The sequence below is a fragment of the Microcaecilia unicolor genome, chromosome 5 (assembly GCF_901765095.1).
Source record: "Microcaecilia unicolor chromosome 5, aMicUni1.1, whole genome shotgun sequence".
Lineage (NCBI taxonomy): Eukaryota > Metazoa > Chordata > Amphibia > Gymnophiona > Siphonopidae > Microcaecilia > Microcaecilia unicolor.
Window position 1 is genome coordinate 334,335,763 of NC_044035.1, and position 144,179 is coordinate 334,479,941.

Genomic DNA, 144,179 nt, shown 5'->3' on the forward strand with positions numbered 1-144,179 from the left:
GTGATTTATTGGCTTCACAAAATTCACATGAACCTTGAGCAACCTCCAAGGAGACTGATTTGAGTCAAGGAATGACTTAATTCTAGAACTAATCTCTAAAACTTTGGAACCTCTTGTCCTTTTTACTTGTGAAATGTCATTTTCCTTACTTTGGAGCTCATTTCTTTTGAGACATTTTTTTTTGTTTACTTTCAGAATATTTCTGATACTCTAAGAACATACTGACTTATGAAATATAAAGAAAGTTTTTTCTAGACTTTGGGGGGTAATTCTATAAAGAGGGCATTAACATTTAGGCATCAAGAACAGGCATAAATGACCAGAATACTGGAATATGCATGCGTATGTGTGCACCTATGTGTTACATGGAAATATCGGGCTAAGTGCTATTGTTTAAGTGGGCACTAAATGCAATGATTGGATACGAGAGGAATACAACCTTTGCAGAATCAGTAGAGAGCACAAAGACAGCAAAAAGTGGTTGGGCAAGGAGAAACAAACAATGATGCAAGTTAAACACTTTTATTGGCGAAAGACCCGAGTTGGCCAAGTTTCAACAAAGAAGTCTTCCTCAGGAGTCATCAGATTCTTCAATAATAAATACAGTGGTCACAAGCTAAGACACAAAACATCTGCGAGTATGATAATTCTGGTCACACTTTGTCAAAACTTGGTCCTTTTCCAATAAAAGTATTTAACTTGCATCATTGGTTGTGCATCCTTCCCAGACCACCTTTGCTGTCTTTGTGCTCCCTAAATGCATTGATACATAGTTAGAAAATGGCTGTACATATGAATGGAGTCTGGGCAGAGCATATGTATAACGTACAGAATACTATCTCAGCTTGAGCATTTACACCAGATCTAAGTCTGGCATTACTGGTTGTGTGCTACTATGCTAGTATTCTATAAAGGAAAGAAGATAACTACTTCTCTTTATAGAATACGCTTCAGATAAATATCTTCCCTATATAGAATTGTCCCTTTTGGAGGTAATTCTATAACAGTAAATCTATATTTAGGCACCTGGAGGGTGCCTACGTGACATCTATTCTATGAAGGAAAGTAGGCATCAGCTTTCTTGTATAGAATACTAGCATAACCACATATATAGACATCTATAATTTAGGTATGAGCACTTACACCAGCCGTATTTTATAAGCTATAAGGAATGAGTCCTGCCCACACTCTGCCTAGATTCTGGTTACGAGTACACCTATTTGTGCAATATGTACAATGTAAGATGTGTGTATTTTACTGAATAGTGCTTAGGCAGCTATCACAAACCAGGGAGAGTGAGCCCTTGGGCCGCTGCTGAGTTTACACTAGGCGTAGCTAGGGAGTAGAGACCTGCACGGGAATGGGGTTTACGGGAATCCCGCGGAACCCACGGGATTCCCGCAGGGACGGAAGCAGTTCCTGCGGGGTTCCCGCGGGGACGGAAGCAGTTCCTGCGGGGTTCCCGCGGGGACGGAAGCAGTGCCTGTGGCATTCTCGTGAAGCATATGCTGCACTTGCACCAGCCTCTCACCTACTGAGTATCAAGGTCTTTGAGTGCTGTCTTCTCCTCCTCCTCGCTTTAACAGCACAGATGTGGAAAGTCTCCATTAAGGAGGTGGTAGAGATACAAATGGAGATGAAATTCAAAAAGGCATGGGGTGAACACAGAGGATCTCTAATTAGAAAATGGAAGTTATAAAAAATGTAAAACTTAAATGGCTGCATGTGTGTGGATGTGTCACGTGACACTTAGATGGTGACGGGTGGGGATGGGTTAGATTCCCCACGGGGACGGGTGGGGATGGGTTAGATTTCCTATGGGGATGAATGGGGACGGGTTGGATTTCTGTCCCCATGCAACTCTCTACTAGGGAGGCACCAGGGGAGTGCCCCCCCCCCCCCAAAAATGGACTTCCGCCGGCACCTATTTTTTACATCTTAACTTACACCTCCCCAATTGCAGAGGTATTAAATATAAGACCTTCTATGCATCCAGTTTCCCCTTCTTGGGTAGCCAGCTTTGGAATGCTTTGCCAAGATCCATTAGAACAATCAATGACCATTTACCCTTCAGGAACATGCTGAAGACCCAGCTCTTCAAGACAGCTTACCCACCTGACCCTACTTAACTTCAAACTCTTCCTCCTAATTTCAGTCCTGATGATCATTACACCTCAGACTATATTTCCTAATCTTATCTTTTCCTATCCATCCTTTGCCCTTTATCTTTTCCTCTCCATCCCTCCTCTCCTCACCCCTCCCTATCCCTTTTGCTTATCCTACCTTTGTTTTGCCCCAACATGCTCAACTCACTTATTGCTCAAAACCCCACTCTCACTATGTTTACTACAGCTTATAATATTCTCCTTAAAGACTTTGTGATTGTAATTGTAATTATTTACTATGTAAGCCGCATTGAGCCTGCAATGTGTGGGAAAGTGTGGGGTACAAATGTAATAATAATAATAATGATCTGTCGCATTTATAACACATGCCAGCGCCGTCAGTGGTCTGCTCTCTTTTCCTCCCGCGCCTTTAACCTGCCTACACTTCTGGCTAGGTAGGCCACAACTGACAGCAGGCAGTCACACCCAGGCTAGGAACAGGGCTGGCCAATTCTAGAGATTCACCAGGAGAGTAGACAAGGTCTGAAGAACATAAGGATGACTAGGAGGAGGAAATACTGTAATGGAGGTCATCAGCAAGCGAGCAGGACTGGATGCCAACTATGATACTGAAGAGGCTCAAAAAAGTCCAAATAACACTTCCAGGTGAGAGGCCAGGAAAGTCCATGCGATTCGGGAGGTCAGGGTTAGCTGTAATTGAGGCACAGTCAGGCAAGCAAAAGTCAGCGCAGGCAGAAGTCTGGAGGAGTGAAGTAGGCAAGCCGGGATCAAGGACAAGAAGTCAATCAGAAGTAGGGAGCAAGAACAAGGGCAGGCTGGCTGGAGACCTGGACTGGAAACAGGACAGGCTGGCTAGAGACACAGACTGAACTAGAGTAGGCTGGCTGGAGATATGGACTGGAACAAGGCAGTCTGGCTGCAGACACTGACTAGAACAAGGGATGAAGGCAAGGACAGGAACAGCAAACAGGATCTGGAACAGAATGTAGCAACTCACATCAGGGAAAAGCTAGATCTGTTGCAAATGTAGTGCAGAAGAGTCCCAAGATTCCTTATATGAGCCCCAGCTCATTATGTCATCATTAGGCATTTAGATGACTTGGAGGGGCCATCTATAAGGGCGGCCATCTTCCAAATTAGGGGGTCCTTTTACTAAGGCACATTAAAAGATTTAGTGTGCGCTAACAATTAGAATACTTTATGAAATATGCCTAGCCGTATTTAGTTTTGGCACCATTTTTTTAGGTGCGATATAAAGATTCTAGTCTAAAATGTCTTCCACGCCCATTCTCCCCATGACACACATCCTAATACATAGTTTTAATGCATGGTAACTGTGAAAAAGAAAAGGACCTTAATATTGCTGTATTTAAAAATGGGCTCTAGAAATGATCAGTGATAAACACTATTTTATAAATGGTACACACCCTTTATAGAATAGCACTTAACGCTGATTCTCACACCAAGTTCTGGTGACTTTTGAAATCTGGTATAAATCTTGATGCCCAAGTTGGACACAGACACATCTATATAATAATTTGTACCTCAAGGTTCTCTAGCTGGCTGGGTTGATAACATCAATGTCAGCTCGCCTCCAGCATTCCCTTCCCTCACAGTGCCCCGCCCTCGCGTAGAGACGAAATTACATCAGAGGAGGGTGGGATACTGAGAGGGAAGGCTAGAGGTGATGCGAGCCCAACCTGCCTGCCACTGCTCCGAGCAGCAAAACTTAACACTGCGCCCAACTTTCCACCGCTTATCCCACAGCCCTCTAATTCCGCCACTCGGTCCCTTCCTCGGGGGGGGGGGGGGGGTCATTTCTTTCCTGCAGCGGTACCTCTGCCTGCCTTAAGCCTCATCAGGAGGAAATGACAGTGGCCAAAGGAGGAAAAGGGAAAGATAGAAGGAAAGACACAGTCGAAGGAAGAAAACCCAGTCACTCCCCCTACTCTAAGAAAGAAAAAAAAACCTCTATGCCTTTTCTCTGGCTTGCTGACAGTGCTATTATATCCTGAGAGAGATTGCAACCTCTTTTAAAAAGTGTGACATTTGTTCTGCAATTTTTTTTAACCGATTTGTTGGCAGAAAAGCTTCTCAGTGAACACCGGGTGAAAGAGAGGCCAGGGACATGGAAAGAAAAATAAGTGGAGGGTCAGGGGAGGTCAGAATCACGGGACATGGAGGGGATGGGAGCGGAGGGAAGAATCGTGGGACATTGAGGGGAGGGCAAGGGAGAGAGGAGAAATCACTTAGATGAGAGCCTTCCTAGGGCCCGTTTCATTTTTGATGAAACGGGCTTTGTTGCACTGGTTATTCTATAATACTGCATGCAACATTTTGGAATGCCCTGACTGACCTTTGCCCCTTCCATGGCCAAGACCCCTGTTGGGTTGTGTGCTGTGGGATTTAGGCACCCAGGCTTATAAAATAGCACACAGCCAGATGCAGCTTCAAATCCTAATTAGTGTCAATTAATGTCAAGAGTTGGTTAACATCCAATTATTGATGTTAGCCAATTAAGTTGAGTGCACATCTTGGAAGCATGCCCAAATATGGGCTATTTAACCTGGGCACCATATATAGAATCCTGGGGTACGTTTTAGCCTTTTGGGGACAGAAAAAAACACATTTTATTTATGCATTCTTGTATCCCACTGTTATCCAAAGAGGCTTACAATTTACGTTTTAGGTGAGAATTACAATAGTATTTTACCACTTTGACATGGATAGGACATTGGTAGTTTACTTAGTTATCTGTAGAATTTTCAGAGAAGTAGTTTGAAGAGGTAGGATGAGAGTTTATGTAGTTATGTAGTTATCTGAAGAATTTTGATGAGGTAGATTTGTAAAGGTTGGGTGTTGATAGAGGTAGGACAATAGTTTATATGGTTATCTGAAGAGTTTTGATAAGGTCAATTTTGTATTTTAATGTAGCGCACTTTAAGCTATTACTAAAAAAGGCATAAATTAATTCCAAAACCCATCACTTCTCATCTCAGGCTGCACGCTTGTTTTGTTTTTAATTGTACACGCATTTGCCCCTTTGCTTATATGATACAATTGATAAAATTTCATAATGTTCACAGAAAGTTACACTCTAGTGAGTGTTTCAAGTCAGTTTACTCAGTGGTTGGAAAATGGAGGGCCCTGTTTACTAAGGTGCGCTAGCGTTTTTAGCATGTGCATATAATTAGCATGCACTGTGTAGGCGCCTATACAGTTAGCGTACGCTAAAAGCACTAACACGCCTCTAGCGCGGCTTAGTAAATGGGGCCCTTAAATTTAAAAAAAATTTAAAAAATACATCTAGCAGCTAAGGGATATAGGGAATTATCTGGAAGTCCAGTGTTTTATTAAAACATTTTATTTCTCAAAAATGTTTAAATAATGAATAAGGAACTAGTTTTAAGTGTTTCTTTGCAATAGTTTCCATTTTATTGTTCTATTTTAAATAAATTGTTATATTCTTAAAATTTTGCCTTGGGGAATTCAAGGCAGGAAATGCTGAGTTGGGTATTCTGGGTGGAGCATCTTGGTAGAGGGGAGAATTAATTCCATTAAATTGTACTCCTGTAATTGGTTCGTATTGTATTGATGTTTAAATCTGGTTGGAACTGTACCAGTAACAATGCAATATAAAAGCTGAAATTAAATATATGAGCACCAACCCTCAGACCTGGGGACAGAATAATATCTTTTTAGTTGGAGGGGTCCAAACAAACCAATCTATGGCTTACTTTCATGCTCTCTAGTTGCTGATGCTATGTTGGCTAAACTATTGATAGGACCATGACCTTAGCGGCCCACCCAATTCCACTACTATGTTCATCCCCCCTACCCCTTTACTCTGCATATTTGCCTAATCTGCCTTGATACTTAATCCTCATGCTCTTGCCTACATGAAAATCCCATTGAATATCCCACCTTAATTCGTATACAATAATCCTCTTGCTCCATATTTATAGGCACACACACACCTTGCAGTGGATACTCTTGTTTCCATTTACTACTCACATCTCACCTGGGTAGCACTGATACTCAGTTGTAATACCTGAATAACTACCTGATTCATTTAGGATAGCCATTTTGCTGCTGAAATTCCAGGTATGACCCAGTCAGTGCTACTTAACAGGATAGTAGCCTCTCTACTTGCTTAAGTATGCCTAATTATTGGGACCAGAAGAAATTGCATGCATTAATACTGTAATGTGTTATTTTACAATGTTACATTTTAGGCAACAGGACCTAGTTATTAATAATGCTTGTAAATGACAGTGTGTGGTAATATGGTAGTCCATATTAGCAACTCTATCAGAATTAATCACTGATGAGCATGCAAGTTATTTAATATGTATCTGATCAGCTCTTGCAACAATAAGCTTTCATTTTCATTTTCTTATGACATATGAAAATTGATTATGGAAGGAAGAATAGTTTTGGGATTTTATTTATTGTAATATACTGTAAACCAGGGTTATCTAACCTCAGTCCTTGAGGGCCGCAATCCAGTCAGGTTTTCAGAATTTCCCCAATAAATATGCATGAGATCTATTTCCATACACTGCATCTATTGTATGCAAATAGATCTCATGCATATTTGTTGTTGTTATTATTACTATTGACTGGCATTTGATGTAATGATAAAATTGTTTGCTCAGTTTGGAAAGTTTACTCGTTTAGTATTATATGCATATTTGTTGGGGAAGTCCTGAAAACCTGACCTAGCAGGGGCAAGGTTGGACATCCATGCTGTAAATAATAAACTACAGAATTATCAATTGAGGATCAGTTTCTACTTAATTTTATGTCAATACAAAAGAAATTGGTGGCAATTCTGTAAACGTACGCCATACATTAGTCACCCTAAAAAAGCCATGCTTAGCGCCAATTCTGTAATGGTGTTTCAATGTGCCTAAGTTATTATAGAATATAGAAGAGGTAGGGGCTTTCTGCCACCAGTAAGGATCCACACGCTTGAAGTATCCATGCAGTAAACTCATAGTATATTGCATCACTCTGAACAGTAAAGGGTCTTTATTCCAACAGGAGGGGTCCACAACCCTGGATGGCCCCAAGAGAACACACGTCTGTTGTAGTCTTTTGACTTCTCACCGGATCCTGGTTCTTGGCCTCTTTCCCACTCAAAGTGAACAAAACATTTCAAAAATCCAAACATCAGAAAAACACTGTATATTATAAGTTCAGTTTCTATAAGTCTACAAGATAAACTCCATCCATGGATTCCTCCCTTCTCAGGTCCTATGCAAATGAGGTCTAAGAAAACTCCAGTTCCTTCTTTTTAGTCTCGTCCCTGGTTTGAGTTCTCCCAGCTTTAAGGGCTCTGGGACCCCTAAAAGCGCTTCCCCTTAGAATACTTTTATCACATAACAGGCACTATCCCCCACCCCATAGCTGTCAACCAGATAGTAGTAGTAGGCGAGTTTTTCCTAAACAAAGGAATTCCCTATGTCGTTTCACGTTTACATACCTTATGGTTCTGCAAAACTGACTGCATCAGAGCAGTCCATAAACTCATCATATGGTTCTATTTGTGTATCTAAGGTACTTAAATTTCCATAGAGGTGGGTTCCTCAAGCCTCTCATGTCTAACTAAGAGCTCTCCTCCCTAGGCTTGTTGGGACCCATTATATATTGTCTAAGAATCCAGGGAGACTCATCTTCCACAGGGTTCTTCTCTACGTTATCCCCTCCTCTGTGAAGCCTCCTATGCATTTGTGACCCCTCCTCCCTTCCCTTCCTACTCCAGTCAGATAATTCTCTTTTTCCTGGTATATCCTGTGTCCCTACACAATCATTTCCCTGGGGATAGGGACTTTGGGGTCAGGCTCAAAGTCTGAGGTTCGGGCATCCCCCTGATTATGACAAGGTGTAAGGAGGCCACAGGTCCACCAAAATATAGGTGCCACCACTTATGTCAACTCAACGGCAAGTGTAAGTGGGTGCTTCTAAGTGTGCCATGCCACAGGGAACTTATATTATTCTATAAATTGGGTGCACCACTAGGCAAAACACCCATGTCATGCATGTGCTCTGCCCAGGTTAACGCACCCAATGCAGTTGTGTGGTAAGGGACTTAAGGGCACATTTTGTAGAATAGCGCCTAGCACTTTTACATCTAACTGACAATTATTGGTATTAATCACCCATAAACATGATATTATTTTATAAATATATGATCCTGATGGTGCCTAAATTAAGAGGCACCTTATAGACTCACCCTTATCATACACAGAACAAAATAAAATGACTAAAAAACACATTTACAAAATCTTTGACAAAAATTAGGTTGTTTTTATGACAAAAGTAGTGTGGCTGCCACACTAGCCAACTTTGGAGTCATGAAAATAGAAGTTAACAAACAAGTGGTTGGCGAGGCCATTTTATCAAACTAAAAACATTTGTAACTGGCTTTCTAAAGCTGTGCTCTACATCAGATTAGCACAAAACCTCATTTCATTGATTTACTTACAGCATAAAATAAAATTACCCAGTTTTTGTGGACAGATGGCAATCACTTGATATTGTAAAAATAAAATTAGTGAACAAATAATTTTCTTTGTCTGGGACAAGTATCAGCATGTGCCTGGAATTCTTGTTTCGAATATTTGCAAACTGATTAGACACGTGCAAAAAAAATCCAGGTTTCTGGCATCTTTCATCTTATTCAAAGATGCTGGAGCTAACATTTACTTCCTCACACATCTCATTGTTCAAACATTTTGAAGGTTTCAATTTGATCGCTCTAATGCTTTTGGAGCAAGGTAATCAAGTGAATACAGCAACCTGGTGCAGTCTTCCAGAGGAAAAACATAAAACCGTCATCTACAGCAACAATAATAGATTTAGAGGGTGACATTCAAGGGATTGCCTTATAGGCCTTTACTGGACACAGATAAGCTTTTACAGTTTTAGTTTAATGTCTCCATGTAAAAAATAACAAAACAAAATTCTGTTTGGCTAAATTCTATATGGATTTGACAGATTGTTGGTGGCTAATTGCTGTGTCTGACACAAACCCTGTAGTAAATTGGAGTTAATGTGCCATCCTTAATTCTAATATTAAAGCACATTTGTGAGGGAGAAAAGGCATATTCAAGCACTGTATTTTACAGCCTCCTGTAGGAAATTTATTTTCCAAGCTTATACTTGACTTCAAAATATATAAAAGAATGAAAGAAATAGAGCTTGGAAAGAGCAGCCCTTGTTCACCGAGACAAAATTTGCACCTGATATTTTTTTATGTTTAACTCCTTTTACTGAATTCTCAATAATATTTCATCTCCAACTCATCCATTTGTACTCCTTCTAAGCTGTTTTTGAGTGCATGAGTTCTAAAAGGGCAATTCTATTTTAAAAAGTTGGCACCTCTGTTTAGGTGCCTCAATGCTGTGAGCATAGTGTTAATTTTATAACAGTTTTATAATGTTATCTTAGCACCAAGATTCCGTTATAGAATGCTAGAATAAGGTCAGCACAGTAGGGTCCACCTTCTTACACCATGTCAATATCAGGCCCAAGTTGGTGTGCCTAGAAGCACACTTAACAGGGAGACAAGCCCATGGCCTGCCCATACTCTGGCCACATTTACTCTCCCTAGCAGTTTGGCGTTATGGCACATAGGCGCTACCTTATAGAAAAATATCTAGTGTACTTAGGGCCTCTTTTACAAAGCCACGCTAGTGATTCCCACGTGGAAAATGAGAAGAAGCCCATAGGAGTTGAATGGGTTTCCTCTCATTTACTGTGCATGAATCGCTAGTGCGGCTTTGAAAAAAAAAAAGAGGCCCTTAGGCACCTAGCTATCAATTTGAAGATGTCTTTGAAGCACATAAGTGGTGCTTACCTCTAGATGACACTTTATAGAATTGCCCCCTAATCTCCTAATTCTATAAGTCACTAAAAATTGTGTGCACAAATTTGGACGCACACGTAATTTACATGTACAATTTAATTGAATTATGAGCTAATTAGTGCCAATAATTGGCTTAACAAGCAATTGTTGGCACTAATTAGATTTAATTGGCATTTCCATTCGTAAGTTTAGGCACAGGATCTGAAATAGGGGGCACGGAATGGGACATTCCTCAAATTAATGTGTATTGTTATAGAATAATGGGGAGATATACCTAAAGTTAGATGCAATTCCTGGATATAAGTGCTATTCTATAAACCATGCCTAAATTTAAGTGTGGCTTATAAAATAGCAAGGGTTTTTTTCAGTGCAGATTTTTTTTGTACTATATATAGATTCTACTCTAAGTGATTTTATTGGGGTAAATAATCAGTTACCTAGGTACAAGTGTTGGCTGAAAATTATCCTTACCCCTTGGTTAAAAAAGCCTCACTCTTTCTTTCTGAAATCCCCTGACATGCTTAAGCACATTCACTCTGCTCTTATTAAAAATCAGGCACATGGTTCATAGGTACATGATTATCCATTGTGCTGGTTTCCCCAAGACTTTCATAAGGGGACTTGAAAACAAGCTTGCAGATCCATGGTTACACTGTGCCTAGGAGACTGCAAGCAATGTGGGAATTTAAAAAGAAACACACACACACACACACACACACACACACACACATTTTTGAAGGATCTACCTAGGCCTGACAAGTATCCTGTTTAGTGGGTAAATATTGCTTTTCTCTAGGCAGCTATACTGACAAGGCAATCTGGCTGGGTCTGCAGTTGCCAGCACTAATATTGCATTGTTCCAGTCACTCAATGTTTCACCTATTCTGAACCCTTCATTTAGGGTGGGAGGTGAATTCAAAATGAATCACGTGGCTCAGGATCCTGTGTGGATTTTGAATCATGTTGGGAGATTACCAGCTACTGCTGTTTGGTGGGGGGCTCTCTCATGTCTTGAGAAGAGGAATGGCCACCTGTGGAGAACAAAGTGGGGAGCAGAAGAACCTTTTTCTCCTTTTCACTGCCACAGTACATAAGTAATGCCACACTGGGAAAGACCAAAGGTCCATCGAGCCCAGTATCCTGTCCACGACAGCGGCCAATCCAGGCCAAGGGCACCTGGCGAGCTTCCCAAATGTACAAACATTCTATACATGTTATTCCTGGAATTGTGGATTTTTCCCGAGTCCATTTAGTAGTGGTTTATGGACTTGTCCTTTAGGAAACCGTCTAACCCCCTTTTAAACTCTGCCAAGTTAACCGCCTTCACCACGTTCTCCGGCAACAAATTCCAGACTTTAATTATGAATTGGGTGAAGAAAAATTCTCTGATTTGTTTTAAATTTACTACACTGTAGTTTCATCACATGGCCCCTAGTCCTAGTATTTTTGGAAAATGTGAACATACGCTTCACATGCACCTGTTCCACTCCACTCAATATTTTATATACCTCTATCATGTCTCCCCTCAGCCGTCTCTTCTCCAAGCTGAAAAGCCCTAGACTCCTTAGTCTTTCTTCATAGGGAAGTCGTCCCATCCCCGCTATCATTTTAGTCGCCCTTCGCTGCACCTTTCTTGAGATGCAGCAACCAGAATTGAACACAGTACTCAAGGTGCAGTCGCACCATGGAGCGGTACAACGGCATTATAACATCCTCACACCTGTTTTCCATACCTTTCCTAATAATACCCAATGTTCTATTCGCTTCCCTAGCCGCAGCAGCACACTGAGCAGAAGGTTTCAGTGTATTATCAACAACGACACCCAGATCCCTTTCTTGGTCCGTAACTCCGAACGTGGAACCTTGCCTGACATAGCTATAATTCGGGTTCTTTTTTCCCACATGCATCACCTTGCACTTGCTCACATTAATTGTCATCTGCCATTTAACTGCCCAGTCTCCCAGTCTCTTAAGGTCCTTCTGTAATTTTTCACAATCTTGTTGCGAGTTAATGACTTTGAATAACTTTGTGTCATCAGCAAATGGAATTACCTCGCTAGTTACTATCCTTCAACCAGTTTTTATTTCACAATAGGACTTTTCCTCCTATCCCATGACCCTCCAATTTCCTCTGTAGCCTTTCGTGAGGTACTTTGTCAAACGCTTTTTGAAAATCCAGATACACAATATCAACCGGCTCCCCTTTGTCCACATGTTTGTTTACTCCTTCAAAGAATTGAAGTAAGTTGGTCAGGCAAGATTTCCCCACACAAAAGCCATGCTGACTTGGTCTCAGTAATCAATGTCCTCGGATGTGCTCTGTAATTTTGTTTTTGATAATAGTCTCTACCATTTTCCCCGGTACTGACGTCAGACTCACCGGTCTATAATTTCCCGGATCTCCCCTGGAACCTTTTTAAAAAATCGGCGTTACATTAGCCACCCTCCAATCTTCCGGTACCACGCTCGATTTTAAGGATAAATTACGTATCACTAACAGTAGCTCCGCAAGCTCGTTTTTCAGTTCTATCCGTACTCTAGGATGAGTCCTTTGTATTTCCTAGTACATTTTATGGATTGTATGTTTCTCGGATCAGTTCAAGGTTCAATTGTATTTGATATACCACCTATATCCAACTTAGAGTCTAAGAGGTTTACATCCTTTTTTAATAAAGGAAAATAAAAGGAGGATGGGGGGGGGGGATGAGGACAAAGCAAGCCACCACTAGGACTAGATGCAAGAAAAGCAGACAAGGGAGGGATATAATATCTACACAAGGGAAAAAGTAGGAAAGGGAAAGATATTGGGGCAGGAAAAATGCCTCATCACTGAGGACAGTGAACAAATGATACTAATCTGGAATGTATGGAAAGGCAAATGAAAAGTAGAAAGTCTTAAGAAGAGATTTGAAATTGAAGGTGTTCCTCTTATGTGGGTCTTGCGTTGTCTGTACAGGGGTTCTCAATGATGCAATTAGGGAATTAGGACCTCTTTTAAAAAACAGAGGTACCTGTACCTTTGTTTTACTGAGTGTCATTTTGGCACTCCTGCCGGTCTACTGCAGGAGCCTGATGGTAATACCTGCCCCCAGCACGCACCATTTGCAGTGCTTAAAAAGTATGTTTATTTTTTAGTGCTGGGGGCTTACCCAGTGATAACTGGACAACCCTGTGCACTGCCCACTTACTGTCGGGTTAGCACTGGAGCCCTTATCACCTCCTAAATAGGTGGCAGTGTACTGTTCTAGGCAAAGTGTATTATAACTTAAACAGCTAGCGTAAACCATTCCCAAGTAGAAGCTTTACCAATAGACTCTCAATTCTTAAGCAAAATTCTTTATTGCAGTACTCAATGGGCAGAAAGTCACAATTCTTTTACAAGCAACTAAACTGTAAGTTGGATTTTCTTTGTTTATTCTGAGTCTGTATCTAGTCACCTCAGAGGCAAGGAGATGGCCAGAACCTCAGCTTAGCTGAGAGGAAAAGCTGTGACACTCAAGGAAAATAAGGGGTAGGAAAAATATTTTCATGGAATTACAGTAGATTAAGGAGGGATCAGCTTCTAGAACATCTACTGATCACAAAGGCATGCTGGGAAGACTGGGCTCTCTCACATAGCCCGCAGGGGCAGAAAAGGAGAGCTGGCCCTAGCTCAGAGCTACAGCCAATAGAGAAAGCTCACAAGAAAAAATCACAGGGACTGCAAACTATAGGAAAAGCAATCCTGTTGCATGCACAGTGCTATCTATTACACAAACAATACAATTAAATACAAATAATACTCATATTAAATATACATCACAATATACCCTGCCTCCATAAATATGGAGTAAGGGCTTCCTCAGGAAATGGCTGCTTGGCAAGTGGCTCACTTACCACACGGCCATGTCCTTTTTTTTTTTTTTAATAAAAAGCCTTTTACCTGCTTTGGTAAAAAGGGGCTTTGCTGTACTGCAGAACCCCTTTTATCATAGTTTTGTAAACGGGGCCCTTAATTAGGTTGGTGATCTCCCTTCTCTGACATTGGTAGTGAGAGCAAGAAGGGAGGTGTTCTAGTTTCACTCTATGAGTATGATGAAATGAAAGTTTCGACACTTGCATAGTGCAGAGTAGGCATTTTTGAGTATGTGTTGAATGCAAGAGTCTGGTGAGGCAGCTGGCTTAGCTCAGCATCTGTTGCAGAGTCTAAACTCTTTAAGGAGTTTAGTCCAGCCATGTTGAACTGTTGTGAAGAGTAAGACACCATTGTTGGGGAAACATGAAGGTGGTTGGTCAGGCTTGAGGTCATGCTGCTGGGGCTTACCAGTGGAGGAGAGAGGCTTTAGAGTTTTTGAAGTATACTTGATGTGAGACCTGCTTCCAGATTTTGGATAAACCTGACCCTGAGCGGTAGTACCAGAAAACTACTGCTATGGGTCACTGGCCCCATTTTGGATGACGGCACCAGTGAGGACAGGACTGGGGATCACTCCTGTCCAAAGCAATTCTACAATGGTAAGCACTGGGAGGGGAAGTGGGTTGATACCTTGGACGGAGGGATTTCAGTGGGGGTGGAGAGACTTTCAAGGGTTCTTAGTAAGGGCACTGTTTAGTGGTTTCACTTTCAGGAAGGCTTCATTTGAAGGGGCCCTAAAGAAACTTATGGCTTGGGGGGGGGGGGGGGCACTCTAGCCACTTCTTTCAGTGAAATATGCTGGCTTCTTTAAGAGGTGGCACAACAGCATCAGGAAGCAACTAGTGCTGGTTGGTTGAATAACACTGTTTGTGAAGTGGCATGCAAGCAGCATTAATCATTTACCATGAGAGTTAGCAACCTGCGGTACTGAGATACCATAGATTGTTTACTCCAATGGTAAATCAAGGTGCAGTTAAAGCCTGCCTTTTACTGCATCTTCACAATTTCCTTCATTAACTAGGTGGGAGATTTCCTACCAGGTTAAATCCTTTTCAATGTCTACCCTACTCTTTTCCCTGAGAAACAGAGATTAAAAATGACACCCCAGTGGATAGTACTTGGGCTTTTATCATCAGGAAAAAATGTCCTTAGTTGTGCAATACAGGACATGTCCTGAAATGTACACATACCTGTATTTTTAGAAATAGAGGGGCTATGTTACTAAGGCGTGTAGATGCCTACATGTGTGTCCAATGCACATCGAATTGGAACTACTGTCTAGCTACCAGATGCCCCGGGTGGTAATTCCATTTTTGATGCATGTCCAAAACACGCGGTAGAAAATGTTTTCTATTTTCTACCGTGTGGCGCTTTCCCGGCGGTAATCGGCAGTTTACGTGCATGGGCCGCTTACCGCCTGGTTAGCGCATGAGACCCAACCGCTAAGCCAATGGGTGGCAGTAAGGTCTCAGCCTGAAAATGGATGCCTGCTGGTTTTAATTTTGCCGCATGTCCATTTTCTGGCGCGCTGAGCAAATGGACCTGCGCGCATTCCAAAATGTGCACCTACATCAGCGCAGGTCACTTAGTAAAATGGCCCCAGAGAATATAAAGTAAACTACCTGGGTCATTTCTCTTTGAAAATTTGCTACAAGGTAATACTGGTGCAAATGTATCCACATACTAGCAACCTAGGCAGGATAGTGAAAATTGCCCCATCATAAGCATATCATTGTCATTTTTCCTCCTCCATATTTATTCAGATTCAATTTTTACACAGATTTACTTAGATATGTTTTGCTGTGACTCAATCCATGATGAATTTAGATAGACTAAGCAAATGAATAATAGAGCTGACATTCAAAAATAGCTTTTTTATTACTGTGCCTGAAATTAAATTATTCTAATGTGGGTGACCATTGCACATTTATTTAAGTTACTTTTCTAGTGTCATAGATTGAATCTCTATAGAAAAAAAAACCTATAAAATAAATATTTTGTAGCATTTTAATGGTAATGTGGCATTAATATTTTACTGTTTTCTTCATATTATTCACCCCTTTATGGACTTAAAGATACTGTCTGCATTTTCTTGGGTATTTTAACATTGAAATAATATCTGTTCTAGCTAAACATAAATAAATCCAATGTTTTATTAAGGGGCCCTTTTACCAAGCTGAATTAAAGGACCCTGCAGTGGCACCAGCGCATGGTTTTGCTACGCCAAGGCCCCTTTTACCACAGAAATGGGCATGCAGTAAGTTAAGCACTTGCTGCCGGCCATTTCCTGGGGAAGCCCTTACCGCCTTCTATTTAGGAGGCGGTGAAGGCTCCTGCGCTAACCCAGTGGTAACCAGGCACCGTGCAATGCTGATTGCTTGCTTACCGCCGGGTAAGCCCCCGGTACTAAAAAATAAAATTTATTTTTTGAGCACCAGAAATGGTGCGCAATACACACCGGTACTGCTGCTGGGGTCCTGTGGTAGACCGATGGTAGGGCCAATTTGCTGCATTCCCTACAGTAGCTTTGTAAAAGGCCCCTAAATTATTTAGAATATAGATTTTTTATAGACAGTGAAAGTGGAAATATGCCTTGTAATTCTAAATGAAATTAACAAATTATTTGTTTCGAAAAGAACGCTTAAAATCTGGATTGTCTCAGCGTAGTTTCTTACAAATTACAGGCTTCTATTAAAAAGCTGCTGTAATGGTTTCCATGCGGCAAATGAGAGGGAAGCCCATAGGAGCTGAATGGGCTTCCTCTCATTTGATGCACCGGGAATCGGAAGTGTGGGTTTTTAAAAGAGGCCCTAAATTTTGTTGCGTATTTGCATACTTAGAATATCAGTCACTAATAGGTTCGAGTATGCTTGGGGAGTACATTTTGCTACTTTTGTCAAGGCATTCAATAGATATCTATGAAAAAAAAGTCAGCAATGTTTACGACACATAGGACACGTGAGATCCTGCAAAAGATTCTGCACATATAGGGGTAATATTATATAAGCATTTTCCTACATATGTGACAAAATATGCATGCAAATGGTCAGTTATAAAAATGTAATTGGTATATGTATGCACTAGGGCTGCATTTCAATTAAAATTTGTAATCACGTCTCAATTCAGACTTGACATCATATCAAAAATGCTCTTCCACATGTCTTTATAAAATAGCACCTATTGAGGTACCTACTTTCCCATTGAAAATTATGTTTCTTATTACAATTTTTCGTAAACTGCCCTTTTACAGATACATTAGAGCTATTCAGCACAGTAGCAGTAACAATTACTCCCACACCACCAATAAAAATGTTAAAAGTGCAGCGGTTGGGTTGTGTGTTTCATTTTGTTGTTATAATTAATTTTATTCAATTAATATACACTAAGAGGGTAATTATTAAAATGCTGTAAAAGTTGGGCAATTGCCACACCTTAATTTCCCACATGATAGTGCAAATTAGTCAGTCAATCTCAGTGTTGCCGTTAGTTACTCTGTGATAGATGACAATCAATTTCACTTGGGAATTCTGGAGTTGCCCCCCTCTATCTTCTCACCTAATACCCCACCCCCCAATCACAAACCTCCCTCCTGATTCCCCCTTGTGACCATATCCACTCTCGAAGACTCCCCTCAGAACATCACCCTCCTAAAGACTCCTTCCAATCCAATAACCTCCTGCTTCAAAGACTGCCTCAATCATCAAAAGACCCCCCATCCTCCCACAGGCCTACCTTGCAAACGTCGTGGGGCCTAGTGGGGTCATTTTAAGCAATCTCAATTTGCTTCTACCCCTGCTAGAACAGAGATCAAAATGGCACTGTGACCTCTACCTGTAGTCTGATGGCATCAACATTAGGGTTCAAGCTGTGGTAAGGGTAAAAAGACCCTTATATAGCATTTTCACCCATAGTGGTCATACAGTGAAACCCTTATATGGCACAAGGCCATTCTCTGGCAGCTTGAGTCCTAAAAGTAGTATCACATGACTACTGCTAGGGGTTGCTATGCAAGTTTGAACCCTGCACTAGCACAGGCAGGAGTGACTGAGGATCTATTCTTCCCAACCCCTTTAGACCATATGAACATCTGCCAAGAATGTGTTTCTTATTGAAAAAGAATACACACTCGTTCAAAAGAGTATCCACTCCTCCAACAGAGTGTACACACACAGGGCTAGATTCTATGGGGCCCTTTTACTAAGCCACATAAGCACCTACGCTCACCCAATGCATGCCAAAATGGGGTTACCACCTGGCTACTGCGTGGCTCTTGTGGTAATTTCATTTTTGGTGTGCGTCCGATATGCACGTCTGAAAATAATTTTGGATGCGCATATCAGACACGTGCAAAGTGGAATTTGACGCAAGTTGGTCATTACCACCCGGTTACTGTGTGAGACTATTTTAAAAAAGGCATTTTTTGTAGGTGCACTGAAAAATAATTCTGCACGCACCCAAAACATGCAACTACACTACCACAGGCCATATTTCAGCACACCTTAGTAAAAGAATCCCTATATATGGTGCTCAAAAAATTGACACTGAAAAAGCATTATAAGCCATACTTAAAATTTAGGTGTGTTTTTTTTAGAATAGCACATGCCTGGGAATCATGCCTAACATGATACAAATGGATGAGCCTGCATAAGGCGTATATCTGTTAGTCCATATGAACGTGTGTTAATTTTAGGAATGTCCCTTTCCATTCTGCCCATGAATATCCCATTTCTGCACCTCCTTTTCAAATCATGTGCAAATTTTAGGTGCAAATCCCACAACTAAATTTACATTTGTAAAGTTCAATTAAATGTAATTAGTGCTAATAATTGCTTGTTAAAAAGCCAGGGCCCCTTTGACTAAGCTGCGGCAAAAGGGGGCAAGCGCTGGCATTGTTGCGTGTTTTACACAGGTGCCAAGGCCCCCTTTTTCTACAGCTGGTAAAAGGGAAGTCTCTCTTTCCTACAGGAAATAGCCTTGTGGCAAGTAAAGCACCTGCTGCACAGCCATTTCAGGAGGAGCCCTTACCAGCACCCGTTGAGGTGGCAGTAAAGGCTCCTGCATTAACCCAGCAGTAACCAGGCAGTGCACTGCCTGGTTACGACTGGGTACACTCCGGTGCTACAAAAATAAATACATTTTTGTAGCACCGGAAATGACAGCACACTAGGGGTGGGAAGCACCGCCAGGCTGATGTAGTAGCCCGGCGGTACTTACTGTATAGTGAGCGGTAATCCCACGTTGGGCTTACCACCATTTAGTAAAAGGAGCCCCTGATTATTGGCATTAATAGCTTGTTATTTAATTAAATTGTGTGTGCAAATCGGGCACACACACAAATTTGTGCATGTAATTTATAGTGACTTTTACAGAATTAGGGGTTAATGACATCCTGAAATGAAAATGAAGGTAGACAAACAAACAAAAAAAAGAATAATGGTGCAAACTAAATGGGAAATGAAACAAAGCACAATTTTTTTCAGGCTGCTCTCCCCTAATTATTTTCTATCCCTATGCAAAATCTCATCTGGGTCAGCAAAACTTCAGCCGTCAAGAAACTCTTTTCATTCAGCTCTAGAACAAGAATGCATTGTATGTGATAAGGGTGTGCAAGCCTAAAAATTGTGTTTTGTTTAAATTTCCTGTGTCACTAAGGGATCTTTTTGTGTTAAGGATTTTTAAAGGTGTTTTTTTTCCACAGCGCCATCAATAGTGTACACTGTTACTCAATAGTGCACCAATGGTGATGAAATAATATGTCCTACTGCTCTATAGTACCCACTGTTGCCCAATAGTGTGCACTATTGTATAGTTGTGCTCCCTGATGTTCAATAGATGCCAATAGATTGGTGCTTCTCAACCCAGTCCTTCAAGTATACCTAGTCCCATAAGGTTTAAGGCATGACAGATTTGCATACCAATGAGGCAGGGCTTGTAAATCTATCTCATATTCATTGTGGATATCCTTAAAACCTGATGGGACTAGGTGCCTCATGGACTGGGTTGAGAAGTACTGCTGTAGATAAACAGCACACTGACCAACAGTATGTACTATTGCACAGTACTGCACATTATAGATGTCAAGGGAGCTGGAGTGGTTGGACAAAGGAGCGGATTTCAACTCCATTTACCCCATGCAAAGTCAACTTGGTCTGTCCGGATGGTTTACATCTCTTCCAGCCGATCAGTTCAACCTGTTCCGAGGATTCAACATATAACCTGAAGTCCTTCCTAGCAACATTTTCTGGGACCGTTTTAGACTCTCTTACCCTTCCCAATTTTCTTCTTACCCTGTTTCTACTATCCGATCTAATTTTGATTGTAATCGTTTAACCACTGGGTCTGGCGATAGCCTAATCAGTACATTGTAAGCCACTTTGAGCCTGCTAACATGTAGGGAAAAAAGTGGGATATAAATGTGCAAATAAATAAATAAATACAACTTGAAATTTTGTTCTTTTCCTGTCATTTCAGATTAAAAATGTTTGTTTTATTTTTCCCATTTTGTTTGATTTTGTTTAATTTTAGTGTATTAACTAATGTGTGATAAGACAACATGCACTATATGAAATAGAAGTGATCCACTCCTACTCTAGCTGAGATAACATTTAACTCTTGCTACTTTCTTACCCTTCTATATGTTACATCTTTGCTTTACGCTTCGCTATCACCTATAATGTTCCATTACGTATTGTGTTGACATTGTAAATAGTATACCATGCCATCATTTGTATTGTTTTTGAATATTTTTACTGCTGTAATTGTCTATTGCTCATGCTTGATCTATTCTTACTGTACACCGTCTTGAGTGAATTCCTTCAAAGGCATAAATAAATCCTAATAAATAAATAATTAAATGGAACAGCATTGAATAAAAGACAATGCAATACTCTTAATGTTGCAATATGTTTTATTTAGAATTGTCTTTATTCTTTTTATACATTGTTCCCATTGCTTCATATTCCAGATATAAAATCATCCTCTCTCCAGCTTTATAGACACATTTCAAAAAGAGACCTTTGAAGACTAAGGGATGCAAGAAGTGAATCTCACATGCATTTTTTCAAAATTAATTGATTTTGATAGGTGACAAGCCCACTTCCTGGGTTCTCAGCCAGCCAATCAGAAGTGAGGATAAGCCCAAGTCATGGCAGAGGGGTATAAAATGATTCCCTTAATAACAATGTGCAAATCATCATTAATAGCGGTTTATGAGCAAATCTGATGATCTTGTTAAATGAATCAGTTCCAGAACCTTTTTAATAGAGTGGACAGGTGAAGGTACTTCTGAGGTTGATTGGCTTGTTCAGCAGACTTGCTCAAAAAATTACTTCATTTCCACTGATTGGCTAATTTACATCCACTGGTTTAATTATTTTGAGAATATTTCTTTTTCTGAAAATTCTAGGCAGATTTGTCAAGTTTGTTCCACTTAAACTACTCTGCACAGCTCTGTTCTTTAAGATCACACGTACTTAGATATTAAGATCAGTTAATATAATGGTCCCAATCATCTGTGTTTTATTTGCACATGAGGTATGTCATTTGGACTATCAGCAAATTCATGATTAAACTACCAACACATGCTTATAATGATAAATTGTATGCTAATAAACATCACGATAGGTGACAGTGCTTGGCTGCAATAAAATCACCCAGTTTCCTAAAGCAATGCTAATGTAACTTCAAAGTCCAGACACATTATTCACTCTGTCAAGTTAGTTATAACTTTTTAAGCAGTTTGCTCCAGCTTTCACCGTGGAAGGTGTATTAATGAAAAATGCAAATTACTGGAGTCAGATTGCGGCATTTTAAACATGAGCAATTCTAAGTCAAAAATACTTGGGGCCTTTATGGAAGCAATTTCCTCTGTGCTTGGCACTTCTTCCCAAAACACTTTTCTTTGCTTCCAACATTAATTGTTTGAAAGACAAAGAAGTTTAAGCAGTAAAGCATGCAAATTAACTATATTGTTCTTTTTTTCTGTGGTTTCATTGCGAATAGGTAAAGTAATATAAAGGAAACAAGGGTAATAATTGCATTTGCCCTGTGTCATGCTAAGAGAAGAATCCATAATGAAAAATGTAAGCCAATACTGCTTTAAACCATAGGGCTTAAAAATTGCTAACTTGATACTAGCAACTTGGAACCTATCATTCAGAATGAACTGAGGACTGCAGGGTGACCAACGTAATCCAAAAATTTTTTTTTTAAAGGGCTCCTGATGTGATCAGGGAAATTATGATCTGATGATCCTGACGTAATGCCAAAAAACGTAGTTGAAGCAAGTTGATGTGGAGGGGCATTTTCGATAGACTATTCAAGTCAGACTTTGGACCCTTTGCGCTAAATGTACCAAATTCGAATAGGAAATAAACCCACTTTTGAGAAAGCAAAATGTCAAATCTTTGTTTTCAAAAATACCATTTTGAGTAAGGTTTTGTGCATTTATCTTTTTAGACCATTAAAAAAAAAAGTTAATACACAAAATCAAGCCATTGAGATATTGGAGGAGCTAGCATTTTTAGTAGACTGGTCTCCCAGACATCCTAGGAGAGCAATGAGGCAGCCTAGGAGCCAGTATTATGGACTTTATATAAATGCTCCCAGGTACATCTCACCATAGCTCCTTTATCTTGTCTGCTGAGCCCCACCCAACCCCCCCCCCCCCCGGCCCCACGTAGCTATGCCACTGGTTGATATTTAAGCATCAATATCTATGTGCATTTACATCAACAAAAACTAAATCTCAGCATGTAGATTTATGCGCACTGGGCCATATTCTACAACTAGGCACCTACATTTTGGAACACTTATTTTCCCACCCATAACCATGCCCCTTTTTGCCTCCATGCATTAGAAGTTTGGAGCACATCATTATAGAATATGCTTAGCGAATTCTGCGCCTAAATTCATTTAGTGCTCATTATTGCTTATTAAGCACACTATATAGAATCAGGGGGTATAAGGTGAAATAGTCCAATACAGCACTGGAGTCTCATTAAATGAAGCAAGAGTGAAATCCATCGTACAAGAACTAAACGCTGCTATTCAAACGTTGCTGTATGAAAAACCTGTATGCAAACATAACGTAATGCCAACACACTTTGCTTGAAAATGATGATCTCAAAGTTAAATCTATAACAGAATCTGTAACAAAAAATGGCTCCTTAGAAGTAGTACAATAATTGATGAAATCCAGTTATCTCGTCAAAAAGGTTCATGTGGGTCTGTGGTAAAAGCGCTTATGCAAATTACGATTATAAAACATAGCAGAATATATTTACTAAATTTTGAAAAGACTGCACTTTATAGCAACAATAATAACTATAAGATGAAAATGTGTAGATTGACTAAACCGTGCCATTGCGAATTAAGAGAAGCAGTGCTGGAAACAGTCAAAGTCTACAATGTTAAAAAAGTGAACCAACGACACGGAAAAAAAGAGGGGCCAGAACTGCTAAATAAAAATAGTGCTATTAATCTAATTGTATCAGAAATAAGACAAATGAATGAACTTTACCTCAATGAATAACATATAATTTTAAAAGTCAGCGAAAGCAGCGCAGCATGAGTGTCCAAGGAACTAATAACTGGCACCAAAATCAACTACCGGATATAAAGAGACCTACACCACGTCATCAATGAATAAATATAAGAGGAAAAGAAGATGCATAGGAATCTGCAACTATCACCACCCCAAATAATTTTAATGGTCTAAAATAGTGTTTCCTGTAAGTCTAGTCCTGGAGTACCCCTTGCCCGTCAGGTTCTCAGGATACCTACAATGAATATGTATGAACTTGATTTGCATACACTGCCTCTGTTATATGGAAATCTTTCATGCACATTCATTGTGGATTTCAAGAAAACCTGACTGGCAAGGGGTACTCCAGAAATGGACTTGGGAAACACTGATCTAAAACATAAAAATAGTAAGCATAGGTACTTATTCTATAAGGTTATGCTCCTAAATGTATGCTCTTAAATTTACACTTCTAAATTAGGAGTATCTATGCTTCTAAATTACCCCATTTACTAGCCACACTAGCAGCTGCTGCATGGCCCTGCCAACACAGCCCATTAAAAGTGAATAGGCTCTGTCGGCAATAGTGCACAGCAGCCACTAGTGCAGCTTAGAGGCCATTTTACTAAGCCATGTAGGCACATGCATGTGTCCTATGCTCATCAATTTGGAGTTACCACCTGGCTACTGCATCGCCTGGATGGTAATTTCATTTTTTATGCACGTCCACTACGGTGCTGGAAAATAACTTTTATTTTCCTGTATGCGGCGGAAACCGAGCGGTAATCATCATTCTACATGCATAGATGATTACTGCATGAGAACATACCGCTAAGTCAATGGGTGGCAGTAAGGTCTCAGACCCAACATGCGCCAAATTTTTATTTTGCCGTACATCCATTTTCGGCAAAAATAATTTTAAAAAAGGCCTTTTTTACAGGGGCACTGAAAAATGGATGTGTGTCTGCCCACACTAGCACAGCCCATTTTTCAGCGCACTCTGCAGCTCCTCAGTACCTCTCCACTCTCATCTCTCCCTACATTCCTCCCCGGGAACTCCTTTCACTAGGTAAATCTCTCTTATCTGCACCCTTCTTCTCCACCACTAACTCCAGACTCCGTTCCTTTTATCTTGCTGCACCATATGCCTGGAATAGACTCCATCTCTGGCCGTCTTCCAATCTAAGCTAAAAGCCCACCTTTTTGATGCTGCTTTTAACTCCTAACCCTTATTCTCTTGTTCGGTACCCTTATTGTATCATCCTCACCTTAATATTCCATTATCTCTTGTTTGTCCTGTTTGTCTGTCCTAATTAGATTGTAAACTCTGTCGACCAGGGACTGTCTCTTCATGTTCAAATGTACAGCACTGTGTACGTCTAGTAGCGCTTTAGAAAGGATAAGTAGTAGTAGTAGAAAAGGACCCCTTAGTAAACAGAGGGGTTAGGATCCATTATGCTCATAGATTTAGCATACATTTAGGAGCATAAATTACGTTCCTAAATGTATTAGCATAAATTTAGGAACATAACTTTTATACAGTAAGACCCATAGGGACAGATTCTATATATAGCGTCTAGATTTGCATGCCGAAATCCAGGTGCATTCTAAAACTATGTGTGTAACTTAATTGGCTCAACAAGCAAATCAGCATTTTTAAAAGTACTTCACAAACAATGAGCACTAATTGACAATAATTACAAGTTACGTGCACAACTTTGTAAGTACATTCTATAATGAACTGCTCCTGAATGGTGAAGTGCACAGTTCAAAATAAATGCATGCATTTCAAAAGGATCACGTTTGTGGGTGTCTCATGGGCTTTCCAATTTATGCATGTAGTTATACAATACGGCACAGTCCACCTAATTCTACGTACCAGGATTTACGCCAGATTTTTGTTGGTGTAAATGGGTGCATGCAGATTTAGGTGCAATAATATCAACTAAGCGTATTCTATATACCGCACATAAACCTTATAGAATATGCTTAGTTGAAACTGAGTTCTGCCCAGATTTTTTAGCTGCCATATATACAATCTGGCCTGTATTGTATAAAATATAATGTGACAAAAAATATGGGATTTATAAAAAAAACAAGGAAAAGTGAATAGGATGCGATAAAAATAAGTAAAAATACCATCATAAACAAAAAGTGCTAGAGAATGCAGTGCATATAAGTAAAAACAAAAAATAATTCATAAAAAGATAAAGAAACAAGCATAAAAAGTACCACTGAATATCATACTGTGGTTACATATGATAACGGAAGGTAGCGTATTCTTATTCTGTATGTAAATAATTATTTAAAAACAAGAAAATAAATGAGGGGGGGGGCCTTTTTATTAAGGTGCGCCGAAAAATGGGCTGTGCTGGTGTAGGCACATGTTTTGGGCGTGCATAGATCCATTTTTCAGCATGCCTGTAAAAAAAAGTCCTTTTTTGCTGAAAATGGACATGCGGCAAAATAAAAATTGGCATGCATTCGTTTTGGGTCTTAGACCTTACCGCCAGCCATTGACTTAGAGGTAAGGTCTCACGTCTTAACCATGTGGTAATCATCTACGTGCGTAAAATGACAATTACCGCAAGGGCCACATGGTAGCCGGGCGGTAACTCCAAATTGATGTCCATTGGGCGTGCATAGGTTTCTATGTGGCTTAGTAAAAGGGCCCCTAAATAAATATACAGGAAAAACAAATTCTTACTCCATTTAATAAATAATAAAAATTAGTAAGGAGGTTGATGACTAGAACTTGACCTTTGAAACAGAATAATGACTGGAGTCACAGCTACAGAAAATAGAATGCAAAATCTTATACTGGGCAGCTTACAGAATTCAAGACAGTATAATACTATAAAGAGGGTGTCCAAATATTTAGATGATTTATAAGCCCTTAATATAGTTTATTAAAATTTTAGTAAGGTGTTCAGCTCTGTTCTACATGGGATGTTCATAAATAACTCAGTGGCCTAGGGGTGAATCTCAGGCTAGTCAACTCAATTAGAAACTAATTGAGTGAAACAACAGGGAGTAGAGTAAATTGAGTTTACTTCAAGGAAAGGGGGGTTATTAGTGGAGTGCCTCAAGCACATTTAAACTTTTTGTTTATTGGCATTACAGGAGTTGGAAAAGTTTTTCATATTGCAGTGAACTTTAAAAAAAAATATTACCTACAAAAATTTTGAGAAACAATGAAAATGTTGACACTCTCATTCATGTAAAAGTTTATAATCATGACGTTGGATTGGAGGAATCCAGAAGAGTTGTACTGAATGGAGAGTGAACAACTTAATGCACGAAACAGAAGAAAGATCTCGGTCATCATATCTGATGACCAGAAGATGGACAAACAATCCAACGAGATGGTGTCAAGAGCTTGTGTACTGGGAGAGGCAAAAATCAGTGGGGAAAAAGGTGATGAACTTTTTGTACTTAACTTTGATGAGACTTTGCCTGGAATACTATCATTTCCAAAAGGATATAGACAGCTGAGGCAGTTCACAGAATGCCCCCCCCCCCCCCATTAAAAGTACAGATTCTACACTATAAACCCTGTGAAATTAGATTTAAGGACCTATATATGTATGTCTTAGAAGAGAATAGAGAGTTGGGTATTTTGTAGACTTTCAGAAACCTCAGAGATATAAATAATGTTAATAATGTTAATATTTTTAGTGGAAGGAACATTTTAGAAGAATGAACTATTATATTAGCATCAAAACAATTTAACAATAAGTGATGCTGTGCCTCGTGCTAAATGACTTGCCCTCAGCAACACATCAGACACTCATTATTACATAACATAGCACCACCCTGCCTGTCTGCCCAATTCTAAAAAAACTGTCCAAAAAATGCTGACAATCAGATCTAATGTCACTTATCTTAAGTGGCAATGTTATCAGGCTGATATTGAATGCAGGTGGTGTACTTCTTCAAAACAGTGTCTGTCCCAACGCCGGCACTGAGAACAGGAAAGGACTTATACATGAGATAATGGTTTGATCACTGCACTTTTGCTCTCGCCAGTGCCGGCATTGGGACAGACACTGTTTTGAAGAAGTACACCACCTGCATTCAATATCAATATCCTTGTTTCGCCACACCGCAGGCTGCATTGGGGGATATCCAAAAGTACCAAGTGAACAAAGTGTTAATTAATACCAGTCAAGTACTGAAACATCTCTATCATATCTCCATTGTCATTCATTTCTTCTAGAGTATACACATTCAGAGACTGAGCCACTGAACCTTTACTAGATGAACTCAATCAGTAAGTGTTTATTCAGGGCAACCTTCCCCTAGGAGGAGTGGCCTAGTGGTTAGGGTGGTGGACTTTGGTCCTGAAGAACTGAGTTCGATTCCCACTTCAGGCACAGGCAGCTCCTTGTGACTCTGGGCAAGTCACTTAACCCTCCATTGCCCCATGTAAGCCGCATTGAGCCTGCCATGAGTGGGAAAGCGCAGGGTACAAATGTAACAAAAATAAAATAGATACTATTGGAGATTCTACATGGAATGTTGCTACTATTGGAGATTCTACATGGAATGTTGCTACCATTGGATATTCTACATGGAATGTTGCTATTCCACTAGCAGGCTGCGCAGGCTTCTGTTTCTGTGAGTCTGACGTCCTGCACGTACGTGCAGGACGTCAGACTCGCAGAAGCCTGCGCGGTCACATTGGTGACCTGCAAGGGCCGAGTTCTACATGGAATGTTGCTAGTGGAATAGCAACATTCCATGTAGAATCTCAAATAGTAGCAACAGTGGAGGAGTGGCCTAGTGGTTAGGGTGGTGGACTTTGGTCCTGAGGAACTGAGTTTGATTCCCACTTCAAGCACAGGCAGCTCCTTGTGACTCTGGGCAAGTCACTTAACCCTCCTTTGCCTCATGTAAGCCGCATTGAGCCTGTCATGAGTGGGGAAAGCACGGAGTACAAATGTAACAAAAATAAATAGGAGACATCCCCTGTGAGGAGTCCAGCCTTTTTGGATATTACTTAATACAGCCCAATTTGGGCACACAATTTTATTAAGTAACAATCCCATTAGCACCAATAATTGAGCACTAACGATCAATTATTGTTGCTAATTGGAAACAAATTTGGAGTGTGCAAACAGCTTTCCTCCACTATTCTATTAAGATACTTGTGTAAATTCTTTATTGTGCAACTTGAAAGGGGGCATGGCCATGGGAGGGGCATGTGCATGTGAAGGTGAAGGGTGTTTACTAAAGATGAAGGCAGTATTATACAATTCAGGGGCTGTTTTTAGAATACACCTCAGCACGCATTTTTTTCAGGGCCCAAATTTGGGTGTCATTTACTGAATTTAGTCCTATCAGTATAATGAAGGAATGGAGGGTAGGTGCAGGGCCGTGCCGACACGGTAAGCGAGGTAAGCATGGCAGGAGGGTGCCATCCTCTGGGGGGCGCCCCGCTGCACCATGCTTACCTTGCCCTCTTCTCCCCAGATCCTTGTCCTTTTTTTTTTGTTTAAATTTACCTCTCCGGCGCGTGGCAGCGTAGCATTAGTGAGGAGGCGGTGCTCCCCCACCTCGACGTGTCAGTCTCTTCCCTTCGCTCAGTTCCGCCTTCTTCTGACGTCAGAAATGATGTCAGAAGAAGGTGGGACACTGAGCGAAGGGAAGAAGACACGTCGGGGTGGGGGAGGGCCACCTCCTTCTCACTAACGCTACGCTGCTGCGCGCCGGAGAGGTAAATTTAAACAAAAAGGAAAAGGATCTGGGGAGAAGAGGGCAGGTAGTGTAGCAATCGTTTTCGGGGGGGGGGGGCGCCCCGGCGGGGCCAACTTCAGGGGGGCGCCGGAGACCCTAGGCACGGCCCTGGGTAGGTGGAATGAGGAGACTCCTAAATTATCCAGACTGTGACAGTATGAAGTCACTGTATAGATAGCCTATGGTTATAGAATGCTATTGTAAGTGAACATTGGCATGCTTAAACTAAGGTGCCAATAATTATGCCAAGTCAAGAGCAGTTGTAGTTGGCACCTAATTGTGTGTAAAACTTATAGTATTCTATAAATAATGTGCATATCTCAGAGATGTGCTCAGGACCCACCCATACTCTGTCCAGGTTTGTGCCCCTCACACTTATACACTATAGGGTGAATTCTATATATGGTACTGAAAAAAATTGATGCAGAAAAAGAGTGCTATTTTCTAAGCCATGCTTAAAGTTAGGCGTGGTTTACAGAATAGCTTTTATGCCTGGGGATTATGCCTAACTTTAGGCATGGCCATTCGTTTATCCTCTTATCTGAGGCACTCTATTATAGAATTACCCTTTATTTGTCTAACAACTAGCTTTGAAATTTTCCAGTTACATGCCTTCTTGCCACAAACTAGGGGACCTGTTAACTAAGCTGTGCTGTATGCACGCAAAACGTTTAACACGTGATAATGCTAGAGACACCCATTGTATTCCTATGGGTGTCTCTAGCATTAGCGCGCACTCATTTTGAGCATGCACTAAAATGTTTGCGTGCCTACAGCACGGCTTAGTAAACATGGCTCTTGGTGGCTCCTTCGAGAATTACCCCCTACTGTATTACTACAAAATGATTTGACCAAATAAAAGTCTTCCTATTTGACATTTATACATCAACCTACACATTCTAAAAATGGCACTTTAAATTGTGCGTGCAAATTTTAGCATGTGCCCAATTTGCACGTGTAATTGAATAACAAGCACCAATAATTTGAATTTTAACAGCAATTATTGGTGCTAATTGAATTTAATTAAAATGTATCGATGTAAATTTAGGCGAGGGATCTGTGTGGGTCCAAAAAGGGGAGTGGCTATGGGAGGGTCATGGGCTGATCAGGGGCATTCCTTTTTTTATGCACATTGTAATAGAATTTGGAGGATCTATGCCTAGGGCCTTGTTTACTAAGCCGTGTTGTAGGCATGCTAACTTTTCAGTGTGTGCTAAATGAGGGAGACATCCATTATATTCCTATGGGTGTCTCTATCGTTATCGTGTGTCTTAGTAAACAGAGCCCCTAATTTAGGCATGAGGATTTATATCAAGGTTTCATAGGTGTAAAAGGCTGCACCTACAAGTAGTCACAGGTCTCAGTACTAAGCATTATTTTATAAACAGTGCCTAACTTTGAACACCGTTTCAATTGATGCTGAAAAAAACGTGCTAAGCACTGTTCTATAAATGGTGTTTATAGAACAGTGCTTAGCATGTTTTTTCAGCATCATTTTTTTTTTTTAGGTGCATTTATAGAATTTAGTCCCAAACCCTCGGATTCTATATTCCGCACGGAGATATGCGCATAAGATAATTGGCATAACAAGGTAAATCAGTACTTTTAACAGCACTACACAAGCAATAATGAGATTTAATTGGTAATTATCACAATTTATGCATGGAAAGAGTGTTCTATAAAGAACTGCGCCTAAATTGCAAAGTGCACAGTTCAAAATAAATGTACGTAGTTTAAAAGGGGCATGTTTATTGGCATTTCATGGGTGTTCCAAAATTTCCACGCATAATTACTGAATAGGGGTCATGCACCTAAATCTACATACAGGGATTTACACCAGGTTTTTATTGGCGTAAATGGGCACACGTAGATGTAGACACTACGTTATCAACTAAGCGTATTCTATACTCTGTGCCTACATCTTATAGAATACGCTTAATTCCACACAGATATTTTAGACGCCATATGTAGAATCTAGCGCAAAGTACAGAACACACTCCCATTTTGTTTAGCTGTAGACATGGCATGTTTATAAAAATATTTGCTGTTGATGAAGAATATATTTTTTCTGAAACTACAAGTAAGATAATTATAATTCCAAATGAAAACCTATTTGAAAACTAGAGCGTTGTTTGTAATGCAAACTTGTCTATATTAATCATAGAAATCAGAGGAGGAGTATTCCATTTGGCTGCTCAACGGCTTAGTCCAAATGTCAGTTTTTATAGAAGTGTTCATGGTTAATTCTTAGGGGAGATGACTATCCCCTTCCCAAGAAGCATTTTGTCCCTTCAAGCCCTCCCCAACAAGAGCCATTGTCACAGCACTAAATATATTTTATTGATTCAAGATGAAAGTTTATAGAGCAAGACAGTGTTCTGTTGGCTAAGAATTTTACTTTTTCTCTTGTGATTTTATCATGCATTATTCTAAACAAAAGTTGACACTTTAGTTATTTCATTTAGAAGTTTGGTTGGTAGGTTTTCCAATTGGATTCTAACAGACAAAAAGAGTTAAATTCATATATGAATAAGGGAAAACACAATCTTAAACATTTTAAATACTAATGCTTCAGCTGAAATGGGTTGAGGTACATAAAAATGAAGAGAGACAATAGTTAATGCCTTAGGTTGATGGAAAATTCCATGTTATTTACATGCTGCTGTGTTTCATTGATATAGAGAAAGAAGATTTATGATACCAGTTACAGAAGTTAGATATTTATTAACTGTGCTGCTTGGTATTGCATGGAAAACAGTCATTCAAGAAAATGTGTTGATGGATCGCTTAGTGGACTGATACAGACTTCAGAGCCTTCAGACCTAAGTTGTTAGTTTGAATTTAAAATCCAAATTATTTTGAAAAATCATTGACTTTTTTTCTTAAATAAAATACCTTTACTATTTCACTTCTAATTCTATCTAATCGGTGTCTACATTTCAGAAAACATCAACAGACAGTACAAGGGCTTCAATTTGTGTCATAATATAGGTGGCAATGTTGGTAGATGCTCAAGAATTGAAATAACATGGCCATGTTAACTAACCTATTTAAGTGTTGTTGAAAGTCTGTAAAGCAAAGGAAAAAAGATCTGAACTTGTGAATTAAATCATTTAAAAGACCACTAATCCATAAATTATAGAAATACACGATAGGAAGGAGAGAGAGGAATGGCCAGTAGGAAAAAGGAGACAATGATGCCCCTCTATAAGACTCTGGTTGAGACCTCATTAAGGGGCCCTTTTACAAATGCATGCCAAAAGGTGGCCTATGGTAGTGTGGGTGCATGTATTGGATACATTCTGGACCATTTCTTCACTGTGTCTAGAAAAAAAAGGCTTTTTTTTTTTGGGGGGGGGGGGGGGAGGAGGACCAAGAAATGGACATGCAGCAAAATTCAAACCAGCACATGTCTATTTACAGCCTGAGCCCTTAACATCACCCATTATCCTAGATGTAGCTTATTCTATAAAGAAAGGTATATGTGCACTATCCGAGAAAGACAACAGGTTGTATACTGGTGCTTATATTTAGACACAGACCATACAGTGCTGCACAAAAAGTGCTAAAGACCACGCAGAAATTACAGTAGTTCAGGGCTTTTGTTTGAGGGGGTACTGAGTACCGGCACCTCTTCTATTGTCTGCTAAAATTGACCCGTGATCCCCAAGTTTTAATGAAAGATCTAAGGCTCTGCACACACACATTCTGCCTTGTCATGGATTCTGTGACTGGTTGAATGGGCCTGGCAATTGTGGGATGGGTCTCTCAATAATTACCCCACCCCTGAAGGGTGGCCTAGCATTTGAGCAGCGGCACCTTTTTCACTAGAAAAAAATGCACTGCAGTAGTCTATAATCTATGGTGCAATATTCAAAATGATTTAACCAGCCTGAAATGGCTCCTGGACAGTTAAATCATTTGATCAGGGCTATCAGGTTATGTTTAGCAACACTTAACCAGATAGTGCAGCTGAAAATTTACACTTAGCATTCAATGTTAAGTCAGCTTGGGGGGGGGGGGGGGACGGTTGCAGGGGTACAGTCAGCACTTAACCAAGGTAACTACATAAATAGGGCCGCACAAAAAAAAGTCAGTCCTATCTTTATGCAGTTCGACATAGCTGGTAAGTACTGAATCTCACACTTAACCAGCTATGTTTTCACTTTCACTGACTTACAAATGCATTCACTCTGCAGCTCCTCAGTACCTCTCCACTCTCATCTCTCCCTACATTCCTCCCCGGGAACTCTGTTCACAGGGTACATCTCTCTTATCTGCACCCTTCTCCTCCACCGCTAACTCCAGACTCCATTCCTTCTATGTTGCTGCACCGTATGCCTGGAATAAATTTCCTGAGCCGGTACGCCAAGCCTCATCTCTGGCCATCTTCAAATCTAGGCTAAAAACCCACCTCTTCGATGCTGCTTTTAACTCCTAAACCTTCAACTGTCCCCTATCCCTGATATGTCCTGTCTGTCCTAACCCTTATCCCTTACTTGTCCTGCCTGTCTGTCATAATTAGATTGTAAGCTCTGTTCAGCAGGGACTATCTCTCCATGTTCAAGTGTGAAGCGCTGCGTACGTCTGGTAGCGCTATAGAAATGATAAGTAGTAGTAGTAGTCACTGGATCTGTATACTGGCATTGAATTTCTGGGGCTAATGCCTGTGGAAGTCAGCAAAATGCTGACCACCATCAGCAGAATATCGGGCCCTATATGCATAAATGCGCCCCGTCTATGATCTGTCCAAACCCCACCCATGTGTATGCCCTAAATGGGTATACATTTAGACACCATTTTATAAAATAGAGTATAGGCATTTATGTGTGTATATGCCAGTATTCAGCTAATTTAAGTGCATATATAGTGACCACAATGAGTTTGTTCCAGGACAGATAAAAATTATTCACAAGGTGTGCGGTCTCAGTCTTATAAAATATGTGCTATACAGATGGAACCAACACAGACCATGTTTTGGCAAATCAGCCTTCCTCAGGAGTCCTTTTTGTGTGTTCAGTAGCATAAATTATTCACAGATTGGGACGCAATCTGTGAACAATATCTATTTAACCAAAAACACCTCAGAAGGAGTCGGGATAGACAGACTCCAGAGCCTCTATCTGTGTAGCATACGGTTTATAAGACTGAGACTGCACATCTGCTGGATTATTACATGTACTGTATTAGATGAATTTATTTTGAGATTAGGCACCTGTGAATAACATTTTTACATTTTTTTTCTGTCCTTCTGGAACATATTAATTGTGGTCACTTCCACTCCTTACTTTTAATTTTAGCAGAGCACATTTTGTTTTTTACCCATTCACAAAAGCATCAATCACAATGTATACGCTTTTTTTCATGTGGAAATACGGAGAATTTAAAGGTACCAGACCACTTCCTTCTTTTTAGATCCCTTCATCAATTGACTGTTTATGAAAATCGTTACTTTCTGTATCAACAATTAAAGCCTTCCTCTCTCCTTTTTCTCTTACATGGACTAACTAACATCTAAGGATCTGGCATTTCAGGTTTGCTCTCTAGCTCTTCAGGCACTCAGTGAAGGCACTGTGTCAATGTACCAGTGCTTTAAAGTTCAACCCACTTAAATCTGCTATGCCTATGTTTGAAATAGGCACTATTAAAACTCATATTAAAAAAAAAAAAGAATGAAAAGTGATCTCAATCATTTTACTAAATAAGGACACTGCTGCTGCTTGAACTGCACCATTTTGAAGCCAACTGATAGGGAAGGGTCGACCGGGGATCATTTCTGTCCTCCCCTTGCTATCAGGGAAACCCCATGTAGGTGGAGATATGGGGAGGGGGCAGGGTGATGGAAATTTGAGGGCTGGAAGGGTGTCAGAGTACCAGGGAAGGGAATTTTTAGTGTGAAAGGGGTGCTGGTGAAGAAATGGGGATTTGAGTGTCGGAAGTGGCAGGGGGAAGGAGGTTCAAGGGCATTCACTAGCCCAGTGGCTCCCAAACCTAGTCCTGGAAGCACCCCAGCCAGTCAGGTTTTCAGGATACCCATAATGACTATTCATGAGAGAGATCTGCATGCAGTGGAGGCAGTGCATACAAATCTCTCTCATAAATATTCATTGTGGGTATCCTGAAAACCTGACTGACTGAGGTGCCTCCAGAACCAGGTTTGGGAACCACTGCACTAGACCCTTTAAGAATCTGTCTGGGATAATCAGGCTGTACATCAGCAACCCAATGCTCAAAGCTGGCGTTATCTTTCAACAAACAATACAACGTATAAAGTTAAATGCAAGCTATGTTCTTTGATTTGCAAAATAATGGAGGTGCTTTGAATGCATTTGCATGCTTTGTATCTCTTTCTTATTTAGCTCACGCTATGGTAAACTAATGTGCCAAGTACGGTGAGAGGTCACAGCAACCATTTTCCTGAGGCAACCACACGGACAAAAGTGAGTGGAATTTGTTCCTGCTCCGATCACCCCACTGGACCACTAGAGATTGCAGGTAGGCCCGGGGTGAGGGGGGAGGACAGGGTCTAGGGTCTATTCTGCATCGATGATGGTGGGGTGGGGGCTTACTATCACCAGGGAGGGGGAGGGTGTATAAATAATGCATTTTCTAAAGTTGCTTCTAATATGTATATGTAAATTAGCATGCATAAATTCACTTTTATTTATGTAAATGGCACTTATAGCTTTTAAAATTCACTCCTAGATATGTTGGAATTTAGAGGTAGGCACTTTTCCCTAAAGTAACACTTCAAATTAGAACAGCAAAAAACTATTGAGCCATAAAGTATATTCTAATAAATTAGCTCACAGAGTTTGTTATTCTTTATTTTAGAGAAGATAAAATTAATGAGAAGGGGGAGATGCCTTTGCTGTGTTTAATCAGTAAGAAATTAAAATATGGGAAGGCAAAGAGAGGCTATCTATGTTAAAAGGAAATGCAAAAACAGGAGGGCACGTCTCTAGTTTGAAAAATTAGAAATTCAGGTTAAGCGTAAAGGGAACAATTTTATTCACACAATATTTATGGAACACATTTCCTAGGGATACCATTCTGAATGAAACCAATCAAGAATTCAAATCAAGGCCTGCCAGAATTATGTTTGGTAGAAGTGCATAAAGCTTATGGCTACTGTAAGAATGTGCAACGGCTTGAGCAAGGATCACTGTCTAAAACTGTAAAGTTACATGAGGTATTGGGCTGATGTGTTAGCAGAGTAATATTAAGCAGATCTGTATTAATCATCAGATAATTCTTTTGAGAACCAAAGACCTATGAGCATGCTAGTTTATAAAGCACTATTTTTTTTAACCACAAAATTATAATGAATCCTCTAATTAGCCTATAAAAATTAGCCTATAAAAATTATAAAAATGATCTGCAGCCCCTCAATACCTCTCTAAACCTCATCTCCCCTTACGCTCCTACCCGTAACCTCCGCTCACAGGACAACTCCCTCCTCTCAGTACCCTTCTCCACCACCGCCAACTCCAGGCTCCGCCCTTTCTGCCTCGCCTCACCCTATGCTTGGAATAAACTCCCTAAGCCCATACGCCAAGCCCCCTCCCTGCCCATCTTCAAATCCTTGCTCAAAGCCCACCTCTTCAATGTCGCTTTCGGCACCTAACCATTATACCTCCATTCAGGAAATCTAGACTGCCCCAATTTGATTGACTGCACTTTTTGTCCTTTAGATTGTAAGCTCCTTTGAGCAGGGACTGTCCTTCTTTGTTAAATTGTACAGCGCTGCGTAACCCGGGCAGCGCTTTAGAAATGTTAAGTAGTAGTAGTAGTAATTAGGCAGACTCAAAACAAAAACAAACAAAAAAAAAACTCAGAAGAAAATAATGTGGAGGTTGATTTTAGAAATGGCATATAAATTGTAATTGAGATAAAGTTTAGAACAGGATCTGCTGACTGAGAGCCTGTCTTAAATACATGGTGAAATGGGCATTTATATGCTTGCTCTGTACAGCAGGAACGTCCATTTTAGAATTATAGACATCTAAAGTATGAACGGCTCAACATGGGCATTTAAACGTTTAAGTTTTGAAATTTCAACATAAACATTTATTTACTATGAACATACTTGTTTTTGTTAGCCATTTTAGACACATAAGCATTTGTTTTTCCCCAAAGTTGTCGCAGAGATTACTATTCCTTGCTAGTTTCATTTTGAAATAAGGAGGGGGGGGGGAGCATTCAGTGTGGGATGAACTAGATGACTCCCTCAGGCCCCTCCAGAGGAGTGCTTCTCAACAGTGGCATAGCCACCGGTGGGCCTGGGTGGGCCAGGGCCCACCCACTTAGGGTTCAGGCCCACCCAACAGTAGCACATATTTAGTGGTAGCTGGTGGGGATCCCAAGTTCCGCCAGCTGAAGGCTTCCCCCTGATGGTAACGAAAACGCTACTCTCCATGACACCGGTACCTGCACATGGTGGAAAGAAACATTTTCCTGCCAGCTGAGGTTTTTGTTTTGGTGGTGGGGGTGAGGGAGAACACTTGGTGCCCACCTAGTTCTTGCCTAGGCCCACCCAAAATCTGTTTTCTGGCTACGCCCCTGCTTCTCAATAGGAACACTCTTCTGAAAACTTGACATCCTGGGTAGCATGTGTAAATCCTGACATTCTTTCTGAAATGGGGAATACACATTTACCCCCCCCCCCCTTTTGCAAAGCCACAGTAGCAGCTGCTGTGCGGCAATGCCGACACAGCCCATTCACATTGAATGGGCTGCGTTGAAATTACTGCACTGGCAGCCACTAGCGCAGCTTTGTAAAAGGAAAGGTTAGTTTTTAGGCCTACCCTAGTCCCAACCAGAATATGCCCAGTCTATGCCCCCTGGCTATATGCACATTTTAGTTTTAGATGTGTAAATCTTGGTTTTATAAAATGAAGATTTAGGGTCCTTTTACTAAGGTGTGCTAATGGATTTACTATGCAGTAATGATTAGTATATGCTAAATGACAAGAAACCCATTATATTCCTATGGACCTCCTATGATTTAGCACCTGCTAATTAGCATGCACTAAATCTGTTAGTGCATCTTAGTAAAATGGCCCCTTAGACACTTATGCAATACAAATGCTTAAAGCACCACCAGAGGGAATTGGGGATGACCTCCCCTGACTCCCCCAGTGGTGACTAACCCCCTCCCACCCTGAAAAACAACAACTTTAAAAGCTTTTTTTGCCAGCCTGAAATGTCATACTCAGATCCATCGCAGTAGTATGCAGGTTCCTGGGAGGGGAGGTATGTGTGTGTCAGCGGAGGCATAGCGAAGGTGTGGACGTCCTACTTTCAAACATTTTAGACATCCTGAACTGCCCCCCCCCCCCCCCCCACAGGGACAGCCAAATTTCAAGGGAGTGGAGTGGAGGAGTGGCCTCATGGTTAGAGCACTGGTCTTGCAATCCAGACGTGGCCAGTTCAAACCCCACTGCTGCTACTTGTGATCCAAAATCCACATAAGGGGTGTCCGAGGCATAGCAGGCATAGATGTCCTTCTCACAAAAACATCCACATTTTGGACGTCCTCAACTGCCATCGCAGGGATGGAGGCATAGCGAAAGACGTCCTTCACCCATACTCTTAAAAAAAAAAAAAAAAGACATCCCTGACAAGCACTTGGGTGTTTTCACCTGGACTTGCATTTTTCTAAGGTTGTAGATGGCAATTTATTTAAGGTTGTAGACGGCTATTATACACGCAAATACATGTGCCTAAATTTATGCATGGAGCACCATTATTCTGTAATTACATGTATAACTTGAAGCCATGCTCCCATTCCACCTTAAAAACACCCATGACCCTCCCTTTTCCTCAGCCCCTTTTTTTGGAACACACAAATTTTAGGCATGGATCCCATGCTTAACTTCACAAGCGTTGGCACCAATTAAATTTAATTAGTTCCAATAATTGTCAAAAAGTCAGTTATTGGCACTAATTGGCTTGTTATTCAATTAAATTATGCATGCAGTTTGGGAACATACCTAAATTTGCATGTATAACTTTTGGCGACCTTTACAGAATCAGGGGGACTATGGCCAATGGTGGTGAACAGACAAGTGTATTTAATATTTTCTTTCCAATACCCCGATAATTTTCTTAAAAAAAAAAAGATTCACTGTAAACACAGAAGAAAGGGAGCCAATGCAACATCTCTATTATTTTGATTTCTTGTTGTGAAACATTTCTCTTCCCTCACCTTTGTATGCCTCTCACATTTTCAGCCATAAAGTGGCATCCAATTCACTTCCATACAATTATTTTCTACTCTGACATGAATGGCAGTACTTGTGTTGGCCAGGTAAGGTCATCCATGGCAGCCCTTCAATATTCATTGAAAAGCCCTATTTATCCATCGGGGAAACTTCATAACAATATACCCAAGGATTGAAGTATGAGCAGTTAAGGCTAAAAATGTCAGCATTCCCTTTATCATTGCATAAAAGAGTTAATGTAGTACATCCACGGATTTTACTTGTGACAACAAAAGACACCCTAAACAGAGGAGCTCAGCAGTTTTCGATACTGAGGAGCAGAAAATGCTTTTGCCTGTGGCAGGATGATGCTTGATGACTGCAACCTAGGATCAGTTTAAAATCAATAAAAGGCTGTTATTTTCCTCTTTGACGGTGGAATCTCACGGTCATAACAGTTACAAACAGCTCCAGTAATTATAACTTAATCTGCAGTAGTTATTAATAAGATAGAACCAATGTAAAAATTACCCACATGAGTGTAGGTAAAATTTACTTCCTTCATTTTATTTTCAATACTAGATTTAGCTTTTGCATTGCTGGCCGTATTCATAATGAACTATTTCATATGGAGCACAGCAGGAGGAGATAAAGAAGGTGCATATGTGCCCTAAAATAAATGAGGTATGCAAAATTCCCTTAGCATCTTAAAACCAAAATTAATGTAGGACTTTTATTAATTATTGTGAATTAGATGCTTGCATTTAATGATCCTGGCTGTGTGTTGTGGAAAAAAAAAACGGGTTCTAAGTAGCTCTTCATTTTGCTTGCTGCTTGAAATGAGCTTGGAAGTTTTTAAGTGCCTGGCTGCGGCCTTAATAAATTCCAAATTTAGTCGAAAAGTGGCTTCTGAGTATTATTGGGGATTATTGGGGTGATGAGAGCGTATGCCGAATGCTTCAGTTGTGCAAAATTCCCTTAGCATCTTAAAACCAAAATTAATGTAGGACTTTTATTAATTATTGTGAATTAGATGCTTGCATTTAATGATCCTGGCTGTGTGTTGTGGAAAAAAAAAAACGGGTTCTAAGTAGCTCTTCATTTTGCTTGCTGCTTGAAATGAGCTTGGAAGTTTTTAAGTGCCTGGCTGCGGCCTTAATAAATTCCAAATTTAGTCGAAAAGTGGCTTCTGAGTATTATTGGGGATTATTGGGGTGATGAGAGCGTATGCCGAATGCTTCAGTTGTGCAAAATTCCCTTAGCATCTTAAAACCAAAATTAATGTAGGACTTTTATTAATTATTGTGAATTAGATGCTTGCATTTAATGATCCTGGCTGTGTGTTGTGGAAAAAAAAAAACGGGTTCTAAGTAGCTCTTCATTTTGCTTGCTGCTTGAAATGAGCTTGGAAGTTTTTAAGTGCCTGGCTGCGGCCTTAATAAATTCCAAATTTAGTCGAAAAGTGGCTTCTGAGTATTATTGGGGATTATTGGGGTGATGAGAGCGTATGCCGAATGCTTCAGTTGTGCAAAATTCCCTTAGCATCTTAAAACCAAAATTAATGTAGGACTTTTATTAATTATTGTGAATTAGATGCTTGCATTTAATGATCCTGGCTGTGTGTTGTGGAAAAAAAAAAACGGGTTCTAAGTAGCTCTTCATTTTGCTTGCTGCTTGAAATGAGCTTGGAAGTTTTTAAGTGCCTGGCTGCGGCCTTAATAAATTCCAAATTTAGTCGAAAAGTGGCTTCTGAGTATTATTGGGGATTATTGGGGTGATGAGAGCGTATGCCGAATGCTTCAGTTGTGCAAAATTCCCTTAGCATCTTAAAACCAAATTAATGTAGGACTTTTATTAATTATTGTGAATTAGATGCTTGCATTTAATGATCCTGGCTGTGTGTTGTGGAAAAAAAAAAACGGGTTCTAAGTAGCTCTTCATTTTGCTTGCTGCTTGAAATGAGCTTGGAAGTTTTTAAGTGCCTGGCTGCGGCCTTAATAAATTCCAAATTTAGTCGAAAAGTGGCTTCTGAGTATTATTGGGGATTATTGGGGTGATGAGAGCGTATGCCGAATGCTTCAGTTGTGCAAAATTCCCTTAGCATCTTAAAACCAAAATTAATGTAGGACTTTTATTAATTATTGTGAATTAGATGCTTGCATTTAATGATCCTGGCTGTGTGTTGTGGAAAAAAAAAAAACGGGTTCTAAGTAGCTCTTCATTTTGCTTGCTGCTTGAAATGAGCTTGGAAGTTTTTAAGTGCCTGGCTGCGGCCTTAATAAATTCCAAATTTAGTCGAAAAGTGGCTTCTGAGTATTATTGGGGATTATTGGGGTGATGAGAGCGTATGCCGAATGCTTCAGTTGTGCAAAATTCCCTTAGCATCTTAAAACCAAAATTAATGTAGGACTTTTATTAATTATTGTGAATTAGATGCTTGCATTTAATGATCCTGGCTGTGTGTTGTGGAAAAAAAAAAAACGGGTTCTAAGTAGCTCTTCATTTTGCTTGCTGCTTGAAATGAGCTTGGAAGTTTTTAAGTGCCTGGCTGCGGCCTTAATAAATTCCAAATTTAGTCGAAAAGTGGCTTCTGAGTATTATTGGGGATTATTGGGGTGATGAGAGCGTATGCCGAATGCTTCAGTTGTGCAAAATTCCCTTAGCATCTTAAAACCAAAATTAATGTAGGACTTTTATTAATTATTGTGAATTAGATGCTTGCATTTAATGATCCTGGCTGTGTGTTGTGGAAAAAAAAAAACGGGTTCTAAGTAGCTCTTCATTTTGCTTGCTGCTTGAAATGAGCTTGGAAGTTTTTAAGTGCCTGGCTGCGGCCTTAATAAATTCCAAATTTAGTCGAAAAGTGGCTTCTGAGTATTATTGGGGATTATTGGGGTGATGAGAGCGTATGCCGAATGCTTCAGTTGTGCAAAATTCCCTTAGCATCTTAAAACCAAAATTAATGTAGGACTTTTATTAATTATTGTGAATTAGATGCTTGCATTTAATGATCCTGGCTGTGTGTTGTGGAAAAAAAAAAACGGGTTCTAAGTAGCTCTTCATTTTGCTTGCTGCTTGAAATGAGCTTGGAAGTTTTTAAGTGCCTGGCTGCGGCCTTAATAAATTCCAAATTTAGTCGAAAAGTGGCTTCTGAGTATTATTGGGGATTATTGGGGTGATGAGAGCGTATGCCGAATGCTTCAGTTGTGCAAAATTCCCTTAGCATCTTAAAACCAAAATTAATGTAGGACTTTTATTAATTATTGTGAATTAGATGCTTGCATTTAATGATCCTGGCTGTGTGTTGTGGAAAAAAAAAAACGGGTTCTAAGTAGCTCTTCATTTTGCTTGCTGCTTGAAATGAGCTTGGAAGTTTTTAAGTGCCTGGCTGCGGCCTTAATAAATTCCAAATTTAGTCGAAAAGTGGCTTCTGAGTATTATTGGGGATTATTGGGGTGATGAGAGCGTATGCCGAATGCTTCAGTTGTGCAAAATTCCCTTAGCATCTTAAAACCAAAATTAATGTAGGACTTTTATTAATTATTGTGAATTAGATGCTTGCATTTAATGATCCTGGCTGTGTGTTGTGGAAAAAAAAAAACGGGTTCTAAGTAGCTCTTCATTTTGCTTGCTGCTTGAAATGAGCTTGGAAGTTTTTAAGTGCCTGGCTGCGGCCTTAATAAATTCCAAATTTAGTCGAAAAGTGGCTTCTGAGTATTATTGGGGATTATTGGGGTGATGAGAGCGTATGCCGAATGCTTCAGTTGTGCAAAATTCCCTTAGCATCTTAAAACCAAAATTAATGTAGGACTTTTATTAATTATTGTGAATTAGATGCTTGCATTTAATGATCCTGGCTGTGTGTTGTGGAAAAAAAAAAACGGGTTCTAAGTAGCTCTTCATTTTGCTTGCTGCTTGAAATGAGCTTGGAAGTTTTTAAGTGCCTGGCTGCGGCCTTAATAAATTCCAAATTTAGTCGAAAAGTGGCTTCTGAGTATTATTGGGGATTATTGGGGTGATGAGAGCGTATGCCGAATGCTTCAGTTGTGCAAAATTCCCTTAGCATCTTAAAACCAAAATTAATGTAGGACTTTTATTAATTATTGTGAATTAGATGCTTGCATTTAATGATCCTGGCTGTGTGTTGTGGAAAAAAAAAAAACGGGTTCTAAGTAGCTCTTCATTTTGCTTGCTGCTTGAAATGAGCTTGGAAGTTTTTAAGTGCCTGGCTGCGGCCTTAATAAATTCCAAATTTAGTCGAAAAGTGGCTTCTGAGTATTATTGGGGATTATTGGGGTGATGAGAGCGTATGCCGAATGCTTCAGTTGTGCAAAATTCCCTTAGCATCTTAAAACCAAAATTAATGTAGGACTTTTATTAATTATTGTGAATTAGATGCTTGCATTTAATGATCCTGGCTGTGTGTTGTGGAAAAAAAAAAACGGGTTCTAAGTAGCTCTTCATTTTGCTTGCTGCTTGAAATGAGCTTGGAAGTTTTTAAGTGCCTGGCTGCGGCCTTAATAAATTCCAAATTTAGTCGAAAAGTGGCTTCTGAGTATTATTGGGGATTATTGGGGTGATGAGAGCGTATGCCGAATGCTTCAGTTGTGCAAAATTCCCTTAGCATCTTAAAACCAAAATTAATGTAGGACTTTTATTAATTATTGTGAATTAGATGCTTGCATTTAATGATCCTGGCTGTGTGTTGTGGAAAAAAAAAAACGGGTTCTAAGTAGCTCTTCATTTTGCTTGCTGCTTGAAATGAGCTTGGAAGGAAGCATTACCTAGGAAATTTGAATTTTATACATGTCATCATGCATTTGGACACTGTGAGCTCAGTAACGGGGGGGGGGGGGGGGGGGGGTGAATTGATGTCATGTCTTAGTGCTGATGTAGTAACTGTTACACATCTACAGTGCCTTGTAAAAATCTTTAAATTGTTGTATATGTCACATTCTGCTATTTTAAAAATAGAATTCCAAGGAGCTCGTTTCACTGATCTACACTTTCAATACGACATAGCAATTGTAGAAATATTAAAAACTATTTAAAATGTGAAACAAAAGAGTGTTGATACACCTTGACCCAATATTTGACAGAAGCCCTTTTTCAATAATAATAGATATGAATTATTTTGGATAAGTGACTTCCAGCTCTCCACAGTTAAGGTATAGATTAACTGCAAACATCTTCTGTTTAGTGTTTATTAAAGTCAGTTCAGTCATAGACTAGCTGGAAAAACATTCCGCTTCAGCATTTAGCTTAGCTGCAAAACCTTTGTTACTTTGGCTACTGTAATTCAAGAATTTGGTCTAAGTTCCTATATTTATGGAGATAATATCTTACTAGTGCATTATGCAAATTCAAAAACTCTGTTTCAGAATTGTCTGACTTTGGTGCCACTTGGTTTTAGGATTATTTGATATTGAATCCTAATAAACTACTACCTCTTTGGATTACAGGATACCCAAAGGGCATATTTTTTTTTGTAGCACCAGTTTGTACCCAGCGGTAATCACTGGGGAAAAGACAGGCAAAGGGGAGGAAGAGTGAAAGACAGGGTAAACTGGCTGCTGAGGGATGAGAGATATAAGTATATAAGTAATGCCACACTGGGAAAAGACCAAGGGTCCATCGAGCCCAGCATCCTGTCCACGACAGCGGCCAATCCAGGCCAAGGGCACCTGGCAAGCTTCCCAAATACAAACATTCTATACATGTTATTCCTGGAATTGTGGATTTTTCCCAAGTCCATTTAGTAGTGGGTTTATGGACTTGTCCTTTAGGAAACCGTCTAACCCCTTTTTAAACTCTGCCAAGCTAACCGCTTTCACCACGTTCTCCGACAACGAATTCCAGAGTTTAATTACACGTTGGGTGAAGAAACATTTTCTCCGATTTGTTTTAAATTTACTACACTGTAGTTTCATCGCATAGAAGGGTGATATGATGAGAAAGAGAGGTAATGTTGGATGGAGAGGAGGTGAAAGCATCAGTGGGGTGATGTTGAAAGGGGGATTGAGAGAGAGACAGAAGAGATCCTGGATGGCTGAGGGGAGGAAGAGGGGAGTCCTGCATATGAGAGAGGGTGAAAATGTCAGTGGGGTGATGTTGGATGGGGGGTGAGAAAGAACTGGAGGTGGGAACTTCCGCCGGGCTTACCCGTTCGGTTTACTGCTGCTTTGTAGAAGGGGCCTTTTGTTACTTGGGTGTAATTATCCTTTGTATCCCAGGTTTCTGCTGTTATGTGTTCTGGGTTTTTGATTCTTAAGACAACTAAGATCAGTTCTGAGTTATTTTGATCTTAATTCTTTTCATACACTATTCATTATTAATTTTGAAATTAAATTACTATGATATTGTGTAATGTAGTTCTTCTCAGCAAAATGTTAAACTGCAAACATTGCAGAGCCATTCATTTACTTTGTCAAATTAGTAAACATGGATTTTATTTATTTTTGTTACATTTGTACCCTGCGCTTTCCCACTCGTGGCAGGCTCAATGCAGCTTACATATTGTATACAGGTACTTATTTGTACCTGGGGCAATGGAGGGTTAAGTGACTTGCCCAGAGGCACAAGGAGCTGCCTGTGCCTGAAGTGGTAATTGAACTCAGTTCCTCAGGACCAAAGTCCACCACCCTAACCACTAGGCCACTCCTCCACTGTTGCTACTATTTGAGATTCTACATGGAATGTTGCTATTCCACTCCACTAGCAACATTCCATGTAGAAGTCGGCCCTTGCAGATCACCAATGTGGCCGCGCAGGCTTCTGCTTCTGTGAGTGTGAGTCTGACTCACAGAAACAGAAGCCTTTTACATGGAATGTTCCTAGTAGAATAGCAACATTCCATGTTCAATCTCCAATAGTATCTATTTTATTTTGGTTACATTTGTATCCCACACTTTCCCACTCATGGCAGGCTCAATGCGGCTTACATGGGGCAATGGAGGGTTAAGTGACTTGCCCAGAGTCACAAGGAGCTGCCTGTGCCTGAAGTGGGAATCAAACTCAGTTCCTCAGAACCAAAGTCCACCACCCTAACCACTAGGCCACTCCTCATGTGACTCCTTTGCTTTTGCTATTTCTATTTCATTGAATACAGAATAGATTTTAAACTGTTGATTCTTATTTTTAAGGCAGTTTGCATATGTGTGCCACAATATCTAGCTTTGCTTACCATTCCTTATTCTCCAGCGTGAATTGTACATTCATTAAATGATTATCAGTTGGTACTTCTTAGACCTGAATTAGCAAAATACAAATCCACACGGCATTTGTCTTCTTTTAATGGCACCTGCCATGTGGAATAGTCTCCCTGTACAAATTTGAATGGAGTTACTATTATCCCAATTTAAATCAGTGGCAAAACCTTTTTCTTTTTCAACAAGCTTATAAGGTACTAGAGGTCCCTTTTGCTAAGCAGCGGTAGGGCTGTGTGGGCAGCACATGCCAAATCGACAATACTGCCGAGGTAGCGTGGGGGCCAGGTGTTTCCTGCAGTAGAAAATATTTTTTCTATTTTCTAAAGCAGGGGGCATTCCCAGCAGTAATCTGCAATGCAGCCACATTCTCCATGGAGAATCTCCAAGCTACATGACCAAACTAATCAACCTTCCAGCCAGAAACGGGCTCAAATCTTGGCAAACATATCTCAATCTTCACCTGCCTAATTGCAAAGGTCTCAAATACAAAACTTACTATGCATCCAACTTCTCTGTTATGGGCAGCCAACTTTGGAACGCCAACAACATCCGAACAACAAAACGAACATCTACGCTTCCGAAAACTGCTGAAAACATACCTCTTTCAAACAAGCCTATCCAAACGACCCAACTTAACTCATGATCCTAATCCACACCACTAACATTAAACATGCCTCAATCCTTCCACCACATTTCTTCCTCTTGCCCTTCTCAATACAATTGTATTATCTTTGTGATACTTTTTACCCACACATTGTATTACATCTATGATACTTTGTGTTATCTCTGTGATTCTTTGTATCCTTACATTGTAAGCTGCACTGAACCTGCTACTGAGCGGGAAAGAGCGGGGTATAAATACTATAAATAAATAAATTGGCATATGCTGCATGATTACCATGCAGTTAGCTCGTGAGCCCTTACCGCTAGGTCAATGGGTGGCAGTAAGCGCTCAGGCAGAAAGTAGCCGTGTGCTACTTTTGATTTTAGTGCATGGCCACTCACTGCCCCAGTAAAAAAAAAAAAGCCTTTTCTCCAGCCACGGTAAAAACTGACCCAGTGTGCGCCAATTTCACACATCCAAACTACCACAGGATATGTGTTACCGCAGTTTAGTGAAAAGGGCCCCTACGTGCAGGGTAATTATGGGGGTCTCCTGATGTGAGATAAATGATTGATCGTGATTATATTTTGTGAGGTGGATAATGAAGATATACCGCCTGATATTCAGATGGTGTTGGTCAGCTTTTTTTTTTTTTAATGCTGACCGTCGCTGGCTAGATTAGCCCCAGATATTCAGTGCAGGTCCATGTCTGGGCACTAGTACTGACTATCCAGGATTGGATTTAGGAGTCCTGTTACTAGAGTGTGGCAAAAGGAGGCCTGCACTGGCATCGGAGTATGTTTTTTATGCGCACCGAGGCCCCCTTTTACTGCAGCGGGAAAAAGGCAGGGTTTTTTTTTTTTTTAAATGAAATGAACATGCACAAGTAAAACACTTGCCACGTGCCCATTTCAGGTGGGAGCACATACTGCCAACCACTGAGTGGCGGTAAGGGCTCCCCCACACTGCCTGATTACCGCTGGGTACATACCAGTGCTATAATAATGATAAAAATGTTTGTAGCACTGGAAATGGCACACGCAGGGGGAGGGATCCTAATCCACTTTGGTCCTGGGGAACTAAGGAAGTGAGTTTGATTGCCGGCACAGGCAGCTCTTTGTGACTCTGGGCAAGTCACTTAACCCTCCATTGCCCGCCGCATTGAGCCTGCCATGAATGGGAAAGCACGGTGTACAAATGTAACAAAAAAAAAAAAGGGAACTACCACAGGGCTGCTACGGTACTTCCTTTTTAGCGAGTGGTAAGCCCAGTTTGGGATTACCACCACTTTGCAAAACAGCCCCTAATAGGGCGCTGGCTGCTAGAGAATATGTGGGTCCTGGTCGATATTCAGCTTGGGCTCACATAAGATAGTTATGAGGGTCCTGCCTGAATATTGTCTGGGACCTGCATAACTTTGTTTGTTTTCCCCCCCTCTGAGCCCCCTCCTGGCCTCCTTCCTCCCATACACCCTCCCCAGCCTGCATCAGTAAGAACCCCCCCTCCCACTGGAATGGTCTCCCACCCCCTGGTCTAGATGGGCTCTGTCCTGCTGGGCCTACTTCCTATCCCCGGTGGTCCAGTGGGTGTGATGGGGGCAGGAGTGAAGTCCACTCTCCTGCCCAAGAAAATGGATGCTGTTATCTCTCATGGTAGCTTATGATGCTTGAATATTGGGCAGATAATTTGGGGTCATGGATTTGATATACTGCCTTTCTGTGGGTACAATCAAAGTGGTTTATTTATATTTATCTATATCATATTATATACAGCAGTGGCGTAGCTAGGTGGGGCCATGGGGGCCTGGGCACCCTCAAATTTCATCTGGGCCTCTGGTTTTGCTGGCGGGGGTCCCCAACTCCTGCCAGCTGAAGCCTTGTCCAGCACCGATCTGTGGCGTCACCGCGTTCCCTGCCCTGCTCTCTCTTCCTCCTTACATCCTGCACGCTCCTGACATTGAGCATGCTCAGTTTCACTTAAAGGAGTGTGTAGGACCGTGAGGCGGAAGAGAGAGCAGGGCAGGAATCGCAGCGGTGGTGCCGAAGACCGGCACTGGAGAATGAGCATGTCCAACTATTGAATGTAGTGAGTAAGGAGGTTAGTTTTGGTCTTTCCTGTCAAATTAATGGAGTTCTTTTCTATCTGGATTGTAGTCTGCGCACTGCTTTGGCCTGGTTCAGATAGAGTGGTGTAAAAGGGATTAAAAGGGTTTTAATAAACTGTAAACTATCATGTTTATTAAAGCCAATTCAGGCATAGTTTACTGAAAATACTTTGTTCAGTGTTTCATCCCCACCCTAATCCCTGCCTATATCAGGTTCAATCTTTGATTTATAGACTACATTTGACTTGGTCAACCATAGTATTTTATTGTTTGAACTAAATGAGGTTGGATTGACCAACAAAATATTACAGTGGTTTCAGAGATTTTTAAAATAAATTGGAGTGGTATGATTTTTAAAGAATCATATCATGTAGGAAAATTAGAAAGATGAGATTCTAGTTGAATGCAGGTTGCTGTGTGGGGTGCCTCAAGGTTCCATACTTTCTCAGATTTCCTTTCATGGCTACCTTTGCTTGTTAGATAAGCTAATTTTATTTTTGTTATATTTGTACCCCGCACTTTCCCACTCATGGCAGGCTCAATGCGGCTTACATGGGGCAATGGAGGGTTAAGTGACTTGCCCAGAGTCACAAGGAGCTGCCTGTTTCTGAAGTGGGAATCAAACTCAGTTCTCCAGGACCAAAGACCACCACCCTAACCACTAGGCCACTCCTCAGATGTTAGGTATCCTATAGTATTCAAATGTGAACAATATTGTATTGAAATATCCTTTAGGGAATGCCATTATTGAAACCTATGAGTTTATATAAATAAGGTTTTATTGATGGATGCAGAACCACAGCTTTAAAATAAATTCAGAGAAAACAAAAGATTTTATGGGTGAATGTGATGTTGGTGTTAAAATCCCATTAAATTGGGAAATTAAGGGCTCCTTTTACAAAGCTACATTAAGCAGCTAATGTGGAGCTTACTCTGTGGTAAACAGTAGCACAGTCATGTACTACTATCTCCTGTATTAACAAGACAGCCACTGCTGTAAAAATTCAATGTTAGCTGCCTAATGCAGGAGCGAACAGGATTAGGGTATGGCATAGGTGGAGAAGTAGCCACATGCGACAGCCTGCATGTGTTATCTGTCATAACTGCTGATAGTGCAACCAAACATGCTGCTATCTTAAGAGGAAGTAGTAAGTGCAGCTGCACTACCAGCAGTGCAGATGCTAGAATTAATGAGGTGACACTCCCAACTCCTCTCACATAGTACCCCTTTTTTGATTGCCCTCCCACTGGTCCCCTGACCCCAAGCCCTGAAACAAGAACCTGACCTCCCCAAGCCAGAACCCTGAGCGCAAACTCATACCCCGCTCTACCTATGGAAGCACTCCAACACCTCACTCCCTTATAAATTCAGGTCTCCCTGGCACAAGTCCCCACAAAAACAACCCCACTCCTCACCAAGGAAACCCTGCTCCCCCCCGGGCCTTACCCATAGTTTAATAAAAGGGCCCCTAATTGATTAAGGGACCTGTTTACTAAGCCGTGTTATAGGTGCGTTAACATATTTAACGTGTGTTAATCATGTACGCACCTACAATATCCCTATCGGCGCCTACATAGTTAGCATACGTGCTAATTGTAGGCACATTAAAAATGCTAACACACTTTAGTAAACAGGGACCAAAGAGTATTCATAGTGCAGAAAATAAAACAAGACTGAACACTTCCACATATCACAACAGGAAGACAAAAAGGTGGAAGTGACCACAGGAAATATGTTCCAGGGCAATATAAATCCAAAATGCATTGTCATATATACCACAATCTCAAATTGACTACATGTGCTGTTTAGACAGATCCAACATAGGCTGTGTTTTGACTCACATGCCTTCATCAGTAGTCCTGCTAATATAATGCACAAAGCAATACCAAGAAAAGAGACAGAGTATTAATAATAACACAAAGGTGAAAACCCTTCAAAGTTATTTTTTTGAAGTTGCCAGCAAAACTATGAATATCCCTTAATGATGTTTTTGGTTACAATCCTGCTTATTTTCGAATGAGAAGGTCAACCATCTTCCGACGCAAATCGGGAGATGGCCGGCCTTCTCCTAAACCTGGCCAAAACGATATAATCGAAAGCCGATTTTGGCCGGCTTCAACTGCTTTCCGTCACAGGGCTGGCCAAAGTTAAAGGGGGTGTGTCGGCAGTGTATCGAAGGCGGGACGGAGGCGTGGTTAAGAGATGGCCGGATTCGGCCGATAATGGAAAAAAGAAGGCTGGCTCTGACAAGCACTTGGCTGGCTTTACTTGGTCCATTTATTTTTAGGACCAAGCCTCAAAAAAGTGCCCCAAGTGACCAGCAGATGACCATTGGAGAGAATTGGGGATCACCTCCCCTTACTCCCCCAGTGGACACCAACCCCCTCCCACCCCAAAAAAAATATTATACATTTTTGTGCCAGCCTCTATGCCAGCCTCAAATGTCATACCCAGCTCCCTGACAGTACTATGCAGGTCCCTGGAGCTGTTTTTAGTGGGTACTGCAGTGCACTTCAGGCAGGCGGACCCAGGCCCATCCCCCCCTACCTGTTACATTTATGGTGGTAAATGGGAGCCCTCCAAAACCAACCAGAAAGTGTCACGACTATGGCCGTGACTACCCTCATACTTACCCTGTTTCAGGGAGTCAGTGGCTGTGCTGGCTTCTGCTTGTCTCTGTCTCTGTCTCTGTCTTAGTTTCTCTCTGGCTCTGTGTGCTGATTGCCCTACTGAACCTCACCTGTGTGGGCTATGCCTCTTCCAAGATGGCTGCCGCCTCTTCGTCTCTGCCAGTATCCAAGATGGCTCCCGCTGTTACTTTCTATGGGATGCCTGCTCTGAGTGTCAAGCCTCTGTTTGGTTGCAAGGTGATTGCTGCACCTGTGGCTCTGGTGTTGAGGGGCTTTATTAGTGACTTGGAAACTACAGTCCTGGCCTTTGCATTCTGTCGCGTGCCCGCCCATGCGGGACGCGCTCTCGAGGTCCTTTGCATACCTTCAGGCTTCTTCCCCGGGAGCGCGGGGTTTGTGAGTCCTTTAAGGCAAAATCACCCTCCAGGTAGAGAGGAAACAAAACTGGACCGGAACTCCGGACTGGAGTTCTACACTGGAACACTCGGAACCGGAACGCACCGGACAGGTGCGCACTGGAGTGGGGCCCGCTGGACTGGACACACTGGAGTGGCCCCACTGGACAGGAACATACCGGAGTGAAACCCGCTGGACTGGAACACACTGGAACGGAACTGGAACACCCTGGACCTAGGCTTCACCTACACTTGACTGCCTCCCCCTCGGGTTGAGCCCTCAGGTTCTGGCAGCCGGTAGGACTTACAGGAACAACAGGAAGGAAGGTCCAGGGGTGCCCCCTGGCACCTAGGCGAAGGCAAGGCAGACAAGCAGGAACTGTCCGGTTTCTGGCAGTCAGCAGGAATCAACACAATGACTAGTAGACTGTACCCAGGCTAATAGGAACGCTATACCCAGGCAACCAGTCATACACAGGTACATACACAGAGCAAAACTCAGGGGACTTAGAAAAGCTATAAACCAGCTAACAACAAAGCTGTGCCCAAGCTAACAAGTCATGCACTGGAAACATACACAGAACACACTCAGGAGACTTAGTAAAGCTATACACCAGCTAACCACAAAGCTGTGCCCAAGCTAACAAGTCCTACACAGGAAACAAACACAGAGAACTAGCAGAGCTAGGCACAGGCTACAAACCAGACGGAGCTAAGCTGGCTAATCTAACACTAGGAACAAACACAGAGAGCTGGCAGAGCTAGACACAGAAGGGTAGGAAACCCATAGAGCAAAAAACACAGAAGGGCTGAAACCCTACCGAGCTATACACACAGAAGGGCTGGAAACCCACAAGCGATAAACACAGAAGGGCTAAAACCCTACAGAGCTATAAACACAGAAGGGCTGGAAACCCACAAGCGATAAACACAGAAGGGCTGAAACCCTACAGAGCTATAAACACAGAAGGGCTGGAAACCCACAAGCGATAAACACAGAAGGGCTGAAAACCCACAGAACAAAAGACAAGGAAAGCAAATGGTGCTAACAGCACACTAACCTCGGGACCTAAGGCACTGCAGAGGAAATGGCAATGCAAAGGCCAGGACTGTAGTTTCCAAGTCACTAATAAAGCCCCTCAACACCAGAGCCACAGGTGCAGCAATCACCTTGCAACCAAACAGAGGCTTGACACTCAGAGCAGGCATCCCATAGAAAGTAACAGCGGGAGCCATCTTGGATACTGGCAGAGACGAAGAGGCGGCAGCCATCTTGGAAGAGGCATAGCCCACACAGGTGAGGTTCAGTAGGGCAATCAGCACACAGAGCCAGAGAGAAACTAAGACAGAGACAGAGACAGAGACAAGCAGAAGCCAGCACAGCCACTGACTCCCTGAAACAGGGTAAGTATGAGGGTAGTCACGGCCATAGTCGTGACAGTACCTCCCCCTCAAGACCCCCCTCCCGGTCCCCACAGGGGATTCAGGTGTCCAAGGGTAAGTGTGGTGAAACCTCCTGATGGGCTTCAACACACCAACATGAATCACTGGACTGGCAGTAGCAAGCACAACTGGAACTTGAAAAGAGGAGTGGCCCTTGAAACCAGGAAGTCTTTTTGGGCAACCACTATGCCGGCTTAGAGTCTGAGATGCAGCATCTTGGCTGGAACTGGAACTCGGAGCAGGCTCAGCATCTTGGCTGGAACTGGAACTTGGAGCAGGTGTAGCATCTTGGCTGGAACTGGAACTCGGAGCAGGCTCAGCATCTTGGCTGGAACTGGAACTCGGAGCAGGCTCAGCATCTTGGCTGGAACTGGAACTTGGAGCAGGTGCAGCATCTTGGCTGGAACTGGAACTCGGAGCAGGCTCAGCATCTTGGCTGGAACTGGAACTCGGAGCAGGCTCAGCATCTTGGCTGGAACTGGAACTCGGAGCAGGCTCAGCATCTTGGCTGGAACTGGAACTCGGAGCAGGCTCAGCATCTTGGCTGGAACTGGAACTCGGAGCAGGCTCAGCATCTTGGCTGGAACTGGAACTCGGAGCAGGCTCAGCATCTTGGCTGGAACTGGAACTTGGAGCAGGTGCAGCATCTTGGCTGGAACTGGAACTCGGAGCAGGCTCAGCATCTTGGCTGGAACTGGAACTTGGAGCAGGTGCAGCATCTTGGCTGGAACTGGAACTCGGAGCAGGCTCAGCATCTTGGCTGGAACTGGAACTCGGAGCAGGCTCAGCATCTTGGCTGGAACTGGAACTCGGAGCAGGCTCAGCATCTTGGCTGGAACTGGAACTTGGAGCAGGTGCAGCATCTTGGCTGGAACTGGAACTCGGAGCAGGCTCAGCATCTTGGCTGGAACTGGAACTTGGAGCAGGTGCAGCATCTTGGCTGGAACCGGAACTCGGAGCAGGCTCAGCATCTTGGCTGGAACTGGAACTCGGCTCAGCATCTTGGCTGGAACTGGAACTTGGAGCAGGTGCAGCATCTTGGCTGGAACTGGAACTCGGAGCAGGCTCAGCATCTTGGCTGGAACTGGAACTCGGAGCAGGCTCAGCATCTTGGCTGGAACTGGAACTTGGAGCAGGCTCAGCATCTTGGCTGGAACTGGAACTCGGAGGAGATTCAGCTGCAAGGCTGGGCGCCCCCCTCTGGCCGGACTGGGACGTCTCTCTAACATTAGCTTCAGGCAGCGTCTGCCGAGCAGGGTTCAAGAGGAGACGGCCCTGGGATCCCCAGAGCATGCTAGCAGGCTGAAATGCAGAAAATGGGTTTCTCCGGGCCCCAAGCCGTTGAACACATCTTCTCTCAGCTATTGCTTCGGACTGAACAGGAGCTGAACCGGGACTGGGACCCGGACTTGAATCAGAGTCTTGACTGGAGCGGGAACTCTGGACAGGAGCTGAACCGGGACCGGGACCCGGACTGGTATCAGAAGCTTGACTGGCACAGGAACTCGAGGTGCCCTCTGCCTCCTGGCAGGGATGGAACTTTAACTGAGGCTTGGCAGAAAACACCCTTTGGACAGGGATCGGAGGCTCGATCTGAAGCGCCACTCGAACTGGCCTTCGGAGCGTGATTGGAGGTGCCCTCTGGACTGGAAGCGGAGGTGCCACCTGAACCACCCTGTGGACTGGCATCGGAGGCTTGGTTAGAAGCCCCCCTCGAACTGGACTTAGTGGCTTGACTGGACGGGTCACTTGAACAAGAACCGGAGACTTGACCCGGAGTGCCACTTGCATAGGCCTTGGAGACTCCATCGAAGGCTTCCCTCGGACTGGACTCGGAGACTTCAAAGGGCGTGCCACTTGAACGAGGACTGGAGGCTCGACCTGGAGCGCCACTTGCATAGGAATCTGAGGCTCCGTCAGAAGCATCCCTCGGACTGGACTCAGGGGTTTCAAAGGGCTTGCCACTTGAAGGAGGACAGGAGGCTCGGTCAGCTGTGCCACTCGAACAGGAATCGGAGGTTCAATTTGCAGCGTCCCTCGGACTGGACTCAGAGGCTTGACACTCAGAGCAGGCATCCCATAGAAAGTAACAGCGGGAGCCATCTTGGATACTGGCAGAGACGAAGAGGCGGCAGCCATCTTGGAAGAGGCATAGCCCACACAGGTGAGGTTCAGTAGGGCAATCAGCACACAGAGCCAGAGAGAAACTAAGACAGAGACAGAGACAAGCAGAAGCCAGCACAGCCACTGACTCCCTGAAACAGGGTAAGTATGAGGGTAGTCACGGCCATAGTCGTGACAGAAAGCCACTGTATCGATATCTAGGTGCCCCCTTCACCCGTAAGGGTTATGGTAGTGGTGCACTGTTGTGGGTAGTCGGTTTTGGGGGGGGGGAGTTGAGGGGCTCAGCACACAAGGTAAGGGAACTATGTACCTGGGAGCTTTTTCTGAAGTCCACTGCAGTGCCCCCTAGGGTGCTCGGTTGGTGTCATGGAACGTGAGGGGGACCAGTGCAGTACAAATGCTGGCTCCCCCACAACCAAATGCATTGGATTTGGCCAGGTTTCAGATGGCCGCCATTAGTTTTCATTATCGCCGGAAACCAATGGCGGCCATCTCTAACGCTGGCCCAAATGTTGAGAATTGGCCAGCCCCAACCGTATTATTGAAACGAAAAATGGCCGGTCATCTTATTTTGATAATACGGTCGGTATGCCACTATACGGGGCCGGCCTTAGAGATGGTCGCCCATATAGATGGCCGGCCCCATTCGATTATGGCTCTCCACATTTCATGGGGTACAGCATGGAGTGTTCCTTGTCATTAACACACTACAGTTCCCACATGCTAACGGACTAATGTGCTATTAAACGCAGATGCACTTACTGCCTTCTAAATTGGAAGTAATAAGTGCCTCCGTGTTAATAGTGCACTGGTCCCATGCATTACCAGCAACTTTAATGCAAGGCCAAAATGTCAAAATGCTGGGAACGCCCCTCCTTGGCTTCCCACACATTAAAATCCTATGTTACAATTAGGCAACATGTTCCAAACTTGAACCTCAAATCATGTGGAACAAAAACAAAAACAACCCAACCACATCATTTTCCAATTTTTCAAACTTGCACACATAAATATCATGCTCATTTATTGCTGCATGTTTTGTTTCAGGTTTCCAATACCTTACCAACCCCCCTTATTTTAAACCAAAATTTTGTTCACTCTCTCATTTTCCAACAGGTGCGGTTCTGTAGAAAACAGAATATTTCCTTTCCTATTTCAGGTTTTCAAAATCTTTGATCGAATTGAGTCCTGTGTGATTTGATCTGACTAGTATTTAAACACAGATGCCCATGTTATTTCTATAAATAATCAATAAGCACCAAATTATTTGTCTAGAAGGGAGCTTACAGTATACCTATTAAATAGACGCTCTGCTTCAATCTATTCTTTCAACATACATTTGCCAATAGACAATCCACTGGGTGCAGGAAACATAGTATTTTTTTAAAGGATCTATCAGATCAGCGCACCTTCCTCTTTAATGGGGACTGTTTGATATATGCATGGAGACTGCCTTGAAATAGCGTTTTGTAACGCGAAACGTGGATCTGTGTCGGTTGACATCTGGTCTCCAGTTTATGAACATAATGAACAGCTAAAATCGCTAACATTGAAAAATTGGAAAGCTAAGTACTTTATTATATATTTCAGTATATTGAGGAAATGCTGGATGTAATAATTGAAAGATGATATAAGTTGTTTAAAACTAAAAAATACAAAAATTGAAAAAGCATTTCTAAGGATCGATGAGGATTGCGTTACCTCCCTTTCAGACATACAGTATGCTAGGCTCATTTAGCCTTATTAGGAGAAGGTGCACTGATCTGATAGATCCTTTTAAAAAATACTATCCTGCTTATAATCGAATGAGAAAAACGCCCAAGTTCCGACCTAAATCGGGAGATGGACGTTTATCTCACAAAAACGAATAAAGCGGTATAATCGAAAGCCGATTTTTGGACGTTTTCAACTGCAATCCGTCGCGGACGCGGACAAAGTTGACGGGGGCGTGTCGGAGGTGTGGTGAAGGCGGAACTGGGGCGTGGTTATCACCCGAACAGAGATGGGCGCCTTTCGCCAATAATGGAAAATAAGTATGCGTTTGTAGCTAGAATTTAGGGCACTTTTCCTGGACCCTGTTTTTTCACGAATAAGGCCCCAAAAAGTGCCCTAAATGACCAGATTACCACCAGAGGGAGTCGGGGATGACCTCCCCTGACTCCCCCAGTGGTCACTAACCCCCTCCCACCACAAAAAAATGATGTTTCACAACATTTTATTTTCACCCTCAAATGTCATACCCTCCTCCCAGGCAGCAGTATGCAGGTCCCTGGAGCAGTTGTTAGGGGGTGCAGTGGACGTCAGGCAGGTGGACCCAGGCCCATCCCCCCCTACCTGTTACAATTGTGCTGCTTAATGCTTAGTCGTCCAACCCCCCCAAACCCACTGTACCCACATGTAGGTGCCCCCCTTCACCCCTTAGGGCTATAGTAATGGTGTAGACTTGTGGGCAGTGGGTTTTGAGGGGGATTTGGGGGGCTCAACACACAAGGGAAGGGTGCTATGCACCTGGGAGCTCTTTTACCTTTTTTTTTGTTTTTGTAAAAGTGCCCCCTAGGGTGCCCGGTTGGTGTCCTGGCATGTGAGGGGGACCAGTGCACTACGAATCCTGGCCCCTCCCACGAACAAATGCCTTGGATTTATTCGTTTTTGAGCTGGGCGCTTTCATTTTCCATTATCGCTGAAAAGCAAAAACGTCCAGCTCACACATTGTCGAATAAAACATGGACGTCTATTTTTTTGCGAAAATACGGTTCGGTCCGCCCCTTCACGGACCCGTTCTCGGAGATAAACGCCCATGGAGATAGGCGTTTCTGTTCGATTATGCCCCTCCATGTATCCTGCACCCAGTGGATTGTCTATTGGCAAATTTATGTTGAAAGAATAGATTGAAGCAGAGCATCATGTTATTTCTATAGCATATTTTACAAAATTAAATTATCTGCCAATCAGAACATTGGGCTCAAAGATTCCAGACCTTTGTGTGCATGGAGAAAGTCGATTATCTTCTTGTATCTCTGTGCTAAGTTGAATCCATTTCTATGGTATTACTGTATCACTGAAATGGTTTGCTTCTCTATTTTTCCCTTTTGAAAGCTGTCACACAGTTCAAGCATCAAATTTTGACAGATAATTAACCTCTATGATGACTGCATGTACCTTTCCAAAGTGCTTTAATTAAAGTAATGTTGGCTTTCTGGTTTTGATAGGGATCTAATTCTGAACTTCATCTAAAATTGATCAACTTAATATCTTAACAGGTGGTTTCTGATCATTTTAAAGTAGAAATGCTCCAGTTTTTGTCACACATGGGAACGCTCATTTTTGCATTCATTGCCCAAGATGTTCGAACATTGAGACTGGTTTGAATGAAGTAAACAATTGACTCAAATAATGTTCTTACTTCAAAACAATCACATTCTCGAGGAAGTGTAAATACGTTTGCACATAGGTGAAAATATGAACTGAAAACACGTGTATCTGAGTTAAGTACATGAGCAAAGTGAAAAACTTTGTTCTTCAAGTCATGGTGAATTCTTCAGCCCTAAGGGGATACTTCTAATAGAAAGAAAAATGTTACACTAAATGAGTTTTCAAATCCACATGGGTAACTTCTTCAAAATAAGATGTGGTCACAGAAGCTTTTGAATTACAACATCATTCTTGTTGGTTCAATAAAATAATATAACCTAGAAAGATTCCAGGTCTCTAAGCTGAGTGGGGTAGATTTTTGAAACTTTTGCCATTGTCAAATCACATTTCACTTTAGGTGATGGAAGCATACTTTAGTCTGCAGAACTGTGTGTGTTGGAGGGGGGGGGGGTAAATTCTTCAGAATCTCACCTAAGAAATCTGGAAATACCAGGAACACAAAGTAACAAGATGGAAAATAGTGCATTTTCATTTTTCCCCTTGTCCCCTTAAAACATGTATTTATTTATTTATTTGTAACATTTGTATCCCACATTTTACCACCCATTAGCAGGCTCAATGTGGCTTACATAATACCGTAAAGGCGATCGCCTTCCTACTTCCAAGCCCTTCCCTTTCTCTGACTTCTAACTCCTTCCCCCAATCTCTAATACCTTATTTTCCACTCCTCTTATTATTATAGGTTCTGACTCCTCTAGTTGTCTGAGAAGAAACAAACATTTTTGCAACTGGTAGGCCAGATTTCTGCACTGATCTGGCGATGCAAGGGATCAGATCAGAACCAGTAAATTCCATTCCAAAAAGTCCAAAATTGTTTGTTTGCAGAGCCAACCGCACGCTTGTCTTTCATCAAGAAAGAACTCAGGATGGACTCCATCAGCTGCCACACTCCTGTCTCCGATGACTGATATATCATGCCAACCTATTCTAATTGACTACCGTCTATCATACGTTGCACAGGTGACAGGCTCACAGGCTCTTCTGAGCTCATTCAAGTTGATAATGTAATTCTTCTCTCCCACCCTGACTATATCTCCCTGCAAACTATTCATAAGGACCACTTAGTCTGCAGAACAGGTATCCTTACCTCTTTTGGGATTCAAAGTTAAATTTCTACTAACTCAGTAAATGACAGCACATCAAGTTCTGAATGGTCCATCCAGTCTGACTAACAAGGTAGTAAGAGCTACACCCACCACACTGTGCGGGCCACAACCACCCATGTTTAAGCACTGGTCAGTAAGTGTCCACCATACCAACCATATATAGGCAGCAAAACATGATGAAGTCTTGGATGTAACCGTATATCATCCCCAAGTATTGCTGACAGTATTCAACTTATCAGTTGAGATGTCTTCCCCTCCTGACAATAAGGGGGGGCAAATCTGCAACCACTTCCATTTCCTATTCATTTATGAACCTCACTTAAAAAAAACCCCAAAAACAAAGGAAACAGTGAATGAGAAATCAATTCGCTAGTTCTGAACAAAGATTGGTCTTTTAGTTCTAAATGGGATTGGCATCTTTTAGAAAGTGAAGATTATAAAGGAATAATAAGGAGCTGCAGAATAACACCCCTCCCCCTACTCACCAGCAGTGTTGCTGTATTGACCTAGGGGAGAAACTAAATAAACAGTATAGAACATCTATTTCTATGCTGCAGGTCCTAAACTTTAGAATTTGTAAAGCAGGGTTAGGGTTTATATGTAATTAATTTGATTACGTTTGTGGGCCCTGTTTACTAAGCCAAGCTAGAGGTACGTAAGCATTAGCATGTACTCACCGTGTAGATGCCCATAATATTCTTATTGCTAATTTGTAGCACGCCCTAAAAATGCTAGTGCACCTTAGTAAACAGGGCCCCTTGTGTTTTATTCTGTTTGCTTTGTTTTTATGTTTGTGATTTTGTAATCCGTTTAGCATCAGAGATATTGCAGAATATACATTTTATAGATAAAAGTCATTCTGTGTACATGAGGTGTCCTGGTTAGGATGGGAGGGAGAGATGAGGTCAGTACTGGTCATCGTTTTTCTACATTGAACTACCACATAAGAGAGTCAGATGTCTGGAATTGCTAAAAGAAGTTTCATTCATTGCACTACCTAGGGTGGAAATAAGACAAAGGCTAGTGGTGAATCCTGGGAAAGTCAGATTGACCACTCTTATTTTTAGAGGTAGATAGGGACCACCAAGTTGGAACCATGCATCTACATGAAAAAAATTGTTGGGTGAATTGTAATTTTGTAGAATTCCAAATTTAAACTGCAGTTCTCTGACAGTGTCAAATTTCATTCAAATTGGTGTGATACTTTGGCCTTATAACATAATGTCATTTCCTTCCTGTGGCTTCAGTGTAACCAAGGATTTGAATGTCTGCACAACTGAGGACTCTAGCACTGGTTGTTTCTTCAGAGCACAAATTTTAGATCAATTTCAGTTTTAGTTGTAATGTTTGCAAGAACTCCTGATGAAGGCAAAAGGGAAAGGGAAATGGGACTTGAAATACTGCCTTTCTGAGGTTTTTGCAACTACATTCAAAGCGGTTTCCATATATTCAGGTACTTATTTTGTACCAAGGGCAATGGAGGGTTAAGTGACTTCCCCCAGAGTCACAAGGAGCTGCAGTGGGAACTGAACTCAGTTCCCAAGGATCAAAGTCCTCTGCACTAACCACTAGGCTACTCCTCCACTCATTCCACCAATAAGAGCCAACCTCATCAGTGATGTCACAATGGCTTGATTGCCCGATACTTGGCTCACTTCTGATATTGTGATGTCATAAGGGAAAGGGAAATGGGATTTGATATACTGCCTTTCTGAGGTTTTTGCAACTACATTCAAAGCGGTTTCCATATATTCAGGTACTTATTTTGTACCAAGGGCAATGGAGGGTTAAGTGACTTCCCCCAGAGTCACAAGGAGCTGCAGTGAGAATTAAACTCAGTTCCCCAGGATCAAAGTCCACTGCACTAACCACTAGGCTACTCGGAAACAGACTGATTTTTTTTTTTTTAAGATTAAGCTTGCCGCTATTGTCTAATGTGCTGTCTTCGAGAAAACGCTAGCTTTTATAGGAATAAAGGACTTATGTTTTTATCTCAGCTCATCACATTGGTCATTCCCACCCCTCTTCATTTCAGTGACTCTTGTGGGAAAATTTGATTTTTTTAATTTAAAAAAAATGGGCCAGTCAGGGGTGGTACAGGGGGCAGCATTGAGGAGGAGACAGTAGTTATATGGGTGCAGGCAATATAAAGTCCTGGCACCTGCATAGCTACGCAGGTGAATTTAATTTGTGACAGCACTGAAGATCAGCCGGCAACTGCATAACTTTGTTTTTCATTTTTTTTTACCCCCTTTGATCCCCCTCTTGACCCCTGGATCAGCCCCCAGGTTGTGACAGTAACAAACCCCCTCCCACTCCAGAATGTCTCCCCCACCCCTCTGGTCTAGATAGGCCTACCTTCACTCTGGTAGTCCAGTGGGAGTGACGGGGGAAGGAGTGAAGCCTACTTGCTCTTATCCCTCATGGACCACCATAGATATGAGATGGGGTTGGAGGCTTGTTAACGTTGCAGCCTGGAGGGAGGTGGAAGGGACAGAGAGGGCAGTTTCAGGTGGGAGGAGGGGCTCCCAGGAATCTCAAATAATGTTTCATAGTTATGCAGGTCCTGGCCAGTATTCACCCAGGATCCATATAACTGTCTTATGCAGGCTCCAGCTGAATATCACCTGGAACCCTCATAAGCTTTGGCGGCCAGCTTGAACATGGATCGACACTGAAAATCTGGGCTAATTCTGCCTGTAGCTATCAGAGTTTAAAAATATTTTCTGTTGTCCTTCTAGGTTTATTCTGCATCTACTTTTTATGATTTCAAGCTGTAAGGTCAGCTCTTTTTTACAGTGTATTTATCTTTTATGCATTTGTTTATATAAATTTAATTATCTAATGTTTAAATATTGATTTCCCTCTTTTCTGTGTCTACCATGCACCTACCACATCCTAAAACAGCACTACAGTGGGACGTACTGAAGCATCCTGCAGTAGTGTTCCGCTTAGCGCACGCTAATCCCACACTGGAAAAAAATATTTTTTTTATTTTCCAGCGGGGGGGGGGGGGGGGGTGTTTGGGGGCGGAGAGTAGGTGTGCCTGCACTAATCAGGTAACAGTGTCACATTACTGCATTCTACCTGATTAGCGAAGGAGTAGCATGGGAACCCTTACCGCCACCTATAAGGATCCTGATCTAATGGCCACGAGCCAATGGGCAAATAAACATGTAGCCATTTTTTAAAAAGCCAACCGAGGCCATTTTTCAGCCACACTAGAAAGTGGCCAGCATGCACAGGGGTGTCATTGTGAGGCTTAATGGGTAAACATACTCATTTCCTTGTCAAAATACAGGACCGTGTTGAGTCCATTATATATGTTTGCTAGTAAAGACTTTTACCAATCTACCTCTGGAGTTCTTTTGATGTTGTTGTTGGATTGCCTTACGTCCTTTCCCTACTCTGTTGGACAGCACTTCTGCCTCTAAAGCACCAGGGCTTGCCACCTCTTATCTAAAAGAAGCCTCCTGGCAGCAGATTCCTAAAGTGGCAATGAGATAAGGGTCTGGATGGGATCTCACAATCTTCTCGACTAAGAGTGGTGTCTAAGACACCATGCATTAGCTCTCCCAACTCAAATGCTAAACCTGAAGTTTGAATGCTGGCAGTAGGCAAAACAAAGCTCAAAATCATTTGCTGCTTAAGGGCAGGAATCCCTCCGGTCTCAAATGGGTAAGAATGGGTCCTTATTTTCCTCTTAACCATGGTGTCTGAGCAAAGCTAAGAACAAACACAGTTTCAAGGACCTGCACTAGTCAGCAGTCATCTTATCTTGGCTCCTCTGTACATTTTTTAAATCTGTATAAATAAGGGTAAAATAATCCCTTCAGCACTGTGACTTTTTAAAAAGAAACTACGCAGGGAGTGTTCCTTTGAAAAACAGCTTGTGGGCCCACAGCACAAAGCACTTACAGGCCTACACACACTCTGGGGAGTATGAAAATTGATCTCATAAAAATGTAGTTCTTTAAGGCTTCACACAGTAGCTTTTTTACCACCAGGAAAGCAGAAAGAGCAGACAGCCTCAAAAGCAAGCAACCTTAGAAGACAAGTTGCAGAATACTGCTATGCCAACAGAGAATAAATTTATGAGTATTAATTTATATCAACGTATAAATCTAATTAATTCAGCTGTTAAATTTTTTCTTAATTTCATACAGCTAAACATCTACCTCAGCAGAAAGACCCTTTTATGTGTGAGGTCCCAGGCCAAATGGTTCTGTTGACACCTTCCTCCCACTCTCTCCCCCCCCCCCCACCCCAATAGGCCCTGTTGACCAATGAAGATGTACAACCTGTTGCATCAATTGTGACACTTTCAGCATTTTCTGAATAGGTCTAACGCCAATGTATTTGAGTGCTTTATATGTGGGTCTATGTTATATCAGCTTTGCAGTGTATTCATAGCAAAAAGAAACCCCCCCCCATCCCCCCCAAAAAGAAAAAGAAACAAAAAGGGTTCCATCCTTGACCACATTATAAGAGACTTGGGGCTTGATATTCAGTACTATTTAACCAGTCAGGAGGAGCTTCTGGCTGGTGAAATAGAGCTTAGCCAGTTAAACCTAATACTCATCATGAGATAGCACAACTTTGATAGCAGCAATAACTGGCTATCAGTGCTGTAAAAGTTGTGCCCAGGTTCCTTGCTCTCAGTCACCTCGCCTCCCAGTGGTTAGACCTGGTGGCTGCTGTGAACTGATGGCTTACCGTTTCCCATGTTCCAGAAGATATGCTGGTCTGGTTCAGATCTTCCAGCCTTCCAGATTGTTTGGGGAATTTTTTGGAACTAAGCAGTACCCGTACCTGGTGAACTCCCTTGTATGCTGCCTTTATTAACCACCTGGGAAGGTCTCTAGTTTGCCTTTCAACAGAGGTCCTCAGAGGAGTTTCCTTTGGTGAGAGTTTGTTGCTGTGCTGCTGTGCTATTTCCTGATTGTGGCTTTGACCCTGCTTGTCTCCTGGTTTATTCTTCTGTCTGCTGCCGGCCCAGACCCGGCTTGTTTTCTGGTTTATTCTGCTGCTTGCTGCCTGCCTGGAACCCTGGTGTGTTTTCTGGAAGTTCCTGCTGTTCGCCAGCCGGCTGCCGTTTCCTGCAGTTCTGCCTTCCAGCCCTGCCTGGTAAGTCCTGTCGGCCGCCTGCACCCAGGAGCTCAACTCCTGAGGAACGGCGGTCAAGTGCAGGTGAAGTTTGGGCTGAATTCCTGTCCTGCTTGCTCCAGCTTGAGTTGCCTCGGCTGCAGTCTCCGCCTGGTACTTCCAGTCCTGGGTTTGCTGATACGTCTATTCTGCCTTGTCTGTGTTTGGGTGATTCTCCTGCCGCTGTCGTTCCACGTCAGTGGCCCAAGGACTCACTATCCCCGAGGTTCCACGAGAGACGTGACAAGTGCTTAGCGGCTAACCGGCTATATTATGTGATATAGCTAGCTATCCACAAATATTCAGGTGCTGACTAGGTAAGTTTAACTGGCAAATTGTACCGCATAAATAGCAGTCCTATCTTTGCCCACTATTAACTTAACTTGCCAGTACTGAATATCCGTGTAGCCGGTTAAGGGGCCCCAAGGTGCACTTAAAAATGGCCTGTGCTGGTGTAGGCGCATTTTTGGACACTAGCAGGTCAATTTTTCAGTGCACCTTGAAGAAAGGCATTCTTTTTGTGTGTGGTTGAAACTGGACGTGCGTCAAGATTAAAACCAGCGTGCATCCATTTTCAGCCTGAGAGTAAGGTCTCACACGCTAATTGGGCAGTAAGCAGCCAGTGTGCGTAAACTGCCGATTACCGTCGGGTAACCGCCACGCAGTAGAAAACAGAAAATATTTTCTACCGTGTGTGTTTGGGCACGCGCCAAAAATGGAATCATCACCTGGGGAACACGTTAGCCGGGAGGTAGTTCCAATTTGGCGCACATTGGATGCACGTAGGCGCCTATGCGCCTTAGTAAAAGGGTGCCTAAGTTAGAAAAAACCATGGATATTCAATGCTGGTCACAGGAAACAGCCCGGCATTGAATATCAAGTATCAGTACCACCGCTGGCAGCTAACTGTGCTGCCTGCCACCAGCTGAATATCGGGGGGACTATTGTTATATTGCCTAATGGGGGTAATTCTATAAATAGGCAATAGCATCTATAAATGATTCAAATAAAGGCATATATATAAACTTGCAAAAGGAACAGAGCGGATCTCGATTAGAATCAAGCAGCCTGGAAGAGGGTGCTAGAGGAAAATAGGAAAGTGAGGAGGATAAAGTGGGAAATAGCATGTTGACCATACAATCAGATCCTCGGGTAATATTCCAACCTTATGTAGAAGATGGCCTTAGCCCAGAGAGTCCTTTGACCAACCAGGCCTCTTCTGTTGTGAAGTTGGACAATAAGTTGAGCTGGAAATGCCCATTATATTAAAAAAAAAAGTTGCTGCAAGGAAGTGGGCAAAGCAAAAGAATCTGAGGCAGGGCCACCTCAAGAAACAAAGTAACAACCTATGAGGGTCCTTTGTGGCCCCAGTTGTGGATGTTCCAATGGAACAGAGAGCCCCCAAGCAAAGTCTGGAAGCTCGCTCTGATACCCATATAAAAGATGGAGCGCCTCATGGACACTCAAAAACAGGAGGCAGAGTACAAGGTAATGCGGGGCTGGAGACCTTGGAAGCCGACCTATCCACAGCCATGGATGAGAAGGGAGAGTGAGCCAACAGACAGACTGAGTTTTTGGATACTCAAACAATAGTTAAACTCTGAACCTTGTTGCCAGAGGATGTGGTAACAGCCATTGGTATATATGGGTTTTAAAAAAAGGGTTGTACAAGTTCCTGGAAGAAAAGTCCATAGTCTGTTATTGACATAGACATGGGGGAAGTCACTACTTGCCCTGGGATTGGTAGCATGGAATGTTGCTACTATTTGGGTTTTTGTTGGGTACTTGTGACCTGGATTGGCCACTGTTGGAAGCAGGATACTGGGTTAGATGGACCATTGGTCTGACCCAATATGGCTATTCTTAGGACTCTCACCCTATTCTGATTTTTGATACTCAGCAAGGAACAGGGTGGAGAGTTAAGAATTGCCTACCTCAACTCCCACAAGGTGAAGTTGTGATCTTTCTTAAACCTAATGATGGATTCAGAAAGATGGAGCACCATATATAGAATTAGGCCAATTGTGGCAAAATGTGTTTCAACAGAAATAGCAACAGAACGTTTTTTTTTTTCATCTAATCAAAGTATGCTGTTCTACATACAGGGACCTAAGTACACAGGGATGGTGCAACACTATTAGATGCCCCAGGCAAACATTCATCATTGCAATTCTCTCAATTAACTTTCAGGCCCTTAGTATCCCCCTGAGATTTCGATAATTAAACTTAGCAATCATCCTAACATCTCTCCCCCCCCCCAGAACAAACTTGGAAAAAAATGCAAAATTGGAGAGTCGGGTCAATATTGAAAAACAATTATATGGCTGGCAGTAGGTGTTTGCATAATAATATGGTAGATGACAGCAGATAAAAGGCATAAGTGACCTGTCTGCCTCCCTTTTCTGCTGGTTTAGTCTCCTTCTATGCAGCCCCAGCATTAGAGATGGGTGGCCCAAAATTTTAATTTCGTTTCTTGTGACATCTGCAGCATTATTTGCTTTATCTATTTTCTTTTGTGTTTCAGGGTTCAATGTAATTAGGAACACACACTCTTTTTTTTATTCAATACGATTCACATTTCTGGTAGACGTTTGTGGAACTTTGTATCAGCCAGTGCCACAGTGTGCTGCTTGTTGCCAGTGTCCTGTCTTCCACCATTGGTACCCACCCAGGGAATATAGAGTAGAGAACTGCACAGGAAAGGAATGGAGGTTGTGGGAATCCCACAGAATCTGTGGGATTCTCACAGGGATGGAAGACGACGCTATGGGATTTCCACAGAAGTGTAGTCAAAATCTCTGGTGACTCCAGAATGAGGCTTGGAATGCACCGAGAGAGGCTTAGAAAACTCATTGGTTGAATAGTGAATACTATAAAAAAAAAAACCACGGGAGGCTGTTGGGGGTTGGAAGGAAACAGAGGGCTGAGTGTAAGTCAATAATAGTGTCAACGTCTGCAGGTACGGGTGCATAAGTACATAAGTACATAAGTAGTGCCATACTGGGAAAGACCAAAGGTCCATCTAGCCCAGCATCCTGTCACCGACAGTGGCCAATCCAGGTCAAGGGCACCTGGCACGCTCCCCAAATGTAAAAACATTCCAGACAAGTTATACCTAAAAATGCGGAATTTTTCCAAGTCCATTTAATAGCGGTCTATGGACTTGTCCTTTAGGAATCTATCTAACCCCTTTTTAAACTCCGTCAAGCTAACAGCCCGTACCACGTTCTCCGGCAATGAATTCCAGAGTCTAATTACACGTTGGGTGAAGAAAAATTTTCTCCGATTCGTTTTAAATTTACCACACTGTAGCTTCAACTCATGCCCTCTAGTCCTAGTATTTTTGGATAGCGTGAACAGTCGCTTCACATCCACCCGATCCATTCCACTCATTATTTTATACACTTCTATCATATCTCCCCTCAGCCGTCTCTTCTCCAAGCTGAAAAGCCCTAGTCTTCTCAGCCTCTCTTCATAGGAAAGTCGTCCCATCCCCACTATCATTTTCGTCGCCCTTCGCTGTACCTTTTCCAATTCTACTATATCTTTTTTGAGATACGGAGACCAGTACTGAACACAATACTCCAGGTGCGGTCGCACCATGGAGCGATACAACGGCATTATAACATCCGCACACCTGGACTCCATACCCTTCCTAATAACACCCAACATTCTATTCGCTTTCCTAGCCGCAGCAGCACACTGAGCAGAAGGTTTCAGCGTATCATCGACGACGACACCCAGATCCCTTTCTTGATCCGTAACTCCTAACGCGGGTGGTGATGGAAGAGATTAATTGTGGGGACAGGTGAGGATAGAATGGATCTTAGCGGGTACAGATGGGTATGGGTTAGATTTAATTGGAGATGGGTGAAATGAGTGTCCCCATGCACAAATTTCTAGAGGGGGATCACTTGTCTACTAAAGGTTCTGCTGGGCACTTCGCAATTTGGGACTAACAGATGAATCAGTCACTTAAAACCTATATTCTCTGCAACCTGCAGGGGCTGGATAGCTAAAGCAATCATTTCATCTATGTATTGTGTAACCATTTAGGATGCAGTCTGCCTTGTGGTATGGGTCAGGGCAGTAGGAAACCATCCCGTTTTCTCCACTGTACTCTGCCTCTGTGTCCCGGTATTGTAACTGCTGGCAAGAAATGGGAAAGTGAATTAACAGTCACTATTACTAGACCTTTTCTACTGTTCCTTTCCTGCTACTACTACTACTTCATTTCTCGGACTTGAAGGAGCTTCCCTGAAAGCAACAATGTCCTTGGTTGTGTTTATAAGTGGTACTTCATAGAAGTGTTGGAAGAATGGCCAATTATTTTTCCCAGCTCATATGCTTTTTCACAGTGCACGGAAGTACTTCCAAACATTTGATTTTTCCCCTTGAAACTCTTACCCCTGTATATTTGGCCTCTCCTATGAAATCCTTTGATGTTGCAAGGGCACTAGTGGTTAGTGTGTCAGAAGATGCTGGTGTACTAGTAGTAGTATGAGCAATACTATGCCTGGCATTTGCATCTACATCAAAAGGAGTCTCTTCCTCATCAGACACTGGGCTGCTAATAATCTCCTCAGCTAGCAGAGATTGGATGGTTCCCACCAGACAGTTCCCACTCACCAATTCCCATCTGGAAAATTGCCACCTAGGTCAATTATCACCTAAGCAATTCCAATGCTCCAGGGAGGTCAATTCCCATCCTTAATCATGAAGCAGCACAAGTCATGAAATAGCAGCAACATTCCATGTAGAAGCCTGCTCTTGCAGATCAGCAATGCGGCCGCGCAGGCTTCTGTTTCTGTGAGTCTGATGTCCTGCACAGGACGTCAGACTCACAGAAACAGAAGCCTGCGCGGCTGATCTGCAAGGGCAGGCTTCTACATGGAACGTTGCTAGAGGAATAGCAACATTAACATTCCATGTAGAATCTCAAATAGTGGCAACATTCCATCTAGAATCTTCAATAGCAGCAACATTTCATATATTTATTTATTTAGATTTTGCTAACACCTTTTTCACTAGTAGCTCAAGGTGAGTTACATTCAAGTACTCTGGATATTTCTCTGTTCCAGGCGGGCTCACAATCTAAGTTTGTACCTGAGGTAATGGAGGGTTAAGTGACTTGCCCAAGATCACAAGGAGCAGCAGCAGGATTTGAGCCAGCCACCTCTGGATTGCAAGACCGGTGCTCTAACTACTAGGCCACTCCTCCACTAGCAACATTCTATGTACAATCTCAAATAGTAGCAACAGAATCTCAACATTCCATCTAGAATCTCAAACAGCAGCAACATTCCATGTAGAAGCCTGCCCTTGCAGATCAGCAATGCGGCCGCACAGGCTTCTGTTTCTGTGAGTCTGATGTCTTGCACATGACATCAGACTCACAGAAACAGAAGCCTGTGCGGCTGATCTGCAAGGGCAGGCTTCTACATGGAACGTTGCTAGAGGAATAGCAACATTAACATTCCATGTAGAATCTCAAATAGTAGCAACATTCCATCTAGAATCTTCAATAGCAGCAACATTTCATGTATTTATTTATTTAGATTTTGCTCACACCTTTTTCAGTAGTAGCTCAAGGTGAGTTACATTCAGGTACTCTGGATATTTCTCTGTCCCAGGAGGGCTCATAATCTAAGTTTGTACCTGAGACAATGGAGGGTTAAGTGACTTGCCCAAGATCACAAGGAGCAGCAGCGGGATTTGAACCAGCCACCTCTGGATTGCAAGACCCGGTGCACTAACCACTAGGCCACTCCTCCACTCCACATGTCAAAGGCCACTCCACATAGCACCTGAAATTGCCTGTGCTTGTGGCAGAACTACTGCCAGTGGCCACGTAGCAACCTTTTAGTAAAAGGATCCCAGAGTGAAAGCGGAGAGCTCCAATATATCTTTCCTTTTCCACTTGCAGTCCCACTGAGTGTACTGAATGACATAAAAACAGAGAAAATGATGACAGGTAAAGCAGTCTGCCTATCTATATCACCCACTATCTCCTTCTCCCCCTACAAAATCCCAAATGCCTGCCCCATGCTTTCTTGAATTCAGATACAGCTCTTCTCTCCACAACATCCACCAGGAGGTCGTTCCACATATCCACCACCCTTTCCATAAAGTATTTCCTTAGATTACTTTTAGGTCTATGCCCCTTCAACTTCATCTTATGCTCGCTCTTCTAGGGCTTCCTTTCAATTAAAAGAGACTGCCTCCTGTGAATTTATTCTGCAGAGATATTTAAATGCCTCCATCATATCTCCTGTCTCACATCTTTGATATATGATATGGTACTTATATTCTGCCAACTCACCATTAAGGTTCAAAGTGGCAAACAGAAAAATAAAAATACAAAATAAGAGATAAATATTTTCCAAACAAATACGTTTAAGCCTTTTTGAAAAAAAGCACAATATGAAGACATAATTCTCAACTCAATAGGTAAAGAACGCCATGTTTGGATGGCTTATAAGAAAATACTACAGCTATTATCTTACTAACTTAAGTCTCAGATACAAATTTAGGGGGCTATTTTATAAAAGAGCGCTCCAATGAAGTGCAGGGAGTACCTATTCCTGAACGGCATCTGGGTGTGCTGATTCCATTATAGAAAGCTATTGTAAACATACTGGTGTGCCTAAGTTTAGGCGTGACCAATTATGCCAGGTCAATGGGCATGTCTAAGGGGCCCTTTTACTAAGTGGCAGTAAGCTTACCACGGGCTTACCATGTACCAATCTGGAATTACCGCTGGTCTAACAATGGTGTTGGGTGGTAGCTTCGCCCTTAGCGCGTGGCATTTCTGGTGCAGCTAGAATTTTTGTAAAAATTAATACCACGCGGAGTTATCCAACAGTAGTCTGGCAGAGCTGCACGTTGCCCGGTTACCACTGGGTTCGATCAGGAGCCTTTACCGCCATCTCAATAGTTGGCGGTAAGTTCTCTCCCCCCCCCCCCCCCCAAGGTCACATGGTAAATACAATCTTACCGCATGGCCATTTCTTTCTTAAGCCTTTTTACGCGCTGCAGTAAAAATGGCTTCGGTGTGCAGCAAAAACAGCTGCTGCTCTTAGCGCAGGGGCCCTTTTACCACAGCTTAGTAAAAGGGCCCCCAAGTGTCACTTGCAGCATTCTATGCCCCTTCCATGCTCCACCCTCATGTACAGCCCCTTGTAGTTATGTGCTAGAGCATAGCACACATATGTGCATAACTGCCAAGTATCTTGGCACTTACTTGCGCATGGCGTATGTCACTGCAAATGTTGATTTATGGAATTGCCGTACATGATTGTAAGCTCTATGTACAAAAAACACACCTACTATGCCTGATAGGAATGTGAGCTACGGCTGGTAAAGGTGCGAGTCAAATCCAAAATTCACTCCACCATCTCTTATATGCTTGAAGAGATTTGGTTTGTGGTTGACTGGGTCTAGAATTCCTTATCTGCAGGGGGGATGGTGGTAATGGCTTGTATATGAAAAGGGGAGGGGGAGGGAAAGAGCAAGGGAATTTCTCTACGGTAACTGGCCCTTGTGATGGTTAATGCAGAAAAATCTGAGTTTACCAAACAGAGGACTGTTACCATAGCTATGCCATCTTTAATATACCCATGGTAACACTGCAGCATTGTACATCTCATTAGTTGTGCATAATGAGCATTAACATAGGAGTTAGCATGCAATTCTGATTGCTGGTTAGTGCGTAAGCCCATAAAAGTTATTTAATCAACAGGCTTTACAATAACTTTCCATCCGAGGTTTGATCTGAATTTCTACTATCTACATGTGACAATAAGTTACTGTTCCATAATATGGAAGCAAACTCCTTTTCAAGACAAGCTGTTAATATTTGCAAACTAGACAACCACCCTTAATGCCACTGCTGGTTTATTGACACAGTCTCTTCCTTTCCTATGGTTTGTAATTGAATCCCCCACTGCTTAATTTGAAACAGATTGACTATATAACCTTATTTGAAGCATCTTATAGAGCTGGTGGGAGCATCAGCACCGGCTTTTAAAAATAATATTAAATATATTCGCTCGCAATGGGGTCAGCATTACGGATTGGATAAATTGATGGGTGAATAAAATTGTTTCATCATTCTATAATACACCACACAGGAAAGTTGACTACTGGCGCTCTCTTTCTATCTCCATTTCCCCCACCTACCCACCATTCCAAAATTAACACTAGACAGCTAGAAAACCAAATCTTTTATTAATTTAAACCTAATGGCCCTTTACAAATGAATGAAAGGTAACAATTTTTCCAGCCACACTAACACATACCCCCTCATCCTACAACAGGTCACCTAAATTTAGACACCAGTTGCATCCATACTTTATAGAAGCCTTTTTGTGTGTGACTATTTTACAGTTACACATAATCGGTCATTCCATGTCAAGTGGCCTGATTTCAGAGACGTGCCCTGCGCGACCATCACTAGTATGAGGGGTAAAACAGATTACTATATCTCAGCAAGTATTGCATCGGCGAATGTAAAACTCTACCAGTGTTCATTGGGGACACGTATGAACGTTCACAGAAAATTTCATCAAAATCCGTGATGGTCGTGCAGGGACCACCTGACATGGAATGCTGGCCAGACGCTTAGCGGTTTTTCCATAATATAGACATGCAACACTTTTATTCCCTTAATTCTATAAACCTGACATGGAATGCTGGCCACACGCTCAGCGGTTTTTCCATAATATAGACATGCAACACTTATTCCTTTAATTCTATAAACGTATGCACACAATTTTATGCTTAATTCTTTATGCTATATATGGCGCTGCAAAAAAAAAAAAAGGCTATGCACTATTCTAGAAACGGTGCTCTGAGCTGGGTGCCTTTCATAGACTAGCGTCTGGTACCAAGAGCTGTGCCAGACTTTTTAGGCACAAGGATTTGCACCAACTGAAACAGGTGAAAAATTCCTGTGCCTAAATTAGGCGCAAACCAGGCATATTCTGCAACAGTACATTCAAATTCTGTGAATGCCCATGACCCTCCCATGCTCCCCATGGCCACACCCCCTTTTCAGATCCACACACTAGAATTTATTTGCACCTGCATCTTTATAGAATACGCCTAGCAAGAGGCACATAAATTCTAACTGTTGCCAATTAGTGTCCATAATTTATTGACGGACCCTTTTACTGCTAGTCCAACACTATGGAAAATAATTCCATAATTTCTAGCACAGTGCTAACCAGGAGGTTAACGGGCAGCACCAGATGCACCACAGTGGGTGATGGTAAGTGCTTGTCCCTGTATGGCCATACAGTAAGAATAAACTTACTGCATGGCCATGTCTTTTAGTGGCTTTTTACCCGCTGCGCAAAAGAGCTCTGGCACACAGTAAAAATGCCCCCCTCCACTACCGCAAGGCCCTTTTACCACAGCTTGGTAAAAGGACCCTTAAGTAATTAATTTACATTTATAACCCACATTATCCCAAGCAACCTCAGGTTCAATGTGGCTTACAAAGCACAGTAAAAACAAGCAGATATGTAAAGCAATGGCCAGTGGTTAGGGTGGTGGACTTTGGTCCTGGGGAACTGAGTTCAATTCCCACTTCAGGCACAGGCAGCTCCTTGTGACTCTGGGCAAATCACTTAACCCGCCATTGCCCCATGTAAGCTGCATTGAGCCTGTCATAAGTGGGAAAGCATGGGGTACAAATGTAACAACAACAAAAAAAGATCAAAAGCACAAAATCATTCCAATGATTATTAGCACCCAATTATTGGCCCAAATTGGTTTGCTATTCAATCAAATTGCATGTCCCCAAATTTATTCACATAATTTAAAGTGCCATATATAGAATCCAGGTTTAGGGTGCAAAAACTGAACACACAAGTTAATTAACAATTGCAGTTGCACATGTAACTGAATTAATTAGCTGCTAATTAAGGATTTTGTAGACCTCAATCATATCTCCCCTCTATAGTCTCTTTTCCAAGCTAAAGAGCCCTAACCTCTTTAGCCTTTCTTAAGAGAGAAGTTCCATCCCCTTCATCATTTTGGTCACTCTACTTTGAATCTTTTCTAATTCCGCGATATCTTTTTTGAGATACAGCAACCAGAATTGAATGCAATACTCAAGGTGAGATTAAACCATGGAGCAATACAGAGGCATTATAATATACAAGAACGTAAGTGTAGCTACACTGGGTCAGACCAATGGTCCATCTAACCCAGCATCTTGTTTTCCAAACAGTGACCATGCCAGGTCACAATAACTTGGCAGAAACCCAAATAGCAGCAACATTCAATGCTACTAAGCCTGGGGCATGTCTGTCTCAATAGCACACTATGGACATTTCCTCCAAGGCATGATCCATCCATCGCCTAGTGATTACTGACCCCTCCCTCACCCCTGAAGTGACACTGGAAAGGGAAACAGTTTTTACTGCATTTGGAAAAAAGGGCTTTTTTTCAATGGGCCGGGAAAAGGGACTGCGGTAAAATTGAAACTGGTGTGTGCTTATTCATGGCCTGAGCCCTTGACACCACCCATTGTTCTGGGGTAAAGGTCAAGCGCTACATGCGTGGTGACCGGTTGGTATACACTAACTGCTGATAAATGCCATGTGTGGTAGGGAATAAAAAAATAACTTGTCCAGGCATTAAGGCTGTGCACCAAATCTGAAATTACCACTGGGGTGCACCCCGCTTTGACATAGTAGATGGCGGAATATCAAGTCTTAAATATACAAATGTATTTTCATTTTTGACATATATACGCTGGCTTTCTAACTTTGGGATTTAGATATGTATGTAATATGCATGTCTTAAAGCTGATTCCAGCATGCCCAAAATGTAATAGGGCTTCTTCAATGATTGCCATATGGATTAAATTTCAATTTGTATAATTGAAAGTCTGGGGGGTTATCTTTTACTAGCAGACTACATCTGTTTTTAAAAGGAAATATTTCCCTTTAAAAACAGACTAGGAAAAGTATGTATATAATTTTGCACCAATTCTGCAGGTAACCATTTCATGTATAACTATGGATGTAATCACTGGAAATACAAAGTATGCCTGCAAAAGTATTCTTCATCCCTTGCAATCTCCTTGATCTATGGATATGCTTATGCATGTAGTTAGTTTAGTTTATTTGTACTTGGTATACTGCATTTCAAAAACACAATCAAAGCAGTTTACAGTTAAAACAGGAAACAGAAAATAACTACAATAACTTATAGGAAAGTTAGAGAGAAGGAAGATCAAGTATAAAGGGATCAGAGAGCCTAGGTGTCTGTTGCACTACCACTCCACTACCCAAGCTATGGAATGCCATCAAAAGCCTTGGGAAAAAAAGACATTGTGGGGAGAGGTCAAGTTGGGATCAGAGAAGTGGCCAAGATGGCGGCTTGATTGTTTGTCAGTGTGTCTACGATTTGTTTGCTGGGATTCATTATTTTCTGTTGTGAATAAAAAGGAGTGATTCGAGCCATACCCCTCCAGGTGAGTACTTCCTCTCCCATCCAGAAAAGTTTGGAGTGACTCACTGTCAAACTTCCACAAGAGAAGTTGGGTGGTCCCATTGCAAGTTTGTCTTAGGGGGAACACAGCTTGCTGGGATTGGATGTGTTGTTGTTCCCAACAGTCCTCCACCATGTCCGGCAGACATCCAGGATCTTCCAGTGCCTGCTTCCATGATGGAAGGCGTTGCATTAGCGAGTAGCAGTTTGAGGGCTAGACCCGTAGAACAGTCCACCGAGGAAGAGAGCACAGAAGTGGCATGAGAAGTTGCATCCACGGTGGTTACCCTGGAGACGTTTGGACGACCATTCAAAGGCTTGATTCAACGGTTGAAAAATCTGTACAAGAACTAGTGAGTTAATTTGACTCTCGCACATTATCTTTGGATTTTGTTAAGATAAACTTGATTAATCTGTTGAGCTGAATTTAAGTCTGATGTTAAAGAAGTTAAAGAAACTTTAAATGTAGTTTTCAAGGATAAGCTTTTCGTATATCATAAGATTGAACAACGCCCGGAACTTCTACTCTCAGGACAAATCCCTCCTCTCAGTACCCTTCTGCACCACCGCCAACTCCAGGCTCCGCCCATTCTGCCTCGCCTCACCCTATGAGTGGAATCAACTTCCTGAGCCCCTACGCCTAGCCCCCTCCCTACCCATCTTCAAATCCTTGCTCAAAGCCCACCTCTTCAATGTTGCCTTTGGCACCTAACCTTTATACCTTTCAGGAAATCTAGACTGCCCCAATTTGACTGCCCCTACTTGACTGACTGTATACTTGTCCATTAGATTGTAAGATCTTTGAGCAGGGACTGTCCTTCTATGTTAACTTGTACAGCACTGCGTAACCCAAGTAGCGCTTTAGAAATGTTAAATAGTAGTAGTAGTAGTAGTAGTAACTGGAAATTTTTAATAGAAGGCTCAATCTTCGGGTGTTAAATGTTCCAAGGACCCCAGGTTTATCTCCAAGTGATTCTCCTGCTTGGCAACATTCACACTAGATACTTTTTCATGTTTAATAAAGAAAGAATCTTCTGCCATCCATTGTCCACTTTGCTGGAGTTTTTTGTCGGAGTTTCAGTGTTGTGCAGAGTGTGTCCTACTTGTTTTGGTAATCTGCTTTGGACCACATTAGAGGTTGGTGGAATATAAGTGATAAATTACATTGTGTTACCTCATTCAGAGGACACTTTAACAACCCCATAGATGGGATCAATAGAGTCTGGAGGGTGCGGTGACATAGAAACTCAATGGGTAGCCTTTGTTTTATTGGGGTTTTTTTTTCCTAGAACAAAAGATCAGTAAACACATTTTTTGGAGGCTGTTTTGAAAACAGAACAAAATTATGCTTTCTTCAGTTATTGTGTTTTCCACCTCATTTTAATTGAATACATAACCCTATCCCTAATAGGCCAGGCCTGACCAGAGATCCAAATGATTCTGCTGGGAAAAGTGCATATTTTCCAGAGTCTAGCACCTGTCCTTTGCCCCAGTATGAGAGTAAATAGAGAGATCATCAAAAACTAGATGACTAATACAGAGACAGGACATAAAGAAATGTATATTATGCATCTTTTAACTGTGCACATTGTAACATGCTTTGACGGATATTTCAAAATGGGGCCCTTTTACAAAGCGGCAGCAAGCACAACGTGGGCTTACGGCTCGCTAAAAGGGAAGGAACTCTGGGCTACTGCAGCAGCCTGGCACTAGTTCCCTCCCCCAACGCACATCATAATCGGCGCTACAAAAAATATTTTTATTTCTGTAGCATCGATGTGTACCCGGCGATAATCGGGTTACCGCCGGGATAGCACGGGAACCCTTACTGCCACATCAATGGTAAAAGGGGCCTAATCAGAATAAAGCATATGCTGTTCTTATTGCCTAAGTCTGTACACCACCTAAATAACACACAGACTAATATCTTGCATCATAATCTGGAAAATTAGTTGAATTATTTATAAACTGCCAATGTGTGCTTTTGTCAGGACTATTGTAACAGGGCTGTAAAAGACAAATTAACATTTATAAAGTTTACAAGATAGGTTATGGCAGTTGATCAAAACAGTCATTGAATATTGTTTCATGATGTAGGGCCAGATGCACTAATGAGCGTCTCATATTATGGCTTTGAAAACATATATGCTACATCTAAGAAGAAGAAACCATGCAACAATCTGGCACATCAAACAAATATCTATTCAGAGGAAGGTATTTATTTTTTGTCCTAGTTACACTATCCTGCTTATTTTCGAACGAGAAGGCCGGCCATTTTCCGACACAAATCGGGAGATGGCCGGCCGTCTCCTGAACCCGGCCAAATCGGTATAATCGAAAGCTGATTTTGGCCGGCATCAACTGCATTCCGTCGCAGCACCGGCCAAAGTTAAAAGGGGGCGTTTCGGCAGGGTACGGAAGGCGGGACGGGAGTGTGATTATGAGATGGCTGGATTCGGCCGATAATGGGCAAAAGAAGGCCGGCTCTGATGATCACTTCGCGGGCTTAACTTGGACCATTTATTTTTAGGACCAAGTCTCAAAAGAGTGCCCCAACTGACCAGATGACCACAGGAGGGAATAAGGGATCACCTCCCCTAACTCCCCCAGTCACCAACCCCTCCCACCCCCCAAAAAAATTAAAAACATTTTTTGCCAGCCTCTATGCCAGCCTCAAATGTCATACCCAGCTCCATAACAGCAGTATGCAGGTCCCTGGAGCAGTTTTTATTGGGTGCAGTGCAGTTCAGGCAGGCGGACCCAGGCCCATACCCCCTACCTGTTACACTTGTGGTGGTAAATGGGAGCCCTCCAACCCCCCCCCCCAAAACCCACTGTACCAACATGTAGGTGCCCCCCTTCATCCCTAAGGGCTATGGTAGTGGTGTACAGTTGTGGGGAGGGGAATTTGGGGGGCTCAGCACACAAGGTAAGGGAGGTATGCACCTGGGAGCTATTTTTGAAGTCCACTGCAGTGCCCCCTAGGGTGCCTGGTTGGTGTCCTGGCATGTCAGGGGGCCCAGTGCACTACAAATGCTGGCCCCTCCCATGACCAAATGCCTTGGATTTGGCTGGGTTTAAGATGTCCGGCATCGGTTTCCATTATCGGCGAAAACCGATGCAGGCCATCTCAAACATTTGGCCGGCTCCAACCGTATTATCGAAACAAAAGATTGCCGGCCATCTTTTTCAATAATACGGTTCAAGACCGCTCTTTGCGGCGCCGGCCATATAGATGGCCAGCGCCGTTCAATTATGCCCCTCCACGTTATTCGATGTGCTGCATTCAATAAATGGTGCTAAAAATTAGGCACCAAAAATTATTTCTGCAAATTGTTCTGCTAGTTGGATGGTGTTTTTGGAATAGCACTTAAGACCCGATTTCCATGCCAAACTTTGGGCATGAGGATTTACACTAACTGAAACCTGGTGTAAATTCTGGTAAGTAATTTAGGCATAGATCCCCAGTATTCAGTAATACTGTGCTCATCTTTAGTGATCCACCCATGCCCTTCCCATGCCCACATCCTCTGTTGAGTTGCACACAATAAGACATGTGCACAGATCTTTGTAGAATAGTGCTTACCAAGATGTAACTAAAATTGAAATTGTTACCAATTACACCAATAACTGTTAGTACCCAATTATTGGTGCAAATTGGCTGGTGAACCAATTTAGGGGCCCTTTTACAAAGGCGCATAGGCACCTACATGCGTCCAACGCACATCAGATTGGCACTACTGTTCGGCTACCGCATGCCCCGTACGGTAATTCCATTTTTGGTGTGCTCCCAAAACATGCGGTGAAAAATATTTTTTATTTTCTACCTCTGGGCGCTTACCTGGCAGTAATCGGCAGTTGGCATGCACTACTGGATGCTTACAGCCCAGTTAGCACGTGAGACCGTACCACTATGCCAATGGGTGGCGTTAAGGTCTCAGGCTGAAAATGGACACGCGCTGGTTTTCATTTTGCCACACGTCCATTTTCTGGCACACTCAGAAAATGAACCAGCGTGCATCCAAAATACACGTCTACACCAGCACAGGCTACTCCTTAGTTGGTGTGCATCTCAGAATATTGTGCACTTTTGCACACCATTTATAGAATCTGGAGGATTATACCTATGAGAAAATATGCTACATCTTTCCCTAATAAGAAGAACCATGCAAACATTAGACACAAACAAATGTCTATTTGGAAGAAAGTATTTATTTTTTGTTCTGATTATAATATAACAGTGGAGGAGTGGCCTAGTGGTTAGGGTGGTGGACTTTGGTCCTGAGGAACTGAGTTCAATTCCCACTTCAGGCACAGACAGCTCCTTGTGACTCTGGGCAAGTCACTTAACTCTCCATAGCCACATTGAGCCTGCCATGAGTGGGAAAGCGCAGGGTACAATTGTAACAAAAATAAATATCTCCCAAATTCTACTATATAAATGAACCCAGACTCCTCCCATTGTTGTGTAGCTATTTTGAAAGAGAAATTACTTGACTACTTTCTTGTTGATAATGTGTACTTAAAAACAACTGTTATTTATGTGGGTGACTGAGGGGGAAGTAGTAACAGAGTACATATAATTCAATGTGTATACGTTCTATCCTTTACCCAAATTATGCATACCATCATGAATTTCTAATTTTAATCCTAATAAAAATATATACTGTTCACGAAAACCCTGGTGAGCTTTAAGCCAAATTTAAGAGGGCAATTTTTAGACAGGCCAAATTGCCATGTATAGTGCTCTATTGCTTTCTTTAACTTTTTCTTCTGTACAGTAGCAAAGAGTTTCAATCCTTAACTGAAAGTGGTTAGTTCCATGGAGCATGGGCATTCAAGGGATAAAAATCAATGATACTCATGATGGAGAGAATTACTCACCATAGACTTGGTATTCTGCATTATTTAGAACATGCAGGAGCTACATTTCCACCAAAGCCTATTGATTTTATGTCTTGTATGTTAAAGGCTAAGAAGGATATGAAACATGAAGGCCCTCTTTGTCAGTAACTTAAAGCCAGTGGTGCCTGTAGGGACAATGAAATTTGTACTGAATGTTGCCATGCATAGAAGCGAGTGTTATTGGGACTTACTTAAAAAGATATAATGAGTATTTCATCCATTGAATTGAAGAAAATAAAGGGGAATATAAAAACTGCAGTGCTCTTTTGTAATCCTTTACAAAAATTTATGTTTACTTAGGGATCCTTTTACTAAGGCGCATGGGCACCTATGCGCATCCAATATGCGTCAATTTTGAACTACAGCCCAGCTACCGCAAACTCCGGGCGCTAATTCCATTTTTTTATACGTGTCTGATAAGCGAAGCAGAAAATTTGTTATTTTCTACAGCGAGGCACTAACTGGGCAGTAATCAAAAGCGTACAAGCGCTGACGATTACTAGCCGGTTATCGAGTGAGACCTTACCGCTAATTCAATGGGTGGCGGTAAGGTCTCAGGCCCAAAATGGATGCGCACCAATGTTTTAATTTTGCCGCATGTCCATTTTCATGGCAAAAGGCCTTTTTTGCAGGTATGCTGAAAAATGGACCTGCACGCGTCCAATATACCCATCTACAACAGCGCAGGCCATTTTTGAGCAAACCTCGGTAAAAGGACCACTTAGAAAAACATGAATTGTTAATACTGAAGTGCCAAGAATTCAAGCTAAAGACTGACATTCATAAGAAAGATATTCTGGACAAATTGGGTAACATCTAGGAAAATATTTCCATACTTTTGATTCAGTACTAAAGTGACACTGGTTATATGATATGTGAAATTCCCTTTCATAGAGAGCATTGAGACATCTGGGTTAGGAATAATTTATAAAAGACTGCTGAATGCAAAGTCTTTTGTAAAATATGCATACGGATGTGCAAGAATGTACACACATCTGCTGGCATGTACAGTCAGAACACTCGTTTTAAAAACCTACATCTACATACAAAAAAAAGCAGTATCATTTGGAGTTTTACATATGAAAACACTGGCATTTGCAAGTGTAGGTGTCAGCACTTGCACTCAAATGTGCCAGGTTTTAAAAAGCTCCATGTACAAGAAAAGCCAATTAAGAAGCCAAATTAAATAACCCTTTGAAGTTAATTTTTTGGCAGTGTTAAACAGCACAGAGGTTAACACAATTGCCCCCTGGATCACGAGTAGAGACTCCAGGTCCAAGCAATCAAGTTATTGGCACTCAGGCATGCGTCAGAGCACAAAAGCTTGTGTGAATTTTTTTTTTTTAATACATATTTGTATTCCCATCGCAAAATTGGTACTGTGTGTATCATTTTTTGGTACATACAACTCACATCCCCTTGAAATCTTGTGGTCCACAGCACCTACATGTTTAAATCTACAGAGGCCTCAAGTATAAAACCACCTACGCTTCCACCTTTTCCTACATTAGCGCACAACTGTGGAATGGTCTACCTAAATTTGTGAAAATCACCCCCGATCATCCGATACCTTAAGACCTTCTTATTCGGGAAAGCTTACGCTCCTGACCCGCCCCGCACCGCTGTCTATTGAATTCCATTTCTCTTTCCGCATTTCCCCACCTCTGCTATTACTTACTAGCCTCTTTCACTACAATGCCATTGACTGTTTGTTGTAGACTTGATGTATGCTTTCTGTAAATTCCTGTAAGCCACATTGGGCCTGCCCTTGGGTGGGAATATGTGGGACATAAACGCTAAAAATAAATAAAATGGCAGTTTTCTGAAAATGCCGTGCATGTGGTTATGCAATCTACCTGCGCAAATGCCACAATTTCCATGTGAAGATGTTTGTAAAATGATTTCCATAATATCCGGTGCTTGCTGTGTTTTATTTTACCAAGCATTTCCTGTTATCTAGTGGTTTGGCCACTATGTTTTTGTTCACTATTGGGAAATTGTTGCCATTACTGGAGAGCCAGGTGTTAAATTTGTTAACCTTTTTAGCTGTGTGCTCAAAATAAACTCATAGCATAGTTCATTATATGGTATATAAAACCTCTTCTTTTTTTATTTACTCCCTAGAATAGATACAATAGGACAGAATGCTGCAAGTATAGACACCCTTTCACCTCTTGGATAGGATTTTTATTTGATACTGATAGGTAGAGACCAAAAGTGATTTACTTTATGATGAGTGTTCAGTAGTATATAAAAATATGTTGCTGCCCTCCGTTCAGCTGTTCTAGGTTAGTGGCAATTGAATGGCAATCACAATTGACATCTTGGTTTGCAATTTCAACAGCAAAGTCAAAGGATAAATGGGTTAAACTTTTTCTTTCACCTCTAGAGATTGTAATGCAGTATGGAGAAATTTGCTCAGCGTTACTGCAAAGTCTGCTCTGTATATGAATGAGAGACCTCAAGCATCTTTTAATTCTTTTACAAGAAAATAAGTCATCAATGCTTGAGCAAAACACCAAGGGCCCTGTTTACTAAGCCGCGCTGTAGGTGCTCTATCATTTTTAGCGTGTGCTAATTCTAGAAACATCCATAGGAATATATGGGGTCCTTTCACAAAGGCGTGCTGAAAAATGGCTTGCGGTAGTGTAGGCGCAGGTTTTGGGTGTGAGACAATCCATTTATTCAGCATGCCTCTGAAAAAGGCCTTTTTTTCGCTGAAAATTGACATGCGGCAAAATCAAAATTGCAACGCATCTATTTTGGGTCTGAGACCTTACCGCCAGCCATTGACCTAAAGAACCCGGGCAATAATTACCTACGCATGTTAAATGCCACTTGGTGCACATCTATTACGCATGTCCGAAAATAAAAAAATATTTTTTTTCAGATGCGCGTATCGGACACACACCAAAAATGAAATTGCCGCAAGAGCCACACGGTAGTTGGGTGGTAACTCCATTTTGGCGCACGTTGGGCACACGTAGACTCTTATGCGGCTTAGTAAAAGGACCCCTATGAGTGTCTCTAGCGTTAGCATGTGCTAAAAACGCCTAAAATTCAATATCTTTTTGATTCATATTACTAAGTGTTATTTCTTTATTTTGATTTGACTCACACCTTTCATTGACTGCTCAAGGCAAACTGCACAACAGGAAATGACTAAGCTGGACATTTCAAACTATCCTTCTACTCAGAGGCAGTATGAAGTAATTCTATAATACAAGTGCTAACATTTACATCTATTACACATATAAATGTTCAGAATAATGGCATTTATGCACTTGTATGCATACATGTGCATAAATGCTAAAATTCTGCCTAAGCATTATTCTCTAAATACTCATTTAGGCCTAAATTCTATACACGTCGCCTAAACAATTGGTGCCAAACCCCCCTACTTATGAGTAGGAAAGGTATGGAAAACAGGCGTGAGAATGTTATAATGCTGTTGTATCGCTCCTTGGTGCGATCGCACCTTGAGTATTGTGTTCAATTCTGGTCGCCGCATCTCAAGATACAGTAGAATTGGAAAAAGGTGCAGCGAAGGGCGACTAAAATGATAGCGGGGATGGGACGACTTCCCTATGAAGAAAAACTAAGGAGGCTGGGGCTTTTCAGCTTGGAGAAGAGACGGCTGAGGGGAGACATGATAGAGGTATATAAAATAATGAGTGGAGTGGAACAGGTGGATGTGAAGCGTCTGTTCACGCTTTCCAAAAATACTAGGACTAGGGGGCATGCGATGAAACTAAAGTGTAGTAAATTTAAAACAAATCGGAGAAAGTTTTTCTTCACCCAACGTATAATTAAACTCTGGCATTTGTTGCCGGAGAAAGTGGTGAAGGCGGTTAGCTTAGCAGAGTTTAAAAAGGGGTTGGACGGTTTCCTAAAGGACAAGTCCATAAACCGCTACAAAATGGACTTGGGAAACATCCACAATTCTAGGAATAACATGTATAGAATGCTTGTACGTTTGGGAAGCTTGCCAGGTGCAAATTCCTATGCCTAAATTTACACACAGAGCATCAGTTTAAACGCATATATAAAACACACACACACACACACACCCAATCCACACAGAAATGCCCATGACTCTCCTATTTCTGCTCCCCTTTTTTCGGCCTGTGTGTAAGTTTTAGGCACAGATTCCATGCCTAAACCTAATTAGTGCTACTTGCTTGTTAGAAAGCCGATTTGCACTAATTGGCTTGTTATTCAATTAAATTGTACAGGCAAATCAAGAGCATGCCTAACTTTGTACGTACAATTTTTGCAACCTTTATAGAATCACTGGGTTAATGTACATGGCAAAAGGGGGGTATAAACATGGGCAAGGTTAAAAACTTATACAATACTAAAAGCTACATGCATATCTGTGGCTATAAGATGCTGCTGGTGTAAATGTGGATGCCTAATTTTTAAGTGTGTATGTACTCAGTCTGGGTAATATTTCTATAAAGAAAAGTAGAGGCCTATGTAACTTTATAGAATACTCTTCTATGGGGCACACTCTGAGCACTTATAGCTATCCTATTATAGAATTGCCCACCAAATGAAAAGCTTGCACCAAAGAAAGCAGATAGAGTGATAGATGATACCTACTTAAAAAAAAAAATAATATATTTATTCAATTTTGGACTGTAGAAAGTCACAGAAAAAAGTTATATTACATTACATATCAAGACTTGTATTCTGCAGTCACCTTTCCAGTTCAATGTGGATTACAAAATTATATCAAATTACTGGCCTGTACCAGAACATAGCAATCATTAAAATATCTGCAGACATAGATCATAATAAGTCAACCTACTTTAAACATAAGGTCCTTTCACAGAAAGAAACAGTTGAGATTTAAAAAAATTTCTTCAAAATCTTCCTAAATCCTACTATATAAATGAAGAGTGACCGACGTGCCGCGGTCACAAATCTCTTCTGAGTTCCGACGTTGGCCGGCGAGCACCGGGCAGGCGGGGATCGTCTGACAGCAGCTCCGAGACGCATTCTGTCTCCGACAGGTACGATGAGCTGCTGCCGCCACTGCTGTGACCCGGGCGCTTTCCTGTGCCACCATCCCCCGGGGCGGCTTTCCTGGGCAGGGGCTCGGCTGCACCCGGCGTTGCTCCGACCGCTTTCTTGCCCGTTTTAATGAGCTCAACGGCTTGTTTAAAAGAATTCAACTCAGAATGCAAAAAGGCTAGTAAGTTATTCCAGGTTACTGAAGCTTGCTAAGAGACTGAAGACAAAAGTCCTTATCGTTTAACTGCTTTTAAATTGGAAAACTGAGTAGCATTTGATTATGTAACATGTAAGACTAACCACCAGCAGTCAACTCTATCAAACATGTCAACTATGATGAGGCTTGACCATAAAAAGATTTTAAGTATAATTATACATATAAAAATAAACAATATTCATTAATAACATGAAGAATAATGATCATACAGTTTAAAATAATCTCGAAGAAACACAAGACAATATTAAATTAAGCTATCCTAGCCATATCATCAGAAAAACAATTTAAAAAAGGCTTGGAAGGAATTGAACAACAAAATCAGCAATTACAAAAGATATAATGCATCCATCTGGGCTACACTTCATAATACTTTTTTATATTGTCAGGGGGATACAGGCATGATGGCAGTCAATCCACAGACTCCCCACCATAAACTCACACCAACACCTTTTCTCCAGTCAGACCAAGCTTAGGCACCTGCCTAAGCAGAAGTTTGCCTCCAGGAGCTAACTCACTTTTGAAAATAGTATGGCCTTATGCTCTGTCTACCTGGCCCCCTTTCTCTCAAGTAGCAGGCCTCTCCTCTCCCTCTTCAGCATTACCACCAAGCCTCCTAGGGATTCCTTCCCCTTTTACCAAGCAACAGACTCTGGACTACACACATGCTATAAATTATTCCATTTATTAAATGCTCCAAACTGCCTCCTTTTCACTCAGGAGGATCAATACAGTCAGCAAACTTCCCCCTTTTCACTTGAGGCTAATTACATTGTCTAATGTTTTACTTTTACTCCTTCAATAAACAGAGGGTTATACCTTTATTTTGATTTGGCTCACACCCTTCATTGATTGTTCAAGGCAAATTGAACAACAGGAAACGTCTAATCTGGGCATTTCAAATTATCCTTCAACTCAGAGGACTTTATCTATAGGTTCCATGCACCTCTCCCGGCATTCATTCCCCTGGAGTCTCAGTAATGCAAAAAAGAGAGCAAACCTTATCACTAGAGTGCATCTTCCTATGGCTCCCTTTTTATCCAGTCTAACAGCAAACTTCTAGAGGGTAACTACCTTCCCTTTCAGGCTTCTTTCTCCCTCACCATGCCTTTGTGCACTTTCCCAGAGTTAATGTCACATTAAGCACTCCTCCCACCCTGCAAACAGAGCAGCAGTAAACATTTCCCTCCCAGCCCTTTGCTGGCTGTACCTGCTGTCTTTATCCTGTGCTTCTGAGCAGCCTCCCAGGACAGCTTCACAGCAAGCCCTTCTCCCTTCCTGCAGACAGAGCACCTCTTAAAAAAAACAGCCTAATTCCCTGACTTTCAAGGGCTAGTTTTTCTCCTTCCAACTGTAGTATGCTTCACATTGCCTAAGCCCTCTTGTCCTTCTGTACATGCAGAGCCTGCTAATATACTACTTGCCTGCTGTAACCAGAAAGCCACACCCTCCTCCTCAGATGGAAGGTAAGGACTGACTAATTGCTTCCCCTGCAGTGAACAGCTCCTGGTACTACATCTCCCAGAATGCCTGTGTGCCTTTCACATACTTTGCTGGGTAGTTAATAAATAGAAATAAAACAAAACATAGAAAAGAAAATAAGAGGATACCTTTTTTTATTGGACTAACTTAATAAATCATTCCACACACATCACTCTACTGGGCAGTTAAGAAATCTGCTATTCATTTCTTTAGGAGGAGTCTGTGGAAGTTGAATCTCACAGCTTACCTTTCCTGAAAAAATTTAAATAGGTTTAATAACCCCAATCACATGAGTTACTTCAGTGAAAGATAAATGCTAGAAGTCCTTTCCCTCAAATTTTCCAAAACTGAGCTTATACTGGGAGGAACTAACTGTCCATTCTCAGCAGAACTAGTATGTCCAAGTTTCCCCTTATAGAGTTATTGCCTTATATCCCAGATTAAAGGCAAACTTCTTGAGATTTTCCAAACAGACAAATGCTCAGTCACAATTTATAATGAGTGGTAAGCGGAGAATCTATGGGGTATGTTTACTAAGGTGCGTTAGCATTTTTAACACACCTGTAAATTAAGGCACGTTAAACGCTAATGTACCTGTACATTTCTATGGGTGCATTAGCGTTTAATGCGTGTAAACCATTTACGTGCATTAAAAACACTAATGCGCCCGTAGGCATACATGCGGTGGTGAATTTCAGTTGGAGGCATGGTACTTAAATTGCACTGACAAGAGCTCACTGCATTCTTCCTTTTCACAAGCAATAGCAAAACAGCCTCTTCACACAGATACTTCTCACCAGCCGAGGTGAAGGAAGAGATCTCAAAGAACAAGTGAACACATGTAGCGCATCAGTGCTGCACTTGAATTATGGCGGTGGAGGCATTACTTTTCATTCAACTCCCCAACTCCATTTCTGAAGCCATAAAAATTCTAAGTATGATCATATAGCCTGAACTAAACTTCTGCTTACACACCTCCTCTATTGTTTTCTTAATTATATTATGTACAACTCAAACTTTTACAAAACAAACAACAGATCTGCAGTCCGAAAAAAATTAATTCCTACATGCACGTATAACAGTGGAAAAAGCCTCAAAAGTCCTCCTAAATCTTGAATTGATTTAGAGAAGATGTGACGGGTTTTTTCAGACTGCAGATCTGTTGTTTGTTTTGTAATAATTACCAGTCGATCTGCTATCGAGCATATTTATATTATAGTCAACTCAAACTTTTATACAACGAAATTGCAAGAATAATTCCAAGTAGAATAAAATAAAAAAAAACACATAATAGCAACATGCCCACATCATGGAAAAGATCATTAACAATTCAGCAAGTGAAAAAGGAAAAAAAAAAGAAGACATATAGGAAAAAATGTCAAATCAAAACAAAGAAAAAGGGAGTGATTCATAGCCACAATACATTAGAAACCTATTTCACTCTACTCACCTGGAGAAAAATAAAGCACATATCCTCTATTATCAGAATTTCTTTTTCAAATGATGTTAACATCTGTTCCATTAGGAATCTACTTGATAAGAAGGCAATACAAATCCTTGTGCATTCATTAGTAATCATTAATCTTGAATATAACAATGCCTTATTCAGAGTCCTTTGCAAATGGGGCATAAGGAGGGATTCTGCTTATGGTGCCAAATGTTTGGTGATATTTCCACACTACGTGTTTACATACGGATCTGCAAATGGGGCATGGCTATGGGAGGGTCTGCATGCCAGCCTGGGTTAGGGGCGTTCCCTTAAAATGAGCACAGTGTTATAGAGTAGTATAGATCCGTACCCAACTTGCACGCCAGTATTTACACCTGGTTTCAATCAGTGTAGTTCCTTGCATCCAAAGTTGAGTGTATATCTCAGTGCTAAGTGCTATTCTGTAAAGGGCGCCAATCCCAGAATGTCTGTTATTTATTTATTAATTTATTTGTTGCATTTGTACCCCACATTTTCTCACCTATTTGCAGGCTCAATGTGGCTTACATAGTACCGTCAAAGGCGTTTGCCCAGTCGGTGGATAACAAATACAAAGTTGTATAGTGATCATATAAGGTATAAGTGGAGGGTCGGAATGGATGAAGATTGCGTGTTGTCCTGTTCGATCATAGTCATGCTGTGTTGGTAGGTGAAGAGGGTTATTGGGGTCATTGGGGTAGGCCTTTTTGAAGAGGTTGTTTTTTAGTGATTTAAAGAATATCATTTGTGAATGGGGTTTTTTCAACACCTACCTTTTAGTGCCATTTACTGAATTCATGCCTAAATGCCTACAGTTACTACACAGTTTTACAGTAAACCTCATCATTAGCACCAGAAAATACAATCATGTCACTTCTCTTCTGGAAACAGAATAACTGTTACCCATCGCATATTGAATACCCTACAAAACTGTGATATTTTTTCATAAGGACTCATTACTCAGAATCATGACTTTTCCTCTCTCGTCTCTTGATTCCTTATGCCCCATCACAAATTCTTCAATCTACCCAACAGAACCTTTTGGTAATTCCCTTTTTCTGTCACATACATTTCAACACGATTTTTCATTCTATCTTTACTGTTTCAGGCCGAACCTTATAGAACAATCTCCCCTCATTTTTCCAAACAGAAACTTAATTTTAGACATTTTAAATAGCTCAAAAAAACATTCCTTTTCAAGAAATGTATTGAACACTGATGCTCCCCCTCAACCCAAATGAAAAAAGGAAAGAAAAGACATTTTGAGAGGAATGCAGACACAGATATTTCAGAATCTTGGATACAGAGTGATGGACTTTATCTTTATTCTAACTTCTCTTTCATATAATTGAATTATAGTTCCTTTTCCCCTTTGCTCCTCTTTTCTCTGTTATATATTATATATTTTGTGAACCACTTAAAAGGCTCCACAATTGGCATTATATACAACAATTCAGGTTGTTTTCAGAAGTTTTCTAATTTTTTTAAAATATCATTTTCAGATGATTTACAGGTTTGTTTTCACTTCACACAGATTTCAAGACTCATGGGTTTGGGTCATAGCTTGGACAAGACTAAAAATTACATATTATTATTATTATTATTATTATTATTATTATTTGTTACATTTGTATCCCATATTTTCCCACCTTTTGCAGGCTCAATGTGGCTTACATATAACCATTAACGGCGTTAGCCAATTTTGGTCTGAACAAATACATGGTATGAATGAATACAAAGTGATATTGTGGTAGAATGAGGTACATGTATGGTAGGTACAGTTGCGGAGAACTGAGGGAAAGGGGGAAGAAGAGTCAGGTAATGTCCGTTACGGTTTTTGGTTACATTGTGTCGCAAGTGACCGGTATTTTTATGTTGGGTCAGTGGGGTATGCTCTTCTGAACAGGTCTGTCTTTAGTGCTTTCTGAAAATTTAGGTGGTCGAGAGTAATTTTTACTGCTTTTGGCAATGTGTTCCATAGTTGTGTGCTTAGGTAGAAAAAGCTGGCTGCATACATATATGTTCTGCATTTTACAAATGGAATGTATATGTGGGAAAAATTTCCACATCAGGTTTTACACCAGTTCAAAGATATGCATAAGAGTTTTGTTGTTGTTTTTGTATTTTTTTGGGGGGGGGTTGGTTTTTTTTTAAGGGCTCTGTACCTTTTGCTTTCTGATATCAGCAATATTGTATATCAAAGAGGAACCATCCCTTCACATGCAACAAAAGTCTGCTTTATATTCTCTGATATTTCAATTTCCATTTTTTGTTTACGCATCCATAATTAAGATTTCCCATTACACCTCCTACTTCTTAAGGTAAGTATTGGACATTGTCATGCAAGTAGATTGCCATGGCAGGTAGTTATATATCCGAGGATTGAGAACTTACTCATACCAGTTATGTCTCATGTCATACACTAAAAAGTGTCAGTAACTAGACAACGTAGTGTCTATAGCCAAAAGTGGCATATGAAGACATTTATAGTTAGGGATTGAGAAAGAGAGGTTTAGAGACCCTAAAAACATACATTCCATTGCCAAAAACAAAACAAAACAAAAACAACATGAGGGGCTCAGTGACCACAATACCATACCTCTTAATTGAAAAAAAAGGAGGGGCTTAATGACTCCAAAATTATATGTCCCACTTCTACAAAAAACAATATGAGGGGCTAAGGGACCTTAACATCATACCTCCCAGTCTAACAGAAACATGAAGGGTTTAGTGCCCTCAAAATAACATCTCCCATTCCAACAAATACGAGAGGGGGGTTCTCATTTTAACAAAAAAAACACGAGGGGCTTGGATTTTACAAGATAATACATCTCACACACTGAAATAACAAAAGAACCCTGGGGACCCCAATACCATAATTCCCAACCCCACAAAAACAGTAAGGGCTCAGTGGTACTAACATAAAAGACCCTGCTACTGCACGAACAGAACTCATTTTCCAACTATCATTACTCCTACCCAGTGTGCCAACAACTTTCTTCTCTCTGTTACCTCTTGTTCTTTCCTCCACTGTTGTCTTCAATTTTTTCACCCTATGCTCTCTTGGAAAATTTTAAAAAAGCTGGATCCACCAGATCATCTGGATCTCATGATTTGCAACTGCTCCACAAGTTTTTATTTTGAAGCAAAGACTAAGGCCTATATTGTAGAAGCATCCCCATGTATAAATGGCAGTATTTACATATTTGGAGTAGAGAGGTGTGGTAGCCGTGTTAGTCCACTTTTAAAGGTAATCAATACAAATAAAACAAAATAAAACTTGGAAAAGAAAATAAGACATAACTTAATACATTTCTTGATTAGCTTTCGAAGGTTGCCCTTCTTCGTCAGATCAGAAATAAGCAAATGTTGGTACATGACAGCATATCTCACCTATCCACCCCCATCCTGTTAGACTGTCACTGAAATGCTTTGATGTTTCACGAACATATACTGTCATCTACCAACATTTGCTTATTTCCGATCTGACGAAGAAGGGCAACCTTCGAAAGCTAATCAAGAAATGTATTAAGTTATGTCCAATAAAAAAGGTATCATCTTATTTTCTTTTCCATGTTTTATTTTGTTTTTATTTCTATTGATTACATATTTGGAGAAACCCAGAATTTGAAATGCTATTTGAGAACAACGGCTTTTCATATATGGGGAAGATGAATATGTCTAGATGGCAAGGAGGCATGGGTAGGATGGGGAGAGGGTGTGGTGTGGGCAGGCATACAATACATACAGCATTCACTTTATCGTATCAAGTTGCTAAAGCTTGGAATTCTTTACCTCTTGCTGTTAGATCATGTAAATATCATTTATCATTTAGGGAAGCCCTTAAAACTTTTCTTTTCACACATATGTTATGTTAGAAGGTGAATATTGTTTACTGTTGGGTTAGTTTTTGTTTTTATTGTAATTCCCAAACTTTGCCCCCTCTTTACTAAGCCTTGCTAGTGGCTGCCGTGCGCTAATGCCGACACTGCCCATTCATTTTGAATGGGCTGTGTCGGCATTGCTGAGTGGCTTGGCAAACAGGGGAGTTTGTTAGTTCCAGCTTCTTTTAGTTGTATAATCCGCTTAGAACTGATGAGGTAATAGTGAAATATAAGACCTGGATGTAAAGTAAAATAAAACTTTGGGGTATGGACCCAGTGAGTGGCACTTATATGACTGAAAGTTATTCCTACCTAGAGAAGTGCTGCTACATTTTGGGCCCTTCATTTTTTGCACTGCTTTGGTTTACCCACCATATAAGTACATAAGTACGTAAGTAATGCCATACTGGGAAAAGACCAAAGGCCTATCAAGCCCAGCATCCTGTCCCCGACAGTGGTCAATCCAGGTCAAGGGCACCTGGCAGCTTCCCAAACGTACAAACATTCAATACATGTTATTCCCGAAATTGTGGATTTTTCCAAATCCATCTAGTAGCGATCTATGGACTTGTCCTTTAAGCTAAGTTGATTGGCTATCTATAGCAGTCTGTTTTCTTTCCACTAGCTTACAAGATCACTGTGGGGTCCTTTTACTATGGTGTTCTGAAAATGGCCTGCGGTAGTGTAGACGCGTGTTTTGGGCGCACGCAGAATTATGTTTCAGCGCACCTACAAAAAATGCCTTTAATTTTTGCCTAAAATGGACGTACGGCAAAATGAAAATTGCTGCGCATCCATTTTCGGTCTGAGACCTTACCGCCAGCCATTGACCTAGCGGGAAAGTCTCACACGGTAACCTGGCGGTAATGACCTATGTGCATCAAATGCCACTTGGCAAGCGTCCGATACACGAGTGTGAAAATCAAAATCATTTTTCGGACACACGTATCGGACATGCGCCAAAAATGAAATTACCACAAGAGCCTTGTGGTAGCCGGGTGGTAACTCCATTTTGGCACACGTTGGGAGCGCTTAGATGCTTGTGCGGCTTAGTAAAAGGGCACCTGTATTGTTTCTTAGCATTTGCTGAGTCATTAATCCAAATACCGAGTCAATCAATATTATATTAATAAACTAAAAATTAATTAATAAAAAGTAATCTGACGCACTGAGTCACATGCTTTTAAAATGTGCTTAGTGTCAGCATAACTAGAATGATAAACTGAAATTTTGCATCTTCAAAAGAAATCCTCTTGTGAAGTACTTTAAATTACTTTGCCCAGAGTTTATAATGTGATGAGATAAATATTACTTTTTGGATGAAACATTTATCTTAATCAAGTTCATGTAGTAATAAACTAATGAACTAATATGAAAGTACTATGGTTAATATAAAACAGGTCTGTAACCTTCACAAGCATGGTTATAGCAAGCCACACGAACCATAATAAGTAGAGTAACATTATTGAAATAAATTATTTAATTTAAAGGTATTTTTCCTCTTCAGGATTTCATTGTATACTTATGACCTACACCATATTTTTTTTCTTTCTTTATTAAAAAAACCCTTATATTCCCTCAATCCCAGAGTCCTTGGTGAATCACAATTATATATATATATATATATATATATATAAAACAAACCATCACCAGTTTCTCTAGTTCATAATTATTGTGAACAGCATGCCAGTTTTACTACTTCATAAGTACTACATTCCTAATTCATTCCTAAGTCAAAGACATTGGATTTTGGTCATTGCCTTCCAATACTTTGTTTTTACTAATGCTATGATATTTCTACCGTGATACTAAGGCCCTTATTTTAGAAGCTCTATTCTTGTTTTGGACAACTGAAAACTGGCATTTAGATATCCATATTGCATGGATGTCCAAATCCTAATTTTTTTAAGGCAGGATATGGATATCTAAAACTACAGTACGTACTTATAGCAAGAGGACGTGACCTGGATGTGATTTCAGTGGAACTAGAGGGGGGCCAAAATATGGGTGTCCAACCTCTATTTCAGAAGGGGAAGGGGTGTGCATTTCTAAAAAGATGGAGATTGCTATTTAGACTTGGCACACCCAAGTTACAGAAAGATGTTCTGAATGAGCAGCTGTCCAGATTATGGAAAATCATCTCCTTAATCATATGATCTGATTTACAGTCCGTCTTGGACATGTAAATATTTGAAAAGTATTCTTATACAAACAACCCTTTTCCAGAGATGGGGAAATGGTAGAACTAGAGGGCATGAACTGAGGTTACAAGGGATCAACTTATGAGTAACATTAGGAAGTACTTTTTTATGAAAAAGGTGGTCAATGCCTGGACTGACCACCCTTGGAAGGTGATGGAGACAAAAATGGAAACAGAATTCAAGTATGTGTTGGAAAATCATAAAGGATTTCTATAAGGAAAGAGAATAGAAGCAAAATAAACTTAGCGATGCTTAGAAGCCAACTCCAATAATTGAGAAATAAGGTCAAATCCCTACGGTCTGTTCCTCAATTATGGCTAGAGAAATCTCAATGAGCTGGAGTGGGCTTTGATGGCAAGTGCAGTAGTTGAAAAATAAGACCAGTGCCAAGAAGATTTCTATAGTCTGTGACCTGAAAATGGCAAGAAGAGATCAAGGTCAAATATGCATACGCTATGAGTTTATCGTGTTGAGCAATCTGGATAGACTATCACTTGGATGTCTATTTATCTTGTATTTTAGAACAGGCTTTATGTTCTAAAATTTTAGATCCTGTTCTAAAATACAAGTCCCCGAATAGAATCTAACAGCTCAGATAAGTGCTGCTAATCTTTTTGAATGTAATAGAATATAAAAATATGAATATAGCAGCCTTAAATTGGAGGTTTTTTGACTAGTGACGATATCCACAACACAAGCAAAATTGTTCTATGTGAGATATTGGAGGCATTAACCCTATAAAGTTAATCGCAAGACTAACAATAAAAGGTTAAGCATCTGAAGTCTTTTTCCTCCAAGGTAATTCAATAATAGATGAATGAGAGGGTTATTTGCATGATTTAAGTTTAAACAGTAGTTTATAGGCAACATACCATCAGCAACCTAATCTAAATGGATATCCATGTGTGCTGTCTTGACTTGGCCAACCATGCCAAGAGTTGTATGTCCTTTCTAAAATGCTGCCCTAAACTTTTAAATGTTACAACACAATGTAAGTTTAACTTTTGGGGTAGGGGTTTTCAACCCAGTCCTCAGGGCACACTCAGCTAGTCGGGGTTTTCAGAATATCCCTAGGAATATCCTGAAAATTCTGACTGGCTGTATGTGCCCCAAGGACTGGGTTAAAAACCTCTGTTTTGGGGCCTTAAGATACAAAATGCACCCCTAGCCTTAATGAAAGTAAATATAGCATTCATCAATCAAATATTATAAAATAAATGTGGTCTCATATAAGAAACACAAAATATGATTAAACAATTGCATTCCCTCATGGCTAAAAACAATTGACGACAATTTTGGAGATAATTATATAAGAAACTGCCTAGTTTTAGGCAGTAGAAATATGCATAAATAGTTATTCTAGTCATTTACACATGTAAGTGGCCATTTGGAATAGCGGAAAAGTATGCACCTTGACTTGGTGATACGTAGTTTGCTGATGAGTGTGCACATGTGTGGAGCATGGGCAGAGTGACAAAAAGAAGAACATAAAGGATGACATTCTACCATTTACTGTACACATGTTCACGCTAACATCTAGGAGCAATTTGAAATAAAATTTGGATTAATGACAATTTGCGCAGCGTTGTTTAAGAAAAGTGATTCTGCAGCGCTTGTACGTTGTACGATCTGAAGATCCAGCTTTCATAAAACTGTGCTTTGATTTATAAAAGTGTGAAGTTTGTATATTGCTGGGAGTAGATTTTTGAAGTTTATTGTGTCTCTGCACGTGAAGATTTAGTCCTATTTATTTGATTGAATGTCTACGAGAAAGGCATTTACACTAGCTATGGGGCTGGTGTAAGTGCATTTTCATTCTTTTGTATTAGAACTCTAAAATGGAAAGTAGGCACCTACTTTTCTTTATAGTGAAGGCTTTATAATAGGCAACATAACCAACAATTACTATATACTTTGAATCTACAGAGAATGTTAATCTTTATGTTCAGAATGAAACATTCTAGATTGTTGAGATCCCCATTGTTTTAAACCCCTTCAATTACTCCCAAAGCAAATAGACTAACATGACATCACCATATTATTAGCCTAATTATAGTCATCTTTAGATTGATTATCATAAAATTAGGCATTGGGACATTTTTTCAGGAAAAGTTATTCATTTACTTTTGTAAAATCTAAGTAATCACATCATTTGTTAAATAAAACTTCACTCAACGTTCCTGTGTATCTTGAGAAAACTGAATGAACTCCTTTTATGCAGGTTTGTACCTTGGTTGGTAAACGCCATGTTAACAAAGTTGCTGCCCCTGTTACAGAGGGAGAATGTGATCCCGGGCAAGGGACTGTTTCTGGGTATGAGGTGTCTACAGGTTGAATCTCTCGTGATACAAGTGGAGACTAAAAGATGAAGTTGTGAAGCTAGGAGGCATTTGTAACAGTGAAAAATATAAAAACATCAATGAGATGCTTCCTGGTGGGTCAGGAACCTCCAGTACAGGGGATGAGGGAGCTGTGATGAAGGAGGATGGCTGGACATAGATCACAAAAGCCCACAGGGTTGGCACCTTGACTCCATCTTCTCATGAACTGAATAGCTGGTGTACAGCCCTGAATGTGGAGGAGGTAAGAACATCCCAGAAACAGCAGAAACTGGAGATCAAGAACCACATAGTTGAAGGATCAGTGGCCACTAAGAAGTGGGAGGTGTGCTGTCTGTCTAATTCCACGATCTGAGATGTTGCAGAGAGTTTGCCAGGACTCATGAAGCCTTCTATTATCTGATGCTGCTCATTCATATTGACACATATGATACTCGCTAGTTATCCACCAAAAGTATTAAAAATTACTTTATTATTCTGGGAGAGAAGAGGAAGAAGATATGTATGTAGGTAACCTTCCTGTCTCTAGCAATTGAAAACACAATATTGGAGCACTACCTCCCACAGGCAGCAATGCAGTTGAAAGACATGTCACCAGGACTCAGACCTGGAGGCCTCGTGCTCTAGAGCTCTACTGTGGATCCTTCAGAGGAGGAAAACCAGGGTAAAAAGAACTGAGAGGATGTATCCGAAGTGGAAGAGCTAGAGGACATGCCATCAGAAGACAAGGAGGGCTTTGATGGGGAGACAGCAGTGGAAAGTGACCATCATCAGGAGTGGATTAAGGCAGAGGACATGACAGAATGTGATATCAGTGGCCTTGGGCATGGAGAAGACAGGATGTTATAGCTTCTGAGTGACATCCAGCAACATAACACTGTGATCAGGGAAGAAGCGAGGACTTTCGGGGTGTGTAAGCTACGTTGGATGAGAGACTGTGTGACATCACGACAGAAAAATACTTACACATATTTATACATGCTGATTTGTGTGTGTGTATGTGTGTGTGTGGGGGGGTTCTTAGAGAAAATGTGTGCATACTGTTGGATATGAGTCCACTGCATGCATGTGAATGTCTCTTCTTACTGTGATAATGTTTTCCATGTAATCAAACAATGAACATATATTCCCCTGCACACAGGGAGACACGTTTCTTAGAAAGCAATTTTTAACAGGTCACGAAGGCTAAACAGCTTTTCATCTATTTTATAAAGACACATTGGGGCTCATTTTCAAGAGAAAAATGTCTAAAAAGTGGCATAAATCTGCATTTGGATGTTTTTCTCACAAAAAAACGTCCAAATTGGTATTTTTTAAACCAATTTTCAGATTTTTTTTCTATGAAGTCCATCAGAAGTGCATTAAAATCACAAGGTGGCATGTCAGGGACGTGATAAGGGCAGGATCTGGGCATTTCTAACAACTGGACTTTTTTCTGCCATAATGGAACAAAACAAAAACATCCAGGGCTATAAGTTGGACGTTTTGGTCTAGACCTGTTTTATTAATGAATAAGCCCCAAAAATGTGCCGTACATGACTAGATGACCACTGCAGAGAATCAGGGATGACCTCCCCTTACTCCCCCAGTGGTCACTAACCCCGTCTCACCCCCCCCCCCAAAAAAAAAAAAAATGTGATTTAATCATTACTTACCAGTCTCTATGCCAGCCTCAGCTCCATTACAGCAGCATGCAGCAGGTCCATGGCATAATCTAGTGGTGGGTGCAGTGCACTGCAGACAGGTGTACCCAGGCCCATACCTCTCCCTACCTGTTACACTTGTGGTGGAAACTTTGAGCCCTCCAAAACTCACCAGAAACCCACTTTAGCCACATATAGGTGCCCCCTTCACCCATAAGGGCTATTGTGGTGTGTACAGTTGGGGGTAGTGGTTTTTGGGTGGGTTTTGTGGGGCTCAGCAGAGAAGATAAGGGAGCAATGGTCAGAAATGTACCTGGGAGCATCTATTTGAAGTCAGTGCAGTGTCTCCTAGGGTGCCCCATTGCTCTCCTAGTGTCACCTGGGCTGACACAGGCAGGATTCAGAACAGACTGGACTAAAAACAAAATCAAGAACAGGCAAGACTGGACTAGACAAGACAGGACTAGAATAAACCAGGAGACTCAACAAGGCAAGACAGAAGTAACAAGGCACAATGGACAAGACAAGGATTGGATCCAGGTGAGACAAGGAGAACAATGCAAAAGACAGGATAGGCAGACTCGGAACTGGATTAAAACTGGGACTGGGACTGGGACACAGGCAATACAAGGCAAGGCAGAATAAGACAAGACCCGGAACTAGATTAAAACTGGGTCCAGAAAAGGACAAGACCAGGACAAGGCAAGGACTGGATCCAGACAGGACTAGACTGAATGAGACAAGACAAGGCAAGGCACAACTAGACAGGCAAAGCAGGGCAGGAGCAAGGCAACAAGAACAAACAGAAGAAAGATTATAAACAAGGCAGGAACAGGATTCAGGAACGGACTAGGCTTGGCAGCTGGAACAGGATGTAGGAACGGACTAGGCTTGGCAGCTGTAACAGGATTCAAGGAAAGACTTGGCTTTAGCTGAAAGCACTTACAGAGCTTGACTTTAACAGATAGCAGGAACAGAGCTTGGCTTAGCAGAAAGCAGAAACGGGGTTTAACTATAGCAAGAGTCAAGAGCAGGGCTAGACTGAAAGCAGGAGGCAAGGTTAGAGTCAAACTGTTACAGACACCAAGAGCACGGTGTGGCTCTAGAGCCAGGCTTTCAGGAACAAGATTCAAAAGCAAGACACACAGAAACAAAGCATTCAAGTACAAGACTCATAGAAATACAGAACAGACCTTTTCACAGGAACAAAACCAGGTTGGAATCAAAGCATGCAGGAACAAAGCTAAGCAGGGCTTGGATCTAATCAGGGAACACAAAGACAAAGTTAAGAGACCTCTTGCAAAGGCAAATGTATGAGAGTTCCAAGGTGCTTCTACAGGACTTTACTGATGATGTCACAACTTGGAATGAGGCTTGAATAGACTGGAATGAGGTTTGGATTGTAGGAACACCAGGCAGCAGATGCATCAATGCAGGGACAAGACAGTCCAGAGAAGCCACAGAGCCAGATCACTGGAAAAAGCTGAGTCTGGATGCAGGAGCATGACCACAACCGTGACACCTGGGATGTCTGTGTGGCCAGTCTACTAAAAATGCTTACTCCTCCTACATCCCAATGCGTTTTTCATTTGGACTTTTTTTGCAAAAGTGGACCAAAAAGATAAACATACAGAGCACAAAAGCATCTACCAAATAGCCATTTTTGAAAAATGGCTGTATTCCCCACTTGAATTTTGGACGTTTTTAGCAAAATGTCCAAAGTTGGGCTTAAACATGATATCAAAAATGCCCCTCCATGACACTTTATTACTTCCCGAGTGTAAATTAGTAGAAATTGCAGCTAAATTACCTACATCTCCACTATCCTAACTGCAAGAATGTTCGGTATAAACTGCTCTTCACCTCCGCTTTCTGTTTTCTGAGTCCACGATACTGGAATGCTCTGCCATCCGCATTAAGGGAAACTTCCGACCATGCCCTGTTTAAGAAACTCCTCAAGACTCGTCTATGTGATAAAACCTACTCAGTTGTTCCTTAACTTCTTGCCGTCCCTCCTGGCTTCCCCTGTTGTCCCTCCCCCCCCCCCCCCCGATGTACCTTTTCCTTGATACGCCCTTGCATGTGTTTGATGTTCATCCTCTATATATTGTTAGCCACATAGAGCCTGCTCTGTTAGGATTATGTGGGATATAAATGTTCTAAATAAATTGAAGCCATGGACATTCACACCTGGTCAAGATCAATGTAAATATTAGCACATAAAATAAATGCCTAGAAACATAAATCACAACTCCATTCTTTGTTCGCCCCCCTCCCCAGATCACACACATAAGCCCTAGGGCAAATTTATAAAAGCCCTTCGGAGTGCATAAGAAAGGCCTTTGCACATGAATAATCTGATCAAAAGAGCTCTTTAAAGTCCATTTGCATAGATAAATCATCACTGTGGGCCTCCCCAAGAAGAGAATCAATAACTGTGATAAATAAAATTGTTTCTCCCATGTTCCAGTTCTAATTCATTTATAAGCTACTTTGCAGGCCTTACCTAAACTCAGCATAAGACGGCAGTTTCCAGCGAGGTGTCTGTAAAGAAGGGGAAAGTCTTCTTTCTGCATACAGTGATATGACAGATGCTCAGTAGAAAAAAAAAAACACACTCATTTTCAGTGGCTTTGCACATGAGTGGGTGGGAAATCCCTTAATCCCAGTCCCCATTTTACTTTTGCCTTGTTTGTTGATTTGTCTGCGGGATGGGGGGAGGGAGTGTTGTTTTTACATTTGCACAGTTTATTACATCAGTAGCTGCCCGCACATTCACTTCTACCTTATTATTCTTGCAAATCTTTCAGGTACTGGGCTAGGTTAATTCAGGTCCCCCACTTCCCTGGGTGCATTAAAATGAATATTAGTATTCTATTGTGACAGACTGGCTTCAGAAAACATTTTTTTTTATCAGTAACTGCCAGAGCACTGAAGAATACTCTTCCATAGCAGCTATAAACTAATTCCCAAATTCTATACATGGTGCCTTAAGTTGTGAGTGCTAATTTGGCCGCATGGCCAAATTGCGAGCACAATTTAATTGATTTAGCAAGCCAATCAGCTCCAATAATTGGTACTTAACAAACAATTAGTGACACAAATTGGCTTTAATTAGAATTTACATGCCAACTTTCTAGGCATATTGATATCCTATATCCTATATAATATTGTTATCCATCTTATTTGTAAAAATTCTGAAGTTCTTATTCCATTAATATGATTGCCATGATATTCTTATGCACCTTATCTGTATTTATACTCTGAAATTCTTATTCCATTAATGTGAGTGTCATAACATATTGTAAGCCACATTGAGCCTGCAAATAGGTGGGAAAATGTGGGATACAAATGCAGCAAATAAATAAATAAATAAATTAATTAATAAAATATTGTACAATGCGATGCTCGTAAATTTGAATGTGTGCTGTTGAAAAGGGGGCGTGGCCATGGGCATTTCAAAAACTATGCACACTATTATAGAATATACTCGATCTGCACCTAACTTAGGCGCAGGTATTTAGGCCTGGTTTTAGGTGGCCTAAATGAGTGCGCCTAAATTTTAGTCACAAGAATGATGCGTAGACATTTTATTTAAACTACGCCTAACTTTAGACATAGTTTACAGAATCACGCTAACTGTGTGGGTTTTGGTGCTGATTTTTAAGGCACCATTTTATAGAATTTGGCCCTAATCATATATTCATATCATTGATAATTATAATTTTTTACATTTTTGCGTCTAGCATTCGTTTCCATATTCCATATTGTAATTACTCAATCCTCATTTATTTTGTTATTACTGCTTAATGTATACTATCTCGCATCACTTTTCGTACTGTTAATCACAATACATCGTTTGCCACATTGAACCTGAACTACTGGGATAATATGGAATATAAATGAAATGCATAAATAAAATACATATATTGATAGATGTACTCAAATTAGACAACATGTAGGTTCTTTTTGTTATGTGCAAGAATACAGTTCACATTATTTATATTTTAGGGTAAAATGCCACCTACAAGTAAAAATAGAAACAGAAATAATTTTTAGAACAAGATTTAAACATTAAGGTAGGCGGTGAGAGTCTGATAGGTACTGAGGGGGAGAGGAATCTTGGGGTGATAGTATCCAAGGATCTGAAGGCGATGAAACAGTGTGACAAGGCGGTGGCCGTAGCGAGAAGGTTGCTAGGCTGTATAGAGAGAGGTGTGATCAGCAGAAGAAAGGAAGTGTTGATGCCCCTGTACAAGTCGTTGGTGAGGCCCCACCTGGAGTATTGTGTTCAGTTTTGGAGGCCGTACCTGGCGAAGGATGTTAAAAAAATGGAAGCGGTGCAAAGAAAAGCTACGAGAATGGTATGGGATTTGCGTTCCAAGACGTATGAGCAGAGACTTGCTGACCTGAACATGTATACCCTGGAGGAAAGGAGGAACAGGGGTGATATGATACAGACGTTCAAATACTTGAAAGGTATTAATCCGCAAAAACATCTTTTCCGGAGACGGGAAGGCGGTAGAACGAGAGGACATGAAATGAGATTGAAGGGGGGCAGACTCAAAAAAGATGTCAGGAAGTATTTTTTCACAGAGAGGGTGGTGGATGCTTGGAATGCCCTCCCGCGGGAGGTGGTGGAGATGAAAACGGTAACGGAATTCAAACATGCGTGGGATGTGCATAAAGGAATTCTGTGCAGCAGGAATGGATCCTCAGAAGCTTAGCCAAAATTGGGTGGCGGAGCAGGTGAGGGAAGAGAGGTTGGTGGTTGGGAGGTGAGGATAGTGGAGGGCAGACTTATACGGTCCGTGCCAGAGCCGGTGATGGGAGGCGGGACTGGTGGTTGGGAGGCGGAAAATACTGCTGGACAGACTTGTACGGTCTGTGCCCTGAAAAAGGCAAGTACAAATCAAGGTAAGGTATACACATGAGTTTATCTTGTTGGGCAGACTGGATGGACCATGCAGGTCTTTTTCTGCCGTCATCTACTATGTTACTATGTTACTATCCAGCTTATAATTGAAAAAGAAAAACGCCTATATTGCGACCCAAATCGGGAGATAGACGTTTATCTCACAAAAACGAATAAAGCGGTATAATTGAAAGCCGAATTTGGACGTTTTCAACTGCACTCCGTCTAAGTTTGTAGCTGAGGCAATGGAGGGTTAAGTGACTTGCCCAAGATCACAAGGAGCAGCAGTGGGATTTGAACTGGCCACCTTTGGATCGCAAGACCGGTGCTCTAACCACTAGGCCACTCCTATGCTTCCCATGTGCTAAAAATTACCTTTACACTTTTTTAAGTACTGGGGCATTACAGGGTGGAGAATAGGCATGCCCAGCACTAATTGGTTAGCCCAGCTATATTGCCACACACCTACTGATCAGCACATGGTTAGCACATGAGCCCTTTCTGCCTGCTAAATAAGTATTGGTAAGGGCTCATGCACTAATGGCCATGAGCTAATTAGGAAATTAGCATGTGGCCATTAATTGAGGAAATGAAAAGGTGTCCATTTTACAGTTGCACTAAAAGTGGCCTCAGCATGTGGGGAAACCCATGTGCTAGTCATAGCGCAGGCTGCCTTTTAATACAGCTTAGTGAAAGGGCCTATAATTATGATAAGATATCTCCTGATTTTGTTGTTGTTGTTCTTTTCATTATTTTGAATATCTACAAAGGAAAGTGCATCCTATCCTTTGAGCCTCTTTCCTCTTAAGACAAGCTGTTGCACTTTCCCCTTGAATAACCACTTAGCAGACTCTGTATAATTTCTTCAGACAGAAGATATTATTTAGACAAAGTACACACACCCATGTATATAAGGAAGCTGTTCTCACACTGAAAATGTTACAAACCCTCCTCATGAACAAAATAACACTGATAATTATTTATGTTTTCTGTTGCATAATTTACAACAAAATGCCAAGGCAAGGAGCATCGTGGTAATGCAAGCTGAAAAGCAATAGCCAAATCATTCCTTTTTGAGTTGTCAGATGTGATTTATTTATTTATTACATTTGTACCCCGCGCTTTCCCACACATGGCAGGCTCAATGCGGCTTACAAAATAACAATATAAAGAATTACAAAGTCTTAAGAAGAATATACAATTTGTAGTAAACATAATATTAATGGGGTTAACGGATAAGTAAATTGAACATAGCTTTGATTCAGCTTTCTGATGTACTGTGATATTTATGGCACAATAGACACATTTTCAATAGGGTAACCCATTATAGAAAGATGTATATGTCATTGATAGCACTGCATTTCCTTGGAATTGTCCATGTCTTCTTATTTGTAATTTGCATAGAGCCTGAGTAAGGAAGGTGTGGACTATAAGTACTAATATGTATGCACATATGTATGCATATGGAAAGCTGTCCCCTAGAAACCTCTTAATCCACCTTCCTCCCATACAATTTCCTGTAAACAAATATTGCCTCCTAATCCCACCTCATACTCTCACCCAGGGCTTTTTTTGAGGAGGGTACTTGAGGGTACTGAGTATCAGCACCTCTTCCATTGTCTGCTAAAATTGACTCATGGTCCCCAAAGTTTTAATGAAAAAGCTCAGGCTCTATACATAAATTCTGCCTTGTCGTAGATTCTGTGACTGGTTGCAGGGGGCCTGGCAATTGTGGGGTGGGTCCCTCGGTGATCACCCCATCCTTGAAGGGTGGCCTGGCATTTGAGTACTGGTACCTTTTTCGCTAGAAAAAATGCACTGCTCTCACCCACCTCATCTAGTTCTTAAAAAGTACCTTTCATACATCACTTAGAGGGGCATAATCGAACGAAAACGTCTATCTCCATGGGCGTTTATCTCCGAGAACGGGTCCGTGAAGGGGCGGACCAAACCGTATTTTTTAAAAAAAATAGACGTCCATGTTTTATTCGACAATTTGTGAGCTGGGTGTTTTTGCTTTTCAGCGATAATGGAAAATGAGAGCGCCCGGCTCAAAAACGAATAAATCCAAGGCATTTGTTCGTGGGAGGGGCCAGGATTCGTAGTGCACTGGTGCCCCTCACATGCCAGGACACCAACCGGGCACCCTAGGGGGCACTTTTACAAAAACCAAAAAAAAAGGTAAAAGAGCTCCCAGGTGCATAGCACCCTTCCCTTGTGTGTTGAGCCCCCCAAATCCCCCTCAAAACCCACTGCCCACAAGTCTACACCATTACTATAGCCCTAAGGGGTGAAGGGGGGCACCTACATGTAGGTACAGTGGGTTTGGGGAGTTGGACGACTAATAAGCATTAAGCAGCACAATTGTAACAGGTAAGGGGGGATGGGCCTGGGTCCACCTGCCTGAAGTCCACTGCACCCCCTAACAACTGCTCCAGGGACCTGCATACTGCTGCCAGGGAGGTGGGTATGACATTTGAGGGTGAAAATAAAAAGTTGTGAAACATCATGTTTTGTGGTGGGAGGGGGTTAGTGACCACTGGGGGAGTCAGGGGAGGTCATCCCCAATTCCCTCTAGGGGTAATCTGGTCATTTAGGGCACTTTTTGGGGCCTTATTCGTGAAAAAACAGGGTCCAGGAAAAGTGCCCTAAATTCTAGCTACAAACGCATACTTTTTTTCCATTATCGGAGAAAGGCGCCCATCCATGTTCGGGTGATAACCACGCCCCAGTCCCGCCTTCGCCACACCTCTGACTCGCCCCCGTCAACTTTGTACGCTTCCGCATGGAGTGCAGTTGAAAACGTCCAAAATCGGCTTTCTATTATACCGATTTATTCGGTTTTGTGAGATAAACGTCCATCTCCCGATTTAGGTCAGAACTTGGGCGTTTTTCTCGTTCGATTATAAGCAGGTTAGTTTCTCACCCACACAATCTGATAAAAAATGTTGCCAGCAAACCTCTCCATCCTTTTCTCCACAATCTAAAGATCTTGGCAGCCACTGAAACATTTTCCATGAAAACTGTTGTAAATCCTCTCCTCTCCCCAGTTCTGCTTGCTTAATCTTGTTCTTCAGAATGTGATGTCAGAAAGCCTCAGCTGCAGATTGTTGGGTCTTGAAAGGAAAAAGTTACTTACCTAAAGCAGGTGTTCTCCAAGTGCAGCATGCATTTATTCTTACATGTGAGTGATACCATCCACAGAGCCCGCATAGTATACTGTCACTTTAATACCTTTAGGCAGTGACTCTACTATACATGCATGGGTGCCTTTCTGCCCGATGTTCGAGTATGGGACCAGCAGTTTAATATGAAAGCTAAGAAGACAACTCCAGGTGAGGCAGGAGGGATGTAAGAATAAATGCCCGCTGTCCTCTGAGAACACCTGCTATAGGTAAGTAACTTTGATTTCTCTGAGGACAAGCAGGCATAATATTCTCACATGTGGGACTCACTAGCTGTCAGGCTCACAATGTTAATAATGAACTTGGTAACCAAAGTAGAAAGTGAGCCTGGCAGAAAAAAAAGGGCCAGAGACTGGAGTTGACATTCAAGTAGTAAAAGATTTTGCAGGACTGTTTGTCCAAACCAGCTATCCCGCCTGGAATTCTGCTCCAGACAGTAATGAGCAGTGAAGGTGTCGATAGAAAATCATGTTGTCGCCTTGCAAATTTATTCAATGGGGGCAGAGCAGAAATGGGCTATTGAAGCCACCATGGCTCTTACAGTGTGAGCAGTGACATGGCCATGAAGGGTTAGCCCAGCCTCAACATATGAGTAGGAGTTACAATCAGCCATCCAAGGTGAGACAGTTTGTTTGGTATGGGGAATTCCCAATCTGTTACGATCAAAAGATACAAAAAGCTAGCAGGAATTCCTATGAGGTTTAGTATGCTCCAGATAATATGTTAGAGCACACTTGCAGTCTAAAGTATGCAGTGCTGCTTCTCCAGGATGAGAGTGTGACTTTGAGAAGAAGACAGGAAGTACATTGATTGAGATGGAACTCTGATACCACTTTAGGGTGGAATTTGGGGTGGGTTCGGAGAACAACCTGGTGTAAGATGGATCTGCCACAAGAGCTTAAAATTTGCATACTCATCTGGCAGAAGTAAATGCTATTAAGAATAATACTTTCCAAGTGAGGAATTTCAGAAAACAGGAAAAGAGTGGTTCAAATAGAGGTTTAATGAGAGCTGTGAGGATGACATTAAGATCCTACACTATTGGAGATGTTTTGATATGAGGCTTGGTATAAAATAAACTTTTCATGATTCTAACTATCCATGGATGAACAGAAAGTGGCTTATTATGAACCCTAGAGTGGAAAGTGCTAATAGTACTCAAATGAACTCTGAGTTAGTTTTGAGGCCAGAATCAAAAAGATGGAGAAGGTACTCCATAAGGGAGAAGAGGGAGCACAAAGTAGGGTTGAGTGCTCTGGCTGTACACCAGAGGGGAAAATCTTCTCCACTTGAAATGATAACATTTCTGCATAGAAGGCTTAATAGAGTATAGAAGTATCCTATAGACTTTGTCTGGAAGATTTAAGGAACTTAAGTCTATGTCATCAGATCCACACCATCAGGGCTAGAGACCAAAAGGTCTGGATACAGGAGGGACTCTTCATTCTATGTTATCAGAGTTGGAAAGAGATCTAACCTCAATGGTTCCTTGGACATTAACTGTAGGAGAAGAGGGAACCAAATCTGATATGCCCAGTAGAGAGCAATTAGGATCATGGTCTCTTGGTTTCAACTCAACTTGAGAAGAAATTTTCCAATGAGTGGAGTGGGGAAAAAAACATACAGCAGATCTGTTCCCCAATAATGTAGGAAGGTATCTGGGGCTACACGGCTGTGAGTATAAATTTTGAAACAGAAGTGGGGAAGCTTGTTGTTCTGAGGAGAAGCAAAGAGGTATATTGCTGGGGCTCCCCACTGTTGGAAGAATGAATGAGCCACAGTCATGTTGAGGGACCACTCATGAGGCTAGACTCTGCTCAGTTTGTCGCCACAGCAGTCTGCTTGCCCGCTAGGTAAATAGCTCTTTTAGAGATGTTCTAAGAAGTTGTCCATGTCCATTGTGAGCACTCTGGAGGGCTGGTGCGAGGGAAAGGGGATAGTGGGTCTTTCAGCCGGCATCATCCCCGTTCATTCAGCCCAGCTAGGAGAACAGGGCGCCCTCTAGGGATCAAACGGCCAGGGAAAGCTGTAATACAGGAGAAAAACTACACTTCCCAGAAGCCAGTGCAGGGTCAGCTGAACTCCCAGGAGGGGGAGGGTGGAGTGACTGATTGGGAGATGAGGTCTGATCCTGGAGATGGGGAACAGCTGGTGGAGCTTGGGGAGGAGGAGATGGAGTGGAATAAAGAGGAGGTAGAAGGAGAAGGTAAGGAGGAGTGCATGGAGGTTGGAGGGTTTGCTCAAACTTCCTCAGGAAAGGTAAAGGCTTTGGTGGCGGGAGTGTGGCCCAAGCTGTGCATACTTGGAGAGGATAAGATAATCCAGTGGGGAAGCCACTGGTGGAAGAAGCTAACCCATAAACTATCTAAGGGTAGAAGATAGTGCTGATGAGGGGAGGCTACAATGGGGAGCAAGACAAAGGTTTGCTGGGTGTGATATTCTGAGTTAAGATTGGACTGTGTTAATAAGCTGAATGTGGAAAAACTGAACTGACTCTTGCATTCTTGATGAAGAAACTGCTTGAAGATTAAAGCTGTATTAAAAGATGCTGAGAGAATAAAGACCTGTGGTTTTCAAGAACTATAAGACTGCTGGAGGTTTGTGTGTCCCAGTCGTGAGCTGATCCTGGTTGCAGGTCAGCTGGGCAGCAGTTAAACTAGGACAAGCAGTGCAGCAAGGCCGTGGTTGCAGCTCATACAGGGGAAAAGCTAGCCAAGCTAAGCAGGGTCGACCCCGGCTCTCACCTGGAAGGGTGACCTGGTTACAGAATGGTGGCAGTGGTGGGATTGTCTGAACAACCCGCCGGCAAAAGAAGCGTGCATTGCTCCGAGTTCCGGTAAGCATATACGGGACTCGGGTAACCAGGAGGAGGGGGGATATAGAGGGCCAGAGCTGTGTAATACCGCACTTGGAGAGTGTTCTTTGTTGTTCCCTTTCTCTCAGGTACCGGTGGCTAAGGCGACATGGAGTCGAAGGAGCTGCTGTCTTTTATGGCCCACCAGTTCCAAAAGCAGCAGGAAATGGCTCAGAGACTTCTAGAGGATTCCTTGGCTGCTTCTCGAGCACAGATACAACCGGTGCTGGAGGTGGTGCAGGAATTGTTACGGGCAGTACCCCTACCGAGGAAAGAGAGCACCTCATTGGAGGCTACAGCCACTGGAGCTGTGCCTGGAAGCCTGGAGCCTGGACGGGTTAATTGGCTGCCTTGGGGCAAATTAACAGAGCAGGACGACATTGAGGATTATCTGGGGACTTTTGAGCGGGTAGCATTGGCGGCTGCCTGGCCTCAAGAACAATGGACCATCAGACTGGCTCCCGCCCTGTCCGGGGAAGCCCTGGCAGCTTTTCGGAGCCTGTTGCCAGGGGACGTGGTGGATTACCAAAAGCTGAAAACGGCTATTTTGGACCGGTATGGGGTAAGCAGACAAACTTATCGCAGGCGCTTCCGGAGTTGGAGGTGGAGGGAGGGGGAGACTCCGAAGGCCTTGGCCCAGAAGCTGATGGACTTGGCTATCAAATGGTTAGAGCCTGATAAGAGGGCAGTGACCCAGTTATTGCAGGATCTGGTGCTGGAGCAGTTTTTAGAGGCTCTACCGGAGAGTATCCGGGTTAATTTGATCAGGAAGGGATGTGAGACTCTGGAAGAAGCTATCAAAGGCTTTGAATACTTCCTGGAGTCACAATACTCCAAGGGGGGAGAGGATGTCTGGCGGGGTGGTCGGGGTAAAATGTTCAAAGGATCTGGGTGGAGGGAGGAAGGGCCTAAGGAGGATGATAGAGTGTGCTACCGATGTGGGAAGTCGGGACATCTGAGGAGGGACTGTAGGGCCAAGTTGGGGCTCATATCTCAGGTAACCCCCTCTAAGGAACCCCAGTTTACGCATTGGGTTAAGATAGGAGGGGTCCCGGTGGAAGGACTTTTGGACTCAGGAGCGGACCAGACAATGTGCTCCCAGAAGTTGTGGGGGCAGATTGCCCGGAAAGGGGGTCAGCGGGGTAGGAAGAGAGACCGGTCTGTGGCTATTCAGTGCATACACGGGGCCTCCTCAAGGTATCCAGTCCGGCTAGTAGACATACAGGACCAGGAGGGCCTTCAGTGGGTGTGGGTGGCTGTACTTCCTAGGCTACCTCAGGATCTCATTTTAGGAAGGGATTGGGCTCCATTCACATACTGCCTTGGGGTAAGCAAGCCTTGGTATCTACCCGGGCCCAGGAGAGGCAGGGAAAGGAGCAGGAACTGTCCCTGGCACAAGTATTTCCCTTCCAGGGAGAGGTTATGGGAAGGCCGGGGAAGACAAGGAAAGGCTCTCAGCAAAAGAAACGAGGTCAGGAGCAAAGGCGGCAGCATTGTCAAGAGCTCCTTCATCAGGGGAGGTTCCCAGGGGATACGGAACAGGTGTTAGAGAGATTCCCTGATTTTCCCAAAGAGCAAAAAGATGACCAGACATTGCAATATGCGTGGGAGCGGGTAGATCAAGAGGGAGAAACCAGCTTCCCTCGGTTTGTTAGTGACAAGGGGTTGCTATATCGGCTGTCCTGTTTAGCCGGGGGGAAGGAACCTCAGAAGCAGTTAGTAGTACCGAGGGGGTTTAGGGACCTGGTGTTACGGGTATCTCATGATCATATCTTAGGGGGTCACAAGGGGGCTCAGAATACACTCCGGCAGGTATTAAACAGATTTTACTGGCCCGGGGTGTATAAAGAGGTGGAACAATTTTGCAGCTCCTGTAGTCAGTGTCAGAGGGTATCAGAGCAAATACCGAACAGAGTGCCCCTACAACCCCTTCCCCGTATAGGGACTCCTATTACCCGTATGGCAATGGATATGATCGGGCCCATTGATAAGTCCCGAAGGGGGTATTCCTATATTCTAGTGATCATGGATATGGCCACAAGGTATCCCTGGGCCGTGCCGCTTCGTACCACCTCAGCGAAAGTTATTGCGGCCCAGCTAATTCGGATCTTTTGTGAGGTGGGGTTTCCTAGGGAAATGATTACCGATCGGGGGACCAATTTCATGTCACGAACCCTGGCCCAGGTGTGGGAGGCTTTCGGGATACAGCATATTCGGACCGCAGCTTACCATCCTCAGACTAATGGCCTGGTGGAGAGATTCAATAAAACCTTGAAAATGTTGTTGAGGAAAGGGTTAGGTTCCTCCCATGAGGAATGGGATCTATTGTTACCATTTGTTTTGTATGTGTGTAGGGAGAATGTTCAGGCCTCTCTGGGCGTATCACCATTTGAATTGATGTATGGGAGATCACCCCGGGGAGTGTTGGATGTGTTAAGGGAGCAGTGGGTTCCTCCGGAAGAGGAGGATAGGGATGTAGTGAACTATCTAGTGAAGCTGAAGGAACGGTTGCATAAATTGAGCCGCGGGGCTCAGCAACACTGGGAGAGGAGTCAAGATTACCAGAAAGCCTATTATGACCGGAAAGGGGTGGAGAGGGCATTGGAGGTGGGGGACAAAGTCTTGATCATGGTTTCGGACTCACCTCATAAGTTCACAGGACGCTGGAGGGGTCCTGCTGTCATAGAAAAGAAGTTAGGTCCAGTCACCTACTTAGTAAGGAATGAGCAAGGCCGGGAGCAGACCTATCATATTAATGTGCTTAAACCTTGGCAGGAGAGAAGGGGACTATTTGGTCAGTCTAGGATAGAAGCTGAGGAAGAATTAGGACCACAGATCACGGAGATATTTAAGGCAGGAGAACCGCAGATTGCTACTACATTGCCAGGGAGTCAGCAGAAAGAGGTTCAGGCACTGGTGGAGGAGTTTCGGGATGTCCTGACTCCTTGCCCAGGGGAAACTCACCTTATCATGCATGATATCATCTCGGAGCCGGGCCGGGTGGTCAGACAGAGACCTTACCGTCTCTCACCCCCAAAGAAACAAGAGGTGGTCCGACAGGTACAGGAGATGCTGGATTTTGGGGTCATTGAGGAATCTGTCAGTCCCTGGTCGAGTCCTGTGGTGTTAGTGCCCAAGTCCGATGGTACGTGGCGGTTTTGCATCGACTTTAGGCAAGTTAATGCGCTCTCTGATGCCGACGCCTATCCGATGCCACGTATTGATGAGCTTTTGGATCGCTTGGGTACTGCACGATATCTGTCCACCCTGGACTTGACAAAAGGGTATTGGCAGATCCCTCTGACTCAGCAGGCCAAGCCTAAGACAGCTTTCTCTACACCCATGGGGCTCTATCAATTTAAACGCATGCCGTTTGGTCTTAATTCAGCGGCTGCTTCCTGCCAGCGGTTGTTAGATCAGGTGTTAAGACCGCATCAGCAATATGCGGCGGCTTACCTGGACGATGTTATCATTCAGAGTGAGGATTGGCCCTCGCATATTATAAGGGTGAGGGCGGTATTAGAGGCTTTCCGTCAAGCAGGTTTGACTTTGAACCCGCAAAAGTGTTGTTTTGGGCAGGAGAAGGTTAAATATTTGGGATACTGGGTGGGGAATGGTCAAATAACTCCGCTCTGGGATAAGGTAGCGAGTATCCAGGACTTTCCATACCCCAAAAATAAGAAGCAGTTAAGGAGCTTTTTGGGCCTAGTGGGGTATTATAGGAGGTTCATACCCCACTTTGCCTCCATTGCTACACCCCTCACTAATAAACTTCAGAAGGGGTCCCCCAACAGTCTACGATGGGAGGAGGAAGGGCTGCGGGTGTTCAATGAGTTGAGAGTGGCCCTGTGTCAGGAACCCCTGCTGCGAGCCGTGGATTTTGATAAGCCCTTTGTACTGCAAGCTGATGCCTCGGGGGTAGGTTTGGGGGCCGTGTTGTCTCAGGTACACGAGGGGCAGGAACATCCCCTGATGTACCTGAGCCGGAAACTGCTCCCCCATGAGGTCAGGTACTCAACCATAGAGAGAGAATGTTTAGCGATAAAATGGGCCGTGCAGATGTGCCATTACTATTTAGATGGTCGGAAATTTACTCTGGTTACGGATCATGCGCCTTTGAGGTGGTTGGGCCAGATGAAAAATAGTAATGGTCGTCTCACAAGGTGGTATCTGGCTTTACAGCCCTATCAATTCAAGGTGGAGCATAGATCAGGCAAATTTCTGACAAACGCAGATGTTCTTTCGCGAATTGCCAGTACAGGCCAGGAGAAGACTGGCAATCGTTTGAGCAGGGGGGTGTGTGAGCACTCTGGAGGGCTGGTGCGAGGGAAAGGGGATAGTGGGTCTTTCAGCCGGCATCATCCCCGTTCATTCAGCCCAGCTAGGAGAACAGGGCGCCCTCTAGGGATCAAACGGCCAGGGAAAGCTGTAATACAGGAGAAAAACTACACTTCCCAGAAGCCAGTGCAGGGTCAGCTGAACTCCCAGGAGGGGGAGGGTGGAGTGACTGATTGGGAGATGAGGTCTGATCCTGGAGATGGGGAACAGCTGGTGGAGCTTGGGGAGGAGGAGATGGAGTGGAATAAAGAGGAGGTAGAAGGAGAAGGTAAGGAGGAGTGCATGGAGGTTGGAGGGTTTGCTCAAACTTCCTCAGGAAAGGTAAAGGCTTTGGTGGCGGGAGTGTGGCCCAAGCTGTGCATACTTGGAGAGGATAAGATAATCCAGTGGGGAAGCCACTGGTGGAAGAAGCTAACCCATAAACTATCTAAGGGTAGAAGATAGTGCTGATGAGGGGAGGCTACAATGGGGAGCAAGACAAAGGTTTGCTGGGTGTGATATTCTGAGTTAAGATTGGACTGTGTTAATAAGCTGAATGTGGAAAAACTGAACTGACTCTTGCATTCTTGATGAAGAAACTGCTTGAAGATTAAAGCTGTATTAAAAGATGCTGAGAGAATAAAGACCTGTGGTTTTCAAGAACTATAAGACTGCTGGAGGTTTGTGTGTCCCAGTCGTGAGCTGATCCTGGTTGCAGGTCAGCTGGGCAGCAGTTAAACTAGGACAAGCAGTGCAGCAAGGCCGTGGTTGCAGCTCATACAGGGGAAAAGCTAGCCAAGCTAAGCAGGGTCGACCCCGGCTCTCACCTGGAAGGGTGACCTGGTTACACCATATATGGATTGCCTGTTGACAGAGCAGATAAAAACCTGTTCCCCCTTGTTTGTTGAGGTAATACATTGCAACCTGGTTGTCGGTGTAAATGAGAACTATCTGGTTGAGGAGACAGTCCTAAGTTTTGATGGTGTTCCAGACCGCTTGTAATTCTATAAGATTGAGATGATCCCATTTCTTCTGTGGGGACAAAGAACCCTGTTTATGAAGAGCATCAAGATGAGCACCCCGACCTTCCATGGAGGCATCCGTGGTGAGAATTTTATGATGTGGAAGGTGCTGAAACAGAAGTCCCCAGGTGAGATTCTGTGGAATCATCCACTGCTGTAGACAGTGGCACAGTTGTGGAGTAACTCAAATATGGGCTGAGAGCACCCCCATGACTTGAGACCACTGAGAGGAGAGAGTCTGCTGAGATATTCAGAATTGGAGCGCAACCAATGGTGTTACAGGGACTGTTAAAGCCATGTGGCCAAGTAGATGGGACATCTGAAGAGCAGAAACTTGGTTGGACCTGGAAATTTGAGTGGAGAGATGCATTATGTCGTCTACTCTCAATTTTGGGAGAAGGGAAAGGGAAATAGGACTTGATATACCGCCTTTCTGAGGTTTTTGCAACTACATTCAAAGCGGTTTTACATAAATTCAGATACTTTTTTTGTACCAGGGTCAATGGAGGGTTAAGTGACTTGCCCAGAGTCACAAGGAGCTGCAGTGGGAATTGAACTCAGTTCCCCAGGATCAAAGTCCACTGCACAAACCACTAGGCTACTCCTCCACTCCAGAAGGGGCACTGTTCCCAAAGATAAGATAAACAATTAATTTTGTTCTGGACATTCTGATTACTAAAACCACAAGAATGTCCTTTTTAAATCATTGAAGATGCAGTTCTTGGAATTCAGGAAAGTATCTCTGAACCCAGGCTCCATAGTGGCTGGCGTAACTTAACCAGAAGTCCTTATCTGTGCACTATAAGTCCGTGATGCAATCGTCGCAAAATGATTGCATCATCTAAATTGGGTCACAGGCACTTTCCTGCTGAAGTACTGGCCTTAGCATATCTTGGGACAAATGTGCATGCTGTTTGAAGCACTGCCTGAAGTATGAATTGCAAGAGGCTGTTAACCAAGCTCTGTTTGTAGCTATAAAGGCAGGTGTCTAGCCCCAATAACTGACTATACTCTTACTCTGCACCTGGACTAGCTTGCTGCTCACCCTGTAACTTAGTCCAGTTCCTCATATCTCATTTAACTGTACATAGAACTTGTATTGAGTTTAGCAACCCATCTATTTCTCCGAATTGACTCTGTACTATCCATCTTTTCTCTATGACTATATATTTTATTGTATTGTTTTGTAGAAAAAGCATTAACAACATTGCTATGTTATTCAAATGTCCTAATGCATTTATTAGCTGTTTCATTGGTATCATCCTGTCATTTTATTATATCTTTGTTATTTGAATGTTCTTCCTTGCTATTTATTATGGTATAGTTTATATTGTACTGATATTTATTACGTTTGTTATATGATTGTTCTACAGTGCTGTTAAATGTGTATATTAATGATACTGTTTCATGCTTGTCCTACTATTAGGTTTCAATTTGCTGTTTCCAAGTTTACCTCATTTAGGGCCTCTTTTATTAAGCTGTCCTAGTGGCTCCCAGAACAGTAATACCGACAAAGCCCATTCACTTTTGATGGGCTCCGTTGGCATTGCTGCAGAGGAACCACTAGCATGGCTTGATAAGAGGTCCTTATTGTATTTATGCTTATATTTGGTCAGCTCTGTTTACTACTGTTATGCTGTTAACAAAATTGTTAAGTGTTATGTTAAACTCTACCTGCTGTACACCACCTTCGGTGAATCTCTTCATAATGGGGGTTTATAAATCCCAATAAATAAAATAAATAAACAAAATACAATGTTATCCAAGTGTCTCCTGCTGTGTCCCCAGTTGTTTTCTGAGTGGAGCCATCATTACATTGAATACACTTGGATTTCGGCACAGAATGCTGGGTGCGCTATATAGAATCAGGGGGGGTAAGCGGTCAGGTTTAACTCGTAAGTGTGCGCGCATAAAAATATAACCTATCTTCACACATTATTCATCATACACACTGCTTTGACCACGTCACTCTTCTCCTCTGCCTTGAACATTGGGTACCTGTCTCTTTCCATACACTCTGTTCTGTCCTCTGACAGCCTTTCCCTGATTGTAACGTGGCTCTGGGGTGGATGTGACACTTTTTCTGTCATTCTCACTGCAGAGTCACATGAGTGTTGCATTGTGGGGGGTGTAGTTATCAGGCAATGTGACTTCACTAGCCTGTCTGCATAGAATTGTTATATGATTGGTTATGCTGTTGCTAGTTGGCAGGCTCTGTTCCCATTGGTGGTTTTCCCCCTGCTCACAGAGTCAGAGTGTGCCCTTTTTCTGTTCCCTTTAGTCTGAGGTAGGCTCCATTTGTTAGACAGTACAGAACCCTTTCCTGCATTACCCTCTGTTAGAGTGCTTAGTTTTTACCTTGAATATATCTTACTAAAAAAGATATTGTACTCCATTCAACGAGCTCTGAGCTAATGTTGTTCTCGGTACCACGGAGACTCTTTGCCATTGGGGCAGAACCTCTGATCTACAGTTGACTGAGAGTAAACACTGCGTTATTCGAATAAAGGACTTTCAGAGAAATAGAGTCTGCAGTGTGAACTGGTGTAATGAGGTCATACGCCAGGATATAAGACTTAGAAGCTACAAGTCTTAGAGGCCTGAACACCCTCTTCTAGCTTCTTATGCTAGTTTTCAAAAACGTCTGTCCTCTGCACCTGTCTACTTGCATCAGCTTTTGATTACCTACTTCCCATCCTGCCTTCTGCACTCCGCATCTGATCACCTGTTCTATGTTCCTTCACCTACCGCTTTCCACTTTACAATCTCTTGTGACAGTGCTTTCAGCTACCTGGGCCCAAACCTTTGGAACTCTCTTCCCCCCTCCCTTTGGTCCACCCCTCTCATCCTTCATTTAAAGTCCTTCTTAAGCCTTACATTTTCTCCTTAGCCTTTGAATCCTCCCCCTCTTAGGACTTCTCTTGTCCTCCCCTCTTACTCTGACTAGCATCTTCATCTGCATTGTACTAGAAATTTTATTTTTCTGTAAACTGCTTGGTTGGCTGTTTGGATCTATTTTGTGGCATATCAAGCCCAAATAAATAAACCCATGGCCGCTTAAGTGCTGGATATCTTCTTAAGTAGCTATGAGTTAGCCAGCTGAAAAATACGTGGATCTTCAAAACCAAAGCCTGGACAGGGCCCAGCTTCGAATATCCGGGAATAACTCCATCGAAGGTCAGCAAAGCGCTCACCGCTGTTGGCTTAATATTGATCCCTACATCTGTTAGAAATATTTTGTAACCTGGTACATTCCATGGTACTAAGCCACACAGATTACTGTAATGGAATCTATGCGGGATGCAAGGCTCAAATCATAAAGAAACTTCAGACCGCACAAAACACAGCAGCCAGACTTATATTTGGAAAAACTCGTTTTGACAGCACCAAACCACTCAGAGAAAAATTGCACTGGCTACCAATCAAAGAACATATCACTTTCAAAATCTGCATGACTGTTCATAAATTATTTACGGTGAGGCTCCAGGATACATGACAGACCTCATCGACCTGCCAACCAGAAACTTCACAAAATCTACACGATCAAACCTAAACCTCCACTACCCAAGCAGGAAAAGACTCAAATACAAATCCACCTATGGAACCAGCTTTTCCTACCTAAGCGCACAACTATGGAATGAATTACCTAAAGCAGTAAAAACTACTCTCGACCACCTAAATTTTCGGAAAGCACTAAAGACTGTCCTGTTCAGAAAAGCATACCCCACCGACCCAACATAAAAATACCTGGTCACATGCGACACAATATAACCAAAGACCATAACGAACATTATCTGACTCTTCTTCCCCCTTTCCCTCTCTAACTTCCCCCAACACACCGACCATACATGTAACCACCTTAACTCTACCTCATTCTACTACAATATCACTTTGTATTCATTCGTACCATGTATTTGTTCAGACCGTAATCAGCTTACACCGTTAATGGTTATATGTAAGCTACATTGAGCCTACAAAAGCTGGAAAAATGTGGGATACAAATGTAACAAATAATAATAATAATAATAATACATTCATAAATTTTCCTGTTGTTTTTAGAAGACAGATTACTTTGTAATTATTCTCTTCATGTGGCTTAGTTTGTTTTCTGCAAGGGAAAATTAAAAGTACAGATAACATAGCCTGATCCATATGGTGCCATAAATTAATGTTAAAGAGGATTTTGGTAGGTTGGGAGTATTTTATTTATTTATTCATTCATAACATTTAGACCCCACATTGCCCGAAATAGACTATGTATAAATAAATACATATACTTCTCATTTTTATGCCGCATATTCTCACATGTTTTAGATTTGCATAGGGTTTGAAATAGTTTTCTCAATGAATAGAAGAGTTATTGTTTTTTTTTTTTTCAAGAAGTAAGCAATAGTGTAAATAAACAGATACATGTAGCACCATCTGCTTAAAAAGATCTCAAGACAGCCAGAAGGGATTTTTCAGTCACCCGTGACCAGCTGCTGGAATCCTGTGGTGACTCCACTGATTTCAGCAGAGCCACTGGAGGCTCCTTGTGCTTTATTGTGATTGGTCAGGGGATATCTGACATCTGTCCTCTGTTTTCAACCAGATGGCACTACACAATAATGACATATTCATTATAACATGTGTCATAATAATTTGGGAAAAGGTTGACACAATATTAAAAGGTGTAACACCTAAATTTATTTCTCCATATGGACTAGGGTACCGATTAGCCCAATTTATCAGAGCTTGTCAAAGAATGCTGCATACCATGTCAAATTTAATACTCAATTCTTACTCTTGTGACCACTGTAACTTACAATACAGGTGGTCAGCAATGCTTTATTACTACTATAACTAATCATTTATATAGTGCTACAAGATACACACAGCGCTGTACACATTATATACAGGTACTTTCTCTGTCCGTATTGGGTTCACTGTCTATGTTTTTGTACTAGAGGCAACGGAAGGTGAAGTGACTTGCCCTAGGTCACAAGGAGATGCAGTGGAAATTAAACCCCAGTTCCCTAGGTCCTTAGCCCACTGCACTAACCATTAGCCTACTCCTCCACTTCTAAAAGGAGTTAGATGGGTTTGAACCTGTTTCCCTTGGTTTACAGTTCACTGCACTAACCGCTGGGCTACTCCATTTGGCTACACATGTATTTAGTTATACTGCTTTTTTGAAGGAATTCATTCGAGGCAGTGTACAGTAAGAATAGATCAAACCTAAACAATAGGCAATTACAGCAGTAAAAATATTCAAATAACAATAAAAAGTACAGTATAGTATACTACTTACAATGTCAACACAATACATAATAGAACATTTTAATTGATAGTGAAAGGTAAAGTAAAGATGTAACATATAGATAGGTAAGAGAGTAAGAAGAGATAGAAAGTAAGGTGACTGTCAGAGAGATGGTTAAATATTATCTCAGGTAGGGTAGGAGTGGATAAACATGTCCTGCTGCAGTATGTGCAGCCCGTGTCACTCCTTGTGTGTGTGAGTGAGACTAGCAAGTTAGTTACTTCTTCCATTAAAGGCTTGGTTGAAGAGCCAAGCTTTCACCTGCTACCTGAAGTAGAGATAGTCTTGTGTTAAGCGGACACTTTCAGGCAATGCATTCCAGAGTATGGGGGCTACTCCGGAAAAGGCTCGCTTGCGGGTATCACATCGTGTAATGTCTTTGATATCCTATACCTTTATGCACTCAAGTTATAAAATACAAATACAGACCTCAGATCAAGAAGCAGATTGATATTCCATATGCTCCCAAATCTAGGAAAATGCCGTTTTCTATCCATATGCTTCATATTTTGTTGTAGACTAGTAATGGAGCAGGATAGATAGATAAATAGCTTTTGCTATCTGGTTTATCAAGAGGTCAGAAAGCAGCTTCAAGTCAATGAAAGAAAAGGTTTGGAATTTTACACGGCTAAATTTATTTTTATAATATTTTCTAATTCTTTGAAATGCATATAAAAGTCTAAATTATTTGCTTAATTTGTAGAACTGTACAGCAGCCAACAGATGTTTTTATTAAATACAACTTAATTTAACCAAGGCAAACTGCTGCTTAAAATAAACAAAGGGTAGATATGTTTTGCATACTGCAATTTGTCATTTAGAAAAGACAGCTAATGTGTTCTGAACAATAATAAAAAATGACAATAATATCTTTTTCTACTGTCTTCCTTATTATATCAGAGCACATGGTTTTGCATTGCCTTTCTTGCTCTGGGGTATGAATTATGTTACTGTGATTTGGAAATTAGCATCTCAGTATTGACTCTTGTTATTTTTCTGACTGGGAACTATTGCTAAATAATTTGGGGGTCCTTTTAATATGCTGCATTAAAAAGTGGTCTTAGCCTACCCGTATATGGGTCTTTCCTGTGCACTGAGACTATTTTTAGCATAGACAGAAAATGGCCAAGTTTTCATTTTCTGAATTATTGGTTGCACACTAATTTTGCTCTTAGCGTGTGACCATTAAAAAAGATTAGCATGTGAGCCCTTACTACCACCTGATTTGCAGATGGTAAGGGCTCACACTCTAATCATGGTCAAAAAAAGCAAACAGGATGCCAAGAATGATTAGGAAAGGGGTGGTAAATAAGGCCAAGAATATTATAATATCTCTGTATCACTCCATGGTGCAACCACACCTTGAGTATTGCGTTCAGTTCTGGTCGCCGTATCTCAAAAACGATATAGCGGAGTTAGAAAAGGTTCAACAAAGATAGACCAAAATGATAAAGGGGATGGAACTCCGCTTATATGAGGGAGGGCTAAAGAAGTTAAAGTTCTTTATTTTGGAAAAGAAATAGCTGAAAGAGGATATGATTGAGGTCTACAAAATCCTGAGTGGTATAGAATGGGTAAAAGTCAACTGATTCTTTTCTCTTTCAAAAAGTACAAAGACCAGGGAACATTCAACAAAATTAAATGGACAACTTTTAAAATAAATGAATAGGAGGAAACATTTTTTCACTCAAATAATAGTTAAGCTCTGGAACGCGTTGCCAGAGGATATGGTAATAGCAGTTAGTGTTTCTGGGTTTGAAAAAGGTTTGGACAAGTTCCTGGACGAAAAGTTCATAGTTTGCTAGAGATAAACATGGAGGAAGTCACTTCTTGCCCTGGGATTGGTAGCATGGAATGTTGCTATTATTTGAGATTCTACATGGAATGTTGCTACTATTTGGGTTTCTGCCAGATACGTGTGACTTGGATTGGCCACTATTGGAAGCAGGATACTGGGCTAGATGGATCATTTGTCTGACCCATTATGGCTATTCTTTTGTTAATTAGTTAGCTGTGGGAATGTGGACATGGCAACTGATTAGCACAAAACGCCCGCTCTCTGCCCCCAGACATGCCACGTTGAGAAAAAAAAATACTTTTAGCACATGGTTTGTGCGTGCATATTGCAAAATTACCACGGGACACCTCAGTGTGTCCCACGGCAAGCCCTTTTCAAGTGTAGTACGCACACGCTAGTGCTTACTGCAGCTTTGTAAAATGAGCTCTTATTCTGCAATGATCATAGGCTTACACGAGCTCTCAGCGGCTAGCAGTGCAAATTTCTCCTAACTGCTGGCAAATGGCACAACATAGGGGGACCTTCTGCTAAAGTGGGCTGATATCTGGGTTTAGCACATTCTAACCCAGGATTTTCCCACATGCTAAGCCAAGATTTACAATGGCACTTTTTTAGAGCATTTTCTATTTTGTAGTATGTGGTACCTGGAATAAGGTAATGCAGGAAGACTAACCACTAGGACCAGCTGGTTAATGCTTCCACATCCATTCTCTGCCCATGACATGTTCTCTCCATGACATATTAAAAAAAAAACAAAATAGTTAGCAAATGGTTAGTGTGTGGAGAAGGGGAAAATATTGCAAAATGCTTTAACATGTTTGGCAGTAGCCCACTTTCCCGTGGTAAATGCGCAGTGAGGGCCCAATACAGTTTAGTAAAAGGGCCTTATAGTGATTTAATCCAGAAAACAGTTGGTATCTTTCCTGAGACCCCCAAATTTTCGAGCAGTGATTCAAGTGCTAGTACTACGTTACCTGGACTAGTGCAATGAAATCTATCTGGGTATCCCAAGAAATCTATCTGGGAGAGTTACAATAATCTAAGGTTATATAGACCATTATTTTTGAACCATAACCACATGTAAACACTGCCATTTATTTATTTGTTTATTATTACATTTGTACCCTGCGTTTTCCCACTTAAAGCAGGTTCAATGCAGCTTACATAGTAATAGGGATTACAAAGTATTGATAGAGAAAATATAAGTAAGTATAGCAGAATAATGAAAGAGATAGGTAGGTAGAAATGGGCAAGGGTGAAGGCAGTATAGGAGAGGTATGAGTAAGGGTAGGTGAGCAATGGAGGAGGGTTAGAGGAGGCGGGAGGGGGATGGGACATGGAATAAGCAAATGGAAATTTGGTGGGAGATGTAATCTAGGTCATTGTCGTTGTTTCCTGGATATGTGTTGGGTACATGGGTACATGGGTACATAGGATTAATCTGGGTCATCTGGGTAGGTTTTTTTGAACAGATGGGATTTCAGTGATTTCCGGAAGAGTAGTTACTGATTGATTGGATAGGTCTGGGGAGTGCATTCCAGAGGTTACACGCGGGTAGTATATATATGTTGTAAATACTGATTTGAGAAAGACTCTGGGGCCCTTTTACTAAGCCGCATAAGCGTCTATGTGCGCCCGTTGTGTGCCAAAATGGAGTTACCGCTCGGCTACCGCGCGGCTCTTGCGGTACTTTCATTTTTGGTGGGCCTCCAATACCCGCGCCCGAAAAATAATTTTTATTTTCGGACGCGAGTATTGGATATGTGCCAAGTGGCATTTAATGCGTGTGGGTCATTACCACCCAGTTACCACGTGAAACTTTACCACTAGGTCAATGGCTGGCGGTAAGGTCTCAGACCCAAAATGAACACACGGCAATTTTCATTTTGCTGCATGTCCATTTTTGGCAAAAATGTAGAAAAGGCATTTTTTTACAGGTGCGCTGAAAAATGATTCTGCATGCGCCCAAAACATGCATCTACATTTACGCAGGCCATTTTTCAACCCATCCCCGCTTGTCCCAGTGGGAATCTAACTCTTCTCCACCCAACCCCATGGGGAATTTAACCCGTTCCCGCCTGACCCCCTGGGAAACACGCAATAATGAGTACTAATTGGTACTGATTAGAATTTAGACGCACAAGTTGCTAAGTGTATACTGTAAATACAATATACGTAATGATAGCAAGTATAAATCTCCGAAATGGCAACTGTTAATGCTAATAGAGGAAAAGACTTCAGAATCTCGGTTTCAGCTGTTACCATATAATTCAATATTTAACTAGCTGACCGCTCTGCTCTGCGTGTTGAACTTTTCATACACGCTAGCGAGAATCCTCATCAGTCATAAAAACCTCTACTTAAACACTTTCTTTTGTTATGTGACTATTATTCAAATAGTACTTAGCTGTAGTGTGTGCAAGGGCAAAATATACTAGTCCAAGCCCAACGGCAAGCTTCCGCTTCGCTCGTGGCTTCTTAAGGAGCTGGACGGCATAACCCTTCTTCGCACCTATAACAGTATAACCAAGAATTACTCAATCAGTTAACATCCAGAAATAGAGTAAGTGGAACAACTCACATTTTCGCCGAATGAGGAAATACCTTCACAAACCCTCAGCTTACAACAGCACAATTGTTTCTGTTGAACCGGAAGTATTTATAGTGCTTCCCGTATTCGCTGATTCCCGCTCTATACGGTGCATATTTTAAAGGGCATTCCCTATGTTCTTAAAGGAACGCTTTCCATTCTACACGGTTGTTTAAACCTTCTGGCATCAAGGATCTCAATCTATAGATCCAGCGTTGTTCTCTTTGTATTAGTTGGCGATTTCGATCCCCTCCTCTAATATTGATTGGAATTTGATCCAAAACTACACATTTCAGATCCTCAAATTTATGGGCATGCTGTTTACTATGTTGTACTAAGGGGGCATCTATTCGTGAATGCTTCAAATTATGCTTATGATCGCTTAACCTATTTTTCAAGGGTCGTGTCGTTTTACCCACATAGATTTTACGACATGGGCACATTATTATGTATACCACGTGATTGGATTCACAATCTGTATTATATTTTAAATGGTATTCTCGTCCATCAAGTGGATTTTGAAATATTTGTGTCTTTATCATCAAAGGACAAAAAATACATTTCAAACAGGGTTGATGTCCTGGATCCCTTATATCCAAGTCTGATGATTTATCTTGTAATATTTCTTTCAAATTTAGTCCTCTGGAATATGCTACTCGAAGTTCTTTTTTACGCAGGCCATTTTTCAACCCATCCCCGCCTCTGCTTGCTGCAATCCAAATGGCGCTGTGTTTCCCTTCACAGCCCTTCTTCACCCCTCCTCCCTACCCGCCCCTTTTCCCATCACCCTTCAATCTCTTAATCTCCCTATCCCCTCCCACTCATCCCTCCCTCTCCTCCCCACCCCAGATTCTTCCTGAGCCTTCAGCCCGGTTGTAATCGGCTCCCCTTTAAGGGTAAGCCTTTCCATTTTCAAATCTTTCCCAGACATCCACAACAGGCAGTTGGAGGTGATATTCAGCAGCATTTAACCTGATAGTCCCTTACAGATCTACTCTCTGGTTAAATTGTTTTGAATATTTACCATGTAGATTATAAAATTCTATAATTACATGCAAAATATTGGTGCAGCCATTTACACCAATGTGTGTATCTCAGGAGCAAGTTAGGTGAATTACACTAGCATTTTATAAAGACAAATAGATGCCTTCTTTTCATTATAAAATAGCACCTACTCATGGTACTCTGTAATAAAATTACTCTGTTAGAGACTTAGGGGCCCATTTACTAAGCCGAATAGGTGCCTATGTGCGCCCAACATGTGCCAGTTCTGAACTACTGCCCAGCTACCACGTGGCCCAGGTGGTAATTTCATTTTTTACGCACTACACACGCTGGAAAATATATTTTATTTTCCGTCAAGCAGCGGTAACCAGGTGGTAATCGGCATTTTTTGCGTTCTGATGATTATTGTCTGGTTAATGCGTGAGATCTTACCGCTAAGTGAATGGGTGGCAGTAAGGTCTCAGGCTCAAAATGGACATGCGCCAATTTTCATTTGGCTGCACGTCCATTTTCAGCCAAGAAAAGGCCTTTTTTGCAGGTGCGCTGAAAAATGGACATGTGTGAATCCAATACACTCATCTACACCAGCACAGGCCCCTTTTTGACGCAACTTAGTAAAACGACCCCTTACAGGGCCAAAACCTATGCCTTATTCATACCAGAAAACTGAGAAAAAAGCACTTACACACAGTCAGGACCCATTGCTGCCCACATAAGTGCTTTTGAAATTTGATCTGTTATTGTAAATACATGATTATTTAGGAGGGATAAATGCAGAAGTGCTTGAACACTGCTATTTGTCATATTGTTTATGAAACTGATGTGTCTAACATTTGCCAATCCCACTGTAAATCAGAATAAACTAGATATTAAAGAAGACGATTTGAGAGTTACAGCACTACAAATGCACTCGAGAAAGGATGCTTCTTGCATTCTTGCATGGCTGACAGGTTTGCATTTATTTATTTATTTTTAAACTTTTTTTTTTTTCCTTAGTGATGGGCAACAAATGAGGCTGGTGCAAAGACATGCCAACAATGTTGTGCCGATGGGTAAACTATATTTCTTTACCCTAAGTGATGCTCTGTCATTTTCATTATTGATTTACTGGCATAGATGACAACCTATTATGATTAGAAAATCAGACAGAAAAATGGGTTCCAATTTCACCGGACAGCTTTAGGCATCATATGCTTCAGCAATGAACGTGCAGAATGATAACACATAAAAATATTGACAAAATTGCCTTAGATTTGAGGCACGCTTTGGTTAGATGTTTGCTAAATTGTATTTATCTAACAGTGGTTTAGTTTTCCTTCCCAGATCAGACAGTTTCTTCCATATTATTATTATTATTATTATTATTATTATTATTATTATTATTATTATTATTCACTTCATATTACTATCAGGAATAATGCACATTTCAACCTTTCAATAAGCTCTAGATAAGCATTAGCAAAAGTAAAAATCACCTGTTGGAAAGCCACAGAGAAGACTAAATCAATTTGAAAAACTGCTATTCGGAGAGGCTGAGAAAATTATTTGCTAATTAAGGGGCTCTTTTACTCAAACACATTAAGGGGGAGATTCTATATATGGCGCCTAAAAAATCGGTGTGGAAATCAGTGCCAACTAAGCGTATTCTATAAGCAGCACCTAAATGTTGCCGCACATCCATTTTCATCAAACATTTTCAAAAGGCCTTTTTTACAGGTGCGCTGAAAAATGGATTGGGGCGAGCCCAAAACCTGCACCTACAATACTGCAAGTCATTTTTCAGCACACCTTAGTAAAATTACCCTTTACTGAGCTACCAACAGGCTCATTTTCGAAAGAGAAGGATATCCATCTTTTGACATAAATCGGAAGAAGGACGTTCATCTCCCAGAGACATCCAAATCGGTATAATCGAAACCCGATTTTGGACGTCTCTAACTGCAGTCCGTTGCAAGGATGTCCAAATTTCAAGGGGGCATGTCGGAGGTGTAGCGAAGGCGGGACTTGGGCATGCCTAACACTTGGACGTCTTTGATCCATAATCGAAAAAAGCAAGGCTGTCCATGCTGAACACGTGGATGTTTTCACCTGGATGTGGTTTTTTTAAGAATAAGGCACAAAAAGTTGCCCAAAATGACCAGATGACTACCGGAGGAAATTGGGGATGACCTCCCGTTACTCCCCCAATGGTCACTAACCCCTTCCCACCCTCAAAAGACATCTTTAAAAATATTTCTTGCCATCCTCTTTGCCAGCAGTTTTAGTGGGTACAGCAGTGCACTTCAGACAGGCGGACCCAGGCCCATACCCCCCGTACTGGTTACATTTGTGGACAAAACAGCAAGTTCTCCAAAACCCACCAGAAACCCACTGTACTCACATCTAGGTGCCCTCCTTCACCCGTAAGGGCTATGGTAGTGGTGTACAGTTGTGGGTAGTGGGCTTTGGGGGGGCTCAGCACACAAGGTAAGGGAGTTATGTTCCTGGGAGCATTTTATGAAGTCCACTGCACTGCCTCCTAGGGTGCCCAGTTGGTGTCCTGGCATGTCAGGGGGACCAGTGCACAAGAAATGTTGGCTCCTCCCACGTCCAAATGGCTTGCATTTGGACGTTTTTGACTTGGACGTCTTTGGCTTTGAAAATTGCCGAAAGTCAAAGACGTCCAAATCCAAGGACGTCCAAATCTAGGGACGTCCAAAATTAAGGACGTCCTTGGATTTGGACGTCTTTGACTGTATTTTCGAAATGAAAGATGGACGTCCATCTTGTTTCGAAAATATGGTTTTCCCCGCTCCCCGCATTCGGACGTTTTACAAAGACGTCCAAATCCAAACATAGACGTTTCTTTCGAAAATGCCCCTCCAAGTGTTACTAGTTGTATTTGTTTTCCTTTGTTACACTGAGAGAGCTATTTTCCATCTTCCTGCTTAATATATATGCCCATTGATCCTCGTGTATTTTAGAACAGGCTGTACGTCAGCCGATCCTGTTCTTCAATATTAGCCATGCCAGCGATGTACTGACATGAACTTCCTTATTCTGAGTTGAATGTTCTTTCTAAAATGCTGTTCTATATATTACTAGATGCGCCCTCTTGTCAAAATCTGGCTTGAAAGGAACTTTTGTGTGAGTATGTAGTATGGCATTACTTTCTTTCAGTACTTTGTGTATGGCTGGAAAATAATGATATTTAGCTCCGTATGTTATACACTGATCTGGACAGGAGTCATGCTGAAAAATCATCACTGTCACATTATCAGCTAACACATATTAGTACATAAGATCCATATTATATTTCAGCATTCATATTTAGCGAAAATCAATTCATTCCTAGAAATGTATAAGAAAATAATGCTTGACATTTTCAATTCACAATGTGCCACAACTCTCACTTACAAGCACATTGTGCTGATGCCATGCTGATATGGTAATTTTACCTCATTTTATAGCCTTAAGAAAACATAAAAAGTTTAATATAAACTTGAAGAAGTTCTTTAATCCATAAAAACCATAGATAACAATGAGTGCACTTTCTGCTCAATTACTTTTTAGTTGACTCAATTATGTACTGTACAAAAAAGAATTGCATTTAAATTTGACATTTTAAGAGTAGAGAAATTTACCATGCTCTATGGTAAGCTTCAAAACCCAATAGTAAATGAGCTAAGTGAGGTACATGTCACTGGATAGTTGAATGTACACTGTGAGGCTCAGTTTCGAAAGAGAAAAAGGTGGCATAAATCAACATCTGGGCATTTTGCTTGCCAAAACATAGTAACATAGTAGATGACGGCAGAAAAAGACCTGCACGGTCCATCCAGTCTGCTCAACAAGATAAACTCATATGTGCTAGTTTTTGTGTATACCTTACCTTGATTTGTACCTGTCTTTTTCAGGGCACAGACCGCGTAAGTCCGCCCAGTACTATCCCCGCCTCCCAACCACCAGCCCCGCCTCCCACCACCGGCTCTGGCACAGACCGTATAAGTCTGCCCAGCACTATCCCCGCCTCCCACCCACCAGCCCCGGCACAGAACGTATAAGTCTGCCCAGCACTAGCCCCGCCTCCCAGCCACCGGCTCTGCCACCCATTCTAGGCTAAGCTCCTGAGGATCCCTTCCTTTTGAACAGGATTCCTTTATGTTTATCCCACGCATGTTTGAATTCTGTTACTGTTTTCATCTCCACCACCTCCCGCGGGAGGGCATTCCAAGCATCCACCACCCTCTCCGTGAAAAAAATACTTCCTGAGATTTTTCTTGAGTCTACTAAAGTGCGTAGGCACCTACGTGCATTCAACGCTCATCAAATTAAAACTATCACCCGGCTACCACATGCCCTGGGCAGTAATTCCATTTTTGATGCATGTCCAAAACAGGCATTAGAAAATATTTACCCAGCGGTAAATCAGCAGTTTAAGTACACTGATACTGCCCGGTTAGCGCGTGAGACCTTAACGCTAAGTCAATGGGTGGCGGTAAGGTCTCAGGCCAGAAATGGACATGTGTTGGTTTTCATTTTGACATGCGTCCATTTTTGGACTCGAAAAAAGGTGTGCTGAAAATGGACCTGCAACACATCCAAAACATGCGCCCACACCAGCGCAGGCAACCTTTTGGCATGCCTTAGTAAAAGGGCTTACCGTAAAATATAAAGGAGTAAGGGTGAGATGTGTACCTGGATCCTTTAATGTGAAGTTCACTGCAATGCCCCCAATGATGTCCCACTGCTCTGCTGGGATGTCTATGTGACCACTCTACTAAGAATGCAAGCTCCTCCTACATTCCAATGGCTTGATTTTGTGTGTTTTTCACTTGGACTTTATTTTTAATGGTCAAAAACATAAACACACTGAGTACAGCAGCATCAAGAAAAAGGCCATTTTCGAAACAAAGATAAACATGTTTGAAAATTGCTATATTTGCCTCTTGAATTTTAGACGTTTTGATCAAAACATTGAAAGTCAGATTTAAATGTTGTATCGAAAATGCCCCTCCATGACTACTGGTGGAAAATTCCTACAGACAAGCACATTATTAAGACTATGCAAATAGTATGTAAACAAAATATGTACTAAATTTTAAGACAGACGATCTTCTATTACCTACTTTTTTAGCAGCAAAATCATGTTCAAGCTATTTGTTAAGTGAATTTGTAATAAATCATGTTTTTTTTTTACATCTATCTTAAACCAGATCAAAAGGACCAAGAATTTGCTAGGAAGATGAAATCTGAGAGATGTTAAGAGATACCTGGTTACAGTATTATAATAGGTTTCCATCTGTATATGATCCATAGGTAATCATTAAGGGGCCCCTTTTACTAAGTGGCAGTAAGCCTAACACGGACTTACCGCTCGCTAAACAGGAAGTACTGCCAGGCTACCACAGCAGCCCAGCAGTACTTTGTAGGAGTATTTCCCTGTGTGTCTCACCTTGCGGGCCTTGGCCTGTATAATCCTATGACAGCAAAATGGAGACTGTAAACTCTGACCCGCATATCTCTGTGTCAGCAAGAAACAGCTTTGCAGCTTGTGGAAAATTACAGCAGAAGCTCAACACCAAGGACATGCTGTGGGCAAAGCAGGCTCCCTTATCTCCCTGAGAGGCTGGCTCCAGCAAGGCGGGTGAGAAACAGAAAATGCATACCAAAATGTAACAACTTGAAGGTCAAGAACAACGGACTGTTCTTGCCACGCAGTGAACCGAGGAAGATCCAGATTGGTTCCTGCAGCCACCGGACCAAGAGGTACGGGGAGAGCGGGAACACAGAAAGGAGTTAGTAAGAAGCCTTGGAAGAAGGTGAAGGTGAAAATAAGACCAGTGAGACCTAATAAGGTCCACCAACTGATGAACTGTGTATCTGGAGGAAAGTATCGTGGTTCAGCTGTATCAGCACGGAGTGACCTGTGCCCTCCTTATTTGCTGCAGAGTTCCCTTCCAGCTCTGACTAAGACTTGCTGCTATATCAGCTTGAGTCTGTGAGGAGTCCCGTGCCAGCTCCCGAGAGAGACGACCCTGAGGTCTCAGCCTGGTGAGAAACACGGTGATTCATTTCCTACTACTTAGGGGCTAGTTAGTGGTATTTACCTGAGCAGAAGGCTGGTACTTGTGATCAGGAGAAGCTGCTAATAACTGTACTACCTCGTAACATAGTGTGACTGATCAGTGGTGTAATTTTATCTGGTAACCAGTAAGAATTAGTGTTTAGTAGTGTGACGTATGAGTGTAATTTTTATCAGCCAGTAATTTTGTATTCAGCCAAGGCTTTGCAGAGTTCTATTTTGTATACCTTAGCGATATTTTCTTACCTGATACCATAATAAATCTAATATATATATCAGCCTACAGTCTCAGCTACAGTTCTTTCTAACGGAAGTATTTGGCTAGGTTCCAAGATTCCCACCCCTAGACCTAATTCAGGATTATTTGCTTGCAGATAGTTCTGCTTAGGGGAACCTGGACACAGGTAATTTATTATCTGTGATTTATCCTACAACTTCCAACCCCTAGCGCGCTGTCATATCTGGCGCTACAAATATATATTTATTTTTGTAGCACCAGAGTGTACCAGGTGGTAATCAGGCAGTGCCTCTCGCTGCCCAGTTACCGCTGTGTTAGCGCAGGAGCCCTTATCTCAATGGGTTGCGGTAAGGGCTCCCCCCCCCCCAAGATGACTATCAGGGGCATTTTCAAAAGAGAAGGGCGCCCATCTTCCAACACAAATCGGGAGATGGGCGTCCTTCTCTCAGGGTCGGCCAAATCAGCCTAATCGAAAGCCGATTTTGGGCGCACTCAACTGCAGTCCATCGCGGGGATGACCAAAGTTCACGGGGGCGTGTCAGAGGTGTAGCGAAGGTGGGACTGGAGTGTGTTTAAGAGATGGGCGTCCTCGGCCAATAATGGAAAAAAGAAGGGCATCCTTGATGAGCATTTGGTCGACTATACTTGGTCCATTTGTTTTCATGACCAAGCCTCAAAAAGGTGTCCAAACTGACCAGATGACGATCAGAGGGAATTGGAGATGACCTCCCCTTCTTCTCCCAGTGGTCACCAACCCCTTCCCACCTTAAATTTTTTTTTTAATTTCTTTTTGCCAGCCTCAAATGTCATACTCAGCTCCATGACAGCAGTATGCAGGTCCCTGGATCAGTTTTAGTGGGTGCAGTGCACTTCAGGCAAGCGGACCCAGGCCCCTCCCCCCTACCTGTTATACTTGTGCTGGTAAATGTGAGCCCTTCAAAACCCACTGTAGCCACATGTAGGTGCCCCCCATTCACCCCTTAGGGTTATGGTAGTGGTGTACAGTTGTGGGGAATGGGTTTTGGGGGGGTTGGGGGGGCTCAGCACCGAAGGTAAGGGAGCTATGCACCTGGGAGCAATTTATGAAGTCCACTGCAGTGCCCCCTAGGGTGCCCGATTGGTGTCCTGGCATGTGAGAGGGACCAGTGCACTACGAATGCTGGCTCCTCCCACGACCAAATGCCTTGGATTTGGTCATTTTTGAGATGGGCGTCCTCGGTTTCCATTATGGCCGAAAACTGGGGATGACCATCTCTAAGGTCGACCACCTCAACATTTAGGTCGACTATCTCTAAGGTCGACCTAAATGTTCAGATTTCGGCGTCCCCAACCGTATTATCAAAACGAAAGATGGACGCTCATCTTGTTTCGATAATACGGGTTTCCCCGCCCCTTTGCCGGGACATCCTTAGATATGAGCGCCCTTAGAGATGGTTGTCCCCATTCGATTATGCCCCTCTACGTGGCAAATGCTTTACTTGCCACACAGGAAAAAGATACATCCCTTTTACCCGCTGCCAGCATAGGCCCTCTTTTGCTGCAGCTTGGTAAAAGGGGCCCTAAATGTTTGTGATGGCTATATCCTTTTATTATGCATCAGCTTGCGAGTTCTCATCATGAATAAACTATAGTGTAACAGATACAATAAAGATCTCTCTCTCTCTCTCTCTCTCTCTCTCTCTCTCTCTCTCTCTCTCTCTCTCTCTCTCTCTCGTGTTTTTAACACAATGCTATCTTGATGGTTTTAGTATATTGAAAAAAAATAGGATACATTCATAGAGTATTTTACACTGCATTGAACCCTGATCATGGGGAATTAGCGGTCTATAAAAAATTACCTAAGCATACGAGAGACCCATGTAAGGGTGAACTAAAGCCATTTCTTAATGCAACATATTAAAAGGACCCCTAAATCCTGGCATTGTTCAAATTAAAAAACAAACAAACAAACACCTTTTTAACAAAGCAAAATTAAAAGTACAGTTAGGATACAGAAATGTGTACATAACACTTTGGATTAAAATAATCTTCCTTAATTATGTTGTATGCATTATAAAATATAAGTATTCTATATTTTATCTTGTTGGGCAGACTGGATGGACCGTGCAGGTCTTTTTCTGCCGTCATCTACTATGTATGTATGACATAAAGTGCATGTCATGTTGTTCAGGAAATACTGAAAAAGATATTATCTTTCAATTAATATTATGAATTACAATACATTGAAACTTTATTGATGCAATGTTGGTTTTACTTTAAAAAAAGAAAATAAGTGATTATTACGTTATTACTTTTTTAAATGGAAAAAAAAGATTGCTGAATATGATACTATCAGTACTACTAGTTATATGATTTAAAACCACTAGATCTAATCTAAAATGAATAGTTGAGATTAGTCCAAATCCCCTTGACATTATCTCTCTATCGAACTATTTTTGATAATCTTGTTCTAAGGCTAAGATCAATGAAACCTCAAAGAAGGATTTAGCACTGATGATAGGATTTTTGCCTTTTGATAGATAGTGTGATTATAAAAAAAAGCTATATTAATAGGAGTGCATTAAAAGTTTCTTGACTTTGGCAGTATATTTAAAATCTTCACCTTTGTGCAAATACTTTTAGTTGCATTGAGAAGATTCATTCTCGTTGGGAGAGAAAGACAACCAACACTGTTATATGCTATGAAAAAAAAAGTAACCACAAAAGACATTGTTATAAAAAGTCTGTTGCTATGTTTTATATATAGCAAGCTTCAAATCAAAAGTGTGTATGCATTTTTCCTTTGAAAATTGGCTCAATATTCTCAGATGAAAACTACCCACAGACTGTCTTAATGTAGACAATTTGAACATTTCCCTCCTATATATTGTGACCACAAATAATATGGATACCTTTATATGTTCAATGTCTTTTGAAGAGGAATAAGAAGACTGCGCATTTATTAGAATATATCTGGCTTATTAGCTTATCTTAAAATATGTAGGGGGGTAGCATTTAGGGGCCATTTTACTAAGCAACGGTAGAGCTCATATGCGGGTAGCATGCACCAAATCATCACTACCACAGGGGATAGCATGGGTGCCCTGCGGTAGTTTTGAAGTTGATGCGTGCTGTTTCCCATGGTAGAAAATAATTTTCTATTTTCTACCACGGGGGACGTGGTGATAGGGAAGAAGCCGGAAACTACAGGCCGGTAAGCCTTACTTTGATTATTGGAAAAGTAATGGAAGCGATGCTGAAGGAAAGGATAGTGAATTTCCTAGAAGCCAATAAGTTGCAAGATCCGAGACAACATGGTTTCACCAAAGGGAAATCGTGCCAAACGAATCTAATTGATTTCTTTGACTGGGTGACCGGAGAATTAAATCAAGTATGTGCTATGGACGTAATCTACTTAGATTTCAGCAAAGCTTTTGACACGGTTCCCCACAGGAGGCTCTTGAATAAACTAGACAGGCTAAATATAGGACCCCAAAGTGGTGAACTGGATTAGGAACTGGTTAACGGGCAGACGCCAGAGTGTGGTGGTAAATAGAGTTCGCTCGGAGGAGGGAAAGGTGAGTAGTGGAGTGCCTCAGGGATCGGTGCTGGGGCCGATTCTATTCAATATATTTGTGAGTGACATTGCCGACGGGTTACAAGGTAAAGTTTGCCTTTTTGCAGATGACACCAAGATTTGCAACAGAGTGGACACCCCGTAGGGAGTGGAAAACATGAAAAAAGATCTGTGGAAGCTAGAAGAATGGTCTAACGTTTGGCAATTAAAATTCAATGCGAAGAAATGCAAAGTGATGCATTTAGGGAGTAGAAATCCATGGGAGACGTATGTGTTAGGCGGGGAGAGTCTGATAGGTACGGACAGGGAGAGGGATCTTGGGGTGATAGTGTCTGAGGACCTGAAGGCGACAAAACAGTGTGACAAACGGTGGCCGTAGCTAGAAGATTGCTAGGCTGTATAGAGAGAGGTGTGACCAGCAGAAGAAAAGAGGTTTTAATACCCCTGTATAAGACGTTGGTGAGGTCCCACCTGGAGTATTGTGTTCAGTTTTGGAGGCCGTATCTTGCGAAGGATGTTAAAAAAATGGAAGCGGTGCAAAGAAAAGCTACGAGAATGGTATGGGATTTGTGTTACAAGACGTATGAGGAGAGACTTGTTGACCTGAACATGTATACCCTGGAGGAAAGGAGAAACAGGGGTGATATGATACAGATGTTCAAATATTTCTGGAGAGAGGAAGGCGGTAGAACTAGAGGACATGAATTGAGATTGAAGGGGGGCAGACTCAAGAAAAATGTCAGGAAGTATTTCTTCACAGAGAGTGGTGGATGCTTGGAATGCCCTCCTGCGGTAGGTGGTGGAAATGAACATGGTAACGGAATTCAAACATGCATGGGATAAACATAAAGAAATTCTGTTCAGAAGGAATGGATCCTCAGGAGCTTAGCCGAGATTGGGTGGCAGAGCCAGTGGTGGGAGGCAGGGCTGGTGGTTGGGAGGCGGGGATAGTGCTGGGCAGACTTATACGGTCTGTGCCCTGAAGAGGACAGGTACATATCAAGGTAGGGTAGCACATATGAGTTTATCTTGTTGGGCAGACTGGATGGACCGTGCAGGTCTTTTTCTGCCGTCATCTACTATGTTACTATGTTACTATGAAGACCTGCCTCTTCAACAAGGCATACTGCATGGCCATTTACTGCCCCCATTTAAAAATGCCCTTTTCCCCAGCTGCAGTAAACAATGGCCCAGCACGTGCCAATTTCATGCATCAGCACTACCTCAGGCCACGTATTACCTTAGATTAGTAAAATAACTCCTTATTGCGTTTTTAATGTGATAACTTTTAAAAATTTGAACGAGGAACCTTTCATTTGATGATGATTAAAGTTTTTACCTCCACCCCCCCCCCCCTCCGCAGCTCTTTATGGGGTAGCTGGCAGCATCAACATCAAGGAGCCTTAGTGACAGGAGATGGCATGAATCGATCTGGCCAATTATCTGGGCTGAAGGCAGTGGATGGAGTTTGTTGCCATTCACCGCAAAACAATAGCAATCGCTATTGAATGCAATAGCAAACTTGTGAGGTTTATATTGTTTTATTAAACTTCCTAGGTCTTGCATTATCTCTGTTAGGAGGGGATTGGGGGGGGGTGGATGCAAGGGGAGTTTGGGGATTGGGGAGTTTTCATGGGGTCTGTGAAGGGAGGGTTATATTCAAAATGTATTTTTCAGTGCTCCAGAACTTGCTTTGTTATTTGCAATGCTGTACTGTGGATTTCAGTGCTGCGCTATAGGCTAGATTCTATATATGGTGCCTGAAAATTCTGCACAGAAAAAAAATATATATTCTTAGGCATATTCTCTAAAGTATGCCTAAATTTTATAAAATAGGCTTAAATTTCCTCACAGTATATAGAATTATGCCGGTGGTAGTTCCACACCCTAGCACGAACCATTTCTGGCACCAGCAAAACTATTTAAAAAACATTTCCGCATAGGGTTACCCGATGGTAATCATGCAGTGTCACATGCTGCCCAGTTACAGCTGGGTTAGCGCGAGAGCCCTTACCACCACCTGAATGGGTGGCGGTAAATGCTGCCTCACAAAATGATCATCAAGCTCATTTTCGAAATAGAAGGAAGCCCATCTTTCGACACAAATCGGAAGATGGGCTTCTCACAGGGTCATCCAAATCGGTATAATCGAAAGCAGATTTTGGACGTTCCCAACTGCTTTCCGTCTCAGGGACAGCCAAAGTTCAAGGGGGCATATCGGAGGCGTAGCGAAGGCGGGACTTGGGCGAGCCTAACACATGGATGTCCTCGACCCATAATGGAAAAAAAGGGCGTCCCTGACGAGCACTTGGACAACTTTACCTGGTCCTGTTTTTCTTATGACCAAGGCACAAAAAGGTGCCTGAAATGACCAGATAACCACTGGAGAGAATCGGTGATGACCTCCCCTTACTCCCCCAGTGGTCACTAACCCCCTCCCACCCTCAAAAAATATATTTCAAAATATTTTTTGCCAGCCTCAGATGTCATACTCAGGTCCATCACAGCAGGTCCCAGGAGCAGTTTTAGTGGGTGCAGTGCACTTTAGGCAGGTGGACCCAGGCCCATCCCCCTCCCTACCTGTTACGTTTGTGGAGGAAACAGCGAGCCCTCCAAAACCCACCAGAAACCCACTGTACCCACATCTAAGTGCCCCTTCATCCATAAGGGCTATAGTAGTGGTGTACAGTTGGGGGTAGTGGGTTTTAGGGGGGGTTGGAGGGTCAGCAGACAAGGTAAGGGAGCTATGTTCCTGGGAGCATTTTATGAAGTCCACTGCAGTGGCCCTGTCAGGTTCTCAGGTTTAGAGCCCGCGGGGCTGGGCTCTGGAGCAAACGTGAGCCCTTGGGCTGCTGACGAGGAGCGACAGCAGCAGGCAAAACCCACTAACCAACACTGGGTAAGCACACCGGCAGGGACTGCAGGCACTGCCCAGCGAACCGGAACACATGGACTGGAATCCCCCGGACTGGAGGACACAGGACTGGAACACTGGACTGCAATCCCCCGGACTGGAACACACACCGGACCGGAACACACTGGACTGGAGCGCACCAGACTGGAACACACACCGGACCGGAACACACTGGACTGGAGCACACTGAACTGGTCCACACAGCTTCACCTGCACTTAGCTACTAAGCCCCCCAGGAGTTGAGCTCATGGGTTCGAGTAGCCGGCAGTTTTCCACACATATCATTTAGAACACTTATTTCAATAACAACTCAAACCTTTTATTTTTCCAGACCATTTCTTTCCATCAACATTTTTTCCCAATCTCAAACCTTATTCAGCAATACATCAAGATCAGGTAACATAAGCCCCCATTCCTTTTATTTAATGCACATTCCCAACAGCATAAATTTGACCCACCCAATATTATGGACCTGGGTCCACCCCATCATGGTTCTCAAACATTTTTACTTGAAATTTTATTTTTTTGTTTATTTTTCTTTAACTCTGGCAACTTCCATTGTATTAAACCCATTTAATCAAGGCCAATGTCCAACTTCTTTATTTCCTGTTACAAAAAAACATTTCAATTATTTCCTTTCATTCTTTAAATAGGTAACATGCTTTTTTTTCTGGCTGGACCGGAGTCCTACTCATTACTGGGCTTAACCGTATCACTTGGGAATTGTTTTTTTTCAAAATCAATCCCCCATGTATCAACCTTGGGGCATCATAACCTTGAATTTGGTAGCCTGGATCGATAATTTCTACCCAATACTTGTAAATGGATCGCCCAATGTTCCACTCCAGATATTTGGTGTCAATATAATGTTCGACCCTGGGGTCAGTCAGTCCCATAGGATACCTTGGGTCAGGCCCCAGGCATTGGTAAATGCCTTTGCAAATCCACTCCTCTTTCCAGGCATGCACCACACTCATGACAGACATGGCCACAAAGGGATATCCCACTCCCCACACCAAACACTTTAAATACAAATCCGCGCGAATCACTCGGGGAAGTTTCTTTCCTCCAGCTCCTCCCCAGTCAATCTAAGACTCTTAGAGTATCACCTTTGGCACTAGTTTCCCAGCCAATGCCCATCCATGTTCTCAGGAGGCAGGGTTATTGTGCCCTGACCTCTAACAATAATCAGGTTAATGTTGACTCTGTTCAACAACCGCTCTACCTTGAAGCTCCTCACCGTCTACTCCATCCCCAGAACCCCAGGAACATTCAACTCCCATAGCGAGACAAAGTATATTCCAGCAAAGAAACAGGCTTTGGAAGGCCTGTCTCCCCATCCAGTGGTACCTTCCATAAGATTGGTGGTCCTCTACTGGCAGTCTTTGTCCATGCCCCAGGTCCATCCCCCAACTCAGATGCAAGGGGTGCCATCCTAGGTATTACCACCTTCACTTCAGGTGGCACTTGTCCTTAGCAAATTTACTATTATAGCAGTTTTTTTTAGGTGGATATTTGGTATAGACTCCTGATACAGGCCTTTCTGCTAAAAACACGATTCGTGTTGAGTCTTTGTACCTAACAATAAAGTTTTTGCACTACACTGCTTGTTTTGGGACTTTTTTGTCCCCCTTTGCTGTTGTTGCTTTTGTTTGTTGTCTCTGAAGGTTTGTTCTTCTTTGTGTCTATGAGTCATGATTTAAGCACAGATTTTATGAAATATGAGTGTGTGTTCATAAGATATTTGCAAACATGTATGCCTGCTCTTGAGCAGGGATAATGTCTACCATAGTGCTAACATTTCAGAATGATTGGGGGTGCCAAACATAATACAAATGTTCACTCTCCGACTACAATGAAAGAGCAAGCTCAATATTAAGGGTGCTCAGAACCCAGTGTCACTCACAAAGCTGGCTTCTATGACTACACCTTCAATCGAGTTGTTGGGGGGGGGGGGGCGCAGAGGTGGACGAGGGGCACAGAGGTGGACCGGGGAGAGAGCCTGTTGTTAAACATTTACCAGCACACCACTGGCTGTGCCAGTCAAGTGTGCATGTCGACGGGACCCTGCGCAGCCCGAGGACACCACTTGTGTTGAGGTAGGGGACATGACAATAAGCCACTTCACTACAAACAGAGTAGAAGTTATCTGCATTGTCCAAACAAGTACGTTGTATCTCTTTAAACAGAAATGTGCCCCTTTGCAAAATCAAACACAATGGGATAAATTCTATAAATCATGCTCAAAAATGGGTGCCAGAAAAGACTGGCACTAAGTGTGATTCTATAAATGGATAGTGCCCTTTACAGACTCACAGGTAGTGCTGATTCCCATGTCCTAACTTTGGGCACCATACTTTCATCTGCTGAAACCGGGTTTAAATGTTGGCACCCAAACTGTGCGCACTGAGCCAGTATTCTGTAACGATGTGTGCAATTTTTTGAAACACTCCTGTCCCTCATGATCCTCACATGGTGGGGGGGGGGGGGGGTCTGGATTACATGCTATGGGATTTGGGCACCCAGCTTTATAGAATAGTGCAAAACCTAATTGTTGCCAATTAACATCGATAATTGATTGTTAACACCCAATTATCAATAGTTGATGGCTCATTAAGCAATTAAGTTGCACAAGCATCTCAACAAGGCACCCAAATTTAGGCACCATATATAGAAACCAGGGCTATATGTTCTCTGGAGCTAATATAAGGCAGTGATTTAAGCTGAGTTATGAATGCATCATCCATGACTTCTACGAATAACAAAATGCAATTCATATCACGTATGATAACAAAATCACATACAGATTACATCAATCATTGCTTTGCTTAAAATGGAAGCACTGTTTATACCCAGGTCTTAGATGTATTCACAGATCCAGTCAAAGATGTATTTTAGTCATTTCCAGTTTGAACAGAGATCCCCTCCTTTAGAACGTGTTTATCGTCTGCCATTTGTATGTCAAGGATAGTATATTCTGATCCTGTAGAATGTGAAAACTAGAGCCGATGAACAGTTTCAAGCAACATTTTTGCTCTCAGTGGCCCATAATTAGCAAAGTGTAACTATATTTATTTCTGAAGCATTTTGGCTGTAGCTCTGTGATATAAAATTTAACCAGACAGCATTGAAATATCAGTACTGTCCACTTATAGTGATACTTTACTCTGCCGTATTCTAAATAAATAATTTTTTTTTATCTGTTTCAGCTAAATTTGCACAGGAAGTGGACAAATCTTTTCTTATAGTAATAAATATGCTGTATTTCCTCAACAGGTATTCACTCTCAAACTCTATAAATGTCACTAAAAATTGTGCACATGAATTGGGGCAGGCACCCAATTTTTGTGTGCAATTTAATTGAATAATGAGCCAATTAACACCAATAAACAATTATTGGTGTTAATTGGATCTATGCATACATTTTAGCATGGGTCTAAAAAGGGGCATGGACATGAGGGGGCTGTCATGGGCTGATCAGGGGCGTTCCCACAATTAATGCATGTTGTTATAGAGTAATGGGAATCTGCACCTACATTTATGCACAGGGACGTACACCAAGGTTTGTTGGTGTAAATGGTCATGCGAAAATGTAGTCACGGTTCCCAGTACAAAGTGCTATTCTATATATGACGCCTAACTTTACGTGTCATTTATAAAATAACGCTAAGAGCTATTTATTTAGCCTCGATTTTTTTGTAGGTGCCATTTATAGAATTTACTCCTTAACGTGGTTTAGAATAAAAACATATAACATACAATGAATTGTATGATCAATATTTGTCATTGTGTTACAATAAAGCTCTCCTGTGTAATGTGTAAGTTCCCAGCACTGATCAGGTGCCCTTCACGAGGAGGGAATGTCAGACTGGCTGGTGCATCTTTTCTGCTGCCAGTTCCATGCACTGACAACCTTCTTGATTGGATGTAAACATTCTAGAATTGAATATGCATGCCCTCACTTGATCAATTGTTCCCACTGTACTCCTGGGAAGCAAGGACAGGGCACTGGCTCAGATTTACTTAGGGAAGGCTGTGCTGGGTCCTTGAAAAATCAATTGTCTGGCACTTAAAGTGGAAGAGAAGTAAGCAAAAATAGTCCACTATTTCTGTATGAAGGTGAGTCCCTTTTTTTTTGAGCAACTGAAGAGGATATTTAGTTTTATAGCATATACTGTCTAGGCCGTAATGCTAGGCTCATGTGGGAGG